The following is a 142,603-nucleotide window of genomic DNA, read 5'->3' as shown; positions in this document are numbered from 1 at the left end:
AATAATAGTATTGTCAGTATTGGTCCAGCTTAATAAAAACAAAAAATACATCGAATAATTATTGAAATTAATCTATAGATTAAATGCTACTATCTTTCGATTCTAGTCCTAGATGATTATTAGTTGTACTACTCTTTCTCGTTGAGTCGACAGTCCTATTTTAGTTTCTGAAAAAAAAAGAAACGAGAACAATATTATAGCCATGAATAAGTGATTAGTATATTAGTGTCTGACATCCCTGTTTTAAATAATGTTTTCTATTTATCTGAGAACAACGATTTGTGGGACAGAAGTAGTGTTCACAGACCATAATGATTTTCATATGTTTAAATCGTTTTTGTAATATTATAATCTAGTTGGTACTTCAAATAGTCAATAGATCATAATTTTTATTCTCTGATTAATATCTCAAATTTCAAAAAAATAAAATCACTGAAAATAATGAGAATATGAATAGGCAGTTTTCGTAATTTGTGTATACTGTCCAGTTTATTAATTTTTTTTAAACTAATTTTAACAAGTTAATTATTATTTTTACGATGATTAACAACATAATATCGTTGCTTGAAGCGCTTAATCAAATATCTATTCAAATGAAATGAAATGAAATTAATTATAAAGAAATAAAGTAAAATAAATAAAATATACTCAGTTTAATGAACGTAAGATATATACATCAAAACGCACGCACACTTAGCTCATTTTCATAGTGTGGTGAGACAATAATAGAATTATATATTATAGAAGCTAATTACGACGACTAACGACTAATAACGACCCATGACCTCCCGCCCTCCCAATGAGCCTGTTCACTATTCTATTTTACGGTTTTGGCGGTATTGATAAACTCTGGGCGTCGGGGTGAATTAATTTCATTCGATGGTTTAGAATGGTTGGAAAATAAAATATAAAACGATTTAATGAAATATTATCGTCAGTCTACGCTGGAGACGAAGTCGTTGAACTCACGGGTCAGTAACGCGACTTGCCGTCGTCGGGATTCCTGATATTGGAAAGTTTTTGACTGTGGTTTGCTAATCAATTTTAATACATAATTGTATCATATTTTAAACTATTTTATATCCTTTGTCGAAAAAGTATTCTTAGAAAATGCAGCATTGTTGTTTTATTCATTGTGTAGATATAATATTATAGAATATATAATATATACGAGCTTAATGTTTTTTTTATTATGTAATATAAATTTAATCATCATTGATTATTAAATTTAAATTTAAATTTATCATTATCAAGTATTATATTGTGTCGGACTCAATGACGAATTTATGGGGTATATAAATTAACTAATAGAAAAAAGAAACTTTCAAAAATTAAAAGCACATATTTTCCGAAATTTAAATTTTCACATGAAAAAAATAGTATTCGTAGATAGATATTAGATATCTATCTCTTTTTATAAAATATATAATAAATATTTCTTATTCAGTATTCGAATTTGACATTTTTTTAAATACCAATTATATTATTAACATTAATTATTATTAGGTAAATTAAATATTTTTGAATATTATGCACGTGTAGGTTTACTTTGAGAATAATATAATGATACATAAAACAAAACAGGAAATATAAAATAAAAATAAAACAAAATGAGTGTATCAAAAACAAAAATATACAGTGTGACAAAAAAAATTATTTTCATTCAAATACCACAAATTACAAAACTTTTAAAATATTTGTAAAATTACATATACATTTTTCAAAATTAAATTAATAAATATTATATTCTTTGATTTCAATCGCGTTAACAGTTAAAATAATAATGTAGGTATTTATTTTTTTTAATTAAAAATATTTTATTAATTAAATGTTTAGAAATTTAAAAATATGTTATTTTACAACTTTGAATTCTGTTATAAATTGTTTCTTCTATATTAATGACTTATTTTTTACTGTCAAAAATTACATACTTTCATTTGGATTATGTATACATAAATTCGAACCTTGACGTTGATATAAAAATATGCATTGGTACGAAAAAATAAAATAATTTTTGTTTTTTATCGTCATAGTAAGTTTGCAGTCCACATATAACTGTCAATATGCAGTTCTCAGACAATGTTCAAAATAAAATACAAACTTTAAATAATATAAATATTCCAAATTATAATTTGTTATGAATAATTCCATAACCTCGATAGAGTTCAAATATATATTTATTTTAATTTTATAATTATTTCCATTTTTGTCCTATGATCCTGGAACTGTGAGCAGGTTGAGAGGAAATACCTTATAATTTTTTGTACATTAATCATATTCTTTAAATATCCTATAAATTTTGTTTTCAATTCAATGTATTGTGTATGACGTTATATAATATTTTATACGGTTTAAACTTTAAAATCCACTTATACTTAAGTGAACAACTGTAGCGCAAAATATCAACTTCAAGATACCTGTATTGATGTATACAAGTATAATTCGTTCTTATAGAAAACATATATAATTATTATACATATACATGTTATAAATATATTACAAGAAAAAAAAAACTGAAATGTTACAATCCATATAAAATGTATTACTTTTGAAGTACTCGACATGATGAGTATGTATTATGTATTGAGAAAAATGATAAGCGGAGATTATAGTATAGAAGTGCGTATTTTATCTCGATGCAAGAAAAAGATCAAAGAAAAAGGTCGTTGAACACTGTGGTACTGTGGTAGCAATGGTGGCTTGTATAGTGTAACCCACATAGGGCCGATTGTGGTTTAACGTCTTCTTTCTCTTAGATACCTATATAGTATATAATATTGTATGTAAAAAATATTGTATTTGTGCGTATTGCAAGAGTCAACTTCATTCTACTATGACTATAATTGACTTCTTATAGTTTTTTTAATCTCGACACATACGCACGTATTTATTACGGATAAAGAAACGGATAGTTGTGTAAGAACTTACCATTTTATTCCATTATCAGAAAAATTACAGTAGGATAGAACATAAGAACAAAATGAGGAAACATAGGAATTTTCCTTTTAAATAACAACCAGGACTTTCATCGCCCCTATACAACACCGAACAATATTGACGGTGGAAGATATAGGTACTGCAACTATAATATGACTTGGTGGACCAATGTCCGGTTTTCTAACGAAGTTTTTACGCAAGTAAAGTGTCAAGTGAGCTTATGTTGTCATCGTAAAACCTATGAAAATACCTATATTGAAAATTACAATTTTTAAATTTTTATTTTAGCTTAAAAAATATTTCTTAGTTTTGAGGACTAAATTCAAGCAGCCCCCCATCTCGCCCATGTTTAGTTATTGTACAACCTTTGCAAACATTTTGTGTAAAATCTGCAAGCTAGTTTTTAAAATTATAATTTTTTTATTGCAATAGAACAAAATAAAAAAAAATACATAAAGTCGTTTCAATAAATAACTTAACTGTTCTATGTAAAACATTGAATGTGGCTTTAATATTTTGAATTGGGGAGTTCTTTTAATTCTTTTCTTTACATATCGTTATTACTTCATGTGCTTCCCATCCAATATAGTTATTTGAAAAATACTGACAAAGGTTTGGATAGAATCAAACAACAATGATAAGTGGGAAAACTTCACAAATGTGAGTCATGTTGATATCTCGAATAAAAAAAAACCCATTTAATTGTATATTTAGGATGTCTTTAAATATATTACAAAGTATAAAGTCTAGCAATAACAATATAATATTATTACAATTATTATAATTAGCTATAGCTATATTATGCACCTTGCATGTATGCTCACCGTCCACCTAGTAACATACTCATATTTAGGTAATAGATATAACTGTATAGATACCTATATTATATTATACATGGCTGAAAGTCGACGTCGCCACAACGTCGCCGGAACGGTTCGTCCGCTACGAACCGGCTCTTTCGAATCGTCTCCCTCGGTCCCACGTACTCAGACTGATGTGATAAGTATTCATTAGAGACCGGCTGCGGTACTAATAATAATAATACATAATATAATAATAATGACGTAAAAAAATTGTACAGAAATCCGACACCCGTGTACACACGATCAGTTTGCACGGAATAGGTGTAATGCAGCGTGTATCTATATGTATATTATATAATAAATTTTATTATATTATATTGTGTCTCGCCGGGTTCTTGGTGCAGAAAACTGGTAGTGGTTTGACTTTGCGTAAAACATTATTTATGTGCGGGCATCGGACCGGAACCCCGGGTCCCCTCGAGACGATAAAATGTCATATTATACATATTAAAGGTACGAACCATTAACTATTAGATGTAGATATACCTATACCTATACCTTCACGGCGAGACGATACTATATGATGAGATTTTAGGATTAAAATGATGATTGAAGGGTGTCAGAGTGACGATGTATACAGGGGTTGGTGTTAGGTTTCATCAATAATTTATGTATAATGTATAATGTACTGTATAGATATTAGATATAATTTATAACTGATGAGGGATTATATTAATTACTTAATAGTAGGTAATATAAAAACTATAAAATAGCGTATTAGAAATAATATATGAATACGGGTTAATACACCCAGTGAAGGATCCAGGGGGCGAGAGGCCTCCTCCGCATCAGAGCTTACACCTGTACACAGATAGATAATTCCAGATTTCTTTAAAAAAATATTCAATCATTTCAATCTAAAAATGTAATTGTATAGGTAGGTAATTAAATACATTACAAAAAAAAGTGGGTAATTGTAGGTACTGCTCTGTTGCACAGTAGTTGTGGATAAGTGGATCACTATTACAGTGATCTGTAGTTACCTATATACGAATTCAATGATATATTATTGTATATGAAAAACTTATCTGAGCGGAGACGGTTTATCAGCCTAGGCGTATCAAAATGAATCTTGGAAAAAAAGCCCAGAAATATAAATATAAATATAAATGTGAACACTTGTGTACTCTACTCCCAATTAGTAATTACCTTGTGCCTTTAACAAAATATATATATTTATAAATTAACTATATATTATAATAACTATTAATCATATATAAACCATTGATTTGTACTATACTAACTAAACACTTTACCCAACAAAATATTTATACTATAATTATTGCGAGTTATTATTGTTATATTGTTACAGTCTTGACTGACCTGCTATTAAGCACCTACTATTATCACCTACTATGATTAATAGTTATCATATATAGTTAATAAATAAATATATAATATTTTGTTAAAGGTACAGGGTAATTAATAATTAGGAGTTGAGTATACAATTGTTTATATTTATATTTATATTTCTGGGCTTTTTTTCCGTTAGGTTTTTTCTGGACATTGAAAAAAAAACAAAAATTTCTTATGCCTCTTGCCTACATAAATAGTTTGAAAAGAATAAGAATATTTTAAAACATTTTATTTTGTATGAAAAATGATTATTTTAACACTTGCTGAAAATGTTAAGCCTGTACAATTTTTTTTGTGTAACTAACTAGAAAAAAACATAATATAATTCGTTAAAAACTGAAAGTCTTGCTGGGTAAAAGTTTTCGTTTTTTCGAAATATATTTTCAAACCATTTTTAAATCTACTTGGAATTTTTTACTTCTGAATTTCCCAAAATACCAAAATACTAACTAGACCCACTTTCCTACCAGAAAAAGTACTGAGTAGAAAATCGAAGCATCTTTAATATCCAAAAGGTAATGACAGACACAAAAACTAAAAAATGTATCTAATCAACACTAAGTTAAGATGACATATGTCAGTAAAACTTTATTTTAATAAAAAAAAAAAAAAAAGACACAAAAACTTAATACATTCATCGCTCCGCTCAGAATCTTAAATGGAACTTTCATGAATTTTCTAGTTGATGGTGACGACACAGAGACAAATAATTGGCGACAGAATATCTATATTGATTGTTCGAATGAGCGTGATTGGAACAAGTTATTGTAAATAACAACTTGGTCATCCAATCTATTCTTTTTTTTTTTATTCTGGAAATATTAATAAAACAAGTACTTATATATTATATAAAAATAAGACAAATTTAAAATTATATGATAATAATTTTATTTATTTATTCATTTTTGTTTTTGTTTACTATGTAATAATATATAATATATATACTACACCATCTCTAAATAATCTTAATTTATAACTTAACAATAAGTGCAGGCAGCAGATTTGATACTGCCTTATAAGGCTATAGGTAATATATTTAAAAATATACCTACTAGATAAATGTTTATGTGACATACATTCAAATGAATGACCACCACTAGATCTTCCGATCTTCGCACTTGATCCGCCCCTGAACTATGCACCATTTCCGTTCAGAGCCGTCTTCTGTATGTTTGTAATGATTGAAAAACCCCATTATACATCCATTATAGTAGTATAAAATAATACAGGGAAACGACATCGCATTTTCATTTTTAAAATAAAGTACAGCTTATTATTGTTATCGCAACATTTTTTATCAATACGCAATTAAACAATAATTGCATCGTTAATATTTTGACGCGTTTCACTTAAATAAATATTAAATACTAAATTATTATAAAAGATAGGACAGACGTAACATAAATTGGTACTTTAAAATTGAATAGCTAGTTGCGAGTTTGTGTAATGTAATGCTTTTGAAAACAAATTTAAAAAATGACAAGTCGTAAAACAAAAATAAGAAAATAATAATATACTCTATATTATAATACAGTATATTCATATATGATAAGACGGTATCTACTGTCGACTCGTGTAAGTCGTTAAGATAATAAAGAATTGTATGGCACGTGGAAGTCGTTAAGATAATAACAAATTGTATGATACGAGTTAACGTTTAGGAATGCGCACGGGGTGAGCCAGTTGAGCCCTGACTCAATCCCATCGACAAATATTATAGTAGTATAACAAATAACAATTATTATTGTATAGAAGAATTCTTGTTGGAAGATAGAAACATTCATATAACAATAAATACAATTATACGTTATACATTTGATTTAGCACGGTAGTTTAGCCAATCCATACAATATTCCTATGTTCCTATTGTATAACTGGGTATAAAAATGCTTAATAAACTAGTTCCAACTGTTATGTTGGAATAAACGATACACTTTATTCATCAAATAAATACTCAAAGCATTTTAGATATTTTCCACATAGGAATCTAAATGTTGTTATTTCTGGTAACATAATGTACCTATAATATTTTATATAATTAGAGGGATACTTTTATTACTACACAGGTGCATCTAGTTGTTACTTGTTATATTTTTACTATTGTTTCCTATTTTAGTGTTTTATTAATATTTTGATAATAGACATTATGTAGAGTCGTAGTCTCGTAGAGAAAACTTTTTCAATAATGATAATATGTCATTAACAATTATTATATTTTATAAGTACTTTATTAATATTTAATTATTATTCCATACGGCCGAGAACGTCAATGGGTGGACGTTTCCAAAAGTTGAAATCATTCTATGTAATAAATAATAATATACGTAGGTTGTAGGTAAATAATATTATTCCTAAGCACTCTGTTGAACTCTGGTCGAAATACATACTGATCCAAACAGGAAAAATGAGGTAATTTTTAATCGACTCAGAATTGGTCACACGAAACTCACACATGGACATTTTATGGTAAAGACAGACCCACCCTTATGCCCAACATATAATACAAACTACTCCATCAAGCATATAATTATTCACTGCCCCAAATTCGATGAAGCCAGAAAAAACTTCAAAATCCCGGACAACTTGTAATGAAGCAATTGGTCCATTTTCGAACCTCCAAAACATAATTTCATATAAAAAAAAATCAATTTGTATAATAGTATATAATTTTTAATTTTAAAACACTTTTAAGCTAATACCTATGTAGTTGATGCTTAATCAATAAAGGAAAAATATATTATTCCCAAATATTAAATAGGTAGGTAGTATATATTCCAACGTATAACTTGTCACTCTCTTGATAATGCCGCCATCATTATACACTATTTCATAAATTATTATCCACGACGATTTTTATTTAAACAATAATATTATAATAATTTATAACTTGTAAGTGGTGACCTATATGGTTGTTTTATAAGAGTAATAGCTATCACCTATCAGATATTATACCTATATATAGACCGATACAGGGCTTATAAGGTTTAAGGTATAACATGAAGAGCTGACAAATTAAATAACTTATGTTTTAATCAATATTTTTTTTTTTTGTTAAATCATTTGCATATGCTAATATTACACAACCTATTGTATAACATTTTTGTTTCATTTTATAATACTAAAAATAACATTTTTTTAATCTTATATGTTTTTTTTGAAAATGTCAAGATAGCCAAATGGTAATTCTGGTTTTTACAAAAATGTTGATAGCAAAAACATTTTAAATTCAAAAAGGATACACTTTTTAAAATTATTTTATGAGAATGTAAAAATAGGTAGGTACCAACTCTTTAAAATCTAAATATGTTTTTGAAAAGTTAGGTATAACCTTTCAAATTTATGAATCTTACAGAAAAAAATTTAACATTTTAAAAATCATAAAATAAAACCACTTGACTTCGATAAATGTTTTTATAATGAGAAGTTTTCTAAAAAAAAACAGATTTACAAATTGGCTATTTTGAATTTTATATCAGATTTAAATTCTTTTATTATCAATATTAAAAAATGTACATCAAATATACATAAAATATATGTAAAAAAATGTTTAGTTTTAAATGTAACACACGAGTGGAACGAGTAAATACATTTTATTTTTTTATTTTTTATATAATAAACATGCAATCTATAATAGGTAGCTTAATAAGTAATTAATAATATAAATTTTAAATAAATTTAAAAAAAAAATGACTAGAATAAAAGTTATTTAATTTATTAGGTCTTTTGAGTTTTGTTACAGTCTGTGTACTGGATATAACATTATTTTTAATTTAACATAATTCTATTACAGTAATTGGTAACTGGTAACTGGTAAGTATTAAACTGTGAAACATATTAATTTTATCATTCTAATTATTCTAATATATAATTTCTTTGTATAAAAACCATTGATTATAAATACTTATAATCAATGATAAAATTAAAAAAGTTAAAATATCTTATCTATAATATAATACAACATTTTGAACGAATTATGTATGATAATGGTGTTTCATTCAACAGCAACAGTTATTGACATTATTTAGATATAGCTGCGGTGTCCGAGTGGTTAAGGAGTTAGACTCGAAATCTAATGGGCTCTGCCCGCACAGGTTCGAATCCTGTCCGCAGCGAGTTTGTATTTTTGCATTTTTTCTCTTCAATCGTTTCGCGTACGCTTTATTATTATAGTAATTTTAATACTTTTATGTTTACAGATTGTTCCAAACTACCACCGCTTGTTAACTCCATCATAAAATCTATATCTAACCTACTTATTAATATATATTATACTAATTTTCATAAGTCTTTATTTAATTTATTTTTCATTCAATATACTATACAGATATCTCGTATTGAATATTATATCATATTTATTATAACATATTATACGGCATGACATTGTATAGGATTTTATTAAAAGTTTAAATATGAATAGACATTATTTACTTTTATATACTATGCAGAAAATCGCGTGTGCATATCATATTTAAACGATTAAAATACTATAAAGTTCATTATAAAAAAAAAAACAAATTATGCATAAAAAAAAAGTATAACATACATATATACACGGATTGAAAGATCTATTCATTTATTAAACTATGTATACACACGAACTATTTATGTCCCATGAACATTTACTAATTTATGAAGTGGTAGAAAAATGTAATTTACATTACCATACAATTTGATATTGATTAACTTTCGTGGGACAAATAAAATCAGAAGGCGAGTGGGAGGGGGTGTTGATTTCTCGCTTATATAAGTCGTCATAACATAACCCGATTATTATTGAACACAATAATTATTGTATTTTCTGTAGAAAAAATTAAATCCTTAATTTCCACTTTTTAATATTTATTTGAAGCAAACATAGAATATATATAAGTACGTTTTCTCCTCCACCAAACATTCAAAATATTGAAAACCAACTGTATGCAATTATTGATTCGTTACTGTACAGGAAATCTGGTACATGAATACGAATTTTAAACAGCTGTATTTAGTAAATACTACTTAATCTAGTATTCTAGTATATTTGTATAATGTATATTATATACTTAAGTCTAAAATAATATCTCTTCTATTTATAATAATCAAATTATTATATAGCTATACGTGAGATAATATTAATCATTGTTGGTGGTAATGCACTAATGCAGTATATTTATATTATTTCATAATAGTTGGTATAGTTCAATGCAGCAGTCTGAACAAAATTGTTTTTAATTGAAAGTTAGTTGGTTTATGTTATATAATTTGTATTGATAAAAAATTAGGTGTTTTTAAAAGTGTATAGGAAAAATATAATTTATATATTATACGAATAATAGATGTATTATTATTATAATGAACTCTTAAATATTTTTTATAAATATCCATGACTTATAGTCTTGTGAATATCATCTAAAATCTTACACATCAATATTATAATATCGTGGTAGGTACCTCCTAATGCAATAGTGTGCTACATTTTTTAATAACTGACGTGTCTAAACTAACTTGATACTTAGTACTAACCTTTTTTACTTTTTTCAGCGGAGTTGCTGAAATGCATGAGAGGAAAGGGGTTGGGGAATTTTATGAGCGTTATATCCCCACAAATATCAATACAATATTAAGATATCCGTGAAATCCCTCCAAATATTATATTGTGTTATCTATTTTTAAAAGATAACGACTAAACAAAGTATATTGTTTAATAAAAATTTGTTGAAATATAAAAATTCGTCAACATTTTTATTTTCAAATGTTTTAAAAAAATTAAACGAATTTTCAGAAAACTCTGTTTTACTGGCTAGAACAATATGAAGATCTTAAGTATTATATAATAAAATATTTTATTTTAAATTAAATTTGCTCAACACTCGTTAACGTAAAAACAAAACGAGTAACAGGGCGATCGAAAATCGAATGATGAAGACGGACGCGAAGAAAACTCGACGATTGTTTATTTGTCTCACTGCACGTCATAGAATATAAGGCTTATGGTTTTACAAGACTTACAATCAGAAAATATTTTGTTAACCCGTTCGCTGTATGCGAATGTCGTATAACTTGGAAGTAGTATTTGATTGGCTCCATTGCCGGACCTCTCACCCGTGATGCTTACCACATGGCCAGACTGAGTGAGTTAAATCTCATCGGATTTTGTCCGTAAATTCCATAGTGAGATTCTTAAGCCCATCATTTGACACCGATAACCGTGGAAATCTCAGCCAAGGTGACCGCCATCCATACCATTATAACATATTTACATATGATATAGGTACACAATACTCGCTGTGACCCAGTAAAGTAGTAACCACAATATTTTCCGTTGGTCATCACTCATCAGTCATACCACAACAGTACAACGTCATCCTGTTTTATTTTTTCTATGCCCTCATTGCCATTTGTCACCGTCCGGATTCACTGCGGTTTTATTTGAGAGTTGTTATTTGGACAATATAATATGTATAGCGTGCAAGGACAGCCGTAACCATGAGAACCTATAGTCGGGTGAACAAAATTTAAGAACGAACAAAATTGCTGTTATTGAACGACATAAGATAGATGTATGGGACATTGATAAACGATATACCTATATGTAATATTGTGTAGTATACTATAATATCACCAGTAAAAATAGTTCATTATTTACAATTAAAAAAATTACAGTTATTTAAAATTTGACATGTCACTCCCGCTTGCACCCTCTAATTGGCGCCTTTGATAACATATGCAGTATGACCGATGGTCATAATATTACGGTATAATGTGGTTAGAACCAACTGTATTATATCATATAATATAGTCATCACAATCAGTGCAACTACATTTCGGGGAATTGACGATAGTAATAAGGCTTGTTGGGAAATTATAATTTATTATTCTTCATAATATCACCTACAAGGCTACGACCCGGCTGCCGCCGCCGCATTGTGAGGTTATACCATACAACGACCACAACTACCTGAAACGGCCGGGCGGACCATAAAGATATGGATACACGTCTGTCAATTACAGTCACCTTTAAATATCATTCACTAACTCCTGGTAGGAATGCAGGATATAAAAATAATTGAAATACTTCTCTGGCGCTTATTTGGAGTTAATCATATATGTGCAAACGTATGAATGTATAATGTGATGTTATATTGTATATTGCTATACTTAGATAATTTAACTGACAAATTGGTGAAATATCCGTGCGAGTGCAACATATTATATTATTAATTGTATTTATGTATCATAATTGTGCTTCTCATTACTCGTAGTATAATATAATATCGTAGACATATAGATTGCGTAGGTATATACAAAAGATTTACCGGGTAATATTATTATTGCGGCAGACAACGGTGGAATTGGGTGGGTTGAGTATTCATAGGGGTGAATGATACAGATAGGTAATAGACAAAATATAATATTATGTCGGGTATATAAAAAAGAGGGCGGAACACAATATAATAGGATCGAAAACGGAGGGTGAAATACAAAGGAATGGGCTGCGGAAAAGCTAGGAAATACTAAGACGGTCCATGGGCGAGCATACAGAGAGTTGGAGGATGAGTTGTCTTATATTTTTATTTTCTTCGTGGTAAACGGTTGATAATCCGAACCGGTCGGGACATGTGACCATTTTTCCTCGGGACTTTTCACTGCACCACCCCGGGCGTCTGTCGTTCACATAATATCATTTTGTATAGCCTATAGATAATTTTATTATGTACAATTTACAATAGACGTACATTATTATAGACATATCACGATGATGCGCTGTGTATAATAATATAGCATAATTCGAAATATTTCGCATGCCTTCGTATTGCTCAGCCCGCGGTTACTTATGTTATTAGCGTTATTGTCACGCTCGACGGACCTACGTTTCTGTTTCACAGCGGTGGTCGCAGAGGCCAACAGAAATCATATTTTTTAATAGTTTGGAACTTTCTTTACATACTATGTGCGTTGAATTTAATATGGTTCAGTTGAGTCATTTTTTATGTCAATGTTCGAAAAAACATTAAACAAACAATTCTTTTTTGTTGCCCAATGAAAAAAAATAAATTCTTGTTTTATATCTACTTAAACTTCTAACTGCATGTCGTATTAAAAATATAAGAACAAATATTCATTCAAGAAAAGCATGTAAGATTTTACGATGGAGTGTAATTTTAGGGAAAATTTTCGTTAGGAACAATTAAATCAGGAAAATGAAGTAAGTATACATAACTTACCCTGATTTTATAGCCCCTCATAATAAATTGTGTTGTCACACAATTGTATGAGGTCACAAAAAGAAACTTTTAGAAGAGTTAAGACATAAAGTTATTTTAAAACCCGAAAGCTTGGACCTGTTGTCTTTCAGAATCTAAAAACAAGGACAAAAAAAAATTAAATAGCACAAAATAAGGTAGGTAACCTATACGCATGTACAAGTGTTTTTTTACGGACAGTATTATACACTATTGTATGATTTAGTACAACCTGTAGGATAAAATCAAATATTTTTAGTCAACAAAATATTTTAATGATTTTACGATGGTATTGTTGTTGTTGATGTTATTGTAGTTTTATAAAAATACATATGAGAATATAATACGTTTCACAGTTTTCATACGTATAATCTACTTATTATGTCACCAAACATACTTTTTCTTTATTTCGAGGCCATTTGTGTAATAATGATTTTTAATTCTAGCTGGTTGATAATTTTAATCTTATTATTTAGTTACTCGTTTTTAGAATCACTGGTAAGAAAAGGCTTCGATGTCATGAATACCTACATTTCTAGTGATAAATTCAAAAATGGAAGAAATTATGTCGATGTCGTGTAAGAAGGGAAACGGATATAAAGCGAGGTTGTGCATTTTTCCAAAAATATGCGGAATGATTGGTATAATTTATGTGCCTATTAGAAAAAACCTAAGTCGGTCATTATATTATTATTGTAATATAATGTAATAATTTTTATTTAACTCAAAAAAATTACCGTATACTACATAATATACATAATAATATAATACATTTTATGAGTTGATTCCCCTTTTTTCAAGCAATCTTGTTGCTTATTGATTCAGTATGTATACTTTATATCGAATATGAAACAATATAATGTATCTGAAATAACTGACTAAACAAAATCAAATAAATGTACAGGAGAATGTCTTTCAGAGTTATAGAACTATAGAGATGATCGAAAGTGTAGAGATCAAGTGTGATCAAAGCTGAATTCAAGCAATATGTATTTTAAAAAAAATGTTGATCTATAAAATAGGTAAAATAAGAAATAAACTGAGCTTTAGGTGTTTACATATAATTTTATGTCAGTAATACAATCGTAAAAAAATACATTTCAAAAAGATGCGATAAATTTAATTCATAATAATAATTTTTAAACACATACACGCACACAAACATACATATAAAATATACATGGAAATAAGAATAAACTATACATTTCATTCTGGATAATTAAATTTTACTTTAATCATGAAAAACAAACTACTAAAATTTGATGTGCGTACGTATATAATCAACAATTATCTCCATAGTGCTCTTTTATGTGAAAATTATCCATCATACCGGTCGATGAAATAATTTGTTCCACATCATAATTAAAATCAGTGCTGTAGTGTAAATCGTAAACGTACAATAATATACCTACTAATATTATTATAATGCATTTCGTGATCACTGTACATATACATACATCCATTATGTTTTTATTGAAAATATCTTGTATTATATTATCCAAGGTCAAAATATCCTGGGTTAAAATAGCCAACAGATAGGACAAAATATCCAAATTAAAAACAAATTAAAATACCCAGTTTAAACAGAGAATATTAATAATAATTACATTACTTGTAATTTCTCAATGAAATTTAAAAAAAAAACATTTAATATTGGTTAGTACCTATAATTGCTTTATAAAAAATATTATATCGTTTTTGTCAGTTTTTTTAATATGATTTGTAAAAGCATTTAAATCACATTATCGTCAATCATACTCAAATTTAATTTTATTATCTCGAAAATAAAAGTATCAAAAATAATATTATTTTGCTCAAAAGGCTATTAAATTTTAGATTCTGAGAGGAGCGATGAATGTATTGATTTTACAGTGATGTGTGTTTTTTTTCACCACTTTTTTGGCAGTTAAAATGCCACGATTTTCTTAATCAGCATCTTTTCTGGTAGGAAAATGAATGCAGTTGGTACTTTAGGAGGTCAAAAGGAAAAACGTATAGGGGAAAGAAAAATTAAAGAAAAACAGGGATTTTTACGCGATACCATCTTTTTTTAACAAAATCTATTTTTTTTTTTTTGGTTTAACTCAAGAACTAACAAAACTAGATAGATATATCTATACTAAGTATACTTGAAATTTTTACAAAATGTGCGTATAACGATTTTCTAAATATAAAAAAAACTTTCAAAATATTTTGACGGTTTTTGAGCTATATATAATTATATAGACATAAGAAAATGTCGGTTTTTATTATTTTTTGTTAAACTATTGTCGATAAAAAAAATTTACTTGTTCAAAATATTGAAAAATGTAATATAAGGCTCCTCATAAGTTGTTGTTAAAATTAAGAGAAAATGAAAAAATTGAACATAAATTCAAGATGTTTTTTTATGATCTCCTTAAGTTAGAATTTTGACAAAAATTATACAAATTACGAACAATTGTAAATTATTTTGTTACAAATTCATGAAAAATGTTCTATTTGCTCGAAAATTTAAGATTTGAAAATTTAATGCAAGATTTCTCATACGTTTTCCTACCTTTAACAAAAATAAAGTTTACCGAAAATTTGTTTTTTTATGGCATTGGATATTCCATATTCACCCAATTTCTTATAGAATGATTTTATAATTTTATTGTAATTAAAAAGAAATAACCGAAAAAACTTAAAATGTTTACTAAATATTTATTTTATCATTTTCTATAAATGACAACATTTTCAAAATATTTTGGATTGGTTGGAGCTATTTATAGACATTTGAAATGTTGAACTTTTTTAGCCGTTTCCTATAAATGTGAATAAAACTTTTATAATATAAGACCGTTTTCAATCAAAATCGCTTTTCGTTTGAATCGTTTTACAATGGTTTTATATCATTGAATTCAAATTATTTAACTCATCTATTACAATTCTCATCTACTTTCTATAGACACCGAATGTCCGAATGTACAGCACACTGGTATCCACTTGCCCCCATATTTTTTCCTTGGATATTTTTACCTATATTTATATACTATATCCTACTACCTAATAAGTAATAAAATAAAATAAACATATTTTTTTATTTATTGCAGCAAAATCAATTACAATAAATTATATTAATAATAGCTGATGCGTATACTAACTGAGCTATACGTTTGTATGTGATATACGAAAAACATAAACCTATATGGTACCTTAATCTACTAGATGAATTTAGATCTGCATACAGTACATAGATACAGTTGTTGTTTAATATGCCTAATGTTATAACTTTAATGCGTATACCGGTTATAGCAATTCAGAACTATATATACCTAGTCATAGACGTGTTCAACCTTCGATGGTCTATAGGGAGCACAACAAATTTTTTAATTGTGAGACTTATTTTTGTTTAGACATTTTTATATGTTACAAAATTCACTGCAATTGTAGGAATATTTTTTAATTATGATCAGGAAGTATTATACCATTGTAATTGTCAAAATAATAAAAATACATTTACAAAACTAGATTAAAAACAGATACATAATAAAGAAAAATTTATCCTGGCATGATTTTATTGGAGGCACAGCCTGCCGAGGGGATAGTGCCCACCCGGCCCCTCCCGTAAATACGCCTATGTACCTACAATATTGTTTCTATGGACTATATAGATTATTTAATTTTTTGGGGGCCGAAATTGTGTGTGATTGTCTTATAGTGTATATGTATAATAAACACATTTTGTTTATTTCTTTAATATGATGTTTTTCCCTTTTCTATATACATATAGTACATACATTTAATTAATGTGATGTATGCTCTGCAATAAATAAGTTATTTAAATTGTACGTACATCATATGGTTCAATTTTCATTCTATGGTATAAAACCTAAACGTTTTGATTAAACAAGATACGTTCTCTTCTAATATTAAATAATAAATATGAGTCTGTTTATACGTATTTAAAAACTAACGTCTAGTTCTAAACTACATTCTTGCGTGGCCAATACTAATGTTGATAAACATTTTAAATGTTTCTACATTTTCAAGAAATATTAATCAAAATACATTTACCGTAAAAATAAAACAAAATTATAGTTTTGGCAGTATAATTTATGGATTTGTCACAAGTAAAAGTGACTGCAATTTTTCAGTTTTTGATTTAATTTATTTTCCACTCGTTTTATAATGTTAAAACAAGATTTCTTATATGTTAACGTTTACGATCATATACTTTGAGAAAATCGAATATGTTCAATGTTGACATATTTATTTATGGAACAAAATTATACGGTAATTTATTTATTTATTTTCGTAGTTCTTGAGTGCGAAATTTTTCTATACAGTGATGCGATTAATATTTCAAATGTAAATAATATATTATAAGTCCGTTAAATTTTTTTTTGTTTTTATAAATTTAAAGTTTTCCTTGCGTATGTCATCTAAAACTTATTGTTAACAGAATTATTAAATTTTTTTAACATTTGGAAAATAAATAACAACCAGTAATAAAATATTAATAATAAAAGATATTATCTACTACGTTTTAATACAATTACAAATCAGAAGACAAAAGAGAAAAAAAAATTATAATAATTATAACAAAAGTCTGTTAAATAATAGGAGTATGTATAGGTACCCATAGGTACCTTAAATTATATTAATTTGTTTTTGTTTTTGACTTTAAGACAAACTATTCATTATTTATTTATTGTACAGAAAACCCTTTTCTAAATACACGGATCTAGTTTGACATACAATATAATTACGGACATTGGTCATAATATTAAAATAATTTTTAGGTCAGAATGATGAAATGTATTGTGTTAAATATTTGCGGGCCAAATTTGCTGCCCATAATTATCATTATTAATATTGTTGTGATTTATGATTAACACTATACTATCGTGTACTCGGTACTTGAAAGTTGAAGTGCCATATATATATTGTTATCGGTCTGGTCCCCCATCAGCTACCGACCGACCACTCGACAACGATGTCTACCGTCGCTGGTATGCCACTGTCGCGCTGTAATGTACGTCTGCCGTTGAGAGCATAAACCAAAATAATGTATTATTATGGAGGTACGTTTAATAATCGTTGTCGTTGTCGTCAACCACTCGTACACTCGCGGAGAATGATATCATGAGCATGCCCCATGCTCGTATGTGATCTGAGGCAGTTTAGGCGATGTATCATAGAATATATTACTAGGCTGTATAATATATAGGTATGAAGCATATTGAGCGGATGTATAAAAAAAAAAAAAAAAATAACACGATAGCCGTACATAAAATAAATAGCACTATGATACACGTATTGATGCATATAGAGCAGAACGCGACTTGGCGAAACATTCAAATTTATTTTCTCTCCAAATTTATGATAATAAATGTTTGCACATTCTTGTATGCATACTACATTTTGATGACGTTTACATTAAATTAATTTAAATTTAAATTTGCAGCAAAGACATTTTTCAAAAAATTTAGTAATATATAAATTAGAAATATTTTGCGCATGGATGAAATAATATATGTATCATGTGTAATATACTACGTGTATATTATTGTGCTTAGGAAAGGTATTTAGGTACTGGCATGTATGGAAAGAAACTAAATTTGAAGGGAGAAAGTATGTCCCGATACAAGTATAATTTGAATATCTTTGTTTTTTTTTTAAATATTTGAATGTTTAAAAATTCAAATTATTTTATTTTATTACGCATACAATTTTAGATTTCATTAAAAAAACATATTTCTCAAATACAGTCGGGTGAACAAAATCTAAAATTAAAAAAAAATACAAATTCTAAACGCAAATATTTTTTTTTTAGGTATACAGCTTATATGCCTAGTGCTATAAATATAATGGATCCAAATAAACAGCGGACAATAAGAGTATAATATATTATATATAGTATTATTATAGCAGAGCATAATATAATAGAACGATAAAGATGCGTTAGTCGAGTCAATCTGTAGCGCATGTCACTTCATATAGGATTTGACGTCCGTAATCGTTTTCTTGAGGGTAAAAAAAAAATAAAAAATTAAATACTCAAACAAATACCGCGCTGAGACTATACCTCAAGGGGGTGAGCGTTACGCTTCGCGGGTTGTGTTGGCGATAGAGTGAGAGAAAATATGCACCAGATAATAATACGTCACGATCTCTGTACACACTGCACATTAATACATTACGATAGTGCTGTGTATATGTACGTCGTGTATCATGGGGCACTGCTACAAAACACACAACCCCCTCTCGACCCCCCCCCCAACCCCTCTCCTCCGCGCCACTTATCCTTGCCACAAGCGCAGCTGCACACCCGTCTCGCACGCCACTGTCATCGCCCGGTTACGGTGTCGCGCACGTGCCCCGTTTGGTATATAGCGAATAATAATAGTAATAGTAATAATATATTCTATCCGTTTTTATATATCTATGCATCTATTATGTATTATGTACGTGGTACATCGATCGGCGTCGGACGATGCCGCGCGCGGGGTGCGTCGGCGTCTACGCGCCGCCGGAGTAAACCCGAGCGCGTAGTTGTTGGTCACGCTCGACACGTGTCGTCGTCGAGAGAGTGTGACGCAACTGCCGCCGCCGCCGCCGCCGAGCTCGGTGACGTAGCGTCTAGACGATCCGTAAACGTTACCGGTCTGACGGCGAGGTGCGTGACCGTGCGGGGGGAGGGGTGGGGTGGTGTCGTCTCTATAATGGTTCGAGTGGTGGTGCCGGCGGTGGCGGTGTGGTACACGCACACCAACACACGCACACGCCCGCACAAGTACACGTACATTACGCACGCTACGCACACGCACGGCGTTATAGTCAGCGGGGAGGCGACTGGCGATCGGCGGGGGGACAAAAATATTATATACCCCCAGGGCGGCCCCGGGGATGTGATTGTGAATATTGCGTGTGCACGCCGCCCGACCGCCAACTCCGCCGCCACATCATCCCGTATATATATGAGCGCGTATTGATATGTGTGTATGACCTCTCGACCTGCGTCCCGACCGGGCGGCGGCGGCTGCTGCTTTTCTCGCGCGCGCGCGAGCTCACACACACACACACACACACACACGCGCGCGCACACGTACACATTCACTCGCCGACAGTGTACACACACGCATACCGGGCGCGCGCAAAGTCTAGACGGCCGCCGCGCCCCGATAATAATAATTATCTTCATCACCACCGTCCACCGCCGACATTGTCGTCGGGTCCGCCGGTAATAATTATTGTTCGCGCCTGAGCGCGTGTACACCCCGTCCCGGCAGTTGGTCTATACATATTATAAAACACCTCTGCGCGGGTCACGCGTCCTCTCACCTTTATTATTATTATTATTATTATTACTACAGTAATGGTCGTGTCTGCCGCCGTCGGTGCAGTTGCATACGCCTCACGAGGAGGTAAATAGAAAAACAAACTGGCGACATTTACCGTGTCGGCCAAAGTCACGACGAATACCTTCTACCTACGTATTTTTTTTCTTCTAATGCACGCGATCCGTCGTTAAATTTATTATAACGTACGTACACGAAACGACGAACGTCGAGCGTATAATAATAATAATAATAATAAAATAATATAACAGTCGCCACTCGCCACCGTCGCTGTCGCCGGCGACGCCGACGACGCCGCCACCGCCGCCGCCGTCACATACAGTTGGCAGTCGTGCGAACGGTTAGGCGGATGCGCGTGTCCCTCCCTCCCGTCGGAACGCCGCGCGCTGGTCGCATCTGCTGTAATCTAAACTCTCCCGTTTTCGTTTTCGTGTAGCGCGGCACTCGTTATCGCGTCGCTTTACATGGACTTAGTAGCCAGGCCCACTTGACGAAAGCACGCGTTCGAAACGAATCGAACACATTACCCACGCGTTTATCGCTGTTTCGCTACAAGAAAATTGACCGCGGTAACAACGCTCGCCGCCACGCTATCTCATATGCGCTGCAAAGGCTTGCACGAGCCGCGTTACGAAAATAAATATTAAACCGTTCTACCACGTGCCGCGCGTGTGTAACCCATCCACACAGTATCAGCAGACCGCGAGCGCGTCCGCTGTTCGAGTGAAAGTCTTGCATTTTTTTTCCTTCTCCACCGCGGCTCCGTGTTCGCCCTCGTGACGCGCAAGTGACATTCACTCGCGTTTCTGTCAGAGTCGCAGCGCGCGTTCGCCGTCGGCCTGAGGTACGTAAACGGATATTATACCACGTCTGCTTATTTATATATACCTAATATATATATATATATATATATATGAAACACATGGTATCATGATATTATGTACTTGATATTATTGTAACATTACATTGTGTCTGTTTTGTCCGTCTGTCGTCTGTTTTGTGTTCGGTTTTTGTTCTTAGTCGTTGTCCCTTCCAACGGTTCCACGCGGACATCTGCACACAGAGAGACTTTTAGCCCAAAGATTTTGCTCGTGTACGCATGTAAACGCTTTGCATAATACGTGTGTGTGGTCACTATATTATATACCAACTCGAGCGGCCACCGCGCTAACGATTCGGATTTATCGTCGTCGTACGATAAGCGAGAGTAATATTATTACGGCGGATCAATGGTGTCGGGCCCTGCTGTGGACGCGGCGGAGCGTAGACGACGAGGCCGAGCTGTTCCGAAAATAATCGACCATCGGAACAGCAGCAGCAGCAGCAGCAGCAGCCGTAGCGGCAACAGCAGCGGCGGCAGTAGTAGCAGCCCCGGCGGCGGCGGCATGTCCCCCCCTCCCCCCGCGAAATCCGGTCGCAAGTCCCGACGACGCCCGCTGTAAAAATATCTTTTCGCTCTCCACTACCGCTGATAAAAAAAAAAGACACGCGACGAGAGTGTGTGCGTGCGTTTACGAAAACATTGGCTTATTGAGGCGAAACGATTTTTTATTTTTTTGGACAATCCACTACCGTCCCTGACGTAACATCCCGAGGCGGAATACAAAGCATTTTTGAAGGATTCGTTTTCTGTTTCCAACCCTCTCACCCTCAACGCCACCATCGTATTAAAAAACAGGGGATATCCCCCGTCGGTCCGTTGGCGCCCACGTGCATCGACATTGAAATAGCATATCATATAGAACCATTAATGACCACGTCTATCACTATTTTACTGTGCGTTATTTTGCTGTAGAGTTGTAGAATAATGATTTACAACTATGATTTGTCGAATAATGTATTGCATACCCGACAACATTAATAGTGACCATATTTTAATCAATATTTTAACATTTTTATTTTCGGAATTTTTAGGCGAATCTTGAATATTTTTATTTTCCATACCTTACGAAAAGTACGTTATACCCGAAGTTATGTCTAAACATTTTTCTTATTACATTTTTGGACATTTATTGAAATTGTTCGGGGGGTTTGGAACAGTTTATTAATAATCAATTAGTGAAATAGTTTAAATGTTTGTATTAAATTAGTTTTACCATTACATCGTGTAATCACATTATTTTTAATTTTTTTTTACCGCTGTTATCAATCTGCTAATAACGACATTGTTACATATTATTATGCGCCTACATGACAAATGACAATATACATTTGTATAAATATAAATATATAACCGTACCTACATAAATCAATAGATAAATTATACATATATATATAGTTGGCATCGTGCAAATCGTGGACGAATAATCAATTTCTATAAAATTATGAGTGTCACACAAACAGTCTATTTTATGTTATTAAAGGAAACGCGCGGAAAAATTTTAGTTTTTCGGTGGAGCGTATTTCGAGGTTTTTACGTAACGTGTTTTTCTGAGCAATGTGTATTACATTGTCCGTGTCCTGCATAATATAGCTTTTATAGCTGTCCTAATGAGTAGGTATATAATGACCATGTGAAATGCATTTGAGCATTAGACATCAATAATTTATGTGTCTTTCCTACGGACAATTGAGTGTTGTATAATGATGGGTCTTATCATTTTTAGGCTTTAATATTATGACGAGTATTATGATGTCCCGAATTTAATTAAATTATTCTACAATGGTAAATACAAAACAAATTTTTAATTAATTTTCAATGCAATTATAGTATTTATTTTACTCTCTTACGAAATTAATCAGTAAAATACTTAAGATATAAACCAGTGGGTTGCATATATTTTTGTCAAATGGAATTGGGTACTCATACATTTCCATTTCGCCAGTCTAAGTCTAGTACTCAGCTTTATATTTCAAGTTGGAATTATATTTCCATAATAGGTACCTACCTCTCAGTCGAAAAATCGTTAAGTTTTCACTAGTCTGACAAATATTGAAAAGATGCTTCAGACGTATACCATTACAATATATAATATAAATTATTCGATTTTCTTTAGATTATAGTTCAATATTCAAAAAGTAAATGAAATAAGTTACCAATTATAACGACATTAGATTTGAAACTACTATTTGTCAATTTATTTTACCATCTCTTAGGTTTCTTTTACCTGAAATACGAGTACCTATATATTATATTCAAATTATTTGGGATATAAAAATAATTAACAATGTAATAGAAAACGTCAACTTTTGGACATTTACCTATTACCTTTAGAGCACTTTTTTCAACATGCAATGTCTATTGTATACCTATACTATATTCTAACCTTAATAATTTTTTTATGCTTAAATTATTAAATTTTTTATTTTGTTTGTTATTAGTTATTACTTAGTTGTATTTTTTTTTAAATAAAATAATTGTGATATTGATTTGTTGTGAAGTAAGTAATATAAAATTATATGTATATAAAAAACATTAAATGTACAGTAACAATATACCTACTTATTAAATCACAAACAGATTTTCGCTTCTAATTTCTATACCAAAAACATTTTACTTATACTTGAAAAATACGGAATATGTGCGATACTTAATATTATGTTTTCGATGAAATAGTACCTGAAATATTTATATTTTGCAACTAATAAACTGGATTTTTAATTTCTTTTAAATTGATCTCTCTTATAAGTTATTTTTATAATTATAAAATAAGTACTGAAGAAGTCTAACGTGACTATAGTCGAAGTATTTTGATTTGCATTAGTATGCGTTTAAAATATGAGACGTCAACACTCGTCACCAAAATATAGTAAATTAAATATCATTCTCTTGTTGGTTCATTTGATTTTTTTAAATTAAAATAATTGAATCATATTATTTCCTGAACGATACCAAATGTACTGTGACGTAGCAAATTACACTACGACAGTGATATTGCAATTTTTTAATATGAAATGAAAAAAGTAAATAAGTACGAATGGCCAAAAGACAACAAATAACAATCAAAATATTTTCTGACAAATAATAATATACATATATTTTAAGTTTATGTGGTATGAACCTAACTGATTTTAGTTCAAAGTTTAATTCAACCTTTTGGTGGTTTTTAAGCATAATATTTACCGTTTTTATAAATCACTATTACTCTCTTAGCTACATTAATTGGTAAGCATGCACATTTTTAATATGGTTGAAATTGTATAGGTATTATTAATCGTTTGGATAATTTATTAAAATTACTTAAATATATTTAAGGTATAGGTATTACGAAGGTTATTATGATCTATTGGCCATATAATTGTATGAAATATGGAGCATAAAATAATATTTATAGTTTATTTATAGAATCCATTAATTTTAAAAAATAAATAATAATTGACAGCATAAAAGTATACTATCTAGAACGCAACTTATTTGACTTTATTCAAAATTAAAGGGTGAAAAAAGCATCTCACTCTGTTTAGAATCTATAAATCAAAACTAAAAATGTCATGGAAAATGGAGTAGTATAATATTTATTAATTGTTTTCTCAAATGTATCTGTCTGATTGTCTGTTATTTTTAATTAAAATTTACAATGTATGCAATTCAAACTTAGATACTATACTTAGATCAGCATTCTACATGACGTGACTATCATTCTATCTAAAATGTATATAATTAATCAATTTAAAGTTTTTTAAATGGATACTAACATAATAATATAATAATGTTCTGTTATATTGTGGTTGTTGAACTATAATTATAAATAATTTTCTATTATTTATTATGTAATGATTTAAGTATACGCTATTATTTATACTTATTTTAATAAAAGACAATCATTTTCGAAGACTTATTTTGTTTAAGATAAAAAAAAATGAGTAGGTCCCGTTTAATCTTTGAAAATGAACTCCATCAATAATTAAATACCTGTTTCTTTTTACAGGTTTGCTAGTTCGATCAAAATATTTTATTAGTACATTTTTTTTCATAATTAATATATTATACAATTATGTCATTGATTATAAAATATAATATCATGTATAATAAATTATAATTTTAAGCTATAATATAATTATTTACCCATGTTATGTTATACATAATTTTTCATTTTTTATTTTTTAATTTGTACTCCTCAGGTTAACTAACTCAGGTTATTGGCGTTTTTGAATTACATACACCTCGAAGAAGTATACAAAATATTTTAAGTACGATGCATGACTTAAGTAGTTGTTTTAATTACATGTGATATAATCTTGTAAATATTATTTATTTGATATAGCAGCATAATAATTATTTATTTTTATAATAAATGAAACAACTAAAATATGAGTAATTACTTCTAGTTTCAATATCTACTTTATGAATACAGAGCACAAAATTTATCAAATAACCGAATACAAAATAATGTCTTTATCAACGTATACTTGAATATGATATCTTGAATATTTATATCACTTTATAAACAGAAAAAGTAAAATCCGTTTTGAAGTTATGTATTGTTTTTATTTTATTTTATGTACTACAAAAACATTTGTAGTTCTGGCTGTGACGTTTAAATAAAATATTTAAATAGAAGAAAAACAATAGTATGGTTAAAAAATATTAATAAATTACAAAATAAGGAACTATCGAAGATCACACAATAAAATAATAAGGGTAAACTCGAACATTTTATTAATTATATCACAATTACAACCACTATATTAAATTTGTTCTGTAGCGATAAAATTGCCACTGCGGGGGACTATAGACACGTATTTAATCTAAAAATAATAATTATCTATTACGCAGACGTCCTTGGGGTTCAATTAAGGGCCCCAGAAAATTCACACCCTACTGAATTTATACATTTTTAAAATAATATAATTTGTTATATTTGAAATGTTATAATACACACAATGTAAATATTAAGGGTGTAAATTGTAAATTGTCCAAACACGTTATTAATGTCTTAATACATAACTCTACTCGTTACATTTACGTATCAAATAAATTTTATTGTGGAAAACAAAACTTATACTATAATAAAAATTGAAAATGGGTTAGGGGGCTACGTGACCTTAATATAATACTGACGCTCTTGATTTATTAAAATGTAATTACATTATTCAATTGAAATATCACGATGAATTATTACAATATACTTATTAAGTTAGGTACCTTTAAAGTTGTGTATATTATTTTAAAAATGATGGTTGAAGTCATCAGTGATTTTTAGAATTAAAAATTCATGAGATATGTAAAATAAATATTCAGAATAACTTGAGCTTTAAGTTTTAAATTACATTTTTATAATTTCATTTGAATATACATACCATTGTACATACAATATACATTGTATTCATATAATTTGGACTCCGATATCACAAAACGGGTATCTATGTAAATATAATATTATGCACCTAAATTAAAAATATTAATAGTTTATTAATATAGTTATTGCCTAGAAATATGATTTTTCTATCTTAATAATTTAGGTACAATTGTACACGGTGCTGTTCATTCAACAGCATTTTTTTATGGTGGGAGGGGGGTGCAATTATATACACAATATGTTTATCGGAGTATAGTAGTGGTGGTAATAGTGTATCCCTCTATCCAGGAGAGATTTTGAAAAGAAAGAAAGAATTTTGGGTTGCCAAATGAGTAAACCTGCTATGGCATTAAGATTTTAAGACATTTTATTAGAATTTTGACAAATAATGTTTAAAAAATAATAACATTTTCATGACTTGTATTTTTTTCATTTAATTCATTCAAAACGGGATTTCTTTTCATCCTTGGGGGGGGATTTATCCTGACCCTCCCCCATTTGTACTCTACCGAGTAAACGAGCTACCAAAATAGCGTATACATACTGCGTGTAATACTAAAATCTTTACAACTATACGTCTATATTTTATGTAGGTTATGTGTGGCGCGTATCTGATGAACTGGTACCGAATTGGTTCCCGGGTCCCAACCTCACATGCCGATTTGGTTCCCGTTTGAAAAAGGTGTTTTATCAAGGTAAGCCGAATTGGTTCCCGTTAAACAAACTGTATTTTATTTAGTTAATCCGAATTGGTTCCGCTCAAATTACGTTCATTTTCCTTCTAAATATTACAGATTTAGGACTGTTAGCTTTAAAGTAGGATTGGTTAAAAACGTGTGATTATGTGTGTTAAAAATAAAATATATTATATACAATTTAAAATCGTTGATTTGGAAGTCTATCAATAGTAACTTAGGTGTAAAAAAAAAATAAAAAAAAAATATGCATACCTATATAATTTTAAATTGTTGATTTGCAAATTTGAAGCAAACTTTCTTCAAATATTCAATTCTTGTAAGTTTCTCATTAATGTACTCAGTCATACAGTTTTCCGAGTATTGGTTATTTCTTTCCTGTTTGTTGGTAAGTTTCCTTGCATTATTACTTCGAAATGTAATATAACGCCAATTTAACAATTTATTGCCATTTTATTGAACATAGTACCTATATACTCTAGATGTTGGTTCATTTATATTTTATACTATATAATTTATATTTTGTACCAATTATACATATTACATACATATGATTTACCAATCAAAATAATGAAAATTGTAACTATTTGTCCTGAACACAAACGGGAACCAATTTATTCGGTTACTCCCTTCTTATGATACAAACAAAAAACCCGGTTTTGTTTCTAATTAACCTAATCAAATTATTTTTATATTTTTAAATTATATATTGATATTATTATTATTGTTGGTGATAATCGTGTTAATGTACTCCTAGAGAAAATATGAGGCTGCTCTACTTAGTATGAAAATATGACTATGTTAAATGCATTCATTTATATACTTAGGTAATGAAAGTACTTCGAATCAATTTTTAGTTATCTATTGAAATATTTTCATTATTTTATAAATAATTTTCAATATTTTGCTTACAAAACTTACTGACTACTTGCTTAAATTATCATACTTTTTTTTAGCCATTTAAATAATTTATATGTATAAAAAAATTATAATGTAATAAAAAATGAAACGTGTTGTAAAATTTATAATTTTGATGCGTTTTGACAAAAAGGTTTTTACCTAAACTGCAAAACGGAATATTTTTATTATCTTTTTAAACCTCTAGGTATTAATACTAGTTAGTGCAATGCATAACCTATTACCTATATGACTATACATGTATATAATATGTTAAATTTTAAAATACTTCCTATAGTAGACTATGTACTAATATCAACTTGGATTACTTTTCATCCTAATTAAGTCCATTTATACATAATCCATAGCGGTAAACGCACCAGTAAACTTTTTACTGTAGAATTAAATTAATCTATGAAAATTCATACTTATATATTATGATTATTATGACGTTTGAGTACTATAATAAGTATGTATAGTAGAACTATTATAGGTCCAATTAACTAGTATATCATATTGTCTACTCCAGACTCCAGTTGAAAGGGCATTGCGGAGACGATTAAGTTTTTAGATTTTAGTGAAATTATTTGTTTTTCCATTAAATACGATATACCTACTATTTTTTTCATAAGGGCATTAAATGTGTTGTGCTGTTGTCTAATACACCTAATATCTTTCTACTTTTTGAATTTTTTCACCAAATTATCTAACCTAGTAGTTGTACCTTTCTTATTACTGATACTTAACCAATATCATTATAATAACTATTTTTATTTTATTTTGGTATTATAACATATTTATCATTTTTATGTCTTTGATGGAAAAACTAGAATTTTTGTCATCATTTTTAAACATTGAAGTACTTTCAAGACGCTACAAAAGAGTTACATAGGTACGATCTATATGTATAAATAAGTTGAAAAAGAAAGAGATTGTAATATTATTTCTTGAACAGAAACCAAATCTCTATTTCTTCACATTGTATCTAATTTTTATATGGTACCTGTCATCATATTTTATGATACTATTACAATTTACAACGAAACTAAATTTTAGTGTAATAATAATAGTAGGTATGCACTATTAACTATTTGTGCTGAAAAACGTTAATTGTTTGCGTATTTTATTATTGTCTGTTAGCTAAAAATAACCACAACCCATTCACTGACTAATACACTTGAGTTAATGCATCCACACATAATTCTTATTCAACTATAATTAGGTAGGTACATTATAAAAAGTAAATTATTAAGTACATTATTACCGCTTTGTTGGCTTTTGACTTCGCACTTTGCAGTCGATTTGTTCTATATAAATTTTAATATAGTAAACTATTCATTCTATAATTTATTATAAAACAATTAAATGATCAAGTATTATATGACTTATATGTATTATCTATAGTGTTGCCTATTAGGGATTTGATTTTTTATCAAATAGAATATTAGCGTAGAAACTTTTTTTAAACTTATACACAAAATTTCCCTAGCTATATATTATAGTATTATACTATAGTTAAATAGGTTCGTATGAGTTATTTTATATATAATAGTGACTAACCGTTTTATAGTATAAAATTCGAATTAAATAAAAATTTCTCTTGCATAGTTCAACTTTAAATAACAATTTTATGGGTTTTCATTTTTTAAATTCGGACGTTTTCTGGTGTAATATATTTTCTCATTGTTTATTCATAAAATCAATAAACATTAAACGCCATTAAAATGTTCGGTAAAATTAACTATGATTGTCGATCACCTATATTTTGTGGTACGAGTTTCTACCTACAACGCATTTTATTGTTATACTTCGTGAAAGAAGTGAATCCATATACACACCTTACAATTCTCTTAGCACGCAACAAAGAAATAATAAATATTGATTTATTACTGCAGAGTGTCAGTGTTTCGATAAACTGACCTTATGCCTATTATTATAAAAAGTTAAAATAATATTTTTGAAAATTTGTTTGTTATTTTTTATGTATTATGAATTATTAAAAAAAACTAATTCCCGTGGTTTTATATAGTAACACGCACCGTCTTAACACGTATTTATATCATCCCAAATACTAAAATGCCATCAAAGCTAATTAATTGTTTTATGCGCGTCAGTGTATGACATTTCGACGTAATTATCGCCGAGAAAAAGTTTTAACATGTATATATATATATGCATAATATAATATTTAATATAATATGTGATGCGTACAACGCGTTATATAGTCTTATAGATACTAAAAATAAAATACTAGAAAACACATTTCAGTGAAAATTCTAACGTGCAATATTATATCGTGTACGGTTTGTGTTTAGGAATCTCAATTAAAATGTTCAACTTCGCCCACATCAAAACTATACTGTTGCCCTTTCACAATAATAAAAAAAGTGCACTATGAATTACACTGCAGTATTTTACTATTAGTCATGTTTATATTGAAATAGTGTAAATCGTGTGAATTTTGGATTTTCTTTTAACATTAATTTCCGTTCATTTCATTACGGCGAGCTATCGATTTTTTTCAAGCATATGGGTAGCATTTACTAAGACATTGAAAAGTAAAAAGTACATTTAATAACCGAAAAACCTCAACATAAAAATGTGGGTTCTTAAAAAAATTTACTGTAAGTACGACATAAGTGTTTTGCGGTTCTGTTGTTATATATTACTCATGACGTTCCATGGTTCGGTTCATTATAAAAGGTTTTAGTTCCGATCTAGGTACCGATGTTTTCCGGTCGTGTTCTATATGTTACCGGTATAAAGAGATCCTAATTTAAACCTCGGTTCGAAATATTATCCTCCCTCACGCAACCGAAATAATATTATACAATCTCTGTGGGTTTTCACGTCTCGTTCGTGGAGTGCGGTTTGGGCCCTCGAGTCGTCGACGAGCAATAATATACCGCAGCGGCTGCTGTGGCGGTAACAACGATGACAACAAAGACGACGTCGTCGACCTGCTGCCGCCGCAGTGCCGCCGGAAGAAAAGTTTTCATGTGCACTGCGGGTGTGTGCCCTTGCTCGAACCCTCCTCGTAATTTTCCTCACGGCGTCTGCGCATAACGTCTAAATATTACAGAAGTCTACGGCCCTTGGGCGATTAAGACCCGAGTCTTAAAAAAATGTCAAACGTATCGTAATATTATATGCACACATATATTTTGTATGACGTTTTAAAGTGTAATAATAACGCAGTTAACAGAAAATAACTAAAATTATAGTTCACGAATGCGAAAAAAAATTTGTATTAAAAATCGTGACGTAACATTTTGTGTCAAGCCAATATGACGACATTCGTCAGGTACTTATTTCATTTAAATAAACTATTTTCGTAGAAAAAAATTAATTGCGTATTATTACACATGAATATACGCGAGTAAACGGCCGCAAGGAATTTTCGACGATGCCGACATTATGGTTCGCTTGTAACTCATGACTAAAATATAATAATACAGGGAACCTATTCGTTTATAAATTGCAACTCTATACTTATTAAAATAAATAGATGAATTTTGCAAGCTTTTTAATAAGTGCATGTGATATGTTATGTGTTTAAAATAATTGAAGCTCAACGATGAAAACCGATTATTGTGTTCAAATCTTGTATTGATCAGCAGTGACACGACTCATGTACATGTACGAGAGCACGACTGAGTCATACAAATTATGTTTTGTCTCAAACGCAATTACGCATTTCGTATAAGAAATATATACGACGATAATGTCATATACGAGAAGAAAAGCCGTCGGGGAGTTCGCATCCCCTAAAACTCGTTAAGCTCGTGGTGGGTATCGTTGGACCGATCAAGGAACTATTATTTTGCTGTATAGCATACATACACTCGGAATTTAGGGTGGTGTATATTCGGGGGAGGTTTATAGGCGTCGTAACGACTCCTCGTCGCCGACTGCGTCGGTATATTGTTATCTTTGAATCCTGCTATCGATTACTGTCCTTCACAACTTTACGTTATTATTATTACTATATGCTCAAGTCCAACTACCGATGTGGCGTATAATACATATATTATAATATTTCGTTATAACTTGTGTTACAGCTGTGTATAGGGATTATTATCAGTATCGTCGCCGTCGTATACACCGCGCCATGATAAGGGTGCGAAAAAAGTACGGCCGAGCCGCCGAGTGTGGCTGATCGATGTGCGGCTGTGGTAATAACGAAGAAAACAACAACAACAACAACAACTACAACAACAACGTTTTATTTCAAACAACAAATTATCAACATCGACGGCGATCTTTTAGTGGCTCGAGGCGACGTCGAAAAACCACGGACGGCGGCCGTCGTTCGAGGGACAAAATATCCGGCGGTCGACGATAGCGGCGGTGGTGATCGGGATCATCGTCGCGCCGGCGTCGCCGCGTTGTTGTTGTCGCCGTCGTCGGTGCTGGTGGCCGTGGTGCTGGTGGTGGTGCGTTGGCGCGATCGGCAGCCCCGCGCGTACGACCACGGCCGGCTGCAAACTGACCGTCTGCGGCTGCTGTTACCTACCGGCGATCTGTTGTCTGGCCGCCGTGATCACGTCGCTGTCGCTCATGCGCTCCAGGGCGGCCGCGTACACCGACGTAAACGCGACGGCCGACCTCGTACAGCACACCGCTGTCGCCGCCGGCCGTGATGTCGTTGTCGTCCGCGGCCGAGTGGTCGAAGCCGACGCTACCGCGGCCACCGCCGCCCCCACCACCGCGACCGTCGTGATAGCGACCGCCGACAACGCGACGACCACCACTGCCGCCGCCGCCGACACGTTATTCCGCCGGCCCCTTTCGCCGACGCTGCCGCCGCCGCACCATCAGCCGCAGCCTAACCAAACCGACCCCGCCGCCGACAACGACCGAGTCCATACTCATCATCACCATCAACATCATCATCATCATCATCATCATCATCATCAACAACCTCAGTCCCGTGAGTATTACCTTACACGCAATAATATTTTGATATTATGTTACTGCGTAATTATCACGCGCGATAAACAGTTTTGCCTCGTAAATTTTCCATTTTCCAACTGCTATGATAATAATAGAACACCAATAAACGTCCGTGTCGTTCGTGCTGAGTTGTCGAAATCAAACTACTTGTTAGACCAACTGTACCGAACTCGTTGTAATAAGTTAGATCTTAAGTTACTTGAAAAATATTATCCTGATATCGAACTAATACTAGTATCGTCGGAAAATCTTAAGTCATTTAATAGGCTATTTAAATATTCGAAAACGTTTTAAAACTACATTGCCTGCAACTTACACTATACATTGTTTTATTTATAAGCTATAGTCTGAATGAACTATAAACATTTTGCAAATAGCTAGGTAGTTAAAAACTCATTATGAAATATAAGCTCGAGAAATGAACGTGCTTCATCATAAAAGTATCTAATAACCCTCAGTTTGAAATACGAATTCCCAGACAGAAAATATTATATAATATCGATATCATATTGTTTTTCTCTATTGTCCATTAGGAGACACTATTATCAAAAGATCAACACTATCATTATATTATATAATTGTATACTACTTAGTACCTACTTATATGCAATTGTATACGTTAGATATATAAAATATTATATATTGTGGTAAAATCAAATTATTTGTATTCACCATAATATTATTTATTATGTTTGCCTAGTCCAATCAGACTTCGAATCATCTCATCTTGTTGAGTGTTAGGTATTTAAATATACAGTCTTATTATAGGGTAAACAAACTAGTTACGTTTGTAAATTAATGTAAAATCGTAAACAGTTGGTCTGGACAGGTGTCTGGATATATTTTTAAAATAAAAATACCTTAGATCGTGTTTTCATGTAGAATAATGGGCATAGTGAATATAATTAATATTAATTTGCTACCTACCTACAAACTATTATCGTTATGCCAACAAATGCATTATTCACCACAAATTATACAGCATTGGTCATCATAGAGTCTAAAGTAATTTAGTTCTTGTACAGTTGCATAATATAGTTAAGATTAGGAACATATTAAGTAGTTAAGTGGTATTACCACTTATGTTGCCTTACAGTTTACCAGAAATTAAACATTTTATTTTTGTAGTCACTTTTTGTTATGGGGTGTCCTTAATAAACACAATGGTTGTAACCCGTATTTTTGAGAATTTCCGAAAGTAATTTTATTACGATATGAATATGAGCAATATGACATATTTTATGTATTATTATTTATTAATCATTCCAATTATTAATAGTGTTGATATTTTGTTTCACGTAAATTTACTGAAACGTACTTATATATAATTATGATATAATTTACTATTTTTATACCTACTATGCATAATACATATAGCCTAAAAGTTACCGTCCATTGTTCGATACATCATATCCAAAAATATTCCTGTTAGCGTAATATTTTAAATAAGATTAATAGGGTAAAAAAAAAAATACTGATGTACAGCTGTATTTTTATGGTTTTTATATATCAACCAATAATGTAATTTTACATTTCCTTTTTGAATTTTGTTAATAAGGTTAGTTTTTTTTGCTTAAGTACCGGAGACACTATACGTCATAACTATAGTATTTATCAACATTAAAGGCACATGGTAATTTACAATCAGCACAAATCTTACAATTGGATCGATGATTTATAGCTGGTCAGATAGTCAAAACCTCCAAACATATATCAATACTGCAAAGGTGCTATTAAATTTATTATCTCGTACAATTTAATTAAAAAATCATTTCATTTTTATCACACTAACTAATAAGTTTATTTTAAAACATAATGCAGTTAGAAAATATATATTTCTGATTACTTTAACAGCATTTTATGCTCAAATCATTTTTACCACGAAAATTAATAAATCAATAATGGTCTTTTTTGATACTTAACATACAATATTGAGAGGATGCTGTATGGCCGATGGGTAATAAAGTCACGGGCGCCGATATTAAAAAGGCTCACATTCCGTCGGGAGGTTTAAAGATACCTATATATGTGTTGTCTGGTGACTGGTTGTGAGATTATGTTTTTTTTTTTTGTGTCTGATACCAGTAATAAAATAGATGGTTACACATTTATTTATGTACAAACGCGTCGTCAATACTTTTATGTAATCCGTGATGGGGTATAAAATCAGCTAGGATGTAGTTACTTCATCGACTGTGGGTCGTGCACGCAGACAGGGCATATAGTGAATTGACTAAAGGTTATGTCAATATATTTATGGTTAACGGAATTATTTCCATTGTCGCACACCTGATTCATAAAAATCGAGTGACCTTCGTGTGAACAAAAACGCTTACCTATTATACTGTACACAATTACAAAAAAAAAATAAATTAACAATGCACTCGGTGCATATAGGAAATGATAAAAAAAACGGGAATCACCGTTAAAAAAAAAAACGAAGCAGACTGTGTGCGTATGCACGTTTTGATGTACTTGTATATAATATGTACAGAGTGATCCACCGATTACACTAAATATTTCAAACACCTTAGTGGCTTAGTATACATAATAATATTTTTGTTTATACGATTTTACACGTTATTTGAATAAATGTCGAAACGTAGAATGACAAACACAGGGAATATTTTAATTATTTATAGTTTAGAGGTGAGTAATCGAGGAGTTAATATATTGTGTCTAAACTGTTGTTTTGGATTACTTAAGCACTGCAGCTCAAATATTTATTTCCAAACTTTCGACAAACATATTAGTGGATTATATATTATTAACTATTATATTATTTTCTATTTTGTACTTATAAAATTGTGTACCCATACACGTTGTACCTACGTACAAAATACGCCTTAACGTTCCTGGAAATCACCTCTTCGTGATTAATCCTTGTCGGTAGACCGTCCTGTATAAATTGTATACACTATATACATGTACTATAATAATAATCTATACGTACGTTGCACATACATATTATATATATTTTTTTCTTTTCACACCGGTCACCGACTGCAGTATTTTAATTAGGATAACGGTCTGGAGGCGCGTTCGTCTATTATATAATATACAAAGGCACTACATTTTATATGCATATATATATATAGGTATGCTTAATATATAATATATACATTACACTGCAGTGTTACACCGCACAAGTCTGCTGTACACCCCTAGGCATTATTATACAGTCGCGAGTGTATACATTCAATCGTAACCGCGGTATATATATATGTATATAATAATGTTGTGTATAGACGGCGGCGGTAATCCGTCGAGTGCATTAGCTGCCATTTAGCAGAGTGGTGTTGTTTTATACGGTACAAACATTTTTTTTCTCCCGTCTGCGCTCGAAATTTGCCGTGTTTTAAAACACAACGTAAAGGGAACACATCCGCGACGTGCGCGTGGTGCATGTTATTATTATGATTATTATTATTATTATTATTATTATTATTCGCTTTTAGACTCGCTTCTAGACAATAGGATACAATTTGCATTTAGGCGTCACATACAAACGCAATGAATAAAAAAAAAAAAAAAAAACCTTACACATACACATTACACACGCTCAAATGACGAAGCGGACACCATTCGTATGTAACGCATGTGTACGACGTGTGACTGAATGCGCTCACTCGCCTCCCCTGTCTCGGGCTTACACCACACACACGCGCGCGCATTATGCGAACTTGCTCACCCGCTCGTCCGCTGCAGTATAATATTTTGTATGCGTATAATATGATATATATATATATGTGTGTGCGTGTGTGTGTGTGTGTGTGTGTGTGTAAAACACACACGCGGTACCGTGAGCATACATAATGCGTCGAGTAAAAATAAAAATCGCACACAATGCCCGTAGAGTACAATTAGCCGGCCCGAGTATATGATATATAATAATATTATATTAAAACATAACGAAAATGATAATGATAATAATAATAAATAATAAATAATAATAATAGCGTAGAGCGATCAAACTGAATAATTTCTGCACGTCCGTGTTCGAGTGGGTGTATTATAATACCGTTCTCAGCGCGCCAATGTTGTTCGTTCAACTGTATTATTATTTATACAATAATGACATTACTCATTGTGAACTCACGCGCGCACTGCAGTTATACCGCAATAGCTGGTATGGTATACCTTGGTATACATAATTAATACTATAATAATATAATAAAGGTACCTATAATTAGTCGTGGATTCGTACAACAACACAATAACATTTAAGGCGGGAGTGCGCGACCCTTAATCTATTCAACAATAATTGTATATTGTTATTTCTCGAAAAAAAAACCGCAGACAAAACTTTTGTCTTTATTCAGCGCGTAAGATAAAATCCGGACGCATCAGCCATCGGACAGGCGCGTATGTTTTGTTATTTATTATTTATTACATGATTTATTATCAAAATACAAATAAAAATATTCTTACAATACTTTTTTTCTTATAATAAAAAATGAAAATAAAAATCTATACTGACTGTACCCGGTATTTGTAATAATTAATTACCATAAAAAACCGCAAACATTTTGTAGAGTGTTTGAACATCCAAAATACCGGGCCCGAGTACGTGCCTGACGAACTAAGCACAATGGCGATAGGTAGGTATAGTAGGTACGACGAATGTTTTTTAGCCGACATCGGGGTTTACATTAAATTAATATTATATCAAAATATTATAAATAAAAATTGTCTAATGTACTTTTAACAGCTGGAAATGGTCGAATTACTTGAAATACACTGTCTGGCGTGTGAAATTCAATCCAGACCTCTGTGAAATTTGGACGGGAACGATACTGTGTTTAACTGTAATTCGTGTATGTTACGTTGGGAAAAATGGAAGTTTTCCGTATTTTCCATCAGGTATCCATGTGAGTTCGCATAGAGTGACTAATTATTTACTAGCTATGTGAGCCTATTTAGTATACGTCTCCTTCATTACTGTTTAAACTATTATAGTTTGGCCAGAGTTCAACGGAGTGTTATATTTCCCATGTTTCTGTAACATTTTTAAATTAATGCAGTATTTATCTACATTTATGTACATGCCAATAATTGTCGGCTAGTGATGAAAAATATAGTATTTCATTGTTGTTTATTGTCTATTACGTTTTGTCTTCAATGTCTGAGTTCTCGTATCCTTTATGTTACAATCCCCTGGATTCCATTTAAAGAGTATATGTTTATTGGATTGGTAAATAAAGCTGGTTTAAGCTACATGATCTATCAGTACCTTCATTTTTAAATTGGATACGGCATTAAGTGACTCAGAGCAGATGTCAATTTTTGTTATGTCTGCTGTCTAGCTGAATAAATACAACCATGGATGTTTATTGAAATTGTTGAAGTGTGTTATATGATTCACAATTGTGAATCCTACATCAGACTTGGTTTTACATGCATCAATTTAGATTTGAATATTTAGGTATTGTAAATAGCAAAATCCCAATAAATAAAATAATTAGCTTGATATTAGTTGGTAAAATAAATTTCCATGAAATAGTTTAGGTGCTTTATTTTTGGAGTGTAAGTACTCGCATAAGCTGATATCGATTTGATGATTAAGTTTTCTCGCAGTGGGTAGAGGCATGTGGGTTAACTTCACGTTTTATTTCTAGGAACTCCAATTATATGTGTATTATTATTGAATTTGCATAAAATCATTTTCAACATTTCAATTTAAGTAAAAGGAAAAGTAACAACATTTTATAGTGAAATAATTGCGTTTTTGAATTTGCGATGAACTTTTGAAAGTTTGAAAGAGAAATAATAAGACATTTAACTTGATAAAATGTGAGTATTATGGAGATTGAAAAATAAACCGTAGAATCTGTAGGTATATTATACATATTATAGAGTAACGATTAAAAGTTTAATTAAATCAAGTAGTTCGAACTGACCTTCATTTTAATTAAATTGAATAATGTCGAGCGTTTCATAAAGAAAAATTAGACACGCTTTTACGTTTTGTCAGTGAAATATTTTTTTTGTTCACAAAATATCTGGTGGAAAATATTGCGTTAAATAATATTTAAAAATTACAATTTATACCAAAATTACCAAGACCTCGTAAAAATAAACTTATAGGATTTTTTTTACAATTATTATTCATATATTCGTTTATCCTTCTGCGAGAAAATCCCACGACTGGTGGCTGCATTTGTAGTTTACGTTAACTTTACACTTTCCGTAGGGATCAGCCCGAAGTAGATATTATAATATGTAAATTACAGATGCAAAGGTACTCCACATAATTATTCTAACTTAACGATATTCGCCCACAGGCAGTGGCGTACTTAGACTTATATACACCCTCTCTACCATAATAGAAGGTACGCCACTGCCTACATGTATAACAATATTGTATGCATGACCGGTAAATATATACCGTGCATATAGGTATATATACTATATATACATATATAGGTATTATATATTATATTATTATTATTATAATATGCACAAAGGTGACAAATGGAAACTCTCTGAAAGCAATAACTGTTAGACTGTAAGTTACTAGTATACCAAGCTAACTTAAGACTTAGAACTATGTTTATGTTGTTGCTGAGGAACTCAGAATTTCATGCAACAAAAATTATCTTTTAAATTTGAATTTACTTGTACAAAATCATATCCATTAAAAAAATAATTAAGTATCTTGGCATTGCAGCGTATGAAATTCATTTTACTTTTTTGTTATTATTTTTTTTTTTAAATAAAATGTGAAAAATTTGCTAGTTGTAAATAATTATGTACTGAAACTGACTTAGATAGAAAAAGAGGGAAAATGAATACAATACATATAGAGTTAGGACTAACTGTGGAAGTCTCGCAATTTTAAAAAATAATATGAATGTCACGGAGCAATCAAAAAACCATAACCATCCATCACACAGACACTCATAAACGACAAAACAATTTTCTATTTTTTATGTTTATAACGAATTTTATCAAATATGTGAACACTATAAACGTTTATTAAAAAATTCGAGCTAAAAATATATTAAACGACAACAGCTCTTGAAAATTGTATATAATGTATTATAAGTATTTAACGTTTCGTCAATCGTCATTTTTTATCGAAATAATGTACTTGTCGGCCAATCCGGACAATTTGTAAGCATTCCGAAGTTATTAAAGCTTGGGCTGCAAAAACGGATGCACCCGTTAATTTTCATCGGCGAATCATGTATGTATCTATTCATTTAAGATTATTAGCTAAACTACAATAATTAATTGGTTTAACACCTTAAAGTCATATAATTATATTATGGAATGCATTGAGTACCTAATATGTAAAATGGTCTAGACGGTTTTCATGTACAACGCATACGGTTTTCTACACCTCGTGACTACTGCACTTTTAATTCATTTGTCCATTGTCAATTTAGTTCAGCAGCAGGTACCAATAAAATATTTTACGTCATAAACATATAATATACATCTATTTTGCACGCATGCATTATTTACACATTTCGGCGCATACTGCACGACAATGAAAAATTTATGGCGGTTAAGTAGTTGCGTGCGTTTTCAATAAATATAACTGTTTTTTGGCGGGACATTATAATATGATTTATCGCTTAATTATCTAAAAAAATGTGTATCAATTACCTACCTAACTGATGATTAAAATATTTAATAATGTATCAATGTTATATTATAATGTTATTTGTACTGGGTACACGTTTTTTTGTTTCTGACCGATTTTTCGTAAGGTTTCGTTGTCATGGTTATAGGTAGGTATTAACAAAAATATATTTATGATTCATAGATTTTCCTCGTATAGGAAAAATATTGAGTAGCGTTCGTTTGACCAATGTTATACCGAGAAAAAAGTTCATGTATATTAATGAATAATTTTTTTATTTATGTAATAAATTAGTGAATTTATCAAGCAATATTTTTGTATTTGGATGTAATTTTTTGTTGTTTTGGTATAAACAGTTTTTTTTTAATGTTATTACTCAAATAATGTCGGGTATTTTTTAGTGCAACAACTTGTTTGCCCTAAAATATTAATATACAGTGGCGTGTTTAGACATAAAACAGCATTGATCGAGCGCGACGAGGTCGCCACTCGTTACTCGTTTTTTCAAATTTATTTTTGCACTGCCTTGCCATCATATATAATAACACACAAGCACAACTATACCTAAATAATAAAGGTCCGTGTTATATAATATGTACGGTTTTACTTTTAATATCCATCAGCACATATTATAATGCAGTCGACGGCGAGAACTGAGTTTAATAATATAATAATTAGACTAAGAGATAAACGTCAAAATAATGTATTTTAAAAACAGACCTGGACTGTCCATGAATTCCAATAGTATGATTTAAAATGAATTAAAATTTTTTTAGGAAACAACTTAAATATAGCGGTAAGGATATATAACGAATCAACAAATTGTTTATAATATTTTTTTAAACTGTCTTATATTGATATTTTTCTATATATAATATAAAAAGTATTATTTCACATGACATGTACATACGAGTTGTTTGTTAATATTCTTGTTTATCTAATAACATTTTTCGACGAGTATCGTTCTATTGTATAAGTATTTTTTGTTTCTGCAGTAATTTATTTTGTATATTTTCTATTTGAGTGTGGTATAATAATCAATTTCTTGCAGATAAATTAATCCACATTTGATGTACTTCACGTAATAACTAATAATAACCACTAATAAAACAACTATTTAAGTTTTCAATAATCGAGGACAACGTCACTGATGTTTGTTGATTCACTCATTCGCTGATGAAATTTACAACAATTTGACATTTGATAAATTCGTTAATATTATTTTTTATTACTGGTCAAAAAATAAAATATGGTTACGCCCGAATTTTGCACAATTACATTACGTTTTCAATGGACAATCTAGTAAAATAAAGGTAATTACGATTGTTCTGAGTAATCACGCTGTTGCCCGCTGGTATTTTGTTATTTATTCTTTATAAATTGCAAAGTATGGGAATTAAGGAGTTAAAGTTAAATTACTTTTAACTAAGTTACATAATGTGTTATTTTTTTAAAAGTAATTCCTAACTTAACAAGTTGAATTGTTTTCCGTCATATTATTATATAATTGGTAATCAGTTAAATGTATAATTAACATCCAATATAAGTTAATCTATATCTTAATATTTGCCCCATTGTTTTAAAATATATTTTCTTATGCATTAATTATTGTTTTTATGGGGCAAAAAAAAATAATCAGAAATAAGTACCTATGTATTATTTGTATGGCGGTATACGAGTAAACCGAATTATAAGTAGTAAACTGCATAGACTGTAAATGTGTTGAATGCACTATTTCTGGATTTCAATCGGGATCAAAATAACGTATAAAAATACAACTATATACATTGTCAGCAAATTCCTATACCCGGAGGAACTTCACATCAAGTGGTAAATTTGGTATAAATACGATTCTGACGGGACGCATAGTGTGGACGTGCCGCTTATGTAAGTGCTTCTCCGCTTGCCCAGGCAACAATGCTCAAGTAAGTGAGATTGGGTGGGAGGTATTAATAGCCCGAATATGAATGTCATCTAGTATCGGACGTGATTGGTCCGAAGGTCTTGAAAGAGTCCGTATACAGTGAGGCGATCGGCGATTGGTCGATAATGCGTTCGCTACGGATGAACCCGCTGCAGGGATGATCGGTCTCTTGCCTCGCAGTTATCGGCATTGTGTGCTGTAAACACTGGCCGGAGGATTGCTGCTGCTGATCGTATACTATGGCCGTAATTCTGAGAAGACTGTTGAGTGCTTGCTGGGTAATTTATGGTCGTCGGTTATTACTGCGATTTTTGATTTTCTGAGACACACAAAACATCTATACAGTATGCACTTTTGAAACAGTCGCAATTAGTTTAGGATATTGAAACTTCGTCAAAGTCAATACCATTGTGCAAAGCTGTATCGAATCGTGAGTTTTTAATAAGTATGACCACAGGCCTATTAATATCTACGTTGTTTTGTCCAGTACATTGCCTTAATGTAAAACATTTTGAATTTATCAATAATTTCTCTATGGGGGCTGTAAATTATGTTGCTACTGCTATTCTTAAACTTGAGAAATAACATGGAACAAACTTTTAAGAGTATTTTTGAAACAGTTTCTTAGCTGTTAAAGGTTGTGGAATAACGTGGAATGTATAAAAAAAATCAAGAATTGCAATCTAGTATCCAAAAAACCCGTAATTATATAATTTTATAACCGTAAATTCTCCAGACGAATTACAAAATGAACGTCTAAATACAGTCATTAGTTTAATTGTGTTTTAAAAAAAACTACCTCGTTTCCTGTACCTATCCGAGAATTGTATTTATCAGCGCACTTGTCTACACTTTTTCAAAAGTATTATTAAATTATTTTTCAAAACTCGAATTATATAGCTAATAAATAATAATATTATGATAAGAAGTTCCTCTTAGATTGTCCAAGCACTTTTTTTAAGTTACGTTCTTTGTTTTTTTTTTAAATTTATAATTTATGCATAACATGAATATAAATAATAGGTTGATAGGTAGGTACCAACTCTACAGTTTTTTGATTTAAGAACATGAACAATATTATTACAGTGACGATTGAATGTTATTACTTTCATAATGTTTTCTGTTAATTATTGATTTTGATACTAATATTTAAATGCTGAAGTTAGACTAGAATTGAATTGAAAAAAAAAATAATTGAAATGTTGCAAAAATACTTTTACTTCTAAAACATTATAATATTTACAAATTATTCAATCATATTATATAAAATGGAGTCTTTAAATGTTATTGAAAAATATATATTTTGTACAAAATATTGCTGAGTGAAGTTCGGTTAATTTATAAAGCAGAACAACATTTTCTTAACTTAACTGTGTAATACGCCAATAACCCAAATAATCCCAACATAATACTTGATTTACAAATAAAAATTAAGTTAACATTTTGATCTAAGGATCAAAATATTTGTGGGGTTAGATTAATTCTAGTCCCCAGGGATACTTTGATAAGCTTACTAATTTGTTGTCGGTACATCGTTATACTCTCAAACAAAATGTATTCCACCAACAGCCTAATGTTTAAAATTATTCCTACACATTTAGGTAAGTAATGCATTTTTACCTATTTGAAAAAATTAATTATTTTTATTACTAAATTAATGTATTTTATTTTTACACACATGTAAAAATAATAATGCCTCAGGTATAATGTATTTATTGTTTAATTTATGGCAAGTAATATTATATGGTACAGTAGATAACGGTCAAATACTAGAAAGCGAATACTTTTAAGTTATAACTATACAAGTGATGCATTTTTCCAGTGTTTCATACGTTTTACCAGCAATTAAAAAAAAAGTTAGAAAAAAAGTTAAAAATAATTTACAATTGTAGTAAAATGTGTGTCTGAACTACGTTAGACATAAATACATAATTTTATATCAATTGACGTATCATCTGAATACTAAATACATAACATGTCTATTATATTTAGAAATTAATCAGTTTATGATATCAATTATCATCTAGTCTTAACTTATTATTATATAACTGAGTTATCCATTGTATATTTATATTTTATACTTAAAAGGTTTATTATAATTATTTTACATATAATCAACTTCTATAAATATCCTTTAAAATTTAAACACATCTAAAAATGTTTAAATATTTTAAAATAGTTTACCAACCATATTGTCTTCAAAGTAAGGATCAAAATATCATCAGTGGTTTTTTGTTTTTTTTTTTAAGTGAATTGAAATGTCCCAAAGTAATGTATTAACTTTTTTGCTCGGAATAAATTCCCAACTCCATGAACATAAAATATGGTGTTTTTTTTTATTTGGGGGGGGGGGGGTAAGATTTGGTTACAATCTTTTAAATTTTGTTTTAGAAATTAATTCTGCTTAAGTATCAGGCACTTATAGTCAAGTTATACCTTTAACCATCCAAACCCACTCATATCAAAACTTTCTTCTTGTACAATTCCTGATAACCCCCCTCGTCGCCTCAAACGCAAATGGCCACGTGATTTATTACAAAATGCCTAGTGCTACTTATTTTAAAGTTACCTCCCCCCTAAGTTTAAATTGGAAGTAGTGTCACTGGACACTCCCTTCCCTCAAGATTTTCATGTCCTGTAATATTGTTCATCATATTTACTTATTATATAAATTGTATATAGATTGTAAATTTTCTTAAATAAAAAACAAAAAAAAAAATAGTCAAACATTTTACATTCAGAGTCTGTGGGACACTAGCTTACCTGATAGAAATATATGTAACGTCATTAGATGCTAATAAGTAATAGTGATCCATGTAATGATATACATACACAACAACTATAACTACAACCGGCCGTGTTTGTTGTTTTACAACAGTTAATGAAACCAAAAACCAAACCATTACAATATATTATAATTTATAACAATATAATGACTTTTTAATTGCGCATTGATGGTCACCGTCTTGATTCCGATAATAAAACAACAACAATACCAACGATGATATGACCACTATGTACGTTGTACATTTATCGTTTAAAAATAGATCATGACAAGGTGAACGTCCTCTTACGTCAACACCCCCCCTAATCAGTGACGGTCTGCGATGTCTGTTGAAGTCATACTTAAGTGACTTCATCTTACAAAGGTCTTACTTGAATTTAACAAACCTACATACAATTTTAGGTGGGTACACAAAATTATGTGCGAAGGCAAAAAGTTCTAATAACAACCGTCGTAGAGTAGTGTATAAAAGGCTTCTGCTGTAGCCTGTGTGTAGTGTACCCATATAGATATTTGACTGAAGTGCGTCTTATCTTGACGCACAGTCCTTGGCACGTAATCCTCGGAAAATGAACTATGCGAACCGAAAATAATGAAACCCACAAATATATTATATAAATATAATGTTATGTATACGTGACTCAGGAATTTCGACGCACTAAGAGAAATGGACGAAAACGGCCACCCTGAATGACCGTGACTAAGATTACAACCAAGGGAAAATATGGTGGTTACCCCTTTTTGACTACTCGATATGCCAAGAATGTGGTCGACGGTTATGACGGTGGTGTTGGCAGCGTTTGTACTGCTACGGTCCACGGTATTGCAGACGGAAGATTTTCGGGTTCGTGAACGCGCCTGAAGAAAAAATCCAGTAAGGTCCTAATTACCAAAACCCTCATCTATAACGAAACGAACGTGATATAACTAAGTATGCCATTTTTTACTAGACATCCTATAGTAATCAAATTGTTTGGTTATAGATCTAGTGAAATCGATGTAGACCGAATCTGTAGGTGGCGAAAAAGGCAATGTCTCCCGTCGCAGGAGTCAGCTGGGAAATATTATAACACTTGGCGACGGACCAATAGGTACCCCAACCAAAGATCTGCGTTGGTTCTTGCACTTTAAAAGCGAAGAGGCCACATAGCAGTCTTGAGGATTTGTGCTAAATTTCATACATAGACCCTCAAAGGACCCCTCACCTTCAACCATAGTGACCGCGCGAGATCCGAGGCAAATGGCTCTCTGGGACGACACTGTCATATCTTCATTATTCTGGTCAGGATGTAGGAGTATAGTGTCAAAATAAAACTGATCAATGCCAAATGGGGTGACATCCTTGCTAAATGGTCGAATTTCAGGTCGCCATTCATAGCTGTAGTATTTCGAAAATACGAGTTCATTGAGTGAACTGCCGATGAGCGTTATTGTCTCAGAGTAGCATATTTCCAGGACCTGTTGTGAGTGTTTGTTTCTCGTCTGTTTGGCTAATCGTCCGTCTATATCCCTTACGTTGAGAGATCAAGAAAGGCTACCTAACCTAACAGTGGCTATAACCAATAGCTGGTAAATCGGGAAAGAAGCACCAATCACACTCGCGAAATAAAGAAAATAATATTCGCGAGGGTTTACGTACTACGTGTAAAGTGGTTGGAACATCGATCGGACAGATCGTTGAATAGATGCGTTATTGTAACGAATTAGCATGACTAGAACCATGGCTCAATTGTAGTAAGCAGGTATCGGCCACTGGGGTACTCGTGAACGTGTGGTCGTTCGTATGTTGGGTTCACCTTTCAGGGAACGATGTCAGCGGTGGTTGTAAGCTTTCGTAGCATTTCTTCACCGAGCTAATGGAAGGACGCCCATGATTGTAGGCGTTAACCATTTAAACCCGGGAAATATCGTTGTCCTATTCACGATCGATTTTAAGTAGCGTCTTCGGCTTCGAGTGCGTAGCGAGAGCCAGAGCTATTATATTGTAGCCGGTATCAGTATGTGATTGGGTAGGGCTTGAATTTGTAGTTAGAGAATAAAATGTTGTCCAAGCAGCTCATAAATTCTGAAAAAAAAAATACTAAAAAAAAGAAGAAAAGAGATTTTCATATAAAATATTTCAATAGTAATACTAATACAAACATTTGATGAACCTGATGTTTAAAATATTTTTAACATAAGAAGAGCATTATACTATACTACAGTATAGATTTTGAGTTAGTTTAAATGATTTTAATATAGGTATACATAATATATTATAATATATCCTTATCCTTATTATAATATACATAAATGAGAAGGCTGTATTATGTACCACGTTTCTAATGAATACTAAATAATATATTGAACTTGTTTACGATATTTCTCGTGGGGTAGTTTCAAAAAACTAACCCCCTCTCTTGCCAGCATGTCAAAATCTTAGTTTTATTTCCTATTTGTGGTAAGAGACGAGAAAGGAAGGCAATGTATCGTGTTTCAATGTACCAGTTTTTAATGTGGCATTTTAATAATTTTACAACTTTTTTTTGTTTCTTTCACGAACAGAACAGGGTTATCAGTTAGTACAATACCCGCATAACAATAACAGAGTATGTTATATTGAATAACTATAAAACAAAAACCATAAATATTATACATTTATTATAAACATTATTAAATATTAAGCAAATCTAGTAGGTATTTAATGTTCTCTTCGTTCCCCCCTCTGAGGATTTCGTAATATTAGTGAGAACAAAAATCAGCATAGGAATGGACGTATCTAGAATTTAGAAGGGGCGAAGAACAGTGGTTTCCAAACTTTTACGACCCATAGAAAATATAGTTTGTGATGTTTCTTGGAACCCGAACTCCAACTGAACCTCAATTTTTTAACAATTAACTGAAAATACATAATAGGCAGGAAAGTTAGTTGGTTTCCGAAGAAATTGTTCATGTTCATTGGTGCGTTTCAATGCATTAAGTATGTATTTATGTGCTACCATTTTACGGTATAATATGGAACTATTAGTATAATAATATAACGTTTGACTTAAATCAATTACAGTTTAAAATCAAAATCGCATCAATTTTTACCCATTAATATTTTATTTTAAACAAATCGTAGTATCTATAATTTTATGTTAATTTAATTGTCATGTGGTTGAAACGTTTTACTTATAATAATAGTTTTAAATTTTAGTTTTATATATCTGACAGTTGAATTTGTAAGTGGAGTGGCATATAAATTATTTCTTTATTTGTTTTTTGTGTACCTAAGCATAAGCGGAAAAACCAGCGATGGTAGGTATAAGTTGTCACTAAAGGTAGTAGAGTTAGGATTATCTTTTCAGATGCTGACGGATTTAAGGATATTCGTTAAAAAAAAAGACACGGATCACATTTATATTATAAGGATTGACGTAATCCACACGTAGTGCGTAGTAATTATTAATGGATATAGGTAGGTACATAGTAATAGCTAATCCAAATCGTCTGTCCGATCGACAGTAATACACATTATCGAGAAAAATTACCTATGTAGTAGGTAATTAGTTAGTAGTGGTAGTAAAAATTACCTATATGTTATGAAAAAGTTGCTATCGTCGAGTGTCGACTAAAAATTAAAAATAATATTATTGTTTGAAGTCAAACGACTACTGCGGGAATGCAGCTTGTGTAGAGCCTATTACTACCTATAATGTACATCAAATAAATAAATAAATAAGATAAATGTGTACAATGTATCAGCTACGGTGAAGGTGGGGGGGGGGTAAGGGTAGAAATATATTTTTAAATATCGTTGTCCCTCCGTCGTTAGCCGTTCAAACGCAGACGCAATTAGGGTAGTCGTGCCAATGTTATTATATTGTTATTACTATTATTTATTATTATGTGTGAACTCGACTCTCGCGTTTGCCGAGTACAACGACCTATAACGACTAAATACCTTGACACGCCAGCCGCCGTCAACGCAATACAATCCCAACCGTTTGTGTGTGCAGTGTCAGTGGCGACGGCCGTTTGACACTGTCTGTCTGCGCTGGGAATTAGTGAAATCGCCGAGCGTAATGTACACGACCAGCTGCCGCCACCCGTTCGTCTTAATCGCCGTAGCCTCGAGAGATATTCGTAATAATAATAATAATAATAATAATAATAATATATACTCGGCCGGGGACACTTCCCATCTCCCCGTGCGCGGAGTGTACGTTTTGGGAGAATAATATTTTAGTGAGAGTTCAACAATGATTGTCACGGTATGTTATATAGCACGATATATATAGGTATGTCGTGTATATGCCATACTGTCGTAAATTAAAATATAAATCGTATATACCTGCTGATATGCATATACGTCATAATAGGTACGTATTATTTAGTTTGACGTCGACGACAGATTTTAAATCTTAAGCCGTCCGAAATATTGTCGCGGAAACGGGCTTATGATGGAAAAATGAACATCGGCGGTCGATTTATCATGCCTATACTAATACAATAATATATACGGTGCTAAAAGTAGTATAGTAGGGAAAAAAGAAATCTGTAGTATTATTTTTTATGCGATATTTCACCTTAAGTGAAACTCAACCACAATGTCCTAATATTTTATAATATGCTGGAGCGAGGGACACATCGCCATCAAGACTACCGTGCATGTCATAATAAGGCTCTATGGTAGGAAAAACAACGTTCATATCGTAAATTGATTGGGTTAATATAGTCAGTTGTGTGCTCCACTGATATGGGTAAACGTATACGTCATACACAATCGACTGGTATCGCGCGTAATGTGAGTTTAGCGGATTTCCTCAATCTGCAGGTAATCCGCTCCTGCAGCCTTGTGGGGGTCCTAAATGTATACGTAGGCTGCAGGGTATATTTTTTGCACACGGGTATGTAATTGAGGGTTTGAAAAGCTTAGCCAGAAATATTTTCTTCTCATTGTAAATATGAATGGTATCTTTATTATTATATACATATCGACTCTATTGACTCTCAGAAACAAGACAATATTCTATCGTAAGGTAATCATTATTTCTACTTCAAGTTTGAATTTCCAATTGCTATCGGTATAATTGGATCCATTCGAGTTTTTGGGACAACACAACAGTCACATAATGTCGAATGTCAGCTAAAGAAAAGTAAAAGAAACATTCCCCATTTTGACTCTATTATATAAATCTGAATGTAAATAAATGACGTGTCTCTATTATTTTCGGTAAATATGCATTCATTCAATATTATTCAAATAGTCCATATAACGCAAAATGAAATAGTGAACTAGGTGAAAATTATGTACCTATAGGTAATGTAACCTTCTAAAATAAATGACCGAGACTGTATGTTTGTTTCCTTGGCCTGAAATGTGTTCGTATAAGTAGGTGGGTACTCAAAATTTACTGACATTGTCTGTCAGATGAGCTGCGACATTGAAGGACGTAATAATATTATATGAGAAAAAATAAAAATTCGACGACTGAAATATTAGACACTCGTTTACGGAAACTGTAAACTGTAGTATAAAAGTGTATAAATCGTGTATTATGTATATAGTATATATACCTAATAGGAAGTATACAAAGTATTTGAAGCCAAAAACATGACACCGTGGGTTATAAAAATATTTGAACTTAAAACATTTTCAACACTTAAGTCACAATAAATCAGTAACACATATAATTGCGTTATTAATGTATTATGCAATAAATTAACTGAACATAAAATCTGAATTTTTAACTCAACATGTTATCACTTATGGATCTTCCGAGAAACTCATATAATGTATATTACAAGTCTTATGGCAAAATTACTTTGAACATATTATAAGCACTAGCTGCTATTTAAAACATACTCAATAAAATTACATTTTTTTTAATGTTTTCAGTTAGGTACATTAAACATAATTAATTATAATATTAAACTACATTTTCAAACTTCACTGCAACATATTATAATGTGTCTGTATGAGCCATTAGAAAGTGTTTTTTTTTTTTTTTAATGTCATAATTAATTCAGTAATATAAACACTTGTGTGTCCGAATTATTTAATTATTATAACTGTTTTTTTAGTTTTGATTAGAACGATGAATGAATTGATTTTACAATGATTTTTTTATTTTTTTTGAGACAGGTCAAAAGTAGGAATTTTCGAGTGATTTTCGAAATAATTGGAAAAAACGAAAAAAATCACTGTAAAACTGGAGTACATACGCAACACTGATTTTTAACCAAATTGATTTTATTATTATGTTGTAATTCAAAAATAAATAATATTAGATGAGTAGATTCTTGAGATTTTCATAAAATATTATGTGCTATTATTATTATTATTATGGTATCAGAATTTCATAATATCAAATATTCATCTAAGAATCTAAGATATAGTATAATATTTTCAAAATGTTTTGGCTTTAAATTCGATTTCTCCAGAAAAAGTAAATAATATTATACACAACGGTCTATGTATTATCGTATAAAAATAAAAATTTATGTCGAATTCGGAAAACATTTAATAATTTAAACTGAAGTTAAATGTCCCCGTCGGTTTTTATAACTTTGAGATGTCTGGTAATAATATTATGTTTTTTATTGACAAAATACGTAAAGTTTTAGTGTCGAACTAATAACGTATCGGAAAAAAATAGTATAACGAAGGAAATGCACATTATCGATTATAATAATATGTATTGCAGTAACGAATAAAAAACGCCGTTCGTTTTCATACCCCGGAGCGTGTAGCGTACATATTATTATACCTAATGGCGATTTTGTTTCCACTGCGGTTGCGCTTTACAATATTCTTTATAATATTAATATTGTTTTAACACGAAAGCTTAATAATAATTGATTGTTAGGGTTTTCTGTTCTTTGTCAGACGTGTGCTATGTGGTGATATGGTAATAATAATAATACAGGTGACGTGCGTCACGTATATAAAGAGCCGGCATATAGTCGTATGTACATAAATGTGTATATATAATTACGTATAATATATTATGTAGTACATATATTGTTATGTGTAACGAAAGTGATGTTTTTCTCCTCCCCACTTTACCGGAAAAATTTGAAAAAAAAACAACACCGCGAGATTATTAGTTGTCACATTGCGTTATAATATGGCAAGCGCGCGTTTATTACGGCCGCGCATTCCAAATTTATAATTCCGATCTTCCTACGCTCTTCGCGAGACTTATTGGATCGGTCTCAAAAAGAAAATTCCTTCGCGGGTCACGATCGGCGAGGGTTGTGTTCGGGGTGGGAAGGGCGGGGGTAGCTATAGCTGTAGAAGAGCACAAGGAGCGTACCTATATACCATACTGCAATATCATTATCATAAGCTGCAGAAAAGAGGACGAAGGACGGGAAGGGGGAGGGGGGAGATAGAAGAAGACTTCGAGAGACGGTACACACGATTTTGTCGGGACACCCGCGGCCGACGGACGAGGCTGGTGCAGCCAGAGTCGCCGTACAGCCCCGCCGCAGCTGCAGCTACCGGTATACCATATATATATAATAGAACCATGGTAGTGGTTGTGGCGGCGGGGTCGGGGTGTGTTGAACTCGAGCCAAGGTGTCAGACATAACAATCAATGACGACTGTGCTTGCCAATTATTCCGCTGTCGTGCTACGTTTTATTTTTTATTTTTTTTTTTTGTATCTCTTACGGTTTGGGTTTCTTTTTGCCCCGAATATTTCCCGCACGGATTTGTTTTTGTCAACATTTTTCCGTCACGTTTTTTAGGGGTCGCCTTCGGGGTGTACACGTAAAGTGCTGGTGCCTAGTTGTGTGGATTAGATGGGAAGGGAGCGGTAAAGCGAACGGTGGAGTTCTTTAAAAAAAAAAAATTACGCTCGAGGCGAAGTGAAATAAAAAAACCAAACGGAAAACTTTTCGATAGTGTCTCGGCCACCGCCACCGCCGCCGAGCCGATGGGAGCGACGGCGGTTGCGGCGGCTGCGTCGTCGTCGCGTAAGTGGTGGGAGCCGGCGGTGGCGGCGACAAGGTGCGTACTGAACGTGGGCGCAGACACGAAAATGTTGAGGCACCTTGGTCGGTCGGGGGTCATACACACGCGCTCACGCGTTCTGCTCACTAGTTACCAGCAGCGGGAACATCGTTACTCACGCCCGTTTCTTTTTTTAGTCGTCCCGCCGTCCTCACGTTTCACGATTAGTCGCCGACGCACCGCCGCCGCAACAGTACACGCACGTCCGCGCAACCGTCCCAATAACAATAATAATAAAAATATTCGTCGTCCCGCCGAGTTGCCAAAGACGTCCGCACACCACCACCACAACAACAACAACAACAACATTACCTACAAAAATTATTTGATTTCGTCGTTATCATTTTGAAAGCCGGTCGCGACGACCGCGTTTAATTTTCCGGACGTTAAAAGTACCGGAAAAATTATCAATGATCCGTCTACACTGCCGACGCTGTGGCCGTACAACCGTCATCGTTCCCATCAAGTACAGTTAACATTTGCACTCGTCGACGGACCACGTTCGGTGTACATCACCACAAGCACCGCCGCCACCGCCTTCGTCATTTCGCGCACAAGCCAAAAACTAGACCGGTCGCACTACAAACATGGTAAGTGCGGACGATCGATCGCCCGAGGCGCGAGATTATCGCCACTCTATCTATAATTATTAACGAGGAAATGGATATTGTTTACAATTTTTCCCCGGCCGGCTGAGGGAAAACTAACATTAATTTTCCTCCGCTGTTATCATCTCTATTATTATTATTATTGTTGTTATTATTATCATCATCATCGTCATTTATCTCTAATATTTCAATATTGATAATAATATTGTTCCGTCTTTCGCCGGGTGCGGCGGCAACGGGTCTGATACAGTGCAGTGTAATGACATTATGTAGGCACTAGGCAGCTGCCGAGGATTGTAAATCGTAATCGCCGCCGCGTCCCGGTCGTCGGGCGGACGGACGGTCGGACGGGCGACCGACTCGCGCGCGCGCACACGTACAAATACACTGTACGAACGCACACGCTGCCGCCGCCGCGTCCTTTCTACCACAGCCACAGCCGCCGCCGCCGCCGCCGTCGTTTCCTCTCCCCACTCCGTCGCACAGCTGCCGTTCGGCCGACCGGCGGACCGGCCGGTGTCTCCCCGCCGCGAATCCCCCCCCCCGTCCCGGTCCACCGCCACCGGCACGTAGGACCGTCTAGACGTCTAGGCCTCGCGGCGTTCATGTTCCGGTAACCTTGTCCAGCCCACCCGGCGGCGGCGGCGGCGGCGGCACCCCTCCGGTCCGTGTCGGCGGCGGCGGCGGCGGCGGCGGCGGCGGCTGACTCGTATCAGACGTAATTTTTTTTTTTTTACTACGCGCGCCGCGCTCGTCTTTTTTGTAGGTACCTACAACACAACACTACGAATTCACGCAAGGCTGATATTACTACGCTGTTATTGTTGTTGTTGTTATTATTATTATTATCGTTCAGCGTATCCGTTTCGACGTGTAACGAATATAATTCACCGGAAACTATAAAATACCATAATAGAATTTACGTGACCGCGATGGGGCTGCGCTGACCACCGCGGTGTTTTTGTTTTCGGCCAAAACTCTGTCGCCGGGTGGGCAAATCGTCGACGTTCGTCGGAACTCGACGACGACGGTCTCTAGATAAGACCGATTGCACAGACGACGGGCGAACGGTTGAGATAATATTATTATACATTTAAATACAACTTCAACATTATGATGTATTATTATCCTATTGCGATATTCCCTACAACCTACGTATGAGTTGTCTAACCCTTATCGTTACACTTAGATACGCTCGTTTTGCGACACGCAATAGTTTGAATTCTCATTCACAAAAATTAGCCTGACCATATGCATCTACCCGTAGTTCCTGTATTATGTAGAAGGTATGTCGGCGTATCTTTATTATTTTATCTATTTTATCTACCATTATAAGAAACCATTAAAACCATCTCCTCCGTAGCATTATCTCGAGCATTATGTTAGTATGGATATTATTATTTATTATATTATTGTTGTACAGTGATTATTTATTTACTTTTTGAAACCAACGCGCGTCCGGAGATCGACATGTATATATAGAGGGTTATTTTTAAGTTTTACAGACTGTAGGTATGTACGAATGATGTTTAACTTTGAAAAGTTTTTCTGCCCCGTATGTTTTGTTTTTGTTTTTTCATTGGAGCGGTGCACAGATTTAAAATACTTTGTTACATTATCCGAATAACAATCACTTCATAAATAATAATTGTAAAAATAATGCACCGAATATTGTAAAACCACTGAACTTTGTACATTCTTGTCATTGCTTTTATTTTTCATTTTATTTTGAAATTGGTAGGTACCTTTACTAATATTTTACGGAATATATTTCATTCGTAGGTTAACATTTTCCTCTTACAATTATTTTTTTTTTTGTAACTGATGCAAATGTTTAAATGTTAATTTAAATACGATACGTCGGAAACAATAAACACGGAATGGATAAATATTTAAATTTGTGAAGTACACTGTAACATAAAAAATGAGTGCTATACTATGTAAACAATACATTTGCCGCCGTTGACATAATACGCTGGGATGTGTGTTACCGTGAAATGTAAATTACAATATTAATTATGCGTTTGATAGGTATATAAGGTACCTAACTGTTACGGCCATCGAATCCGTTAAGTACGAAAATAACAGGAAAACCAGCCAGATACAATTATTAATTGGATATAATAAATGCGAAAAATACATAATAAATTCCAGGTTATTTGTTTTACGCAACAATTATTATTCCGTTCGGCGTAATTTCATTTGCACGCTGCTATTGTTGTTTGCATAGGTAATGCATTTCATTTTATAATTACACGGCTATAATCCGAAACCCGAGTACATTATTTTAACACGGCGATTAAATTGTGATACGTAGGTAGGTATAGTAGGTACTATAGCACCACACACACGCACACACACACACATCCATTATTAATGTTATTATTAAGTCTGCGTGGTAATGTTAACATGTAAATTATTGTAAAAATACTGCGTTCCCGTTAACCCTAACCACCACCGATGTATATTATACTATAATAAAGTATGTATGAATATTATTATTGCATTATTATTATTGTTATACAACGAAAACGCAACGCAGTGCCAATGATCCTATAGGAGCGCGCCGGAGAAAAGTCTCGACACGAATTCGCACTTTCTTTTATTGTTCGCAGACACGACTATTGTACTAGGTACCTACATTACAGTATTATTTATAAAAAAAAATAAATCTATAATTATTATTTTGACTAGACGGATAGAGAATATTGTATTATTTTAAACTATACGTAGTACGTACAGAGACAATAAAGAAATATAATAAGGATAAAATTATATTGTACAGATAAAAGTGATTCTATCGGTTGTTGTTTTTCAAATACAGTACACACAAACACATAATTATTATTATATTATGTGTACGAGACGCGACAGACACACGACACCATTATTATGATATTATGTTTACGTCTTGTGATACGCGTATATTATATTATTATTATATAAATTGTCGCTGATGATAATATGATGTGTAGTCTAAACTCTAACATAATAATATTATTTCGTTGTTTATAGAATAATATGTATATAAATAATAGCATTAATTAGTACGTTTACCGTTTAGTGCCGCTCGTCCTAGCCGTGTGTGTATGTCGCGTGGGGGGAGAGGGTCGTCTTTTTAAACGACAGTCTCTGCGATATCGCCGCCGATGACGGGTCACGTACGAAAATCTTCGTTCGACTATCAAGATCCCGTCATCATTACGAGTAAATCGATCGAATTCGACGTGGTTCGCATTATTTGATCTTTATACGCCTGTAATATGCGAGGTATTAAGGTAAGCGTGTTCACGGCAATAATAATATTAGGTATCTACCACGCGTTTAGGTCAGGCGTCTAAGGTTATTTGTTCATGCGCACGTTTAGTCTTGTAGACGGATTATGATATTTAAGGTATTACAACTTACCAATGATTGTTTTTAAAACATTTTTTGAAGACAGCAATACGAAATCTGTCAATGATATAAAATATAATAATGTCTGGATGTTATATATAAAGTTCGGCCCCAGACATCGACACTCGACAACAAGCTATAGGTATGTGTATACACAACATATAACATGATATTTAATATAATATGAGTGTGTGTGTGTGTGTGTGTGTGTGTGTGTGTGTGTGTGTGTGTGTGTGTGTGTGTGTGTGTGTGTGTGTTTATGGTATGAGCGTTTTATACGCGCCAGACGTCTGGGTCTTGAGAATCCGTGCGCGTAACTCTAACCGATGAAATTTCCGCTGTTTACACACCGCGCACAGAGTAAAAAACCGCAAAATAAAACCTCGACCGATGTTATGACCGCGTTTCAGGTTTGTGAAACCAAGTCGTCTGACCGTAAAATCGTTTATTTCCCTCTCGAAAATCGCATTCTTGATAGAACCGTTTTGAAAATATTATCGAAACACTCTGGCTGCAAAAAGCATATTATATGTATATAGAAGTAAAAGTCTGGTCAAAAATCCTTTCGTGTTTTTCAACCGGAACGCAAAATACCTTACATATATATATTATATACCATATTTCATGTTTTTAATTTCCATGTCATTATAAGAAAGCACTTTAAAGTTTAAACTTTTAATACAACAAATATTATATCTAGACTAGAAAATCTTGAAATAGAAATCACGATCATTTATAAAAAATGTATACCTAACAATATCACCTATATAATATAAATGTATATGCGTTAATACTTTATAGTGAATATACGTTTGTTTGAAATAATAATGGGATTTTTACTTTAGCATTACGAAAATAAGTTTTCTTTGTTTGAATTGTTGATTTAATTATAAAATTGTCCATTTTCCTAATGAAAAAACGAAATATAAACTTATTTAATTATGTTAGTTAAAAAGTTCTAAGAATTCAGTTTTAGAAAAGAACAATTCTGAAAAGTTGCCAGATTAAACTTAAGTTTTAAATACATGACATGATTTTGGTTATAATTAAAAATAAATATTTTAGTGTAGTGTTAAGTTATGACTTATGACGTTAATTATCATACGATTACAATTTTCACAACTATATGTAAGACAGTGTCGTATCGATTTTCGGAAGTATTTTACAATACCGAACAGTACCTATGCATATAATACGCATATATTTTATATTTTACGAAATTTTGGCTCAACCTAACATTTTGCAGCTATGCACCCTTCGCGGCAATTGCAGGTTATAGTTATTTGCTATACATTACTTATATGTATTATCCTACATTAAAAGTTATTCATTGTCACCAACATAAATAAATAATTTTATAGGTAAAGTGTATTTTATAATTATTATTTTGTATAGATATATACCTATTACGGATTAGGAAATAAAAGTTTTTCCTGAAAATGTTTCGTCTTGTACGATTACTCTCGCAATTAATTATACTTACAGAATAATGTGTAGATATTTTGGGTCTTTTGACTCTTTTAGGTTGATTTTGAAATTAATAACTACGATAATAAGCGATTTATTAAGTGAAATCTACAATATGCGTTTATAATGATTATAAGCGCATAGTTGAATGTATTTCAAATAACGATATATGTATAATATTGTATATAATTCTATTATCTATACACACTATATGGATGTGAGTTTCATAATTTAATTATGTATTAATATTTATTTCGTTTAATTTACAGAGGGAAACGATTTTGTCGTTTAGAATAATTAAATATCTTTATATGTATAGTACTATTAAGTATTATTATTATAATACAATTATGATAATTATTCGATTAAAAGAGATTTGGTTTTTATTTTTGAAAAATTACTATAATACTTGACCGTGTGGCAGAAAAACAATTTATGATGATTTTATTGTTATTATAACTTTGTGTATATATAGGGAATAGTGGTGCCGACGATGAAAATATAGGTCACGGTATTAATAAATCCGTAATTCGCGTATATTTACTGATCGTGCATTTTATGAAATTTAATAATAAAGTTATCGCGCACCAACACGTTGTTATTACTTGACTGTATTTTTTTTTCTTTTTTCTTTTTAAGTCACAGAAATTATCTACTATTACTAAATGAATGAAACATAATAATCAGCATTTTTTTTATAATATAAAATGTATGTAAAACTTATATATACATATATATGTATATTATAACAATTGTTAATATAGCGGTTTTGAAATAATTAAAAAAAAAAAAATGTTTTTATTTATCATATTTAATGATAGTGGTATTTGTTCTGTCTTCGGAAAGCGGAATAATTAAAACAATAATTAAAACGGGTTGTAAATGTTGTAATCGAATTCCATTGTGATTTTTGGTGAAAAATCATATCGTTCAAACTATATCATATGATATTATGTACTGTGTGCACGTGTGCAACTGCAGGTGCAGCAGTATAATATTATAATGTGTGTAAGAAAATATTGCACAATACGTAAGTTGCCAAATACATTTTTATTCTACACGCAGCTTTTGACTATATATATAAATACTTATATTATTGCGTAATCCTTTTTTTCGTGCAATTTCTTTTTTTATGCATCTATAATTTTTTTTTCGGGTGTATTAAAGTGTTGAAAAAATATTATGAACCTATTGTGTAATATAATACTTCAGTTTGAACTGTACGTTTTTGTTATTATTATCATGCATATATACGCGCAAGATATGTAGGAGGATTAATGTGTGTAAGAAGTATGCCCCAGGTGGATTGACTATTATATGCATGCATCACACTCGACGACTTCCTCGTCGGTTGTCTGAACGTTACCTCATATAACGAATTTTATCAAAATTTGTTTAGCAAAACGAAACGCTGAAGCGGTCCGTTCAATACTTGAGTACCTACAGAGAGTACATATATAAATAATAAACGTTTATTATGCCGCGGACAGACGGTTAGGTATAATAGTGAAATAAAGCAAAACTTCAAAAGTAATGAGCAAAAAAAATAAATTAAATAACTTTAATGTTTGTAAAATTGTAAATACCTAAGCTAGGTATATTATAACTTTTTGTTCAAGATTTATTTTCAGAAAATTATAATCATTTCGAATATCACAAGTATTTTTTTTGAACTTAAATTAAATTAGATAATAAGAGGCTATGGAAGGGTACTTACATATCCAAAATAGAACGTTTCATTTGATAATGATGATGAATTAATTAAACCTCGGTCCCTAATTCCCTCTTGCAATTTTTTTTTAACTGACTTCTGCGCTCGTTGATCGATTTGGGATTTATTTCGAAACACGTTCTATGGTATGGTGTCCTTTTATAGATTCACCATCATTCACGCCTCCTACAGACTTATTACGCCTATAATAAAAACGTTTTCCGAATTCAATTTTCTCTTTGGTTTCAAATCAAAAATTCACCAAGAGAAATCAATTTTAAGTGTTGTGTTTTTTTTTTCATTCGTCTTGTTACGCGTTATTTTTTATGACCTTGGACTTAGGATACTGCATAGTGCATATTATATACAAACCATTAAAACGAACTCTTAATCACATATGACGTTATTACTTATCATTCATTATTATAGTGTTAACTATAAATACATAGAGTATAATTGAAGATAAAAATTATCAATAACGGAATATGTCTGGTGTCAGTGACCTAAAACCAATTATAAGTGTGCGCTTGAATAGTAGAACTCCGTGAACGTGAAATCTATACTGGTAATTAATGTTTTTCTAATGAATTGTAAGAGACGCTGGTTTTTAATATGTATATCATGTGCATACAATAAATTATATCAGAATAATTTAATAGGTTTTAGAGTTGACAAATTTTGAAACAATTACTGTTTTTATCTGAAATTTCAGAATTTTTATATTTATGTATTGATAGTTATCTTTATTACCGAAAAAAAACTATTAATTTAAACTCAACATTTTTCATAATATGTTTGCTCTTTATGAACATCTATCATGTCTTTTCTCATCATAATATTGATGTTATCTACTAGGTAAAAATGCATAGTATAATGGTATATGTTATGACGTATTAGTGATGTAGAACGATGTATTTTTGAAGTATTGATATCGTCTCATAAATTATGATATATTGTTACCTTTATCAATATCATATCGGGAAATCTAAAATCAATATCGCAATATTGTAAAATCAAAAAGAAATTTACCGTACCTAAATATAATATAATATATCATAAAAAGTTTTTATGAATTTATTATTTTGTACTATACTTGTACAATAGAATAAATATAATAAATAAAAAAATACATGGAAATAATATGAATGATATTAAATACTACTTTTAGCTACTGCTTATATTTAAATCGTTGAATTTATTTGCTGTCAAAATATAATTTAATATAAAATAAATATTCTTATGTATATTCATATCGATATCAATATCGGAAAATTTGTTTGATATCGATATCGTTCCGCATCGCTATTGTAGTGTTGTCTACAACTTAATACGACCAAATATTCACCATATTTCTTTTACCCGTAGCAACTCATATATGATACATTCGTATAATTATAGTGGTTTTTTGTTCCCGGGCTCCATTAAAAAACTGATTATTATAGCATCTGTACGATTAATGATGTATACAGATACATATTATTGCAATAAAGTTTATGTGCCATCCCTGATTATGACTAGTCATTATTTTCTGCAATACATTGTCCACCCGAGATAAGTGAAAATATAGTCACCTAGCTATTTGCGGGTATATTATACGTTCTACACGATAGGTGTAATAATATTATGCAGTATTTCAATGTATTTTAATAATAACTCGGGTGTACATATCGTGTACGAGTGCGGCGAGGAGCGGAAAAACATTTTAAACATTCCGAAACCGTCTAAACAAAATGTGACTTACGGCCGACTTAAACCGATTGCCGACACACGTCGAGCGCCAACGTTTTTCGACGCCCATGATTTATTATATCCGCGAGGATAATGCCAAAAAGTTTTCTTCTCGGGTATATCGACGCAACGCTCTCATTTCGTCAAAATGATCAATAATGATCATTATACCTATCTAATATTCACGGTGCAGTATGGCATTATTATTCACTTTAATTGTTACTTTCTCGTATACCATCGTGTCTGTATTTATTGTCTCTCTATTGTATTGCTGTGAATTATAGGTATACGACGTATAATTATTAAATTGTAACCGTATCGCTCAAACTAAAAAATCCGCAAAAACTTCATTCGAAATACTTGTGATTTTTTATTTATACCTACGTCATACTGTTCTGACTAAAACACACGGTAATAGATATTTACTTAAAAAAAATCTAAATTAATATTTACTCATTAATTGTAGCAGTGGTGGTGTATTAAACAATTATCCATCAATTATATTTAGGTATATAATTGAATTTTTATAATCATTAATCACTCTAATATGACATACAAATAATAAGTGACTTTATAGATATCTCAATAAAATTTATATTCATTACTGTTTATTTATTGCCAAGATATCTTATTCGAGAATGAGGTTTCATTAATTCATTGTTATAAAATAAAATATTTGATCAACATTTTGATTGAAATCTAAAATCATTTATACATACCTACAATTTAAAATCACGGAAGTACAAAATATGGATTATATAAAATTTGTGTTCTCCTAAAATGTATTGAAATACAATAAACTGCAGTAGGTACCTATAATACAAATACCTAGGTATAGGTAATTAGATCGATTTCGAGTATAATTCAATGTTACAATTTGTATAATTTGTTGGTTAAATAAAATAAAATGATAATATATTACCTATATAACTATAAATAATATAATATACAATGAAAGGTAATATTTTTAAAGCAAGACATTATTTTTTTTTCAACTGTACTTAAAAAAATATTTTATTGTCCTCTGCTATAGTTAACCAAAACTTGAAATAAAACAATTATTTAAGTTTTTGGTTTTGCGTTAAAAATCTGAAATGGCCTCTAGTTTATACTGCTTTATATAATCCTAATTCGTGTTAATATTTTCAGAGGGGAATTATTAATTTATATTAAGTATTCATGAATTTATGTTTAGGTTTAAATTATAGGCATCGGGTTGAGGATAGCATATAAAAAGTAGGCGGGTGTGAAGGTGAACATTCTAGTGGACAAACACGGAAAGAGATGTAGGGGTTCATTATAATACATAGAATCGATGACGGGCAGATATTATTTATTTCAATATGTTTTAACCATATAATTACACATTTTGCAGTTTCAGGGAAGTAACATGGTGTATATTAGATGACGTATGCTTTGAAATAATTTTGCTGAAAAATCAAAATTCAGAATCATAAATACTTTTTAAAAGTGAAATACGTTAATGATTAGAAATATAGTCGATAGTTTAATGTTTAGCTTGGAAATCAGTTAAATGAAATGACTCAACAGGTTGTTGAAAATTAATTCCGTTGCTGTTCTCTGTTCTGTTATAGTTTTTTTAAGTAACACCAATACTCTCTAATAATAATGATGTATGGTAAATGCATATTATTAAAATTAATATTTTATTAATAATAGTGCGCAAAGGATATATCAACTTATTTTTATTCGTTTTAATTATTAATGCATTTTATATAGGTAATAGGTATATATAGGAATACAAACTTTAAATACAATTTTTACAAGGGGATTCATTGAATAGAAGTGTACACTCATTATTTTGAACATTTTCAAAACAAAATTTTTGAAAAAACATATTTTTAAATTTTTTTATCGTTTTTGTTTTTTTCTTTTTGTGTGACAACAAACCTTTTTAGATTTATTTCTCAAAGCAGAATATTTTTAAAAGTATTTCGATACAAAAAAAAATAAATTTAGAAAGAGTAATTAATTAATTATGAGTATTCAAACTTTAAAGTTTAGATGAGTAGAGTTGTGGACCAACATTTTGCGGCTTGTGGCGTACCTACTCATATAGCCATATTACGGGAGGACGGGTCGTAAACTTGTAGTGTTACTTTTCTTCGTTTATCTAAACTTTAAAAACCGTAATTATTATTTATAACTCATAAACAATTAACTATATTCGTTTAAGATTCAATTTATACGTAGATATTAAAATACTCCAAGTACGATAACAAATAGTATAAAATAATTTTTTTTCAAAAATGTTGTTTTGAAATGACATAAAATTACGTAAAAGTAAATATTTTTTATAAAGTTGTAACTTTTCGAAATAATGAGCTTAAATACGTAAATGTATGTGTCGCCTTGTATAAACAGTTCTACAATGAGTATGACTATCCAAATTGAACTCTCTATTGTCCCTTTCCTTATTGTAATCTATTTAATTGTGTACACGCTAACATTTGCTCACAGTTACACTAACAAAGATTTATTTTAAGAAATATTTATTAACCAAAGTTTAAATTCTAAACAATTATAATAGACCTATTTTTTAATCAAGTTTTCAAATGTAAACTCTAAATATTTCTTATTATGTATTTGGTATATGTAAATGTTTGTAAGTTATCAGTTGGAATAACTAAAAATGCTTAAAAAAATATTTCGATATAAATGTTTAAAATATCATCAAATATTTTTTTTAAAGATAAACCTCGGCATCTGATGGCCATCAGCCGATGTTTGTTTATATGATATAATATTACAATTCACAAGTAATTGTATTTATTGAATTCTGAAAAGATAAACATCGAACTTATTGGTCAATTTTTCACGCATCAGTCTATTCACGATCGGCTAGATTTCTGCAGTGTATATTATTTAATTTTTTTTCGAACTAACTGAATATAATTTTTTTTTATCACGAATATTTGTATGGACCGTATAATGTAATACATAATATTATAGAATACCCGGGTATTACAATATAATACTACAGAGAATTATGTATAATATCTTATTTTCTGCGGTTCAAGTCTTATGGTCGCTCAGTCTTATGATTATATGAAGTTGTACCTATATGTATGTCTGTGTGGAGATTGTATATGCGCTATGAACGAAACCTGAGATTCAAATCTTTTTTTAAATTTTATTTTATTTCAGAGATCATATTATTTTTTTTCCTTTGACGCATCTTGTATATATAAGTGTCGTGCTCGTCGCGTCTGATGGGGTTTTCTCGAATTCGTTTCGTATTAAAAAGAAAAAGAAGAGTTACGGAGTAACATACAAATTAGATTTTCACGTCCATTTCTTCCCGACAAAAGAATTACAATATCGGCTGTATATATACATTATACATTGTAGACTACAATACAGTCGAACACTCACGCACCAATATACTTTAAAAAGTATTCTTCGGCAGTTCGTCGTGATAGTCGTTCACCGTGCTTTTCCTTTTTTTCGTTGAATTACAGATGGAAATAAAAACTTTACTTTTATGTACTCTAAAATTCTGTTTCATTAAGTACGACGAAAAAAGTCGCATTTCTTTATTAGATAGAAGTATAGAACGCTATATTGTTTTGTAATCCTCTATCCGTCCCTCTCTTTTACACATACTCACATATACAAGTTATAACAAATATTAAATTATAAATAGCCAATAGTCAGAATGGTGTTTTATTATTTCGCACAATATTCAACGTAATAAAGTTGCGGATAAATACTGTTTTGTACCTATACAATAGACACAGGATCGTGACGTAATGACGTAATATTGTATGGGTAATAGTGTTCGGTGGTATGTATTAAATTAATCAAATCGCCGAGACCAGATCAGTGAAAAAAAATTACATTGTTATCGAAATGCGGTCCATGGCAGGAAACAACAACCCGCGGCAGATTTCATAATATTTGAGACGAGTCCACGTGCCGCGTTCTCGGCCGGTCGTGTCTAGGCGTGTCAATATGATTATTGTACATCGTGAGCGTTTTAAATCGAGAGGCACAAAGTCATTTTTTCTTTTCCTTACAGGAGAGCAAAAAAAAAAAAATAATTCCGCTTTCTCGTTACTATATAGTATAGATGCGCTATATAGGTGCAATTAGCTTGATTTTTATGATATAATGTTTCCACTGGATATCTGGATCGTTGTAAAGTTACAGTGACTCAGATTTTGTATTACATAATGTTGAACAGTAAGAACCTAATATTCCAAAAACCTTCACTTAGTGGTTTTTTTAAAAACAGTATTGTACCTAACTCACCTCTTCTGACTCTTACTGCGTGCTTTATAGTTGTCTAGTGTTCTATGTAACGATGTGTACTATTATTTTACATAAATATGCTCAATACACTAGTCTAAGCTATACATGAAACGCTGGTGTTCGTACCTCAATTATACCTACATGGCTATATTGTATTCAGTATTGTGTTAGATATTAATGTTATTCAGAACACGATATTAAAAATCAAGGGTTTTGCTGTGTTAAGGTTGTAAAATTTAAGAAAGACACAACAAAAATTATACTTTTTTCCATAAAAATGTTATGTTTAATTGCACTTTGAATTGTATGCATATACAACTGTATACGACTGACTGAGTATAATATGAATATTGTTCGTTAGATTGTTATTAGAATATTGTTTCTTTCTGCAGTGTACACTATACGAAATATGCTATTGAGCGGCACCGGTCGTGTGTTCACGGTTCCTGTCGCATGTACGCCTATATGTATATAATAAGTACCTATATAAAATGATATTATTATAGACACGTCGTATACAGCTGCAGTACATTATGCCGGAACAAAGCGTATTATTGATTTGTTATATTGTTATAATGTAGACGAATGACCCGTAAAGGACAATAATATTATATAGGTGCCTATAATATAATATATATTATTACATGCCTGGTCGATGTAGAGTACGCGAACGGAATAGCCGGAATTTTGAACCGTGGTAGTATATATAATAATATTGTATACTGTACATTTATATAACTATACACTTGCCTTATTTTACATTACTGTTATACTATTTGTGTCTGGAATAATATTAAGATGGAAAATTGAGAATACAAATATTAGTTATCACTTATCAATAACAATCGTAACCTTTACAAATTATTACAACATAGTTTAATATATATTTTAAAATTAATGGAAGAGTAAAAATTTAATGAACTTCGAGTTATTCCCCTATATTTCACTGGTATTTATGAGTTACCTACATGTAGGAATTTTGAATGAAAACTTTTATTGAAAAAAATTGTGAAAAGAAAAATAAATCGAAAAAAAAGTATACAAATTTTGCCAACATGCGTTGATCTCGTGTTAGCAGAGTTTTTTATTGGTACGCAATCACAAAATATGTCTTCAAAAACAAACTTCAAACATCCTAGAACACAACAACTATCGGAATGTCATCGTTTTCGTTAAGCCGCACGCAAAAGGTGACTTTCCGTTTGTGTAATACATAATACCTTTGATAAAACCGACAAACACTTAATACGTCCAATCCAAGTGATAACACTCACGCGAATACGCAATAATTGATTATTTTTTATTGCGCCACAGTTGAAGTTTGCGGTATTAATGAAGTGACACTAGGGCCTTGTTATACGGTAATCGGTACGAGTATAGGTATTAGGTAATAACCAATATCGTATATTAGGTATAGAGCGTAAAGATGTTTTAGTGGGCACGCATCGGATATTGCGGGTCATGACTTGTCATATTTTTTTTTGGTTTGGCCATGTCGAGAATTTCGTCCAGTTATCAAGGTTGAGTCATCCAGAGAGTTGACAGCGTATTATTTTTAGCTCTCTCGGATACCTACAATCTATAAACCAAACCAGTGTCCTATACGCGTACCATCCATTGTATATAATATTATTTTTTTTATATTATGTGAACTACTGTATGACTGATAATACGTTTGTATAGTGTACATGCGACATGTATGGCCACGCGTGTTTGTGTACGGTCTCTCACTGTCTTTGTACATCGGCGTATCACTGTTATTATTTCGGGTGCGATAGAAAAACTTCAAGGACGGATTGGCTCCAGACAGCACGCCGTACGGTCCAAACAACAATAATAATATGAACGTAATATGTTATGCAGACGAACTCTGGCGAATATTTACCATCCGATAGCACACATACGCACGCCCGTGACGCAATGACGGCTGCGTGTTTTTAATAGTTGTTGTTTAACTATATTTCAAGTATTCTTATCGAATCGCCGACACACATTGCCATTATGATGTAGATAATAATTAAAACTGCCGAAATAATACGATGTACAGAACATACATTTTAGATATGTTACGAATTGATTTCGTACCTACGAACGATTGTGCGGGTTCAGAGTTGTATTTATATTTTTTGCCGACAATACCTATTATTACGTGCCGTAACTGAATAGCGTGGAATATAAGACTAAATGTTATTATACTTACCTACAGTAGTACCCATACGAGACCTAGTACAGTTTGTTTCTCCGCGGTTCCTTTGTCTCCCGTACACAGTTTTCCGCAATATGTTTGTACAATAATATAAGCGTAGGTGGTAAATATTATTATAATGTAGCCTCATTGTTGTGACGTGCATTATTGTGTACACGCGCGTAACAATTTGATTTTTTTTCCCGAGGTCTGCTATGAAGTATAATATATCAAGCAAAACAAAATACTATACAATATGATATTGTATTAAATTCTCCCTCTAAAATATTACAATATTAAACTCTGTATCAGTTAAAAGAAATCAACTTTTTCGAACATGACGTGTTTGTGAATCGCCTGTAGTGTGTGTGTGTGTGTGTGTGTGTGTGTGTGTGTGTGTGTGTGCACTGTACACAGAAAAGTTCTCGTATAACTATAATAATATTATGCTGTTATTATTGTAGTTCGCATGGCACGGTGCATTGGTAGACGAGATGTATTTCGAATGCAAACAACAAATAGACTGAGCCCTCGTACAATAATTATTGCGCGCTCCTTTGGCCTCAATAGTAATAAAATAATACTCTCTCCGCGATAATAATTATTGTGATAACCGAAACCTACCTCAGCACGACCATTGGACATTCACACGAGACAAATGTAAAAAAGAATAATCAAATAAAAGTTCTTACAAAAAAAAAAAAAACCAAAGCAAAAGAAATACCCGAGAATTTACAAAGAGGAAGCTTGTTTACTATATCAATTATTATTATTTCATTTTTATTTTATTATTTAACTGTTGTTTTAAGTTTTTTTTACTTTTAACTTTTTTATATTTTTTAAACTTTTTATTTATTTATTTTTTAAAACTGTTTATGTTATTGTACTGTAAAAACAGACGGTAACAAACAGAATATTTATTTTTATTTTAATGTAATTTTTAAGATTATAATAATCAAAGCTCTTATATATACGCAAATTTAATCTGTACATTTTAATTTGTAAGTAGTAATAGGACTGACACTAATACTTCTTACTATTTACATTTTACTTATACCTACATCTAACTTACAACCATTTAATGTTTTATTTAGTTTTCTGGTATAATGTTATTATATGCTTTGTTTAATTTTCGTTTGCTTTTTGGTTGATCGTAATAATTTGATATGATAAAAACAATACGACGGTAATAACAATATAATCATCTCGTGGACGCGCCTCGCCGCCTCCGCGGCTGTCTCGCCAAATAGCTCCCTCGCCACATCGCTGTCCTCCGACCACGCTCTCCATCCGGTCGCACTTAGGTATGTCCGACGTATCCGTTATATTGGTATATTGTTCACAGTTGGAACGGTGATGGTACTGATGGTGGTGACGGTGGTCGTGCTGGGTACTGTCGGGCTGCTCACTTGCGTGCTGCATCACTACAATCAACAATACAACCCGTCCGTGCCCTGTCTGTCGGCAGCGCCCGGGCCGCCGCACCGCAGGCTTACCGCGCCGCCGCCACCGCTGACCAAGAAGAAAAAATCGACGACGACGACGACTACGACGGCGGCGGCGGCGGCGGCGGCGGCGACGGCGACGGCTGTGACGACGACGACGGCAACGACGACGGCTATCATCGCATCGCCACCACCGCTCTCGACTACGAACGGTGCCCGTCGGAGCGGCGGCAGCTGTTGTAATAGTAGCAGCACGTCCTCGCGAACCGCCGTAAGTGCACCCTCAACGGCCTCAACCCCCGACGACGGACCGCTCGGTCGCTCGGCCGCTCGCCTAGTCAACTCGGCTTTTGTTGTTGTTGTTGTTGTTGCTGCCGCTGTTGTTGTTCTTGTTGTTCTTGTTGTTGTAGTAGGCGGCCTACAGCGCGTGGCGTCGGCGGCGGCGTACCGGCGTTCGCCGCCGCCGCCGCCGCACGCTCATTTATTCACCGCAGTCGTGTTGGCAACGTAGCGCGCCCGAGCGGTTGAATTCAAATGTATTGATTATGATAGGGTCATATGGCTAGCGCTCGTGTATTTAATAGTACACCGTATGTATATGATATATATATATATATATATATATATACATTTGTACATGATATACACATATATATATATACATATGGGTGTGTGTGTGATTATATACATACATAATAATATGTATTATATAAATATAGTGTGTGTGTGTGTGTGTGTGTGTGTGGCGAAGGGCCTCGCGCGACGTTTGCGGTGGTGCCAAGTTTAAAATGGGTCGTCCCAGATTCACACGCGTGCCGCGGCGTTCTCCTATTGTACGACTATTGTACAACTATGACGACGACGAACGCGTACGCTAGTCACCGACGCCTCCTCCGCCTCCTCCGCCTCCTCCGCCTCCTCCGCCGCCTCCGCCTCCGCGTCCTGCTCCCGCTGCGCTAGACCACCTCTCCTTATATACTCTGCGCGCCCCGTCAGTCCGGTGGTACCTTTATAATATATGTTATATAATATATATTATTATATCACGAGAGGAAAATCGGAATGTATCGGAATGTACACACTAGCTCGTCTCCCCGGCTTCCGGCTGTACACGGATATTATAGCTATAGAGTCTGAGAATTCACCTATACGAAATAACTTGCAACAGACGAGATACATTTCGAAACATATGGATAGGTGCTTGTTGTTCACTGTTACGAGTTTATTTTTTTAAATTTCACACCATCAAGAGTAGGTATACCTCTATGCACTTGAATTAGAGAAGGTACTTATGTATCGTTCACGTTGCTAAAATAATAAAACGAGCGTAATACTCAGCTCCTATTTTATATAACACGGTGAAATATAAATTTAAAAAATAGAGCCAACGTTCGAGGAAAAACTTACACGAACTTATTTCTAACTGCACTAGTTCAACTCACTAGTTAGTTTGTACTTTTTCAATGTCTGATGCGTCCGACTTTATTTAGAAACTATCGTACCGAAACAGAATCGGTGAACTGAAATTCAACTATCAGTTAAAACAACACTTGACCAACTTTGACCAGTCCTTCCCATATAAATTGTGTGTTTAATATTTTTAATATATATTTATTTATACATGTGTCTGTTATTTGTCTGTTATAAAAACGAGTTCCATACGTTTATCCATAAAACGAGTTTTTTTTTGACAATCGATAACTTTTTTTTTAATTTTAAATTTACACCTTTATTCTCTCCAGCAGACGACTCATAATGGTTTGACAAAATGCGCATCATGTACGTAAAGCATCAATTTTATTTTTTCGTATAGGTAATGTCAAAGGAAATGAAGATTTTTTTACGAGCGTTTACAAATATCTGTGTGAATTATTTATTTATCTTATATATTATGTACATAATATATGTGTGGATAAACCGACGTATAATTTAGTGCACACGAAATGCTTTTATCTGTCATATGTGGAAAAAAATAATTTAAATACCTACACCCGAAATTTTCGTAGTACTGTCAATTAATAATCATCGTATATGGTTGATACGATAAAGCGTTTTGAAATAAATAATACAATTCAATTATTTTAAAATACATATAATTAAATTATTCTTGTATTTTTTTACTGCTGATATTATAAGGATATCTTATGAGAGCCACAAAATTGTTATTATACTTGCGATAAATTCGTTACATACAGTATAATGATATGTGGTAATGATGCATTTTACGATTACATATATTTATATATATATAATTTAATATTCTGATACCAACATCATATGTTGTAATGTAATGTGTGTTATTTAGTGTAAGAATTAATATTTGTAATTCAAATGATTTTATTGTTTATTTGAAAAACGAATTTTATCGTATTACGATGATGTCTTGAGGCCGGAACTATATACTATGATTGTCGTAATACCGAATTATGAGTGTATTCGTATGCTTTAAAGATTTGAAAAACGTACCTCAAATACTTATATATTTATAAATTGTATAGCTACTCCATTTCCGCCATCTTTAAACTTAAAAGCACTCGAAAACTATTAACTTTGACCCAATTCAGTTTTAAGATTTATCGCATAGAATGCAAGTGCGAAGAAACAATTGAATACATTCATACTTTTTTGGAAGTCGTTTTTCCTTCAAAATAATATTCTTCGCAGAATTTTAACCTCCTGGAGCCCGGAAGCATTGAACAATACAGCACCTGCAAATATAAATGCATTCATTTCATTTTTATAATACTTGTTAACTACTACATACCACAAACTCTGGTTCCTTTGCAATACGAAAACTAATAAATATATTACCGTGAAAAACTGTCACTATTCACTCGGACCTGTAAAATATATTGAAATAATAATATTATGTATACTACATGTTTCACGGTTGTATGTATATAGTATAGGTACTTACTAAAATTGCATTCAGCTTTAATATTAAAAATATTTTATAAGACGACCTAGTTGTAAAGTTTGTGTAACAAAGTTTTCAAAAGAAATAATTATAGCCCTTCGAGCTCGTTGCCACCTCACGAGGTCAGTGTGTAATTTGTATCGTATAGTTAAAAATTATTATAATAATATTAGTTGAAAACGACCGAGGCTTCCGTTTCTAATAATAATATTATCACCTAGCGATAAAAGAGCAAGCTGAAGATCAAATAATCTGACAAGTCAATGGCAAAGCTGTAATAACGTTTCTGTGTGTATACTGCTAATAACTTCTATAATTATTTTAGAATTTAGAGAGGTTAAAATTAATCCAACGTTTTACTATTAGATTAAATTGCGAACGATATAACATGATAAGCGGATGGTAGTAATATTATAATTTCTATGTGTTGACATTTGTCCGTCTATATTGTTTTCGTACTATTTCCAATAATCAAAAATTTATTTCTGCAATGTTTAGATATGCACAACACTATACAACTCATTGACGTTAGTTAGAACAATGGGCGTGGGGTTGGTATCGAAAAAACTGCTGTTATTTTATTATATCTGCATATGATTTTAATTGATACATTTTTCACGCTGGTATAACAGTGATTTTATAGTTGAAAATAATTGTATGCGAGATGACCACATATTATAGTAGGCATTCAAACATATTGTATACATTTTACTATTATACTGAATAGTGCGTATATTTGTATTCAATATAGTTCGCTGCTCCTTGTATTTTTAAAAAAAAGTGAGGGCCTAGTCGTAGACCAAAGTTAGTATTATTCGGTATGCTTACGGTTTTCATACTTTTACATTTAATCTGCTCACTTATGCACGCTGAAACCCGCATACATAGGTCCGTCGACCCTTCGAAACAATCAGTGTTTCCGTTAAATGACGGTCACTCTGTATAATACAGTGGCTCCTATAATCGTTTTTCAGTCTGTCCCAGACGTTTTCCCTCGGCAAAGCGGAACAGAACACGACGATGATTCCGAGCTGGTTAAACCGTGCGTGCGCGCGCATGCTTTATATTCGTGTAATATAATATTATATTATCATGCACGCTGTACACCGACCGTGAGCATGATATTCGTGATATTATTATCATCATCATATAATACACGAGTACGGACTGCAGACGATTCCGTGTACACAGAAATTACTGAAATATGACGAATTCTGACTGACGGGGAGGGTGAAAAAAAAATTAGGGAAGAGAGTATATAGTGACAGAGGGATCGAAATAAGAGGGAAAAAAAGAGTAAAATAAACGGTCGTGTGAAAGGGAGATTATATACAGTAAGTACACACGCTCTCTCTCTCTCTCTCTCTCTCTCACACACACACACACACACACACACACCTACACACACACGCGCACACCCAGCACAGCGCGTGCGTGTGTGCCCCCCTTTCATTGTCTGCTGCAGGGGCAATCCGCTCCCTCGGCGCGGGACACGTCGCATCTCGCGGGGCCGCCGCCGAGTGAGTTTTCCCACCACCGAAAGGGAAAGGACGATATATATTTTTATGTATGCTTGTAGTGTACTTATATATGTATATATACATTCTCTTTTTATCGCGGAGGGACCTTTGAGTATAACGGTTTTTACTCGGGCGTGTACGTTTCGCCGCCGCCGGTGCGCGCACGCGGTGTACAATATAAAATATTTTATTATTATTATTATTATTATTATAATATTATTGTGTTATTATGTACGTACCATAATAGTAATGATAATAATAGTAGTAGTAGTCACACGCACGTCTCGGGGAAGAAAAAAAAAAAGAGTGTGTGCGGTTTGAAATGGTTTTCGGTCGGCAGCGACGACGATCGTGCGGCATTTGTGACGCGTGTGTGCGCCGGGAGTGGTCCGACGTGAAAAACGACGACCTGCCGCAGCGTACCCACGGTACATGCCTACGTTTTGCAAACATTTTTCGTGTTATTATTACTCGGAAAATCTATATCGTAATGTCGGGAGTGACGCAGCACAGTTGTAGAATCGCGACATTGCCGTTCACTGTCCAGCAATAATCATCGTATATATATATATATATATATGTATACAATTATACACTCGACCAGTATGTTAAAAAATAGTAATATTATTTGCACGCGCGCTCGTTTTTATGACATATATTCTATTTAATATCTTGCGCACCATATATTGTCGATGCAGTGCGTTTGTTGTTATCGTCGAAAACATAAAACCGTATATTATTATATTACGAACAATAATCGTTTTCTTGGCAACAAATTTACCTCGTTTTTCTGCTGCAGATGTTGACGATGCGAAGCAATAACGGGCTGTCCCGAGAACACGACCGGCAGGTCCGGTTGCACTCGGTCCGGACGGACCTGGAGTTGGACATGCCGCCGCGAATCCATTTGCCAGACGGCGAGGAGTACCCGTACGGCAGCATGGCCAAGTTGCATTTGCGGAATTCCGAACAAGTACGTGTGTATAACATTAATGTCAAACATGTTTTTAATATTGTGCTCGACGGTGATGAGGAAAAATACGTACATCACCGTTACCAGTACAGTATGCAAATAGTAATAATAATTGAATGCAATTAATATAATATAGTATTAATAGTGTGTACCACCAGTCTCTAGAGAAATATTTTATAAGAAAATAAAAAAAACAACGACACCGATATCGTTGTACTTACCAAAAGCTCCTCGTCGCGTCTCGTCCTCAGTCATGTTTCCCTAGACGTATTATGTAATTATATAATATTGTATTATTTTCCTTTAAAAGTGAACGCAATCAAGTTATGATTTTTGGAATTTTCAAGTGTATATTCATTGGACGTAACTATTTTCAATTGTTTAGATTTTTACACCATCTGAGGGTGGTCTGTGGTTATTTGAGCTTCTTTTTTTCAGTCAATTGTTAATCGGATTGGTTTTTTGAAAACACTGATGTATCAAAAATAAATTTTAACGAGTAGTACCTATCTGAGCTATTAAAATGTATAAGCTAAGGATAATAGACGTTGAGTCCAGGCAATAGTTTTACATAACTTAAAAGACATGTAATATTGGAAATTGCAATATTGATAATCGAACAATTTTTACAAATTAAAATATTGTTGATGTGCTGTAATATTAATTAACAATATGTTAAAATCATTATAGCCCTGTATCATTCAAATCCATAATCAAGGATTTATTTTCCTTAATATTCAAAGATAATAATAAGTCAAAAACCAATTGTCTATTGTTTAAATTTCGATAAGATACATAAATGTCCTCAGAAAAATCATTTGATTAACAATTTATTACAAAAAATTGTGATTCTTATTTGAAAAAAAGAAGTTACTATCAGTAATAGATGATACTCCTTAAAATGGTATAACACATCTAAGTATTTGAAAATATGATTCTTAATATTGGTATACTTGAAAGTAAAAAAAAAAAAAAACAGAATTTCTATAAATTCATTAGTAAAGAAAATAACAAGAGGGGAGCGGTTGAGCATTCTTGGCAAATAAAAAATTACCTTTTATGCATAGGTATGTGGCTAAATTCTTGTATATAGTGGCATGACAGAAAAATTAACACAAGATCATAAAATAAAATTTTATTTATTTTTCTTTGAACAACGAAAACGACACTATTTTTCTATTTCTCTTATGTGCAGGCATAAAAACTTAAATTAAAAAAAAAAGATTCCACTCCGTCTATTTCAACAACACTATCAACTATAATAGCATCGACTTATCTGATGTGTACGGCGGTACCCGTTTAATTAATAATAATAAATGTCGTTAATCGTCTTTGTCGGCGTATACAGTTATAAATACCACTGACGACGTTCGGAATAGGAGCGGCTCTCCTAATAAAAAATAAAAAACAAAAACAGAATTATGTTTAGGAGATATCATTGCCGTATGGTCGGTCGTGCGGTACATAATGAATAACCTAAAAAATTAATAGTTCATATTTTCATTATTTTCTTAGATACCGAAACACCATCCAGTCAATAACTGGTAGGTAGTAGGGTTTATATAATATTATTATCATTATTATAATATTTCCTATACAATAAATACACGAATTATAAGTGCCTGCAACGGATTTTCCCAAGGTTAGCTTAGACTTCTAGTTACGATATAGCTGCATAGTCAATGCGAATTAAATGTAATACAAAATAAGACTAGGTTTCCGAATATAGTATCTACATTCAATTGGCATTACCCTATGTATTGAAATAGTGTAGCTGTACCTAGTGTATCACGTAGCTACGTATGTTGTATTCAATTAGCTGGTCTATACCAAGTAGGGGTGGTGAAGGATTTTAGCCCACCACCACCTTCGACCCGACAAAGTACTGTATGTACGAAATACATATGTAAATACATAGTGAAACTTCCAAATAACGAACTTTTATTTGATAACATTTTCTGTTTAGCAAAATATATTTTAGAAGCAAATCAAATGTATGTTTGTATTACATTACGTTTGTCGTCTGGAATCGTTTAATTAACATGGTGTTTCCCGCAGGAACGAGAGATCTACCAAAAGTGCATCAGGGGACCGCCAAACCGGACGATATGGACGTCGACTGCGGAGTGTCGGAAACTGTCGCAGCCTCACAGGTCCAGTTCCGCGTCCGGCCTCACGTCCCTCTCCACGTCCTTGTCCGAAGTGGACTCGGTCACGAGATGTAATAGTGTCTCCTCGAGGTATGTGTAAGTATACAATATATTAAACACATTATTATACTCGATGTACATTATTATGTCAGGGATGGACAATTCGTGGCACTCGTGCCCAACATGACAACAAAATGTTAAGGGCGCCTATTAATGATTAGTGATGTTCTTTATTTGATCGAGTCTCTCAATGATTACATTTAAACTAACATTTTTTTTCTAATTTACATACATACCTACCTGTATAATATTTTTCACAAGGGCACTCAGAAAAGATCAATAAAATCTGCAGGCAATTGTTGACATCACGTTATGTTAGAACAATTTACCATCCCTGATATATAATATGTTACATTAATATTATAAGATAAGATCATCGATTATGATATCGGAATTATTTATGAGTCTGCACAACTCACATTTTTCTGTTGGCCAACCGACTCATATAGTATATTCTGTACACCAATTCGTTTGTTGTTTGGATACTGCCGAAATTTCATATATAATCGTCGTAAAAGTCGTATGTTTATTATAGTAGCCAGCCGTTGACGTTATCATCGCACGCGTAGTCCCTACAGAACACTATTAGTTACCTAAGACTTAGGTATATATAAGTGGCTGTGAAATTCTACTATAATCTTTTCCACTCCACATATGTATAGCAGTCGTCGAGAGTGATTTTTTTCTTTCTAACAAGCAGTCGTTTCTTTCAGGCTACTTAAACACAAGAAAATAACGTTTGCACCTATTTAGTTTTCAGATCTTACTAAGTATATTATAATATAATTTTATAAATTATATGGGTAGACATGGACCGAAAGAGTATGCTAGCGTCCTATGCGTTTAACGAAATAACACCTTGTAGGTATATTATTATAATCCGGCTCCAGTGGTATAATAAAGTCATAAATACGTATACGGTCGTGTGTGTGTGTGTTTGTGTGTGTGTTGGTATAGGGGGGGATCGAGGTGAGGCATAAATGTATGTATATGTATATAAATATGTATTTTTAACTATCGACTCACGGGATCGAGTCTCGAAGAAAATAAAAACGGTCTGTGTTTGAGGAGAAGCCGAAAGATTTCAGATACCGGGCCATATCGAGATGTCGAAGAATTTAATATAGCGAAACTGGTTGTGTGTGTGTGGAAAAAACAGTATCGCCATGCTTCGTACAAACACACACACACACACACACACACACACACACACACACACACACATACATACATGGGCACTTATGTACATATATATACTTAGCCACTCGTATTATGTCGGGGCCATTTGAAACGCCATCATCGTAATATTATAAAATACGATATAGGAACTGCACGTGTCATAATAAATACGTTTTAAATATGTAAATTTTTTGAAACGTTCTATTCGGAATTTACTCGTGCGTGCCACCACCAGTCGATTATATATCCTCCCGGTGACGCCACCTCCGGAATACGGTTCCTATAAGTTGTTTAATTTGTACGCTTATATACCTGGACATATATTATGTATATTAAAATATAAATAGACGTGTGCAGTCTTTTGTGCAGTTCACTTCAGACGCAACTACGCATTTCGTATCAAATCATATCGTTGACAAATATTCTGTTAATTGTTGTTGAGAATATTTTTGAGAAGTTAATAATAATATTATGTACATTATGCAAGAATACTTTATTCACATTGAATATATTACACGCGTCATGTCTATTTTGTATTCAAATTTAAAATGATAAAATCCAAAATTACATAAACAGAGCACCATATGAGACTCTTACATGGCTCTTGTGTTTCGTGGTCTCTTGGGTTTATCAAAATGATTTTAATACAGTGTAATAACTACAACATTTCATTAGAATCCTAATTTAAAAATTATAAAAAAATAGCATGTCTTGTCAATTATAATCTACATATAGATACGACAATTTGAGATATTTGAGAGAAAACTGACAATTTTAAATCATTATGAAAGGGAGCTTATATTTTCAAAAGTAAACAAACAACTAGGAATGTAACCTAGTGTTTACAACCAAACTCAATAATATTAATGTTAAAAGTTTCAGAGAAAATTTTTCGGAATTGATCAGTTTATATATATAATATTGTACATTTATCCATCATAAAAGGTACCCCTCAAAAAAAAAAAATATATATATATAATACAATTTGAACACAAACACAAATCAAATAAATTCGCCGAGTATATGTATAAGAAATCTGAATTTTAACTTCTTAGTTATTTTATACTTCATTGCTATGGCGCTACATGAATATATGCTATCATACTATGTAAACATTTATCGATTTTACGACATTACGATAATGTATTTCAGTACCTAACTAAATATACATTCTATTTGTTATGGCGAGTCTGTGTACTGTTGCAGCTTGCCCATATATCACGTGCATGTGCATGTGCAATGTGCATGTGCAACGTGCATTCGATAACATAATCATCTATAAACAACACGATTTTTTCATCACGCCCTATATACATTCATATATATATACAATATATTCTAATATTTTACGTATTGTTGCAGGTGTTTGCCGAGAACAGAGTTCCCGCAGGTGGACAACATTCAAAGTCTGTCGACTCTGACCATGGTACCATGTTTGAGCCACGTAGACAAACAGACGCTAAGCCAATAGTGAAATAATGAAGAGTTGTCTCTCACCGTCTACTATTATAATAATATTATACCTGTGTAATAATATATATGAGGTGCTACACATTGCAGAGACCGCTGAAAATACGATATTGTGTTGTATAATATATATTTATACAAACGCTCGTATGTGTATAATATTTTATACGATACACACACACACACGTCTTATGTATACATATAATTTAATTGTACTATTATATTATAATGATAATTGGCGTTTTATAAGGAAGAAAAACAACTCGCGCGCGCGCACACACACCCACACACAAACACACACACACACACACACACACACACACACACACACACATATTTATACACATTCTAACGGTCTTCTAATACCTGCGTATTTAATATTATATAAAATCTAAATCCCCGCGTGTATTCATCATGTGATAAAAAAAAATACATCTCATGTGTGTAATTGCATTTTTTTTATACATACATACATACATATATATATATATATATATACATTATATAGTGATATAGTTAATTTGAACATTGTTTTTTCTTATTTTTATTGCAATCGTGCGTACGCGGGGTGCATAGTATTTATCTGTTAATTTTATAATACCACCTAACATAATACGCATATAAGATTTCGTTGAAAACACGCGGCCGATTCGCCAGTCGCAACGATGATAATATAGTATACATTATAGTAAAACAATAACATTATGATAACACGCCGAATCGTCTCACAAGCGTAACTATGGTCATTCATAATTTTAATTAATGTATAATGTATTCATATTGTCCGAAAAAACCGTGTGCGGGCAAAATCGGTTTTACGGTCGGCGAGAGACGCCGCGTGCTTTCAACGAATTTTATAATAATTTCAAACAACTACGAGTCGTATTATCTACTTATTATTATATACACGTATCTTATATAGTATAATTTGTGATATATATATAGAGTATATGATAAGAATGTTGTAAAAAAACAAAAAAAGAAAACAGAAATTTATTGTTATTGTGGGCGCCCCAACCGCGGCGACAACAGCAGCAACAATACACGACGGTTACGACGTCCGGTAGCCGCGAATATTATTAAATACCTAGTAATTAATATGTTGATAATATTACGATAAGTATAAAAAATGTAATGTCTTACTTTGCTTTTATCGACGGGGGTGGATAATTCGTGTCATATGTAGGTAGGTAGGTGTACCGCGATGTGTTCGAAGGCGAATAATATCTAATATAATATGTTAAAACGATTGTGCTGTGCTTATTTAGACTATTATTTTACGAGAGAAACGAAAAGCGTTTTTCGATGGTTTTTTTTCCTTTTCTACTTATTGACGATTACATTTCGAAAGATGTTTCTAATTTTTTTACACGATTGGGGCAACGATTGATTTATGTTCGGTCCAGGGAGGCTGTCGTAATAATTATGACGGTTATGAGTTTTTGACGAATTCTTTTTACTGTGGGGGTTTTTGGGAATGAGCGGGAGGGGGGTATGTGGCAGTCGTCGTCGCGGTCATTTCAAGTTTTTTTTGTCCCAAACACAATCTCTGATACATACAAAAAAAAAACTATGACTTTATACGAACCGTAGTACGACGACAATATTTTAATGTTTCGGATAAATACAATTTAAGGAAAAGTTTTTTAGGAACTTTCAATGTGTCTGTAAAATTATAGTGAAATGAAAAATATCTATCATATACTTAATAATATCATAACCGCACGTTTTTTTTTTTGAATTGAATTGAAAGTTGTCTTCATTAGTTTTAATAAAAATGCGCTGACGTGATAATTAGTTTCGGTACGTGTGTGTTAATAAATTTTCCGAAACCAAGCGCTGTCGCTTTTTATTTTTGACGGACTCTTAAAAAAAATGGGTAATAAATTATTATTATTATTACTATATTATTATTATTATTATTATTATTATTATTATTATTATTATTATTATTATAAATGAAATAGTAGTTTCTAGTCATTCGTTAACTTTATTTAGCAAATTGTTTTGTTGTTTCTAATGACCGAAACTACGCGAGAAATCAACAAGTCGGGTCTGTGACTATATTATATTGTGTTGGACAACATTTTACCATCCAATTTTTGTGCGTAATAAAAGTGACTGTACTGTATATTTTATTTTATTAGTGTACATATTATTATATATATATTGTGTTGTACAAGTCGGAGTAATATGATTTTGTCATTGGTGATATTTATAGAAATAATTTAAACAAAATTAACTTTTTTTTTATGACCGTGCCGTTTAATGTGAAAATCCTTAACTTCAGAGTGAGTGTGATGAGATATATTTGTGGCTATTACAATAGTGTGTGGGAGATAGTGATTGAGGGGAGAGAGAAAAGGAATAAATGATAGGTAGTATAATTTTTGACAAAAGACAAAATAATTATTATTCTATAGGTTTTTCAATACTTTATAGACAAATAGTAGAACAGTGTTTTTTTTTTTTTTTTATTATTATTATGTAAGTAATATAAAAATATAGGTAATAACATGTTCATGCGACCGACATTACATTGCAACGTTTATAACTTGTATTTTTTTTTTGTCATTTTGTACAAATATAATCTCTTTGGTTTTTGTACGATATAATGTAAATTTAACTATAGATATCTTAATAATAATAATAATCTACATTATATTTACTACCAAAAACACTCTTATTTAGTTTCATTTGTATTTAATTTATTTATTTGTTATGCTTGTATACAAACAATATTATAACAATATTCAGTGTGTAAATACAAAAAAACTAATGTACATTATGTATGTGTAAAAAAACGATGGCATAAATGCAGTGATATGAGGGTAGGGACCCAATTTATTTTATGTAATAATTATTTTGAATTGTTATTTCGGAGCGAACAAGCCACTGAAAACTATATACAAAAAATAATGATAAGAAAAAAAAACGATGATAAAAATGAATAAAAACATTTTATTAGCTAATTAAAAAATATATTTCTGTATTGTCAAATGTTTTGTTTGTTAATCAATTGTCTAAATCTCTCCAGTCTTCGTCGGTCGGGGGTGTAAACATCACCCTAAAAGGCAATTCCTGTTCCAGTGCATCCACCGTTGAAGTGTTAAGTGGATTATCCTTGAGATCAACTTCTTCCAAATTCTTCAAACATGATTCCAATGTCCTAACATTTACATCTAAAATGTATAATCACAAACACAGTATTAATAGTTATATTAATTAATGACTTACATAATATATAATAATATGAAATACAGTAAAATAAATTGCGTCTGTAATGCATAATTAGTGCAAGTATATTATTATTTTTCTTTTTTTTATAAAAGACAAACATAATATTAGTCTCTATATTTAAAATTGAAATATTTAGTCGAATGTGTATTATGATTTGTTTGATAGACATATAACTTTTGTCGCTTACATCATTGAAATTAGTTCTGATGGGTGATATAAATTATACACAGCTGGAAGTATATCCTGTATGCTGTTCAGTGTACACATTCAAATTTCCAATACATGACGAATTTATCGTATTTTTTTTATATTTATATTTATGTCGTATTGAACATGTGTATTGTGAAATGATAAATTAAACAATCTAATTAATTATTTTAATAATATCATAACATAAGATGTGCATAAGTTTTTAACTTTAGTAATTTTTGTTTAATGTGACTATACTGTGGATTATAAATACTAATATTTACTAACTAAGGTCATATTCAATCATAAAGTATAGTTACTATTATAAACCTATGATGAAATTATGTTTCCTCTATACCTACTTGTTTTTTTTCTTATATTTGTTTATGATTTTTTTTTTTAACATTTTACTAGTGTAAATAGATTTTCTACTTTTCATTTTAATAAAAAATTATAATAATGGGAATCATGAAGACGTTTAAAATTAATAACAGTAATTTATGTATGCTGAATAAACTTCTATAATATTTTTAAAACGAGAATGGTTACACATTCATTGAAATGTAAAAACATTTTTATTTCAATTTTGGGAATGAAAAAGAAAACTGTTATAAATCACGAGAACCACAAAAAGCATTACTAAATCAATAAGATACTTGTTTATCTTTTCGGGTTATATTTTATTTTTATAATTATTATCATACTATAACTTATTACAATCATATGATATATTATAATATATAACCATAATGTTTTAAGTGAAAGTTTTCAATTTCCCTTTTTTAAATAATGTAGTGGTACTATATGCACCGATGAGTTATTAATCATTAGCGTGGCTAAGTATTATTACAGTATTTTTAGGAAACAAATAGACTCGGTTAAAATATAATAATGATAATTGCTTATTATCTTTACACGCGTCGCATCCCTCATATATTTTGTAGGACCTGTACCTGGTCTATACGCCTGTTGTTACCTCGTAATTACCTTTAAGACGGGTGAAAGACATTAATCTATAGCATTATCCCGTTATATCATCTATACCAAGGTCTAAGCGGGACGCCAGTCCATAGCAATAATATAGTTTATTGCTCAACTCACCAATAATAAAATTATTGTTAGCAATCAAAGTAGTTAATTCTTGTAAATGAGCAATCGATTCTGGCAACTCGACGAATGAGTTGTATGAAATGTTCAACTTTTTGAGGTTCTTCATTTCTGATAGTTTTTCTGGCAGCTTACTGATTTGATTATGAGACAAATTTAATTCTAAAAACACAAAAAAATACAAACTTTATTAATTTAATTTACTTGTATGAAACAAAGAGCACTAAGCAAATATATATCAATATAGAATCTAAAAATGTATGAAATTAATGATTTATTTTCATCTATTATTGGTTGGTAATATAAAAGCAGTCTATAGCATATCTATTTAGGAATGTTATTTTTAGGAGTGTAAACTGTTGCAGTAATTAAATATAATATGATATATCAACTGATTTATTGGCACTCATTGGTAAGTGTCAAAAACCTATTTTTATCCTGGAATTCAACCCTTAAAATTTAATGGTGACTCAAACATAATGATGAACCTTGTCCTTAAAATGCAAAAGTTTAAACTTTTGTTTGATTATTTCTGGTTGTTATCAATTACACAGAATCAAAAACTGTTATTATAAATATCATATTATACAACTGATTACTGCACATTTGCAAATATTTCACTCTTCATCAATTCACTCGCAAAACCAAGTTGTGCATTTTCATAATTTATTATTTCAATGCGATTATGGTTTTATGTCAATAAATATTCTACTGGCCCTGCATAGCCCTGAACTCTCAGTTGTATGTAAACCATTTTTTTATTTACACAACATTATTATCGTCACTTAAATAATTATTTGTGCGTTTAATTTGTTGATATGTGCCATGTGTTTATGTGCAATGTGAAATTCAAGTGAGATTGTAGTGATATACAGGCACACAGCCGCATGTTATGCCTCGCAGTGCAAACACGTATCTAGAGTTTTATTGCAGGGTAGAAGGGGGTGGCAGACTGTTTAAAAAAAATTCAGTGTTTAAATATTTTTCAGGTTAGTACAAAACAATTTGGAATCGATTTTTGAAAATGCCAATTTTACGGTTTTTGAATTTTTGATTAGGCGTACTAAATAATAAAAACACCACTTTAATTTACTCGAACTTCTCACCTAAGATCATGTGTATGTTTTGTGGCATAAATATATTGTGTTATTTTTGGCACCAAATATCTATAGATATTATAACGGAGATCATTCTGGTAGAACATGTAAGCAGGCAGCGTGACAAAAATCTATCATTTTAAGCGAAATTTGTTTAACACACAAATTTCTTTATATTTGGATATTTCAGTTTTAAAAAATAGGTTTGAAAATGTATTCGTTTTTGTATCCAGACCTATCTATAATGTGTTGGAAAAACTATAATTTAAAATCGAATGTATTACAGTGTAACAATGTACAAAATATTTTATTCTGAATTGTATCAATACGAAAGATATTTTAACCAAGATTTGTAAGCAATTTGTACAATACAACACCTATTATATTCCAATAATATTAACTATGGTTATAATATTATCATATACAATATATCTATATATAAGTGTAAATTCTAAACCAATTTTTTTCAAACTGAAAACTTAATATAAATAAACAAAGAATACTACACGAATGATACAACATTGTGAACTATACAATTATGTCACATAAATTAATTATTTTTTTTATTATTTTTTTAAATATTGCTCACACATTACTAATAAGTTGAAAACATAAAAGCAGCGTTAAGTCATATGCGATATGCAATTTTACAATTATTAGTTAGGTATCAAATAAAGGTATCATTTAGTATCTATAACTATGGTCTATTATTATTTATTGGGCAAGATTTTGTACCAATTTTTTAAGAAAATAATGTTAACAGATAACATCGTGGTAAAAGAAAAAAATATGGTGGCAATGTAAACCAAAAACTTATTTAATTTAAATGTTCCAAGTTATTTCGGGGGGGGGGGGGGGGCTGCAGTCCCCTCAGCAACCCAATAAACACTTCCTGTTTCAAGGAAGTATTTTTATGATGGGAGGGGGAGGGGGTGAGAATCACTTTCAAATTTTGGATTAATAAAAACTAATATTAAAATTTCAAATAGGTAATTTCTCTAAAGCTTCAATAAATATATATAGAAAAAATTGTATTTATGTTTTCTTTTATTTTATAAAAACTATAAAGTAATATCTAACTAACTTTGCCCAACCTACCACATGATTGATGAACTACCTTGTGTAATATTATATATTTTTAGGCATACAAATGTTAAGGTAAGTAAACACAGTTTCGAAAGTATTAAAATACCTAGAAAAACTGTACACATAGGTTCATAATATTATATATTATTACTTCTTGTCAAATGTGTTGATTTAGTGTTAATTTTTTAGGTATCGTCAAGTAAATACCTACTTACAATTTCCAAATTAGTTTCCGAATCATAGATATTATTCTTAATAATATTCGATAATAATATTGTCAAATATGATATTACGTTACTCTCTATACCCAAATATCTATTGAAGTCAAAAATACATTTTTAGTTTAATCACATGTATAGGTTTTGTTTATATATACATATTATAATATTATAATCACTCAGATATGTTACGAACGCGCAGGTAAAAGCGTTTAAAATGTCATCGTCTGTTTTTTTTTTATATTCACTCAGTAACCGCGGGTGCACATTGCACTGTTGGAGCAGCTAGTTATCTAGCCTATCTAGCAGTTTAAACTTTAAATGTCAATCGTTTTTTCTATTTAAGTATCAATTAGAATACTATAATTGGTACCTATATACGACTTGTTGTCTGTATAATATATAGTATATACCTATATAGTAAACACATCGATAGTGGTGTATCTAAAGATCGACTGGGTCTCAACTTCTTTTTTTTTAACAGTCTTAGCATTCATTTTTTATTTTGTTATTACAGATATATTAAAGTATTATAAATACTACAGATACATAAAAATAATATAAATACAAGCACATTTTGCAACGGTCCCACTTGAGTGGTGGAGGAAGATTCAACAAACTCCCACAGAGTTTCAAATAATATTTATTAGTATGACCTCCCAATGGATCTACAACGAATAATAAATAAAAACCCTCTTAGTTTTAGAGTAAGTTAGGGTTGAGTGTTTGCCCCACTAATTGATAGAACTCTCAAGTTCGCAAAAATAATTCATCACTAATGTTTTCTTACTCGCCTATTAATTAAAAGAACAGTAATAATGTCATTATATCACTGTAAAAAAGAAATGACCTAGTACGGTTTAGCGGGATTTAAGCAGAAATATGCGTTACGTATAAGAACTTTTTTGTTATATCCGGCTTTTATGGATGCATTAATAAAAGTTTATTTTTATATACCTATATGAATATATAATACGTCCGACCTAAGCACGCAGCTGCGTCTCTATAATATCACCGTTTTTATTTCACTATTGTTAGAGTTTTTTTCCTGGTTATCCTATGCGATTCAAAACTATTTAATTGAAATACATTTATCTGACGGCACAAATGCTTTTGCAAAACTATACAGCTGTTGTCGCTGAACTGTAAAAACATATTCGAGTTCAAAGAATAAAATTAAATCATACATTGCCAAGTAATTTACGGTCCGGATTTATTATTCTTTACAAATTATTATTATTTTGTTTGGCATGTGTATTGCATCGCACTGCACACGTTCATCTGGGTATGTACAGTGTACACTGTACATAAAATATAATAATATCTTAATCCAACACACATAAAATATATTAATCGCGCACAATGGCGCAATTGACATAATTAATAATAACAACTTTGGTGAGGAATTTTCATTCGTCGACCTGAGCCACATATAATAATAAACTTGCCTGTGATGGTCGGAAATCGTTCGGTGAATTTCACTGGTAGTTTTGAAATCACGTTATTCGACAAATCGCACGAGACCAGTTGCGTGTTTTGCATGAGCAGGTATATCGCGTCAGGGATCTGCATCAGCTGACATTCGGACAAATCTGGAAAATAAAATGGATATATATAATAATGTTATATGTTTAATCGTCTTTAGACGTGACCCGGCGTTTTTAAGGTCCATCACGATAAGTATATAGTGTGTACACTTGACCATATATTATATATACTATATATATTATATTATTTATGTATATCTGTAATCGTCAGACGTGATACTTGCAGGAAGTCCAGATGTAGACTGTTCGAGGTCGCGGTTACAATAATAATTATCATACTATGGCGGAATATCTTTCCGCGCTAGTCTGTTCCAATGGCCATCACCCATATATGGGTGCATAATATCATTTGACGTGAAACCGGAATGACAATACAACAACGTGTGTGTATATTTATTTACTCGCATTATTACATCATCATCATCATCATCATCATCATCATCATCATCATCATCATCACCGGCATCAATGTGTTGTGAGATTTGTGATTGAAACATATATATTTACAATCGATAAGAAAATATTGTGAATGGGTATGGTATAATAGAACAGCTAGACGATAAATACACCGCGTTATTTTTGCAAACAATTATGGCCTATTCGTTTTGTGTTTACTGACTTAAAGTCATTGGAAATTATTTTGAAATTCAATAATTATTATTACTGCTTATATCCTCAATAGTTTAATAATATAAATACCTGTTGATGTATGTCTAAGTCACATTATTTTTGAAATGAATCAAATATATTTTGAATTTGTATAAAGAGTTTTCAGTTTATACGCAGTGATGATAATAATATAGCACAAATGTCGTTAAAGTTGTGCAGTAATAGTCGCGTTTGCGGAAACGCGTAAATTGTCATGGCCAGATCTCAGATCTGTTTATGTATTAAAGTTTTTACGCAGTAGAAAATGGATATATTTATAGAAATATCGTTATTACAATAAATGTAGGTACTTTAGAGAATTTTTAAAGGTAAGATCTAAATTACACTATGTAATAAATATATTTTTTTTTTTATATAACATTTTATAAATATAATTATATACTACAAGTAAAATTGCTAAATTGAAAAACCAAATTTTTGATTTTACATAATATGTATCGAGATTTATACTCGTTCACAACGATTCTAGGTTTGTTGTTAACAATAGAGTATTTATTATTTATCACGTGGACATCAAAACACTTTCTTTCGTTGTGGTAATAATAAATAGGCAACGTTTTTAGCGTTTGGTGTAACGCCGTAATATTGTAATAAAAATAATTAGATCGAATAAGGTGAAAGCGAGGAAACTAGCACATACATCTAGCGAATAGGCGTAATATTATTATATTAAAATTTAAAAAAATGATGTGCTAAGAATACACGATGTAACCGCTCGGTATGTACAAAAAAATAATTTAAATATGTTACTCAATAAATATACCATTAAAAGTCATACAAACAATAAAGCCATTAGCCGTGTACATAATAAATTTTATCTTTAAGGAGTATCCATTTTCGATTTACCGATATTATAGAACGGAAGCTATGAAATAAACAACAATTTCGTTAGCAGTCAGCTGTTACACTTTTTTCTGCATAAAAAATATCAATCATTTCGGTGTGGACAAATTTACGTTCAATCTACCGAAAACTTTTCGATATTACGCGTTAGTTATTTTTTATATTTTAAGGTTGATTGTAACAACGGTTCGATTATAGTTTACAATATCACACAACCCTGACGGAATTGCATCAGTGATAGATCCGTCAATATCGCCCGTCGACTAGTTTTTAAAATTCTATTTGAGCACTTCGTACACAGTACACACATGGTTCCCCTACAAATATTAGGACTTGGTTAAACGGACACCGTCAATACGACTTATTGATGAAACTTTTCGGTTACCAAAGTCCAACTTGTCGGTACACCTGGAAGCCACTGAAACCTGCTCGTGGTATCTATTGCAGTAGCGGACTGTCCATATTTCTGGTACCATTTACAACGTATATGGTCCCAAAGCCTTCTGCTATTAAATGCGCTTACCCAGGTTGTGGCTCTCTTGCGCCTCGTTGCACCGGTTCACCACTCGGATAACCGCGTTTCCGGCCAGTCTGGTGGACACCAACATGACCGCGGTCTGCTGGCCGTCGTCCACTTCCACCTCGGCGGCTTCGATTTCTTCTTCGATTGGCGGTCTCATGTCGACGGCTGGTATTTACGGCAATATTACAATAATACTATAATAATATTCAATACTATATGTATAGTTTATACAGTACTGCGGTATTACTAGCGATCGCGGTACTTCCGGTCTATGTGGCGGCGAAAAAAAACACACTGACTATTTCCGGGGAAAAAATTCGTAGATGCAGACTTCGCTGGGACAGGTCGTCGGGAAACTATCGAAAAATCCTGAGAACACGACTGCAGTCTCGGACGACGAAAACGCTCTGCTCGAGGATCACAATATGCAACGAGAAACAAATACAGACGGTAAACCCGCGGCGACGGCACCGACCGGACTGTACGGCAGCCGTTTGGTATATAACGTTGTCCGGCCGATCGCCGTCGCCACTACGCGTAAAAAAATATATTATATGTTATATTATTATGCGTCATCGTCGCGTTGTCGTTCACCTCGAGCGTGCTGCAGTTATGTTTAGCTTTTGTTATTTTTAGGCGTCCGCTCGCGATTCAGGGTTGCTTAAACTCCGCCGCGCGCGTCTCGATTTTCTTTGTATCGGACGACAATAATATTGCGATGACGACGACATCATTGCTCGTGTGTGTGTACCGCGGTAATAACAATAAATAAATACCGGGACACTCCTCGCAGCGGTTTTCCGGTTGTATTATCGTGACCCGTGCCACGGAGTATTTCGCCGCATAAAGACCAAAAGACAAAAAAAAAAAAACAGACCGCCGCTAAGTCGACATCGCCAGAAATAACTGCAAATATATTTCCTTAGTGCGTATTATTATAGTATATAATACTCGTACAACACACGTTTTCATTACGAACACAAGAGAAGAAAGGAACTACGCGTCGGTATCGCATTTGGCCAGCGAGATGTGGATTGTACACCGCAAATAAATACCACATAAATCACACGCGTTTATATCAGAACAACGCTATTATGTATGCTTTAATATTATTATTGTCTTGCAAAGTTTAAAAGTTGAACGGTGAAATAAACGTCAAAAATGTAACCATGTTAAATGGTTTCGAAATGTTTCAATCCAATATAGGTCGGTTATTTGTAGGGTGTAGTTGTGATATAATTAGCAATTACTATGATATATAATTTGAGAAAAAAAAATTGGTACTTCCTACGTTTGTTTCGAATTAAATTGTACGACCAAACAGTATACATAAATACATTGCGTATAAACTACGGTGAATTACAAAATAACAATGAGTGAATACAGCTACAGTCTGACACAGTAAACGACTTTGATTTTAGTTTGAGTTTACGATGATCAAATGATGTGTTATTTTAAAACTTTCACGATTTTTAAATTTTTTCTTATCGGTGTTTTATATTGTGAAGACGGTCTTTATTATAACAATTTAAACTCAAGCCTCAACAAGTTGGTTGAATGGAAATATATATATATAACATAATACCTAAAATGTTCTTTATTATTTATTTTGTATTTCACTTGTAAATGAAGTAAAACTTAAATGATATACAAATTAAAACTCTGATTGATATCATAAAAGTCCAGAGTTCTTATATAGGCATAACTTTAAATTTAATTAATTTGTTACATTCTTCAAGTAAAGTTGTTATTTGTTTTAATAAATCCATTTAAAAAATACTCCCGAAAATGTTAAATTATGTTGTATAAATAAATAAGTAGATATATAAATAAAATCAATTAGATTATGTATAACTTAATAAGTTCAAATTATATCGTAGTTTTTTTTATATATAATATCAGAATATCTAAAATCTGTGTTTCACCATCATAAATGAATAAATAATAAGGTAATTTTTTTATTTAAACAAATATAATACCCAAAGATTGTAACCAATATGATTTAATTTTTTTTTTATAACTTAAAATTAAATTAATTTTGGTATTAGGTATTATTTTATATTTAGTAGTTAATATTTTCGAAACTTCTTCCACAAAAAAATTAAAAAAATACATAAAACACACTGATATTGCAAGCAATAGGTCTCGCCAGATCCCAAAAGAAAAAAATTAGCATTTTTAAAGTTATTTTTTTTTTTTTGAATATTTATTACGCCGTTCGCATGACAGTTTGTGAGCCAAGTTTTGAAATTCACATGAAACTCCTTACTCTTTAATGTCTACATTTCACGGAAGGCACCAGAACATATTTCCGTCCCTATTTCTTAGTAAAAATTAACATATTCTACATTTTTTTGTTGCTTATATGTTACTTACCGTTCCTGTAAATTCCCAAGCTAAATCTTGTAATTATCTCTAAACTCCTTACATCGCATAATCAAAGATGCACAAAATACACTCGGAATAAAGAGATAGCAACAGGTCTCACCAGTAGTAACAATAACCATTTTAAAACATTTTTTAAATTAAATGTAGCTTACCAGGTACCTACACATATTGTCGTATATTGTAGAAAGTCGTCAATATAATATTATTTAATGTATACAATATGTTATATATGTGGTAATATATTTTAGCAAATAATTACTAAGATAAAGCTGGTTTGACCGGCGATTCAATATATTATACTAATATAAGGTGACACTAAAAAGTTACTAAATAATACCACACATCGACAGACCCGCTGTAGTAGTGAAACTCGTCGAGATGAGTGTGGGTGCGACGGTTATACGCGTGCGAGCGACGTCTGTCACACGAGCCAAGTATGATATTATTGTATGTTTGATTTTAAAGCCAATAAAAGTTTTCTCTGTCTTCTACGTTCTCACCATTCAAAAAAGAATAGTGCTCGGATCGGGGCTGGCGTTAGGAGTGGGCGACCAGGGTGCCTACAATTAGGTTGGACGCCTCGACAACATTGTAATAATTGATTATCAGGAGAGGGAGGTGCAAAGATATTGTTTCGCTCAGGGCGAGAATATTTGTAGCGCATGCACTGGCTCGGATAGGTTTATTTATCCGTAGGGTATATGAAATCCTGATGGTCATTCTAATTTAGAAGGAACGGACGTTGACAAGCGCATACCGCCGTACCTCAACAAATCTAAAACCGCTAATTTAATTTATTTCAGAGATAATATAGTCATTAGCTTGGAGCGTGCGAAGGTAAGGCGTAGTAGGTTTAAGAGCGTGTCACTCTTACGGGATATACGGCAATTGAAAATATGTAATTTCAACTGACTAATATTAAAAGTTTCTCCATGCATATTATTTCACCGAAGATGTTGATTCATAGATGTACTAGAAATAAGACGAATTATTTCCGAGTATTACACAACCATAGTGCCAATTGTTAGTTTTCGAAGTTGCCACGTAGACGAATGAATAGTTAATAACTTATTCGAAAAATTGGAAACGTCATGATTTCATTTGCCAAACAATTATAATTACTATTCTATGTATAGTAAGTATCAATTATAATTGAATAAATGAGTGTTTAGGTTGATGCCATAGTAAAAAACTATGGAAAACTGTGATAATGTTTAACAATGCTAGTGCATAGGATCGAGCACGCTGATCGTTAAAAATTTTTTCTGTGAGCTTTGGTGCTTATCGTCTTCGGTGTATCTATACTCTTGTTTTCCGACCAACTGATTAAATTTAACTTTGAAACTAACCCAACAAAACATACCACGGATAAATTAGTAGGTATTTGCAAGTATACAGTGAGCTGAAAACGCAAATGTTGACTTGTAACACGTGTCAAGTTTTCGTGCGATACAGGTTCACATGAGTAATTTGTACGCAGGATACTGCTGCAGCCTATGATACAGGTTCACATGAGTAATTTGTACGCAGGATACTGCTGCAGCCATTCAATAATTGGGTCGTTTTGTTGAAATGTCGAACACGATAAACACAATTCAATTATTGATGATTGGAAAGCTGTTGTCTCGGTGCACGTGCTTATTCAAATGCAAGCACAAATTTGATTTTAATTAGATCCCAAGTACTCTTATACGTTTAATTTTTAAATCGTTTGCTCGACATAAATATAAGTCATACCACTAATCGCTAATTATTAGGTAGTAGATGTAATATGAGGAATTGAGCATTAGAGAGCTTCAATTCCAGTAGCATCATTCGCATGAAGAATTTTCAATCAATAAACGATTATTTGTTCCAAGTATTCGATTATTATTGTTCCGTCAATGTGAAAACAGAAATTTATTTCCATATTACAAATATTGTTTTATTAGTAAATATGTTTTGAAAATTATATGTTACTATAATTTGTTACACAGTGCATACCTACTAACATTTATTAAATACATTTTGCTGACTAGATAGATATTAAACACGAATGTTGAATGTTGATATTACAGTAAATTATTGCATCAGTTATTAGAATATCTGGAATAGTTCAACAATATCATTCACAACATAGACGAAGAAAAACATACTTTCTACAAATATTTGTATTTGAATATCGTCACATGTTAATATAATGTGATGAAAATGTGAATGTCAAAATAAATCAGTTACCAGAATTAGTAGTACATAACGTACTATTGAGACAAAAACAAAATATGTTATAAATTAAAATAGTTATAAGTAGTCAAAATATTATGCATATTAGTTTTTAAAATGTAAACGTTTATAAATTGCTCTTAGTGCAGTATTTAAAAAGATTTACATATTTGATATTATTAATATTTTTATAGTGCAGCTTAAATGTATTAAATTAAAATATGCCTGATAGTTATTACTGTCACGGTTAATCAACTGCAGTTGTATTGTTTTCATAAAATAAAATTTTTTTTGTTGAGCTAATGGCCTTAACCGCCTGGCTTAAATTCAATAAAAAAATTTTTTTTAACTATCTAATGTTTTAACTTCATAATAATGAGTAAAGCATAATTAAACATTTTTCTGTAATAATGAAATTTCAGTCATTAATATTGTATCAGTTTCAGATTCCGAGGTAAACGATAAAAAGTTACTGGTAGCAAATTTGATCTAGTTGGAACTTTGATAGGGAGAGATCAAAAGTGAAAAATTCACAGAAGTTTTCCAAAGCATCTGAAAAAATAAATTAAGGTAAAAACAAGATTATTTATAAATTTATGTTCCTGAAATAAAAAGATGCTTACTAGAAAGTCGCGTTTATTTTTAATGAGCTTTTGAAGTTTAAATTTTCATGACATTCGATATTAACCCTTAAAACAACTATTTTTCTCCAAACATTTTTCACATTTACTTGTAATTCCAAAACGTAGATACTTTAAATTTTCATCAAATATTTATAATAGGATATTCTAATTAGCTAAAATTTTAAAAATATTTTGATTATTTCTGAGCTATTAATAGACATATTTTGATATATTTTGAAATATTTCTATGAATATCAATAAACATTTTTACAAACTAAAAGGTTAATTATTTAATACAATGTTTCTTATATATTTTTTATTATATTTATTCAATATCCACAACTCACAATAGTACAATTGTTTTTTTATAAGTATTTGAAGTTCGACCTAGTAATGTGACAATACTTTTGAAAACTAATTTTAATTCTTAATTATGTCTACTATTGAAGTTAACCAGTCTATTTTTCTGTGCAAATACAAATGAGCATATGATTGCTTACCCTTCACCAGCGCCGAGAGGGGACTTCCTCGTAATACTTCTAAACAGTAGTTATACCTAACATTTAAAGAAACAACTATTTTTTTTTTGTTGGCGGGGGGGGGGGGTTGATTCAATAAGTTGTCATGTGTGCAAAATACTCAAAAACAGCGTTACTGACTAATATGATCAAATAAATTTGGTAATATCGGACGAAAGGCTTGCAGTCTCTGCTCATAACGGTTTTTCCTATACAATGATAGATCATTGAATTTAAATTTAACTCGTCCATCTGAGTGACCTACTTTAGAACAACTATACAGCAGAGCGATATCCACTTGACTACCATTTTTTCTTTTAAAATTTACTAGAAAATTTATAATCTTAGTTTTGCCTTTCAAACAAAATATTTACGATTATAGTTATAAAATCCTAAATAGTACTTACAAAAATAACGTACCTACTTTATCAGTCCCAGAAAATTATTTTGTTGAATGATTTAACTGCAGATTGTACAAAAGTGTTGTATGAACTATATTATCAAGGACATTCAGTAATCATTTTCTAACACACTATAATGTGTTACAGGTTTTAACCTATATATATTATTTTGTTTTTAAAATTATAGGCATGTAGCCAGCATTTTCTATGCGTTTGAATTCTATCAGACGACCTTCTGGATTCTTTATTAGTTGCAGGACATTACTTTTCTAATTTTTATGGTGAAATTTGTATAGCGTACAAGTTTTAGATTCAAAGTACTTTAACTACTGAGTTGTTTTGTTACTTAGCGTTACTGCATATAGGACATTTTTTCTTTGACGGATTAAATATATTATTTTATAATATATTTCGCAATAGGAGTGATCCGTATAAAATATAAATATAGGTTATTCTTGTAATAACTTTAAAAATTATCAAAATGCATAAGGTTTTTAAAAAATATAATTATTAATTGCTAGTATATAGGTAATATGAAATATATTCCATTTTCATCGATCTGTTGAATTGGCCATAAGTTTCCATTATATAGTCATTGAAATACTCAATGATATTTTTTCGTAAAATATTAATGGTAAGTTAACTTTCCATAGAGTTATAGAAGACAATGACTTATATTTATTTTTTATAATTGATAAAATTGTTTTTTGTAAAAAGTAATAGTTCATATACATAATTGAAAAATACGGAAGGTGGGTGGGAGGGGAACATATTATTATGATTGGGTGATTTATAATGTAAACTAATGATAAACATATTGCACTGTTGACGTATTTGAAGTGTAATTAATTACAATGTTGAGCTCAAAACAAAACATTGTTATGAGTTTTGAATTGTTAAAATTCATATTCATGCATATCGATGAATTGGAAATAATGACAATACATTATTATATTTTACTGAATTTTATAAGCAGTTCATTATTTACCAAGATGTTTATGATCCTTTGGAGTAGATTGAATTATTTCTGAATAGGTTTTAATAAGAGGCAAACCAATTATAGAGTAAACAGCAGAAATAGTGAATAAAACGAAATATTCGAAACTTTTAAAATCAAGGAATTATTACCTAAAACATATTTTGAATTCTGGAATAATTTATTCATTTTATATTTTTATGATGGTATTATGTTTTTTAGAACTTTTTAATTTTCACAGATATTACGATATTTATAATACAAAAAATAATTCCGCTGTAAGTTTTGAGATTTAGATGTTTTATTCATATAATAAAATTCTCCCAAAAAATTATATGCATTCTCCGTAAAAAAATTATATTATTTTACAATAATTGTGTTATTCATATTTTTGAAAATATGATTTTTCTTATGTACCTACCAACCTATAAAATGCATTTTTCAAAATTTGATCTTTGTAGGTTCATAGAATTATAGGTTTATTGTAGAAATTGATATTGGCAAACTCTACGGAAAAATAAATAGTACAATTACCAATTTTTATTACATTTTAAAGTGACAAGAACTGAATTTTGGAATATCTCAGTATAGTGGCACCAAGCTGAGATGTATGGATAAAATATAAAATGTGCTGTAATATCAGTTGGTTTTCTACCTGAACAATTGATATAAGTAGGTCATAAATTTAAAATAAGTATTAAATACATAAAATTGAATCATGTTCCATAAAATAATATGCTTTTATTTAAACAGTCTTACAGCTTAAAATGTTTTTTTAACGAAAAAAAAACATCAACAAACTAAAATTGTAAATCTTGTTATATTTGATCTTTTAAAGTTTCAACTTTTTAAATAATAAATCAGAATGCTGTTAAAAATTGCTATGTAGGTAACTACTTTGAAACAAGAAATAGGAATTCAATATTGTATGAAACTAAATTAATTAGTGAGAAATTACTACTTATATTAATAAAGCGAGTTTACGTTTGTAAAGAATTTCAAAAAATACTATACTTTTAAGTCATACTAGAATAATTAAGTAAATGTATATAGTTTATCGCAATATACATTATATGATTTATTTTTTATTACAAACAAATTCAAAGATAAGAATATAACTAAAATAAAGATTATGACTATAGGTATATGTAATTTATTATTCGTAATTAAGTAATATACTTTCTAATGTTATGAATTGTGGAAATGTGATTAACAACTCAACTAATAACAAATGTTCAATTGATTCGGACATGCAATTTTTTTGTTAAAACAAGATATTTACTAAATATAAACGAAAAATTATTCAGAGCGGAAACAGCCCGTTAGCCAACATCACTAAGGATATTTGATATTATTTTTATATTGCGTTAATTCTTATATAATTCCTAAAACATTACATATATTATAATATAAATGCATCATTTTTTTTTTCAAGTTTGAACTGCTCATGAGTATCCTTTTATTACGTTTTCAAGCCTCGGCTATACAAAATGAACATTTCATACGTTTTACTAGAACATAGTTTGTACATTTTCACGATTCTGACAAATTATTTTCATATCAAATACTTACAAAAAAATATGCCTATGTGTCTTTAATGGTGTTATATAGCAATGATAAAAAATTATGAGAAACTTTGAACTCAATTTTAAATCTTTTTGTCCAAGCGAAAATCTTAAATAATATTTTTAGATAATTACAAAAATATATGTTTAAGCCTATAAACATAGATTAATAAGAAGCTTCATAATTTGTTATGATGTAACAATATAAAATAAAATATAATTGTATTTCGGTGAAAATTTCATGTCATTTTTTGATTTCGAGTTACACCAAAAATATAATCTTAGAACTAGATTTGAGTAAAAATTCCAGTACTTCACTAATTTATTTTCTTTTTCTTTGAAAAATTATAATAGGAATTTTTATTTTGAACACTCATAGTATAATTATTAGATAGAAACTCACACACATCTTTGAAGAATCAATACAATTATCGCTCCACTCAGAATCCGAAATTTGGATAACTTCATGGAAAAAGCTGTTTTTCTGAAAATGTTATTTATAAACAAATTATTGCATTTAAGGTGCCTACTTCATAAATGAATAATTCATGAAAAATGATAGTAAATTAATTGTAATGATTATTAATAATTTATTGAGATGACATTGCAGTAGCATAAATTTAGTGAAATTATTTTTCGGTATAATTCATAACAAATTGCATTGTCGTAATAATTTTCCATGTCTTTAAATTTTAGAAGTTATGTTATTTTTTCCCAGGGGTACCGAAATAATTAGGCAAGTTACCATTTTCTGTTTGTGATAATTTTATATTTGTGATTTACTGCTGTGATTTACTTATCGCACTACCTAATAATACATGCACATATACTTATGAAATACATTTAAAAAAAAAGTTATTATTCATGACTATGATATTATGTAATTATAAAGGTAATTTTCATTTCTTAAAATATTAAGCAAACACAGTATATTTATTATTGTAGTAAAGTTTTTTTTTTATTTTAAATTTATTTTCCTCGATATCCTAAATAATATATATTTTTTTTTCATCTGAGAAAGTCAATGTTTATTATCTAGACATCTAGCCGTTATTTAAAACACAAAATTAAACACCCGTGGCTATATTATACGGTTTCATACCAACAAATAATGTTTTTACAAATCATATTCCGATAACTATAACGTTGAACTCTCAGGGGAAATCTAATGCCTCCTTGTTAGGTGAAAACTTGTATTTTATTTTACTCTGATAATCTGGTTTTAAATAATATATTTATATATAAAATGCTTCCAAAAATGTGCAACATTTTTTCAACTTATGTATAATAAATGTTTTACAACTAGTTTACGTAAAAATGTAAGCTTATAACTTCTTAAAAATGTAGGAGTAGAACATTTTTTTTTTGTGTAAACATGGATTCTCTTTGGAACGAATCCAATTTTTTACCTTTAAGTTATATTTGTTTTTAAAATGTAATTGCTTATTTATGTATACGTTTATGTTGCCAAAATAAACGGTAATTTGTATAAATTGCCATTGAAATGAGAAAAGTCTGTCAATATTACAACATTTTGTCGAATTTATCGAAATTATCATTATTTTTTTTATTTAAAATTTAAATATAACAGAAAACTATAAAAGTCAAATATTGTAACGTAAATAAGATAAACACACTGTACCTACTACATACGTTATATTAAATTAATACAAGTGGAACATGGGAAAAGAGGAAATTTTTTTATTACGAATAAAAAGATAGTTGTATCGAATAAATATATGAGGCATGTGAATATCATGGTAGATAGGTACGTATGAGATGTAGATATTCGTTTAAGTTAAATATTTAATAAGAAAATAAATTATGTTGAATCAAATATTTTATAATATTTAACTTTATTTCCAAAAATATTAATATTTTATAAAGTAATAATATTTGATTTTATAATATTACCTTAATACAGCATAAAAACAATTCGAGTTGGAATAATATATCTATATTCCCTACTTATTAAAAATATTGGCAAAATAAATCATTGTCTGCTTAAATTGTATTCAAATTTAAGTAAAATATAAATCAACCAGACAGAACAAAAACCATATTTAATGAATTCAAACTTTATGTATGAAAAGGGTATGAATTATTACAACTTATAAAGATAAAAAGTTGAGTTTTTTTTAACATAAATATTAAGTTATTCAAAATAACGATAGTTTTTACAAAATAAATCTCATTAGTAGGTATTTGTTTTTAGACTTTTGATCTAAACTGCTCTTACTTGGTTTTGATGTATTTCACATTTTCCTTGTATGCTATTGGTATAATTTATATTTTTCTCTTTTTGTAAGTTTTTCACAAGATTGCAATTGTACTATACGAACAGAGAAATCCACTTGAATGGTACTTTACCTTTCATGGAGTAACCCTATATAAAAATTTCGTTCAATCAATATGCGGAGTAGTCTACACAAAAAGTGCTGAAAAAAAAATTGAAAAACATGTTTTAACCATTTGAAATCTTTTTATAAAAAAATAAACATAATAGTGACATAATATTAAACTATATATATTGATATTACTAACATAATATAAAATGTATGATAATTATTTAAGTTTTTATTATTAGGCGAAGAGTGAATATGGACATCAAATACCTACCATAATAGTTGTCGATTAGTATAACCTTTAGTAAGAATTAATTTTAATGAGCTACGATTTTTAATTAATTTGTGGGATGTAAGATTTTATGTTATTTAAACGTAATGTAAATAAAAGAAGACAATAAATATTTAGTAAAATAGAACATTTTATGAAATCATTAATATGTATTTTGTATTAATTGAATGCTCTATAATTGTAAAATCAATGTATCCAGTGGGGACATCTGTAATAAGAGTGTAAATAATGTTCAAATTTAGAAAACACGTTTACATTTTAACTAAAAAAAAATGTTTGATTAAATAGACGGGAATGTCTGTTAAACATAACTATATTTCGTACATTATTGTTTTAGAACAACTATTATCGTTCTATTAATATTTGAAACATTTAATTTATTACAAAAAATAGCGATTCGACACAATGAACAATAATTATTTGAATGCGACGTTTGAGATTACACAGGCTTCAATCGAACAAGCACATCAATCGAAATGGTTCACAAGCATCAAATAAAAAGAGGTCTATTCTGTGTACGAGAAATGTTCGTATGATACAAAAAGTATTTTGCCACTGTTGACAAATCGTGTTCATTAGGTACAATCAAGCTTACCTTCATAAATAAATATTCAGCCGAATATCTGATGCGTTCGTCTTTGTACATGATGTACACACTTGTTTATTGGACCGTAAATAACCAGTGAACAACCACAAATATTGTCTATAATGTAGTTCCTCGTTACTGTTTTAGATAACTAAAGAGGACTGATTTAAATTTTAAAACAATAAACAGGATGATTCAACAATCGGCAAGCAAGCTCATAAACTTTTTTCTTTAAAAATGAAGTTATTTAAAGTCTGAGTTTGGGAAATTTAAAATATACCTAATGACCATATTTTAAAATGTATGAGATTTGCAAAACTACTACTTAAGTGGAAGTTACCTATGTGGAAATGTTTTTTTTTCATATGAGAACCTTACTTTTACATTATAAATTAACGGATAATATTTCTAAAGATGTTGGCTGAAAATGGTTACACCAAGGCAATTTTACCTGTTTGAAAATTACACACATCTAGCTCTATACTTATATTTTTCGTTTTTCAATATTCCTATCTCGGTATACCTCGAGGCTAGCTTTTTATGACGTTCATGAACTTAGCGGCACTCATGTAACAGAATTCAATTAAACCTATGCAGCAATTTTGTTGGACAGTTTTTATAATTTTTTGGGTGTCATTTAAAAGTTATGAGCATAGTATAAAGATAATTGAAAAATTAAAAAATGTCTTTGCTATAGTATACTAATTCAGGGTCTCAAAATATTTAACGAATCAATAGTGAGCTAATGGCTTCTTAAACATGATTTAGTGACCCATAATTGGTCTAAACATCTAACTATACACTTAAAATGTCAACCTCTAATTTAAAATGTAACTCACAAAATCCATTACAATATATTTAAAAAGGTATCTAGTGATAAATGAAAAACAAATAGCACTTTTGGAGTATTATATAATGTAAATGTGTAACTTTAAAACTTTAGTAACAACACTGAGCGCTGTGGAACTAATTTTCGAAAAATTTTAATCTACCTAAAGATCATATTTTCTAGTTTATGAGATTGTTCTTACTACTTAATTAGTGTCACGTGGAGTACAAACTTTTGTTTTTTTTCAAATGAGAACCCAGACTTTTTTTGGTGTCAAAATTCAAACGAGTAGTTTTTGAGTTGCTTAATTTTGTGTATAAAGGATAAAAAGTCCACGATGATGGATGTTGAAGATTAGGGGGCTGTGGAAATACTATTAATATATCAACATTTATAGTTTTGAAAATGGTCTAGGCATAATAAATACTAGTTTTAATATTCGGTCTAATTTGTAGGTTCGTAAAACATTTTAAGGATTGTTATGCTTATTGCGTACAATGTAATAACTGAGAAACTAATCATTTAAATTTTTAATTTTTCAAATTAACGTTTTTAGACAAATTTTAAATAGAAGTGTGTGTAACCACAGAACACTAATTAAGTAATGTAAAATAAACTCAAAAATTTGAAAATGCATGATATTTTAGAAGGTTTATTTAAAAATTTCAAAAATCAGAACTTGAATAAATTCATTATTGGAGAAAATATAGAGGTGAGCATACTTGGTGAATCCCCCTGTATATATTCTTTGTCTTTATTTTTTTTTGCAAATGTTAAACTATATTATCGTATTTGGACGACAGAAATACCAATACCTTAAATATGCGGAAGTGCAAACGACATGAACCGTTATGTAAGTGTCAATTGACTTGGAGACAATAAGATCTAATTGTTACTTCGAATAAAAAGATTTTTGAGGTCTAGTTCTGTAAGTGTATTAATTCTTACCTACTTATACGAAATTCAATTCCTAAAACTTAATGCTGTATCTATTTAAGATCGATTACTTTGGATGCCCTTACAAGTTTCCCAATTTTAAGCAAGGTCTCTTTACAGCTAACTCCTAATTATGTTTAGGTCTTCGCGTCATTTTAAATAATTTAAAGATTTTAAACCACGTTTTTTATTCTACAATAAAATGTCGTGTTTGTGTGTAAAATTGAAGAAGAACAAACAATCGATGTTAGGCTATTCACAATGTTTTAGTTACAGCTGACTATACACTTATAATGTCAACTAATAATTTAAAATGTAATTCAGGAAATCCATTATGATATATTCATACAATACAGTGATAAATGAAAAACAAACAACACTTTTGGCGCAGTGTATATAATGTAAACGTGTAACTTTATAACTTTAATAACAACACTGAGCGCTGTGAAACTGATGTTATACGAATGCGTAATACTGCCAAACCAATTGCAATCCATCACACTGCTTGAGCACAAACGTCTCATAAAACACACAAGTCAATCCATTTTATTGTATTTGTTTTTCTCGAGCCTTTTATTGTTTTAATCTTATTTGTACCGTTTAGATTTATCGGTCAACGCAAAACAGTAAGTTTAAATGTCCGATAGTCAATACGAATAACATGAATTACAAAATAAGCGTTAAAATTAATATACAAACAAAAATTGTATTAACGTAAATTGTATTCAATCTGAGTTTTAGATTCTGATCGGAGCAATGTATTGGTGTTACAATTTTGTTTAAAATATTGCTTTACAAATCTTTTGAATTCTCTTGGAACTATAAAAATGAATTTAGATTTAGATCACTGTTTCTGGTAGCAAATTGGAATTTAGTTGTTACTCTGAGAGGAGCAAGATCAGTTTTTGACAAATTCGATTTGTTTTTTTATCGTTATTAAAAAATGAGTACCTAGTAGTAGTGAATTACATTTTTCACCACGTACGTATTTTTGTTTTAATTTAAAAGCAATATTTAAATTGTTTATGTCGACACTAATATATTGTGTTGTACCCACCTGCCTTTATGTATTGTCAACATTGGTCAGAGAATCATTTTCGAATGAGACGATTGATCATTGTTTCAAATGCATACAAAATAACAATTCTCTATATTGCACCGAATTAATCTAAACAATGCAAGTCCTAAAAACCACCAACTATAGTCACTATTGATTTGCGGGTAATATAATATAGTGCATTCTTTTTTTGACATTTGTTACTCGGCGTAATGTATAGGCAAAATAGGTACATTCATGTGTTTAAACCAACTTAGGAAAATATTCAATTAACCTACCACACTCCTTTTTAGGGCACTGTTACATTAATTAAAAACTATATTTATGTACAGTTATTATATCCATATCTCAAAACAATGTGTTCTATATAAACTACTGATTTCAAATTACCATCACAAAAACTCAAGTGTTATCAAAATATATAAAAGGCAATTTTACGCCAACAATGCCCGCTATTGGATTTTAATAATGATCCCTCACATACTATTTTAGTCGTTGTGTACAATTCAAAAGCTACAATTTTGAAACGCTGTAAAAGTAAATTTAAGTCAGTTATTTTCCAATTTCAACTTGCCCAAAGTATCAATTGGTATATTATATTTAAATAATAAACACTCACGAGTATAAGTAATTAACATTAAAAAATACCAAAATGTCTAAATATTATTGTTTTTTTTTTTGTACTTCAGTACATTTTATGCATTTATTTATGTATTGTGTGAATGGTGAGATCTATGGAATATATCTAATACTTTCACAGGTGCTCTTTATCATTAGCAATTTTACATTTTATACCAAAATATTTGGATGGTACCTTATTTTTTTTTTTTTGATCTTTGCAGAACTTTAGTAAGTACCAAGGACCAATAATTGTTAATTTTTTTTCAGTTATTTTAAATACAATATAAAATTTAAGTATATTGATATATATAACGAAATATAATGAACCCTATGTATTTATTGCTATATAACTATAATATGTACGTATATCGTTTTAATCTAATAACTTTAGTTGTTGATGCTTAACCATGAACAAAAATATATATATATATATATAAAATTAATTTTACCTTATACTCCAATCATGCAATTTCGAATTTTGCAAATTTAGTACTACCAAATTGCACAGTCTTAATACAATTGTAACGTTTTAGAATAACAATACACATGTTAGAACCAAGAACGTCATTTCAGTTTTTTTGCTGGGTGTGCGGACTTTTAGGCAGGCCAATTTCGACATTTCACTAGGTCATTAAAAAATATATATTTATACACATAAATGTCGGTAACTTATGCAAACATATGTAAATATTCTTTCCTTCCCTTTTATGATTCTATTTGAAACCCATAACGACTAATGAAACTTTTAAATAGATGGTAATACAATGAATTAACAACTTATAAGCAATTAAAGCAAGCAGCTAAAGCCATTTCACTATTATTTGAAAAAAAGGCGAATAAGGTATAATCAATAAAATCAATAAACATGATAAGCCAAAAATATACAAAAACTTGAAAAAATATATATTTTATTTATATTACCTATGTATGAAATCATAATGTATAAGTTAATTATGACGGCGCATTGGAATATTAATGGCTGACTAATTGTTAATATTTTTTAAGTTAGTGGTGCCGTTACAACCCCCCCCCCTTCCAAATGACGCCCATGGTTAGAACTCAAATGATAATCCAACAAATTATTAACTGATTATTACATTTTATATTATTCAAGTAATATTTCAATTTGATTAAAATAACTTTTATTACACTATATGAGGTTATATAAGAATATACAAAATATTATTATTATTCTGTATTGTGAGAATTCCTCACAGTTGCATCATTTTGTATTTATAGATTTTTCTTATGCTGAGGTAAATGCTTTAAATTAATATTTATAATTAGAACTCATTTAATCATTTTTTTTTTTTTTAATAAGAAATATAATTTTCATTAAACTTTTGCACTCGATCACTGTTTGTCAATTGAAATTTAACATTTTTTAAAACTGGTCCATTAGACCTAAATTAATCAAATTAAGCAAATTTCAAAAGTGTGACCAATCCAAAGTGAATTATCAAAATCTATAGAATAGGATATATATATTAATCTCGTGCAGAAAAATGTTTAATCAATTTTTTAAGTTAATAATGAAATGTCCTTATATCTGATATATTATATATTATTTGTATTACATGCTATGCTACATAATTGCATGTTCATAATGTGTTTAAATAATATCGGAACTGTAAAATACAGATGAAAATAAATGTTCGTTGAAAATATTAATACAATTGTCCAGTTGATTATTTTTTTAAATACGTATATCATATTAAGGGAGATGAAAGTGTTAACTTTTGCTAGCTTTAAACTGTTTATAGTTATTAACTATGTAAAAACAAATCATTTAAGGTCATTAATTGTGTTGCTATACAAATACAAAATATCGTACTTAAAAGATTTAATTGCACTTAAAAGGATTTTCTTTAAAATGAAACTATTATTTTTTAATTATACCTAAAAGGTCAAAAATTATTAATGATTCCTCGTGTGTTTATAAATTGAAGCAAAAAGTTTTTATTACTTAACTTAAAGAATTAAAGATGTTGAACAAATTGAAATCATTATTCTCAGAGTATTTTAATAAATTAATCTAAAACTTTATGTATTGTATTATTTATAAATATGCAAAGTAAATTAAAAAAAAAAAATTAATATAGTTATTTTTCGTCGAATTTTGATTAGAAAATATGGTAAAACCAAATTATATTAAAGTTAAACGAAATCTTCATATGAAAATGTAACTAATATACAATAAGATATAATCAATCGAGTTAATCATCTTAAACAAAACAGTAGGTTATCGTTATGTTTATGATCTGTATTTATGGAAAAATAAACGGTTATAAAACTTTTACGATAGATTTTTTTTTTATTCATCTATAAGATGCTCTATAATTGCTGAGTGCATTAAAATAAATCACTATTTAGTAATTAGCCACCTATGTACTACCGATAATATTTTTGCAAAGGTTAAATCATATTATTTATGTAACTCGTATAATACAAATAAATAATGTCTGAATTATTCTTTATAATATTCCGTATGTATGCTCTAGGGGTACCTAATAATAATAATGAAAAAATTGCGTAAGTAAAGTTTTGGTCGGTTAGGTTACGGTAATGATTTCAAGGGTATATTAAAATATGTTTAATGTTGTTTATATGCACAAGTTTTTAATTAAAAGACCAGCAATACGAAAATATTATTATATTAATATAATATGTAATTTGATTCAAACGTTTTATTGTTAGTGTGATTTTTTTGCTTTTAGCTTTGGTATTTCATTCGCAAAACCGTATTTCATTAATTTACCACATCATTCAAAATATTATATACATATTTTAAGTTTATTTCTTCAGAAGAGATTATTTTTAATTCTTATGCAACAAACATTACATTATTTTATACATAACACTTTAAGTACACGTATTTACCTATGTTTTAAATTAACGTATACATACGTATTATCGTAAGTTTTATATTGTAATCACTTAGTACGAAATAATATCAAAAGTAATCGGTTCGATTTTAGAAGTGCGTTTAATGTGTTCCAGTTTAGGTTGTGCCGTTATAGGTTCAGCCATTTGACCATAAAACTTAAAATACCAATTATAGGGGTCACTAGATTTTAAAACCACCTCGCACCGTCTTCCGTATAATAATAAAAAGGATTTATGAGTAAAATGAACATTTTTTTAACACATAGTTTGGTTAAAGTTGATATCTCTTTTCACCGATGAGATAATAAAAAATTGAATTTAAATATTCATATTGTTTAATTAATTATTGAATATTCAATATGACCATAATTGCTATGGGTTATAATTTTTCGCACAAGTACTGTCTTCTTTAATGGTCATGTACTTGCCTACCATATGATATATCTGAATATAATATAATATTATATTATCTGAACTGTATCTAATTTCGTTAAAATATTAAAACAGTCTTAAATCGAATGAATATAGTTTTTCGATGGTGAAGAAAAAAATACAAAAATTAAATTATTTCGGTAACGAAGGGAAAGAACAAAAGATACAATGATCGAATGATACCATTCATCAAACAATTAATAGTCATTGTACGTACGTAATACGTACCATTATTATTTAATATTATTTTATTACGCTTCAATAATATGAAGTTATTGTCACAATAATATTACACTACCACACCAACATTGCCACCTAATGTAAAAAGAGCCACCAAAAACATGACTTACATTCGGATATTCAACTTCCATCAAACATGTCATTACCGAATGTTGAGACACGAGAGGCCCGACAAAAACACAATATACACCTGAACACTTTCACGACACACTGGGTCTCGGCGAAGAATCCACCAAAAATATAATTTTATTTATGAAAACATTGAATTGTACAATTTAGTTTAAATTATTTAAGACCATATTATGTAAAACAAGCCTATGGTCTCGCTATCAAGGCTTTTTCTTTGATAAAAAAAAAAATATATTATATGTATTGACTGTTTATCATTTTTAAATGGAATTATGCGCCTAATTATTAAAACAATAGCTGTCGTTAATAAATTGGACAAGGCCCAGGTATATTCCTTGGTAACATTTTTAAAATGTAAAAATTATTTTTAAAATGTCATATTCCCTTTTTAAACAGAAAAGCATTATTTTATTGATGTAGTTATGACGTGTAAAAGTTAAATAAGCCGACATAGCGAAAAATAAAATACAACTAATCAATTTTTTTGATGAATTGCTTATTCTTTTTTTTGAATTCGTTTCTTATATTTTGATTTATTTTTGTCTTTTTATTTTTACTAATATCCATAAATTTGTTTGTTGCTCTCTGCTCTGTATTCATAAATTACTTTGTATCCGTAAAACGTCTTCAGAATAACAATCATAATACAAAAGTATTCTTCTCCTTACACTAAAATCTTGCACGATTACCATTGTTTTATTTTATTATCTTTGTTCTCACCTTGTTTCACCGGAAAAAAAATGTTTGAGCAGCTATAATATAATTTTAAAAATATATCATTATTTATTTATGTAAAATAAGGTTGTCTGTATAAAAGATGGATACACAATTAATGAATAACAATTCATAGAAAATAAAATATTCAACTTATCTTAACTTTGTATGTTTGAAACGATTTTCACATATCCTGTGATCGTGTCGCTCGTCTTAACGTGGACGTTTTATCGTTAATTATTTCTCACAACGTAATAAATGTGAAACGAATACATATAAACTTGTGACAGTCCGTGATTGGTACGAATTGGTGTGACCCCAACGGGTAACCTGCTGGTTATAACCAGCATGGGAAATTATTGTCACAATACGTTGACCATTCGAGATCTAATATTTAGAAATACCTAAAATGTTGTTTACAAGCTTATGTACTTGGTTACGTTGTCATTGTATTAATTCATTCAGAAAAATCGTACGTGTATATTTTATGTTTTTGACATTTTATCGATATTACCTGTATGAACTTTTAGCCGTTTTGAACATACTATACTATTCTGTGTTTTGTCTATTCTGTGTTAAGCCATTTTGTGGTTCAGTAGTTTGGACTCGTGGTTTCGAGGCGTATTGCCCCAAAATAAATAGGGTTTTCGTATAGTTCGATCAAACCATGAGTTTATTACAGATACTCAGCACTGTAAATAATCTGAGCTCTTACCGTGAACACCGTTTTCTATTATTTAAAATCATATTATTGATAAAAAAAAAAAAAAAAATAGCAATTATATGATATTTTCTTCAGACGTTAGATTAAATTTGTCGCGGAAACAATTTTAATTTTGGGTTATTTTTAATCTGTCCATTTCAGATCATAGCCTGCTGTGCGTGTAGTCAACTGACCCATAAACCGTGTTGAGGTTATGTTTATAATATATATATATATATATTTATTGTGAGTATGTCTCGGGCGTGCATACTATTAAACCCAGAACCCATTTCGGGCACAGACGGAGGAAACGGCAGAATCGCGACCGAAATCCACGTCGGTCGGAGACACGGGATCGGCGGGTAAGTTTTAATTGAAAAATAAATAACTTTGACTGTCAATGTTATTACGCGGCGGGTACCTACCACACGCCATGATGTCGATACCAACGAAATACGGAAGCGCTCTACTTTGCTTATTCGATACGTTCGCTTCACGTGAATTCGACAAGCCGTTGGCCGTGAATTACAGCGATTTCATATTGTTTATATATTATTATTATGATATAATACATCAAAAATAATTATAATTGTTATTGTATTATGATGCGCGACGTGTCCGTTGATGCGGCGATCAGAAATCATACTTATAGACAGTTGGTCTTCGGGAAACAAAATGTCGCTCATCGCATTGTTTAAAAACTTTTTTCGTTTCGTCGTCCGCGCCGCGGACACGATAGACTATGCAGTGTGTGTCCGTTTATTAATTATGTCCCCGTTGATAAATAATTGCTCTCATTAATATTTTTTGGAGACTGTTTCAAACAGTTATCATTATAATACGGGAAAGCCATCATAACCGTTACACCTGTATTGTAAAATATAGATCCCCAATATTTAAAAAAAATTTAAAACCCGCACATAAAACGAAGATTCTAATTTGAAAAGAATACATTTGTACCATCCCGGAACAATATTACGATCAATGAACCTATTTTAAATATTGCAGTCTGAAATCATAATTAAAATTTAATGAGGGATAAGAGTGGTCGGTGAATCGTCCTGTTTATACTGTTTTATAACAAAATATATGTATTATATTACGGTGCTGCAGTGGCGTATACCCAGTGAAATCCGGAAGATAGAGATCGCTGGACTCAGGGAAAAGAGCACACAATATTTACGAGTCCTTGATACGCAGTGTATATATATATATATGAGAAAGTGCCTTACATTATGAGGCTGAAAAAGTGTCTAGGTGCTAAATTGCCCATTAAATCTTTTCGCACGGACGGGGATGCAGTGCGCAAGAAACCTCCGTAAAATACATTTAGATTGCCAACAGTTTTTCAGACATCCTATTACATATATTGGCTTACTACTCTGCAGCAAACAACGAAAAGTGTAACTACACTCAGCGACAATAATACTATTGCTATTTGCTCTGTTTATGAATTGTATAACGTACTTTATTCGACCGGTCTACAATTGTCACAGCGACCCAAACCCACTATTGTGTATAATAATATTAAGGGTAGTACGAGGCTGGATAATTTAATATTTTTTTTAACTCGTCAAAGTATAATAATGCAAAATGTGAGTCAAGTTAAAAGTTGAAACTAATTTTATTTTTTTGTAACTTGTAAAAGTTACAAGTCGATTGGAAACAAAGTAACTATAAACTTAGATAAAAATCAGTTACTTTTTTTAATAGTTAAAATCAAACTATTATAAGTAATGATAAGATTTCATTTTTATTAAAAAAAAAAAACATAATAACTGCTAATTCATTATGAGTATTCTGACGTATATAGGCTATTGATTTTTTGGGTAGTTAAATTAATTATATATTTTTTATCATAATAAGGGTGACTCACTTACCTCTTACAATAACTATTATGCTTATTATCCATTTGCTATAAAGTATTTAATAATATTGTAATTTGTAAATATGCAGTTGCATTATGATTACCTATTTACTATTATGAATTACTAATTAAGTAATAGCATATTTCATTCAATATATACCTACTTACCTCATATACCCGTGTAACATATTTTCAATTTTGTCTGCATTTGTATCTATGGTATGTTATTTTGATCACCATTAACCATTATAGAGTACAGAAATAGTACGAAACACTTTGCCAATACAAATTAGTAGGTGCCAATTCGGAATGCGTACAACATTATTGTAATTATGAATATTATTCAATATTTTTAATATATTTATTGTTATTTCTTTTTTTTTTAATGTACAAAACAAAATCTAATTTAAATCTATTGGGTGCTCAACTCGTTAATGCCCAGCTTTGGGTGGTTATATATACATACTAAAATCGAACCTAGCTACTATATACACGATTGAAAATTCAGTATCCCTTAGGTAGTTTAACACCTCAGATAAAATGTTGATTACTACTAGTTAGCACTACACATCAGTTATAAGATTACTTCTAAAGTTCTAACATACACATTCTCAGTGCAAGCTATTGCATATCATACAAAAGTAAATAAGCTGCAAACAATACAATATAAATTTCTACGAACAGCTCTGAAAGCCCCATAGTTTGTACATAACAAACAGCCCTACAACGATACCGGAATACCGTACTTGGATGATTGGATCAAAGAACAAGTATTCGAGAAATTCCACGAAAAACTCAACTCAACTGCAAATTACGAAAATTAAATTTAAAAAAAAAATTGTAAATTGTAAAAACAATAGAATCAGTTAAATTCAAAAATAAAATAAATATATCATAAAATAAAATTATACACCTACTAGTTTTTGCACAATCGGTTCTTTCAATTTATTGAACTATCAACTGAATTACAAATTTTAATAATATTTTAATACTAAAACATACACAACATACTATAATTTTCGGCTGTGGTTCAGTAGTGTAACTGCAGTGTTAGCAATATTTCAATGAATTACTATAACTTTGTTTTGTAGGTAAGTACTAAATAATAATGTGGTCCGAATTACACCAGGTCGTACAAAACGGGTGCATCATTGGAATCAATTTTGTGAAATGTAAATAGTATTGTTATTGTTATTTGTGTAAAATAACCAAACAAATTTGACATTTTCTATTAATATTTTTATTGTTTTGAATATTGTAGCTCTCTTTAATTTATTTCCAGTTATTTCAAATATTCGACTATTCTTAAATTTGTTTTAATTTATTGTTGATAATGTTTTTGCTTGTAATTCAAAAAGTTCAAATCGAATACAAAGTTTTTAATGAGTTATTCTTATACGGCCCGCGGCCGTGGCAACTAAAATTTAAAGAAAATACATGGTAAGTCATTTCTATAAGCCTTGATAAGTTGGGAAATTACGGACATTTTTGGTTTTGTAGTTCATAAGATTTTTTTATTTTAATATCCTAGACTTGCAAATTAAGTTTACGGATCCAAATAGGTGGCCATCTTTGAATCAAAAAAAATTAATTAAGCCAATTTAAAATTGTATGAGCAAAATTTAAATTCAAATTTCGCCGTAGTTACATAATACCGACCAATACGAAAGATACAATTTTTTTATTAATTTTTAATATAAATTTTTTTGTAATTCAATAAAAAAACGTACGCACAAGTTGCATGATAATTGATAAGTTTATAAAAAAAAATAGTTTAATCTACCGATCTGAGAAAATATTTAATTATTATTATTATGATATAGTCATTAAAATCTGGCAATTTATTTAAATTATAGAATTGACTGAAAAAAAAAGAAATATTGTCGATTGTCACCCTGACAATATTACTAACTCAAGAATACAAACAAAAAATAAAATAAGCCACACATCACCAAGTTAAAATTAAATTTTTAGTTTTTAACATTTCAAAATAATACTCAGGACATCGTAAATTTATTTCTGCTACAAGCAATTAATTTAAAAGCCATTATTACAAAGTGGCTACGGAAAATCCACAGTCCATAAACACCTGAAGAAAAACAGTTAGATTACCTATCGATGATTCTAGAGCTATTTTACAAATACAGCCAGCTACTTGTAATTATTTGATACCTTTAACTGGAAAATTTAACTTTTCGTCGTTTGATTGACAATATTAATCTAAATGTGTATCAGGGTTCAGTAAGATTTGTTTAAACCTCCTAATGAAAGTATATGAACTAAAATCTGAAAAAGAAATAAGTTTTCTATTTGTTTTGACGAAATCATAATTTAAAAGTGTATAAATATTCAAAACAATATAATTTCGTGGAAGGATATGAAGATTTTGGGATATTTGGGTGGAACGGATATCACAGCAAACACCGTATTAGTATTCACCGCAAAAGGAAAATACCCTCAGAATATTATTATTTAGCCCGTTCTGCATCATGCGATTATGCAATCAATAATTCATGTTCTAAAATAATAATTGTTTGAAAGTGATTTATGTTTAAAAATTTTAACTTGTGAATAAGGTGGAAATAATCATTGTCTCGAATCAGTAAATTACGTGACGATCTATTTTTGTAAATGATAAAAAATATATATTAAATGACGTGAACATCTCTTAAAAAGTGAAGTGAATCATTTAATTGGCGATAGCCAATATAGTGTTATAAAAGGAGACAAAACTATTTTCAATAATTTAGACATACAAAGACTTACAAAATAGACAAAAACAACAATGAAAAGAGCAGAGTTTTATTAAAAATTATCGAAGCACATTTAATCCAAATTATTTTCAAAAGGTGGCCGTGAAGGTTGCCGCTCAATTATTCAGGTATACTATATTATACAATGGCTTCGACGATTCGTACCTGTGTAGCTACAAATTAATTAAACTGTAATACAACTTTTGACACTACATATTTCCTGGACTTCATGAATAATCTTTTCGACTGATTAAATAGTCGTACACTGAATAATTCAAATACCTCGTTATAAGTTTGTTTTCACCGACACAAATATTTTAGAAGTGTAGGTACCTATTTACATGTTTTAAACGTGTAAAATACAATCGAGGACGAACACTAATTTAGATAATAAAAATCAATTATTAAGAATTAATAACAACAAATCAATTTATGTTTGACGATGTTTGGACGTTCCACCTAATATAATATTCAACTTAAAAATGTCGAATATATTACAATATAATGTACAGTATTATTATTGTTTTTAATATAATATTTGAAAATTAAATTAATCTATTAAAAAACAATCTATTCTATTTTTTTTTTTATTATTTGTGTATCGAGATAAACCATTTATACAAAAATTACATACTAAGAATATTTTATAAATGTGTAATGACAAATACATAGGGTGGAAAGAAACAAAAAACATTGACGGAAAGAGCCACTCATTAAAGTGATACTTCAATTCGATTTCTCATCGTAGGCGAACAAATGGTTATTCAAGTTACGTTTTCGGTATTATATAGGAGGTCACAACATCATGTTCTTTGTAGCCTACGTCGCTGGATTTCTGGGGAGGTTTGGTATGTGCCCATTTTATATGAGCTAATATTGTAATGGGTCACGAGTTTTTCAAAGAATCTACTATTAATTTAAAACTGATCAAATGAAGACGATGAGTTCAGCACTAACATTTTGTATAAGAAAACATTTTAGTAAGATGATTTTACCATTAAATCTTGAATAAATTACTGGCGGCGATAAATCGTGCTTCGTCGTAGTATCCATTAGAACAAAATAACAATAATATTTTTTCAACTACCTACTATATAATATAAAGTAATGTTCTCTCTGCTGCATCTGCCCTTGACTATTTTTTTATATTTTAACAATACAAATTCATATGACTTCTCTGCATATTGTAAATCCGATGCAATATAATATAGTTTTTGTTACGATTCCGTTGATGATGTATAGGATATCGGAGAATATATGCATTGTATAATAATGTACATATTTATATTAAACGACATTACTAATAATTTCCTGTCTAATAATTTTAAGTATCTAAAAAAATAAACGTCTCGTCGTCCCGTCAGCATTTATAGCTATTAATTAAACTATTTTCAACGCGAAATTCGATTTATGCAGCTGTGCTGTACCTACGTGTTTGTAAAACCGTAAAGGCCATGCTTGAACAGCGTTGTTACGTCTTGTTCTCAGTAAAATGTGGTAAAGAAGTTTTTGCCATTGAATAAAAAAAATATGAGTACAAATTTTAATTTTTCTAAGTTACATTTAAATTATAATTGCTGTATTTTGCAATTCAATCGCTGCGTACAGATAAGCTTCATTATGGATACAAATCAAATCGGATAAATAACAATTATTATTTCTCAGAGCGACATGGTAAAAGATGGGGTTGTTGGTTCTCTGATAATAATTATTGTGATTGATTTTTATACTCAAAAACATTTTACTGGTTTCGATTACATTTTTAATTACATTAAGACATTGGAAAATATTTATTCATTATATTAAACACGGGCATGAAACAGTTCTTTAAGATTATTATTTTTAATCAAAATACAATTTGTGGATGTTTTTGTGCTTATTTGATAATAAATATTGCTAGTTTAAAAATAATACAATCCATTTAACTTATGACCCACCGCAACTCCGACTAAATTACCCATATTAATACTTATTTAGTTATCTAATATAACAAAAAAGTACACAAACTATGTGTTTTGTTATCACTGTTAATTTTTACAAAGCTCACTAATTATACTAAAATCGTAAATAAAAATACTGATAGACGTTGAGAATTATTATATTATATTTATATTATACATAATAGTACACCTAAATATTATTATGGTTAATACTCATTTGATTTTAAATTTAAACTATATCAATAAACATTATTATCATTTTACGACAATTATAATCATATTTATTTTAACACAGCTTTTAACGGTAATTTATGTATGAAATAAAATATTTTAAATATAGTTTTTTTTTTTACCACATTTTTGGAAAAGGGAGTAAAATGTCAAATGCTTAAATGTGATTTGTTAGTCTGTCAAAATATTCAAATAACAAATGTTGGATTTTATTTCACACGTTTGAATAAAATAAAATAATAACATGTTAGAATAGTCATGTATTTTTTCAAAAACTGGGTTTTAGAAATTATGCAATTTATACACTATGGAACTGACACAATTTCAATCCTCTCGAGGCTTGTTTTAGATTCAGTCAATCGTAACCAAATTACACACACAAATAATAATATATTATACTTGTATACAGCAGAAGATTGTTTTTAAAATAAATCACGGTGTGTACTTAATATAGAATATCTTGTGTATGATTAAAATAAAATAAAATGTGTGTATAATGTGCGTTATTAAAGTTGTTAATTTGAGTCATAAATTTGATCAAACGGAAAACGTGGTTGTTAGTCAACTTTTATTTATATTATAGATTTAACTGATTTCTGTGGAATCATATTGTGTGTGAAAAAAACTAAAAATTAAAAATGGATACAATATTCAGTCAAAAGTTTCGATCACTACAATCTTGTATGATATTTATCACTTAAGTTAAGCCGATCCATTATGAAATGAATGCGAAATAATGAAAAAACAACATTGAACAAAAAATTGCAACATCTGCAAGCTTTATTTTGTACAGAAAATACCACTGTTAATGACATTTCTCATTCAGTCAAAGCATCGAAATGATTAGTATAGTCTTGTCATTAAAGTATTTTGAAATTGTAGCTACAAAAATCATAAAAGGCAACGGAATTGTAAAGGTTTGAGTCAACTTACTTCTTTAAACTTATTTAATCTTCTTATTGTACAAATAATGAAAACTTTGTCGAAAAATATTAATATAAATCCTATAAAAATAACATTTACAGCTTCTGAAAATGGTTTTCTTTTAAAAGATTAGAAATAGTTGCTAATGGACTATTAAAACATTATGTTAGGTCTTCTGTGTTCATCTACTCATATAATATGAAAATACATAATCCTGCTCTTGCATGCAAACAGAGTAATAACTAGCAATTTATTACATTATGCTTTGACGACAAATCAAAATCAGATTTTAAAGAAAAACACGTATGTATATATAGTTATTATATATTCTGTAACAGAAAGACCTTTACAAATTAAAAATGAGAAATGTATACTAGTTGAACGCATGAAAAATATATGAAAATTGTTTGAAAAATAAATAATTTAAGGTTTCCTTATGTCTAAAAATTCATAAACAGAATATTTTGAAAAAAGTTTTTATATTTCGAATTAATTTATTTCAAAATATTGCCAAAAAATAAACTCTTTGACTTAAATGTATTTTCAATACAAATGTGATTTAAAAATAGGCTATTTTAAATTGTATGTAAAAAAAATTTAAAACATATAATATTTTTAAATTCAGTTTTACAAGAAAAAAAGCGGTAAGTAGATGTTGCTGTACAAAAGGTTACATGTGGTTCACTATAATGGATAGTGTTAAATTTGAATTAAATTATATAAAATTATTGTATATGAAAAACGATCATAAACAGAGACTTAGTAATTTAGTATATTTAATGATATTATTGTGATTAAAGTGATTTATTTTATTAATGAGCTCAGTACTACAGTAGGTGAAATTCATGTTTGCTAAACAAATTACATTTTATAAGTCACTGTGTGTATAAAATATAATAATATACTTAAAAAGTTTGAAGTACTCACGAATAATATTTTTAAATTACAACAAAATAACTTAAATCATTGTTCTTGGTTATTTAATATGTAATTTTGTCCAAATTTGAATATAAAATAACTATAAAAAAACTGTGTTTGTATATTTTTTATATTTTTCGTTTACCGGATAAACTACTTGTGTGCAACTTCTTTTTAAATTTTCGATCCTTATAGCTATAAAAGTTGAACACTTTATACATATTTAACTACAAAATGAGTTGTATTTTCAATTTGATAAGTTTTGTCAAAATTTTAACTTTGAGTGCTTATAAAACAAAATTGTGCCTATGTATTTTTAGTATTTTTCAACTACTATATAACAATTTATCAAAAGGGTCATGTGTCGACGGTCATTTGTTTTAGAGAAAGGTAGAACCAAAAATAAAATTAGATTTTGAAATTAGATTCTCTTTTTTCTTTAATTTTTGCTTTTTTTTGTTTTTTTTTGTGCTTTTGAAAACTATTGGAAATTTTAACATTTGAACCCCCCTCCCCTCCCAAATACCAACTAGATTCACTTTTCTATCAGAAAAGATAGAAGTATTTTACTGCTCCAAAAGGTAATGACCGAGACAAAAAATAAAACACACATCATTGTAAAATCAATACATTCATTGCTTCACTTAGAATCTAAAATTATACTGTAGTTGATGCGCATGCGCGTCTATAAATCATAAATATGAAAACAAAATTGTAAAATATTGATTAGAACAAATGCTCTCTTTTTGCCAGGTCATTCCTTTAAACCTTGTATACTAATATATTATTATTTATTTGTATTTTACGACTGATTGAACACTTTTATCTTAAACATATATGTAACCATTCATCTTCATTTGATGATAAATCTCCAATTGACCCACTTAATATTTTCAATTTAAATCTAGTTTAATAATTCCATTACATTGGTTTTCAGGTCAATAGTGGGACTAAAATTCGTATTTTGTTTTTTATTTTGATAGACATAATTTTTGTAATGTATATTGGTATTGAAAGCTAATACTCAATCATTTGAACATTTTTCTCCATTTTCTAGTTGTATCAACTTATTTCATTCGCAATGTTATTATTGTATTTTTTTTTATTCTAAAAATTGTCATACATAGAAAACAAACTCTTTTTTCGCTATAGATGAAAAAACTAAACAAATATTGTGAAACCACTAGTGGCTTGTACTATATTACTTTGTTTGGTAAGGGAATGGTGGACTACGTATAACATTTGGTAAGCGTTTTAAGGTATTTTTAATGCCCTTAAAAAGGTCATTAGTACCGGCAAAAAATAATTTTAGGTGAGCCTAGAGCTCCCAAATTTTAAAGGCCTAATTACGCCTATATGCGAGTAATTAGTATTATTAATTTGTAACAAAAATTATATACCGAAATATTATGACTGACGAGTATTGTTGAGTTTATTAAAAAAAAAAACCAACTATACAGTATCATATTAATTATTAAGTAAACAAAAAAACTTAGGTGCACATAATTATATACGCGTATAACATTGTGACATCAACTATCATAATATTGTCCTCGTGGAGATAATCTCTCTTTAAACCACCGTGATAATATTATAATCTGTCACGAATGCTCCGCGTTTCCCCATCGTTGTGTGGATCCGACTTTATAGTTGTATAGTAATGATGTGTTATAATATAAAATTCGTATATTGCCGCTAGGTATATCTCATATTCTCATAATAATAATAATAATAATGTGAAATATGTGAAATATGTATTTTAAGATTTTTATGGAAATATGAATTCGTAAAATGTAATTGAAAAAATATCCAAATATAACAGTTATAATTTACAATGTTAAATATATTCAATATTGTTCGCTATAACCTCATTGGCAAATTGTTGTAGTAATGAAGTGCAGTGAATAATTATTATTGTCCCAACAGAGGGATTACCAACTTTTTAATTTGATTTAACGATACTGCTACGTGCCGTCGCTATGTGTAATAAGATATAATGTAAATTATTATTGCAGCCAAACAAACTGATAATAAATAACGTGTAGTCGTGGCCACTGTAAAAGTTACCAAAATTATTAAGCATATACTATTGATAGGTAAGTATGTATATATATTGCCAACCTGTATAATTAAGTCAGTAAACAACAACTATTGTTATTTAATTACGAATAACTATTTCGTTATTCGTTACATCTAAAAGCTTTTAATTTGGACGTTATATATAATTATACTCTACAGTAACTTGTACAAACACACTTTGTAGATGCAATAGAAAAGTCACGTTTACTTACCATTGTTTTTGTGCTTAAGTCTTAGAATCTCGAGAATCTCAATCCACTATAATATTATATTATCGTTCAAAAACGACAAAAACCACTACAGAAGTGGAATGTGTATCGATAATCTTGTATCAACCGTGCCATGGAAAAAATATTCTAATAAAGACTTTGTGTGCGTAGTCGAAATATGATATGAGTTACGACCTCTGATGATAGATCGTGTCAGAAAATATTCCGAAGGGAAAACGTTTAGCGTGTAGTGTTGTAATTCATTATAACCGTATACCTACCTACGGTAAACCATTTATTTTACTACACTTAAAATTTAGGAACACAATATCCAAACTTTATATAGTGGTATAGGTCTACATTATAATATTACCGTGTTACACAGAAATATATTATTATATTTAGTTATTAATCGTCCGAAACGATGTAATACAATTTGTTAACGATAATATTTAATATCGATTCGATGGATACAATACAGGTAATGATGCAGGTCGTGTTTGTGAATAACAATATATATCCATTGATGTAGATCAGAGATGACTTTAGTTATTTTTTAACAGCTAACATTTTAATTAGGTAGACATTATTAATAATGGTTTTTTGTTTACAGGCATACAGTTGCCGTTACTCGTTTGTGATGACTGGAACTTTTTCGAGTGCTCACGATTATAAATTATAAAAGTTTATCACAATACAACAATCGGACGGTATTATATTATGCTTCAACCATTGGTACATGCAGATTGAAAGGACACTGATGGAATTGTGCTGTCCGTCTGAATTCATTCGCTATAAGTGCCATACTAGTGAACATAATATACCTAGAACTATATAATAGAATTACAGGATATTGCCGAACTGCGACCTGAGCGTGCGCTCAAGCCAGGGCGAAATCAGGTCGTCACAACTATTAACACAATACACCAGTGTCCGGTATTCGATTAAAATATATAATATGATAACGCGATAGGTGTTGGACACATATAAACCTAAGAGTGTATGCCACGATAATATTATATTGGTCGAGCCATAACAATAAACGATAGGTATCCTGCGTAGACGCAATTATAGAATCAAATCGACCCGGCTCCATATAATAATTATTGAACAAAAACCGACGTAGGAAGCTTAGCCCTCGCACCGATCATTAAAGAGAGAGAGAGAGAGAGAGAGAGAGAGAGAGATTATCTCTGCATCAACAGTGCAATAGTTTTAAGTTAATTTTTTTTTATAAAATGAATACACATGATAATTATTTATTACCTATAATATGAAATTGGTTTTACACTTTTACGGTTGAAGAGTGCAAAAAGCTTTTAATAGGTACTACAAATCATAATGGTACATAAATATTTACACTCATATTTTACCTATTATTATACCTCCATATAGTACAACAATTTAATGCACATGGTAGCAATTACAATGACAGAGGTGTATTAAAAATCATTTGAAACAATCAACCAGTTGACTTTACCGGGAAGACGCAGCGCTTTTTGCCAACTCTGCAATGATTACGTTTAGAATAAACCCGTCGTCTTTTATTGTTTGATTCTCTTACGATTTCGGTGGATGTAATGTGCTTGGGTGAATCGCTTTTTTGCCCAAATGAGAAAATCAATGTGTTTGGGTAGGATTGTTCTTGGCTGTTGAAAAACAAGACGTCGTTATATTAGTGTTATTCTAGTTATGACGAGTTCCAAATAAGGATTCACCACACTCAAATATGCATCAAGTAATTTATGTATTACAACCAATTCGAAATATAGAATAACACAAAATGGAATAATATAGACAAAAAAACTAAAATATTCGTTGAAAAGTTGAACAAGAATATTAACTAACAACCAGAAGAAAATGTGTCATCAGAAATACAACTTTGGGAGTGCCTATATAATACAAAGACCATTGAAATTTCAAGTCAATGACATTTTAAAACAATGTATAAAAATCCTGTTGATACCTAATAAGTTACAAAAAAAAAATGTTTCCTCAATAATATTGTAATAATAATAATTATTAAAGTAATATGATTATTGAACTTGATTCGTGATTTTTAATAGAAAAAAAACAATGCATTTCGATCGTACCATCGGAATTCACAAACAGTCCCATATCAGTTAAAATGAGAGGGAAAATTGCATTGATAAAATATTTCCCGAACGCATTACATCATATTAAAAAAAGGTCGTTCAAACACATTATAATATTTTTATATTATTCCCGAAAACCAACCCAAGGGTTCCGGTAGTATATGTCAATTGTCTGTTGACAAATCGATAAAAATACATTTATCCTGATTAATTAACTCTATAGAACATGAAAAAATTGATAACAAGTGTAATTGCTTGTTTTTAGGTGAAAAATAATAAATCCAATAAAAATGTAGGTAACCTACTTACTGTTACCAAAGTCTAAAATCAGCTGACACGCTGATACACGTTATTACACACCTAATGAGCCAAAATTGTATTGATTATTATTATTTTGCTAACAAAAGTAATTATAAAGTGATTAATTTTTTTTTTTTATTGAGATACGCAATTCATGCATAAAGTGCTGATAGTAACATTACATAATATTATGCTTATAAAATCTGTGAGGCCCATTCGGGAGCAACAAACAAGTAAACAGTGCAATAAATTACTATAATTACTGAAAATACTCATTATATTAATAAATATTTGTATAAATCATATATAATATAATGTACAGATATAACGTACCCTTGTAAACTATCGTTAAAACCAATAATATAAGAGTATTATTTCCATGGTATTTAAGTTCCTAAATATGAAATCAGTAACGGACTTCTAAAACATTTAAATAGGAAAAACAAGTTTTTGCTTTAAAATAATATGATATACTTGAATATTCAATATAATCGTCTGCAACAAATTATTTTTGTTAAAATATAATTAATTTCCGCAACAGCGTAAGCAATTCATTTGATTGCCTATGTGCTTTTTACATTCATATTATTACAGTCGTATTTACGCATGGACAATTTTTATAATATATTTTTTAATAATAAACATATTCACTTGCCTATTGCAATTGATTAAATATACTGTTAAAATTTGTTCATGCAACTACGTGAACACACACTTCATTGTCAACTTTCAAAGGTATTTAAATAAAGTTCCAAGGACTTTATATGGTACACTCAGACAATTCATTTTTTAAAGTTATGAATGAATTATTTTGAAGATCGATTATCCGTTATGTTAAATTGATTCGTACAATCGTTAACATTGATGAAATAATAATTATTTGCATTTCATTTTTTACGTCTTTAAAAATTAGTTGACCTCACATAGTCAGTACAGTAGTACACACTAAATACTTATCTATATTTGATTTTAAATAATATTTTTGTTGAATGTTAATTATGGTTCATCATTGTTTAGACAACAAAAACATATTCATTTCGAGAGTTATGGTATTTTATAGTCATTTGGCAATTTTTATATTATGATTTTTAATCAATAAACTATATGTGATGTATAATATATAATAATATATATATAATTATGTGAATTATGTTCTATAATTATTCATAAAGGTTTTTATCACCCATGTGTTTTTAAACTTTTTTAAAATTATGCATGTGTTAAAAAAAATTATTTTAATTTATTTTTTTCAAATAATTTAAAAATCTTCTAAAAGATGTATAATCACTTAGCTAAAATTTGAAGAACTATCGAAAATACAAAGTGACATGTATTAAGTATATGAGAATAAAAAAGAATAAAACGCTTGATAAAGATTGTTGACATTTTTATATCCATTATTTATCAGAATTCGAACCAGATACGATCTGAGTGAGGAGGGTCTCTAGATTGGCTGATATTGGTTTTTTGGATGAATTGGCAAGATATAACCCAGCCAATCTTGGGTGTTTGCCTATTTCTATTATCACGCGAGAAACCACTTTTTCAAAAGGTTTAATAAATGTACACACAATTCTAATTGAGTATACTATTCACTTGAGGTCGATGGTCATATATTTTAAGTTTGAACATTTCTAATAATAAATTAAACGTTTTAACAACATTTAATTACCTAGGTAGATATTCTAAAACGGTAATTTATGAAAAAACTGTAATAATTGTATTTTAAATCTGAGATGACTAAAATAGTTAACAGCCTTAAAATTAAGCCATACCCTTATTTGTTTATTAATTAAGTATTTAGGTCTTTGGTGTGTATGATTAGCTGTCTATGATTAACGTATTTAAAAAAAAATGATGTTTTTCATTGTTCTTTGCAATTAATTATTTCTCATTTCATTATTTTGGTCTTAAATATTTTTAACTTCAATACAAAATTAGTCATTTTATGGTATAATACTATAATATTATATTGTATCATTTTAATTACAATTTTACAATTTTTATCTTTAAAAGTTTTAAAGTTGGGTGAATGCATTGATTTCGCATACTAAAATAGTTTCAATATCTTATAGATATTAATTATTGAAGGTACTGAATTGCAAATAGTAATTTTCAATAAAAGCTGTGTGGACTTAAAATCTTAGTTCAATTGTTCGTGATAAGAATAATTATATAATATTATAAGTGTGAACTGCGAAACATCAAAGAAAATAATTTATTTTTGCTTGCATATATTATTTAAATGTTACATTTCATTTGAACTAAACATTTTCTTTTTATTGTAAGTATGTTTTTGGGTATTTTCATAATAATTATTCCAGGTACAGTAATAAAAAAAAAACATGTAGGAAAGTCGCAAATAATATTTAGACATACATAATAATACTCTTAAAATCTTAATGGACCATAATTTTGAATATTTTAACTTAATATGATATTATGCAAATCAACTTTTGGTGTTTTAAACTTAAAACGAACAGTCTAAGGACTAATATATATGAAAGGTACCTAGTTGAGTTGTTTCATTTTAATAACTAAAATGTATGTACATAATTAAAAATAAACGGATTATTAAATATACACCACAAATGTACGTATTATGAAAACCATTGGTCCCATAAAAGTAAAATGATAATACATAATCTACTATTTAGTATTTTACTGAAAAATATGATAACAATAATGTAATATTATGAAATGATAGTTGTGGCTTTAGTTTTTATAGTTTTAATACGCGAGTTGATCATATATTAAATATGATAAACTCGCGTAAAAACACTAAAAACTATAGTAATTGAAAACTTAAATCACAATGTAACATATAAGAATGATGTTTATACGATAAAAGTAGCTAGACTTATTGTGATATAATAATTATTATCTTCAAGTGCATAGAATTGCTTTTATTTTAACTTTGATTGCATAGGTAATAAATACAACATAATACGTATCAATAGAGATTAATAATATCATGTTATACTATTTGTGTTTAAATTAAACATGTTACACATATAAACATTTATTTTTTATTTTTATTTTATAATAATATAAACACAAATTATTTGTCACCGCAAATGTAGTTATATGACACTAAAAATGTCGTTTATTTTTCCTTAAAATAAATTTAGTGCATTTAATGGATTTTTAAATCTCATTTCAATGTAATTTTATTTTTAAGCACAATTTACACCTGCAATAGTTTTTCTTTACTCATGAATGGTTTTTAATTTTTGTATTCTATTAATATGATACCAGCATAGTATTTTAGACACTTAGATATAAAATTTCAATTATTCTGGCCTTTTTAAGTTCGTAATTAAAAATACAATCCATTTTATTTTTTTTTTACGTCAAAGATTCATTTTTGTCGTATACTTGATGAAAAGTTGTTTGAAAGATTGTGATGTTGAATAATTTGACTTGCAATCAGTATTCTTCTCATTTTTATTTCATGTTCTATCAACTTATAATTTATGTGGAATTTTCTCGTTGAATAGGTTCATTGTTGATTATAATTTATTATTTTAAATTTACGTTTTTGAACTAACATTAGTCCTCTTCATGTAACTCGTATTGTTTTTTATTTGTATTATTGATTTAAGTATATTTTTTGACCCACATAAAAATGTATACTACAACGTCTAAATTTGAATATTTGTTGTAAATCATCATAATGGTTATTATGTTAATTATATTTAATTACATATTAACTAAAAAGTTTTGTTCTCGTTGAAACAAAAAAATATCTATAAAGACTTCAAGATACCTTAATTAATTAAAAAAAATAAAAATAACTTAGCAATTACGGTTCACTTGATTACAATCAGTTGGGACGTAAATTTATACTTCCTCGTCTAATGTCTTAATATTCCGTTTTTATTTGCTTGAATAATTTAAATGTTAAAAAAAATAAAATTAAAAGTATAAAATATGATTCTAATTCGAATAAGTGTTATGAAACCATTATTAGTTATTTTCATTATACACGTTTTCATTGATTAGCATTGTAATTTTGTAAGTGTCATCCATAATGCATATTATATTGAAATATTGTGTTAATTAGGTAATTTTGTAATTGTCTATCACGGAGCCATCTATGTATTTTACACGCAATCCAAAATATAATAATTATATAGTGGTGAAATGACAGTTAAAATATTGCATTATTTGTATTGTATTCAGACGCTTCGCACCGTCACGAAATAAACACAGAGTGATTTTCACACACCAAAGATGTTAACCCACATTATATCCTTTAATCATGTATTTGTTTCAATTTTGATTTTTGAATATTTTAAGTATACTGAAAGTTCATAATATTTCAAATGCCAAGATGTTTTATGCCATTTGAGTAATGTTCTATATAAAATTAATTTGTTCGTATCTTCTCAGTCATCTACTATCGTCTATCATTGATTTTATAAATGCATAGGATGTTAAAGAAAAAATGGGATCAAGCTCCGTATACATACATTTATATTTTATAATAATGTTGGTAAAAATAAAACCCTGATTGTGATGAAAAAATGATCTCGAGTATTATTCAGATCATGTAAATATTATAAGCAATATCAATATATTACATATAATATTAATACAGCACATAATAGAGCACAAAGAGATGCAAATATTGTTCTAAATCATATTTTTCATACGTTTGAATTATTACGTTTAAATTATAACGATATAATATTTTAATTCGACGAAAATCGATAAATTTTGTATAACGTTCGGTTGTGCGTATGACTAAGTCGATGATCTAAATGGCAAACGGCTGTTTTCGCCGAAATACATCCATTGTTGTGGTATTCAAGGATTAAGGGCACGATCCTAAATCCTATTTAACATCATACACTCATATTTTATACCTACGTTGTGGTTTATGCGGCGCATGGCATGGAATCATTTCTACTCGTAGCAGATGTGAAATTAAAAACGAAAGAAAATCCCTCGGTACCAATTTGTCGGGTTGGTCGCGTTTTGTTTTCAGCTGCTTTGCATACGTACTCGTAAGCTATATAAAATTGATGCGAATTCCTCACTGAACTCAGCGTGTTAATCGATTTATAGTCGTTGTTAAATAAATTGAATCTTTTTATTTTAATTTCACTTAGAAACGATCAATACTTTCCGAGCGATAAGAATGCCTAACGGCATACCTGTGAGAGTTCAGTTTTTTGCTCATAAGTTTACCAATAAATAATGATATGTGAGGTTCGATTGTTCGTGCATTTTTTATTTTTATGAATTAACATACCAACTAGGCAATTAATTGCACATAATATATCTTAATTTCTCTGTTTGTGGATTCTTATACCGACAACGTATAAAAATATTATATAATGTTTTAAAAATTTTTTTTTTTAGACAAGTTGTTTCTATAACTCACTTTTGGCACTGGCACTTTAAATACAATTATATTCAACCCTTTTTTTGATAATTGTGATTATTGTGTATAGTATATACGATATGTTCATCATTTCCGTGTTATAATTATTCAATTAAAAGTCAATGGAAAAAATGGTAGCGAGTTCTAGTTTTTTTTTTATAAATATTCATGATGACTTGTTGAATGGATAATGAACTAATTTTACTAGCGCCTCAGTGATATCAGTGGTGATTTTAGTGTGACGAAAGTGTCTCGTGAGAACATTTTAAGGCTGTTACGGTGATGGCAGGAACTCGGAGAAGATGGCGTTTGTTTTGACTCATGATAGAGTTATAATCTAAATATCGAATAATCAAAATAGATGGCGTCGAAATGCGTGTGAGACCTTAAGTAACCGTGAATTTTACAGGCTTGTTTTTGAAAGCGATTGTAATTACTAAATAGCACATTTTTAACATACATATTTTTAGAGCACGAGAGTTGCCATTTTGCTTAGTAGTAACGGGTATAGTTTCTGCATTATCAGCTTTGGTCTTAATCGCGGTAAACCGATTAGGAGAGCAGAAATATGTTGTTTTATTCTTACAATTGTAAATTAGTGAGTTAAGTGAAGATGGCAGCGACCATTTTTATTTGATAATTTGACATCGTGTTGTGACAGAATTGGAATGGAACACTCTGTTTTTGTTTTTATTTCGTGCCTAGGCTATATAATATTACGTGTATCAAAAATAGTGAACTTACTGGAATAAATAAATTCGTAAACCATGATAACGGAGAAAGATAGACTTACGGTATGACCATGAACATGATTATTTATGGTTACTACTTAATATTCAAATAGTTGAAAGACTTAACAAGTACAATGAACTTATTTGTGCGTATTAGTTGGTAATTAGTATCTATTATTGTTTCTATGTCTTAGAGGACATTTTCGTATCTTAACTTAACTATATTTTAAATTGGAGTATGTCAGTATCTGATACTTGATTTTTCCAAGTATACTGTCTATAATAAATTCGTTAAGATTATTGTTTGTGATATTATAGCAATTACACTGTATATTTGTATTATATAACGAATATCATTTATATAACAATTATTATTATATTACTTTGTTATTTGTAAGACGGCGTTTTGTATATGCAATATGACTACATTTTTGACAGCTTCAATATTATTATTATTGATTTGTCCCATATAATATTAATTATTTCATCATCATTATAATAGAATGTTATATTTATGTATAAAGGCTACCAATACACGATATGAACTGTTTATTTATCTTTGTAAATGGATAATAGTATGAATACATTAGTTGTTAATAGTTATTAGTTATAAATTATATTGTTTGAGTTATAACGTATTGCCGCCAGACAAATTATATATTGATATTTATTAGACGTGTATACACGTACTACGTGATAAATGGTTATAATTACATCTTCGCATTTGTAGATGTGTTTGGATCTACGATTAGTTTCCAATAAGTTTGTTTGATACATCATAAGTAATTTTAACACCATAATAACAATGAAATAAGTTTCCTTTTGTTTTGTAATAATTGGACTCTTGATAACATCAAACGTATTATTATATGGTATTAAAATATGATATTTTAATAAAATGTAAGTCTGCTGACCAAGTAACAACAATTTTTTCAATCTATTAAAAAAAAACGTTTTATAGAACAGTTAAAATTTTCTTTTTTAATGTAAAGTCATACCATTACCTATTAACTATACTAGTACATAATATGTAAATAATACGTTTTTTTTTATCTTTCTCACATTATGCAATTATTTTTAATGGAGTTTTAAAAGTAGTTCTCAAAACGAATCTTATTTAATATGTCCGGAGTGCGTCCGGAATAAAGGTATCACAGGAATTCGGCCAAAGAAAAAAGATTATTATTTTGACGTAGCCCTAATGCGTCCCAGTCAATTGAAGTTACGCTGAGTGCATGAATCTATGTGAACACTTCAAAAACGTTTAGTTAGATGCACGCATTTTTACACATTTTTAAATTTGGGTAAATGAGTGTAAAAGTTTTTATAATTTTTTTTTGAATTTCTTTTACTATCCATATCATTAAATTAAACGTTTTTGAAAATAATAAAAATTAAAACACGATTTATAACGTCTTGTCTACTATGGCACTATTTCTCACACAAGTTCACGCTATGTGTTACACGTGTACTCGTAAATGAGATTTTTCTTCAGTTCAAATAAAACTCAGTTTCCTCAACAATTGCCATAGTCGTTGGTGTAAAAATTATGTGTGCTATAACTGTACATACTTTGTACTTTAATTATAGTCAAAGGTCGGTTTGTTTTGTCTCTTAAGAGTTTTAGCTGCGGGCCGAGAAGGTACTCCGGCTATTCAATACAATTTGTCAGAACTGCGGGCGCACATTGGCTGTAAAAAAGCTAAATATTGGAAACAGGACGCAGCCCCATTTCGAAACACGAGGTAAATTTATTTTTTACCTCATCATCAGCTCAGATAACGCAGAAGCGGGTTTACGCCTCAATGTGCTACCTGCACATAATGATGTACCTACATTGTACACGTTTTGTGTAATTTATATTATTTCAGTTTAATAATTTTAACAGACCTGGGGATGTTATTATCGTGTAGCACGCGTATTGTACGGCCATGTACAACATTTCATACTTATGTTGGCGCTGTAGTACAATGTACGAATTTTATGAGGATATTATAAATTGATTTATTCGTTAGAAATGGAAACATTATAATATTGTTTCTTGTTTATATTTGAATTAAATATATAAGTCTCAATGGTCTGTATTTTAACACTGTTAGTAATTCAAAAAACTAACAAATACAAATTATTGATGTTCAAAAATGTATTATAAAAGAATGTGTTTGATTTATACAGAACAATTTTTTTTTTACTACAAATTGCATAACGCTAGATTCATAAAACATATTATGTTTTATGTTTATAAAAATTCGCTTTTGAGTCTAAAACAATAATTGCGATTTATCCAATTGTTTTATAATTAAATTCTTCGATGTTCTCAATTAAACTGTATGTTAACTGTTAAGATGCAGTACAGTCTTATAAATGATGTTTCAATAACACATAAATTTCAATGCGAAAAGTTTTAAAATATGATACATTATCATAATAAAAATAAGACCATCAAATAAAGCCTTGTAAGAATATTTTTGTATTTCACAACTACACACGGTAGAATTTTTTCTCGATGATTTGGTTGAGCACTGGAAACAAAAGGTCCCCTCACTACCATATTAACCATTTTAAAACCTTTTACCCACATTCACCTTTACTGTCTCACTTTATTATAACGTTTATGCATCCCCTCCTTTTATTGTGTATACAGTATACTCACACTGTGTGAACTACGTCACATTTGACCTAGTTCATAATAACATATAACTCGATAGTTTTTGAAATATTATACTATTATCTACATATTATTTTTAAGTTTTATAATATGCATTACAAAGAGTTATTTTCATTATCATATTTTTTTAATCTTCTTAGTTTTTTACAATATTCAAACGAGAGCTAGGGAAGTGGAAATGGATTATGAATAGAATTTTACATGGGATGTGTTCACTGGCTTTAATCATGAAGTTCAGACTATAATGCGAGACGAACAAAATATGACAAGAAAATTTGTCTAAAGATTTTCTGGAACTTAATTTTTAATTTTATGGGCTTTTAAAAAAGTGTACTTTGCGTATTTTCGAGATGAAAAATAAAAATTCAATATTTTATATAAATATAATTTTATGACTATCATGTATGTGTAAAACCACTTTACCAAACTAAAAAAAAAATACTGTTTGCATTTTTAAATAGAACATTATATTCTATATTATTAAATAAAAAAATCTGATTATTTCAGTGTCAAAATGCTCCAGCATAGATTACGTAATATATAACGTACAGGGTGATTCACCAAGCATGCTGACCTTTTATTATTTTTCTTCAGTAATGTAGTTATTAAAAATCTGATTTTTTTAATTTTTATACATACCTTAAGACCATATTATTAGATTCTTGAGATTTTTGTACTATTTAAGAAGTGTCCTGTAGAGATTCAAATTTTTTGTTTCTCAGATGAGAACACAACTAGTCAACTATTATACCGTAGATAATTTTTCTGAAATGTTTGACGTATCAAAATCAAAATTCGTAACAATAGTGTTTGAGTTACTTAAATTTTAGTTCTAATGATAAATGGTCCTCGGTAATGAGTTTATAAGGTATTGGGGCTGTGGTAATTTGGAAATTGGTTGTCATTAATATTAATAATTTGTAAACATAGCTTAAGTATAATAAATACTAGATACAATTTGACGAATATTTTATGTTTTTGTAAAGTCAGTTTTGAGGACTATTTTAACTAATACAGACTAAGAAACTACTCTTAGAATTTTGAATGTGGTAAGTACAAATTAAAAAAAAAACAAACTATCCACTAATTAATTTACAGTAAAAGAGGAAAGTTGTAATTTGAAAAACAAACTTTCTATCACCACAGGATACTTCTTTAGTAGTATAAAAAAATTCAATAATTTAAAAATATGTTCTTTCAGTATATTTAAAAATTCCAAATATCAGAATTTGAATAAATTCATAATTAAAGGAAACAATTGGGGCATACTTGGTGAATCATCCTGTATAAGTGATTTACGAAATTATGGTCACATCGATATTGACTGCTGTCTATTAAGGTTCGTTCTTACTTGAAAGCAATAGTTAGTATCACCTAAGTCTATTATTTGGCATACAATTATAATCATTATTATTTTACTTATTTTTAAACTACTCTAAAAATCAAAAACTCAAAATTTAAACGAACACGTCGAAATAAAGAGCAAAATGTCCTAGAGCATATGTTTGGTTAATAATTCTGTGCATTCTAGTCGATTATATCACAAAATATAATTTTCCCAAACCTCGACCATTTTAAATAAAACATATCATTTTGCACGTCGGATACACAGTGCAGTTTAATGCCCATGTCTAGGTAACTGTTTTAATATTGATTATATTTTAAAGTATATTATTTATATAGGTAATATTATCATGGGTGTATTTTGCATCTGACTAAATACTGTGCAATTATGTCACATAATAAATTACCTTTGTAATACGTCCTGCTAGTCGAATTGTGAGGGTTATCTTTATATAAAATAATATATACTCATATTCCAGCAGTTGTGAATCAAACACATATTTATGTAATCGTTTTAATTCAGAGATCTGTAGGCATATTTCGTGTGGAAAAAAAATAAGTTAAATTTAAATTGATCATTCGTATTACATAATATGGTTACGTGACTTTGAGTGTTAAGGAAATGTATATCAAAATTCACAAAGTAATAATTTTAGTAAACACAAAAGTTATCGATGCGAAATAATACGGTGGGACAATACCATTTATTTTATTAGTTCAATATTATTATTACCTATAATTATATTATATCTATACAATTACAATAAAATGTTAACATTATTTCAGAAAAATAATATTATAACGCTCTTATGGTAAACATCAAAAACAAAATCAAAGAAAAATATCAAAGAGATTTGCGGTTATAACGAAAAAAAAATGCACAAGCAATTTCTACGTCCATCACAATCGCCATATCCCATAATATTAATATAAAAATAATTGTAACAAAAGTTTATTCATTCTAAATAAATTACGAAAATAAATTTTGTTTTTTTAATACCCACGAATAACGTGGTAGTTGATTTTTATGTAATTGATAAAATCAAAATTTAATTACGACACGTACTGTTATTTATTTTGTTAATAACTACACGCATTTCCACTTTATATTTTTTGTATACTTAACAGTTTTGGCTAATTTCTGTATGGGCAATTTTAAAGTCAAAACCTTCCATCCGAACAAATACCATTTTACACTCAACATAAATCATTGTTTAGACCTTTTCGGGGGCATAGATTTTGTCCCAGTGAAGCCCATTAAAGCTTTCCAAACCATTTCTCGTCATTTTATTACTTCTACTATAACTTTCAGGTACCTATACTGTTATGCTGCAGCTATAATAGTGCATCGAGTAGTTTGATCACTCCATAATGCATAAACAAATAGGCAAACAAAATATATGCTCGAGAAGTTGTCAGTTTTTTAACATATTTAAAAAAAAGAAACCTGATGTTTGCAAACAAACCAATGCTATTCAAAACTTAACGACACTAATTAAAAACAATATGCTAGATATTAAAAACGGACTGGAGAAAATACAAAAATATTTCCAATTTGTAGAGTGAAAACGGTAGGTACGTCTTTGTTGGAAACAGTAATGCCACACAAATACACAGCAACAACAACAGCATAATATAATCAATATAAACGACTTAGGGAAATGAGTCGTCATTCGTCAACACAAATTTGTCTAATCATCGAAACCGATTTCAACCGTAAACCAAAACCCACTTCAGACTTTGGTATTTCAACGTCTGTTAAACTTCTGATGCCAAACTGATACCTGTTCAAACACGCGTCTAAGTGTAACAACGCATATATACTAACGCGTAACTACAACAGTTCTATTTGACACACGTTTTAAATCATGCACTTTGCTATGTAATTATATAATGCTATACAACCATAATATCACGTTGGACAGGTTGACATGTTATAATTATTATCATACATGATTTTAATTACAATTACGATAATGATTTAACGCACGAATTCGAAATATTTTAATAAATAGCAACGATGAGAACGTTGTTACCATTGGCATTTTATTCGTGCAAAATAAAAAGGTGTGCGACGGAACCCCAGGCCCCATAAAATAATCTCTTGCGTACGCCACTGCTGCGTGTACTGTAGTACATATTGCACACATTGTACCGTAGTACTTATTATGATGTGATATTATATTGCGTTCGTATTATTATTATAATCACTTCATATTAATCACGAATACTGATGCCACTTAAAACGCCGTATTCCCCCGTTGTAGTGAGTTGAATTTGAAACAATACCCATATGATGATAAATCAACATGTTGCAGCGAAATGGCGTGGCGAGTGTTCTGCAATAATTTGTTGAAGTTAAATCTTTCACTTTCGGTCATCAGATTAATGCTTGAGTGTATTCGTATTATTGGAGAGGTTGGTTTTGTTTCACTCTTCTTAAGTTTTAAAATCCTCTCTTCAGACTTATACCGTGGTATTTAGCTGCGAGAAACCCTGCGGCCTGCCGTGTTTAATACCTACATTGTAGGCCATGAGATATATTATATATTTTCAAAGTTTAAATCGAATCTTTTAAATTTGATTCTATTAAATTTGGAGTCGACGATTTTCGGATAGTGAATAGCACATAGGTCAAAATTATGAAGCCTGGACAGTTTAAAGCGTAAAGCGTTCGTTTTATCCTGTTAGGTATACCTTTCTTATCTACAAAAACCAAACCAAAAATTATAAAAAAACATGGAAACAGAGAGTAAAATATCTATGTATCAGATGATAATATAATATCGTGGTTATAGTAAGTTATATACACCGTGGTTTTATTTGTATACCTAGTATAAAAAATTAAAAATATGCTGTTATTAGGTTTTGGGGTTCAGATTAACGAGTATTACTTATTACAATGCAACATTTTTATAATACTAGATATTTTAGAAATTAGTTTTCTGTTTTCTATTTATGTTGAACCACCATTCAAATGTAGATACTTAAATATATATACTTCAATGTTAGTATACAATATATTTTACACCACAATAACTAACATTTAAAGAAGAATACACAATACGTTTACAATACGCCTTTTTTTATTTATATTTTTGTATTTCAGAAACATATTAAATAAATACAACTCACACAAGACGTAGATTTTGTAAACAAATAACAGTTTAAATCTAATATTATTTTTGTAACCTAATAATGCTTTATCGTACAATAGTTTACAGTTCCACGTAAATCAAAATTGCAAAGAAGATTTTATTTTATTTTTCTCTACATAAAATCTGATTTTATTATATTTAGAATCGACTTTAGCCTTTACAATTGCACAATTTATGCAACTTTGGTATGCCTAAAATTAGATATAGGCACAGAGAGTATTCCATTAAAAATATGTCCTCAATCATATTATTAAACAAATATTACAATGATGACGATATCATGTACCTTTCAAATAGAATGTTTAAACGCATTTTCTTTAATCCCGTGTGTATTGTGTACATATATGGCCCAAGGTAATTATAGAATGTCACGCAAATATAAGTAACGTGCTTTCAATGAAAAGTGAACCAAGAACAGATGTGTGAATATTGTGTATCTTATCAATAGTTTCAGCTGGGATAATAAATTATGGTCTAATAAATTGGAATGGAGAGACAAAAGTTTGAGTACATGAAATCCTGAGGGTTGTGAGCTTACCATGATGGATCCGATACCTAAAAGGACAAATGTAATCAGTTACATTAATAATGATGAAAACAAAAATTGTAAATGTATTAATCTAATTTGAATGATTAAAAATACTATTAAACAGAAATAATATAACGAATTTGTGAAGCATATATTAAATATAGTTAAAATATAAATAGGAATTCTTGTATTAGTAAAAAATATAATTATTGAAAACAAAATTCGTATTATCTAAAAGGAAAATACCGAGGCATGTATAATATTATTCATCCAGTTTCATATAAATTGATAAAAATGAAATTAATTACATATTATTTCACTAAATATTGCATTTCGATAACTTTGGTTCTGCCCGGTGTATTTATCCGATGATATTAATTATTTACATAGAAATATAAATAATACACGTTTGCATGTAGTCTGCACGCTGGCATTTTTTTTTTTTTTTAGTTAACACAGGTATTATACAAATTCATTTTATGTAATTAATTTTTTTTTTCTGAACATGTCGCAACCACTAAAATTATGTGGGTACTCAATATAAATTAAATTTTATAGAGGGAATTATAATATAAAATAACGAACAATGTGAATACAATTTATAATATGTTATATTTTGTCGCATCCGTTTAGTAAAATTACTAAAACAGTTTTTTCCAAGAATCGTTAACCAAGTTTGCGGTTGAACATAATAATACTATTGTATGGTTTGTGCATTGTGAATTTATAGGTTCTGGGCACCTATAGTGAATAATATTTTTAATTCATTTCGAGAAGTAAAAAGTGCATACAGACATTCAGTACTCGTCGTAATATATAGGTACTCATGGATTTGATGCACATTTTCCACTGTTGAATTCCATGAGTACCGGGTTAGCGTGAGGCCGATGAAAACAATTTTTTGAAATGATAAACATTTCGGATTCTGAATTCGCGGAGCCATGAATGTATTGATTTTACTATGATGTGTTTTTATTTTATTTTTATTTTTTCGTGTTTCCCTGATTGTCATGAAGTATTAAAGCAGAAAAAATCCTCAAGAATGGAGGACCAAATTACGTAGATATTTAAAATGAAAATGACGATTTTAGAAAATTTTGTTGTATTTTATAAGATATTAATTGTAAAAACATGAAACATTAAAATAGTACTTAAAATTTAAATAGTTTATTATGTTCTAACATTATATACACAAAGACCCTTTAATAATTATTTTGATTAATTTTAATTTGTTTAATGTTTATTATTTATACCAAGTATTCACACTATTTATATTGGTAGGCTATATAGAAAATAATGTTTCGGGTACACAACATATACTCTAAAAATGTAACTAAAAATAAACGTACAAAACAACCATTATAGTCCTACTAGCCCTCCCTCACATTCTCCATTTTCAACATCCTACGCCTATGATTTACTTTAAGTTTTGGTGTTACTAAGTGTGTTTTACCATGTCTTTATATTATTATTAAAGTAATTTACTATTTACTATTATTAATGCGATGGTTGGTTGTGAATAAAAAAAATTTTTTAAAATATTTTTCAGATTTTTCTTAACAATATAAAATACTCATGAGGTAGATTAATTAAAATTTAAATTCTTAGTTATAAAAATTGAATGTTTTATATATTTACAATCACAAAATTACTTTTATATTTTTCGTTATTTTGACGAATTTTCTCGACATTTAAACCTCAAATGCTCATAAAAAAAAAATGAGTTTATGCATCTTTAATATTATTAAATAATCTTCTATTACATTTTGAGGCTTCTTAACCAAAACGTTTTGATTTTATCGATATGCATAGAAAAACCCTTAATAAATGTTGAAAATCAAAAATGTCTATAAGAGTCAACATATTTTTAAAATATAACTGTGTATAGAATATGCTTTTATAAACATATGGTTAAAATTTAAAATATTTAGCGTTATTCGTTACACATCATTTTTGCTTAGAATTGTGTTTTTGGTTGCAAAGATATAATATCTTTGAATTAAAATTTAATTCATCCATTATTAAGACTTTTTCATTGACGAGATATCCACTCTCAAAACCTACTGTACATGGTTTTCCGTTAGTTTTTATTTTAAGTTCTACAACAAAATATTTTCATGCAAATGTTGACGTATAAATTACTAGTGTAATACGAATAGTTTTTTTTATTTATAAACATGTTTTGAAACTAGTGTGAAGTGAAACTTAACAGTTCTTCTAAACATAAATGTTTCAAAAAAAAAAAAAAAAATACCCGAGAACCCGTAAAAAAAAATGTATCAATTGTTTCAGAATATCAATGCTTACTGTTGGTCAAAAAATATTATAAAACCTAAAATATCTGTAAAATGAAGAAAAAAAATATTTCTTTGAATTATATTAGAGCTACACAATATAATAATAATACTTCAGAAATATATTAAACTCCATTATGTCTTAATAATTCTCGTATCATAATATATTCGATCATTTTGGAAAATAGTTTAACCTTCCATGTAAAACTATTTACTACAATTTGTAGTAAAGTCTACAATAGTGTACCTAGTACAAAGAACATATAAAACATTCTTAAAATGTCATAGTAGAAACAATACTCCATTTCCGCTCAATTTTTGTTTTGTACACAAACACATCGTAGGCACCTGTAGGTGTAATGCTAACAACTGCATTTTAATTAAATTATAATTATATACTGGTCGTAAAAATATTATTTTTTTAATTTAAAGTTTTTACCCTTTTGTTATGCTGCTGCAACAGATAATAAGATAACTATATTATATGAACAGACGTTAACGATTTTTAGTGATAATTAAAATTATTATTGTCAAGTTTAAACAGGATATATGATGCATAGAACTGTGGATCTACATTAAACTGATATTGAAATGCTAATTCGGTGTTCACACCTACTTTACAATTATTAAAAGCACTTGACAGCTCTTAAATTAAGTCTATTGTATAACTATCTAAAAAAATGACCGGTATGATACGACATAGGAATTTTCGAATATTTCTCGATGGTTGTTGAATTATCGTTTACACTGCACAGCCATAGCGTAGTTTGTCACTCATTATATTATCGTTTTTTTTTTTAATTTGAAATCTCGGTACACCGTCGGTCGTGGCCCACTGCAGAAAAACAAAAGTGTACGAAAGCGTTATTAATTTTTTTTTTTTCATATCGCTTACTCACTCCACATTATACACTGTTAATAATAATAATTATAAAACGAATAATAATAAAAACATAAATATACATAATAATTTACTTGATATTTACATTTTTTGCGTTTAAATGTCGAGTGGGGGGGGGGGGGGTGTTCTTTTCGCCTAAGCGGATTATCGAAGTACGGTGTAACGAGTTTCGACCATCCCGGCGGCGGTGGCGAAGTACGTTTCACCGGCTACCGAGTAGTCCCCTGCCCCTGCCCCGCACGCGCACACCTCACGCCACAAACTACCACCGCCGCCGCCACCGCCTCCTCCACCTCCTCCTCCTCCGCCGCCGCCGCCGCCGCCGCCGCCGTCGTCGTCGTCACTTCACTGCCCCGGTGCATGAAAACGACGAGGGCTCTAAGCGTTTGCGCCAGGGACACACATACCACCGGTGTAGCGCATTTGTGTTCGACTGAACTCGCGGCGGGC

The 142,603-nt window shown here is 30.3% G+C and overlaps 3 protein-coding genes and 1 non-coding gene across 6 annotated transcripts in view; 3 read left to right on the top strand and 1 right to left on the bottom strand.

Moving 5' to 3' along the window:
- The first annotated feature begins 9,186 nt into the window (after positions 1-9,186).
- On the top strand, positions 9,187-9,268 carry Trnas-cga. The gene has a single exon. It is a non-coding gene; the product is annotated as a tRNA-Ser (tRNA).
- Positions 9,269-21,016: 11,748 nt separating this feature from the next.
- Positions 21,017-82,552, top strand: LOC111040293 (protein nubbin-like). Of its 2 annotated transcripts, none has more exons than XM_022324152.1 (6): positions 21,017-21,547; positions 32,596-33,467; positions 70,492-70,862; positions 75,828-76,001; positions 78,060-78,241; positions 80,753-82,552. In XM_022324152.1, the coding sequence occupies exons 2-6, from the start codon at positions 33,095-33,097 to the stop codon at positions 80,859-80,861; spliced, it is 1,209 nt and encodes a 402-aa protein (XP_022179844.1). In that variant the 5' UTR covers positions 21,017-21,547; positions 32,596-33,094; the 3' UTR covers positions 80,862-82,552. The 2 variants fall into 2 exon arrangements, with proteins under 2 accessions (XP_022179844.1, XP_022179843.1); XM_022324151.1 differs by having other exon boundaries at positions 21,021-21,547; positions 78,060-78,247.
- Positions 82,553-83,219: 667 nt separating this feature from the next.
- On the bottom strand, positions 83,220-91,905 carry LOC111040294 (leucine-rich repeat-containing protein 40). Of its 2 annotated transcripts, none has more exons than XM_022324154.1 (5): positions 91,613-91,905; positions 91,377-91,541; positions 89,243-89,386; positions 85,388-85,555; positions 83,220-84,039 (listed from the first exon to the last, which is right to left on the bottom strand). In XM_022324154.1, the coding sequence occupies exons 2-5, from the start codon at positions 91,531-91,533 to the stop codon at positions 83,873-83,875; spliced, it is 636 nt and encodes a 211-aa protein (XP_022179846.1). In that variant the 5' UTR covers positions 91,534-91,541; positions 91,613-91,905; the 3' UTR covers positions 83,220-83,872. The 2 variants fall into 2 exon arrangements, with proteins under 2 accessions (XP_022179846.1, XP_022179847.1); XM_022324155.1 differs by having other exon boundaries at positions 91,624-91,905.
- A 50,646-nt stretch (positions 91,906-142,551) lies between these two features.
- Positions 142,552-142,603, top strand: part of LOC111040289 — a 93,666-nt gene continuing 93,614 nt past the window's right edge. Inside the window, exon 1 of the mRNA XM_022324140.1 lies at positions 142,552-142,603. This exon is cut by the window's right edge and continues 53 nt beyond it. The gene's annotated coding sequence lies outside the window, so the exon portion shown is untranslated.

This window comes from Myzus persicae, unplaced genomic scaffold (assembly GCF_001856785.1).
Source record: "Myzus persicae strain clone G006 unplaced genomic scaffold, MPER_G0061.0, whole genome shotgun sequence".
NCBI classification, from domain to species: Eukaryota; Metazoa; Arthropoda; class Insecta; order Hemiptera; family Aphididae; genus Myzus; species Myzus persicae.
Note: the sequence above shows the minus strand (reverse complement) of the source record. Positions and strands in the feature narration are given on the sequence as shown.

Bases quoted from the DNA above. Each gene is read 5' to 3' on its own strand.
- LOC111040293 (XM_022324151.1), top strand. From the start codon at position 33,095: ATGCGCTCCAGGGCGGCCGCGTACACCGACGTAAACGCGACGGCCGAC. The intron at 33,468-70,491 runs GTGAGTATTACC...TATTGTTCACAG, and splicing joins TCATCAACAACCTCAGTCCC to TTGGAACGGTGATGGTACTG. The intron at 78,248-80,752 runs GTAAGTATACAA...GTATTGTTGCAG, and splicing joins AGTGTCTCCTCGAGGTATGT to GTGTTTGCCGAGAACAGAGT.
- LOC111040294 (XM_022324154.1), bottom strand. From the start codon at position 91,533: ATGAGACCGCCAATCGAAGAAGAAATCGAAGCCGCCGAGGTGGAAGTG. The intron at 89,387-91,376 runs GTAAGCGCATTT...TTTATTTTCCAG, and splicing joins GCAAGAGAGCCACAACCTGG to ATTTGTCCGAATGTCAGCTG. The intron at 85,556-89,242 runs GCAAGTTTATTA...TTGTGTTTTTAG, and splicing joins ACGATTTCCGACCATCACAG to AATTAAATTTGTCTCATAAT.